The 110,636-nt window shown below is 34.3% G+C and overlaps 5 protein-coding genes and 1 pseudogene across 5 annotated transcripts; 3 read left to right on the top strand and 3 right to left on the bottom strand.

Annotated features, from left to right (window-relative positions):
• Positions 1 to 5,157: 5,157 nt before the first annotated feature.
• LOC125854796 (uncharacterized) lies at positions 5,158 to 16,837 on the bottom strand (annotated as a pseudogene).
• Positions 16,838 to 27,485: 10,648 nt separating this feature from the next.
• LOC125853788 (pumilio homolog 24) lies at positions 27,486 to 33,102 on the top strand. Its single transcript, XM_049533540.1, has 17 exons — positions 27,486 to 27,788; positions 27,987 to 28,040; positions 28,564 to 28,625; positions 28,743 to 28,824; positions 28,924 to 29,047; positions 29,672 to 29,755; positions 29,944 to 30,058; positions 30,430 to 30,580; positions 30,660 to 30,773; positions 30,866 to 30,937; positions 31,098 to 31,148; positions 31,226 to 31,276; positions 31,380 to 31,487; positions 31,595 to 31,750; positions 31,950 to 32,024; positions 32,300 to 32,547; positions 32,630 to 33,102. Exons 1-17 carry the CDS (start codon positions 27,585 to 27,587, stop codon positions 32,739 to 32,741), a joined length of 1,863 nt encoding a protein of 620 aa, XP_049389497.1. The 5' UTR covers positions 27,486 to 27,584; the 3' UTR covers positions 32,742 to 33,102.
• Positions 33,103 to 33,156: 54 nt separating this feature from the next.
• Positions 33,157 to 34,532, bottom strand: LOC125854806 (uncharacterized). The gene is made up of 4 exons (XM_049534392.1): positions 34,401 to 34,532; positions 34,254 to 34,305; positions 34,121 to 34,188; positions 33,157 to 33,714 (listed from the first exon to the last, which is right to left on the bottom strand). The coding sequence occupies exons 1-4, from the start codon at positions 34,530 to 34,532 to the stop codon at positions 33,211 to 33,213; spliced, it is 756 nt and encodes a 251-aa protein (XP_049390349.1). The 3' UTR covers positions 33,157 to 33,210.
• Positions 34,533 to 40,557: 6,025 nt separating this feature from the next.
• Positions 40,558 to 47,435, top strand: LOC125853787 (uncharacterized). Its single transcript, XM_049533539.1, has 7 exons — positions 40,558 to 40,999; positions 42,018 to 42,215; positions 42,318 to 42,590; positions 43,308 to 43,410; positions 45,934 to 46,052; positions 46,136 to 46,312; positions 46,624 to 47,435. The coding sequence occupies exons 1-7, from the start codon at positions 40,706 to 40,708 to the stop codon at positions 47,356 to 47,358; spliced, it is 1,899 nt and encodes a 632-aa protein (XP_049389496.1). The 5' UTR covers positions 40,558 to 40,705; the 3' UTR covers positions 47,359 to 47,435.
• Positions 47,436 to 65,207: 17,772 nt separating this feature from the next.
• On the top strand, positions 65,208 to 69,093 carry LOC125853806 (uncharacterized). The gene is made up of 6 exons (XM_049533555.1): positions 65,208 to 65,814; positions 66,467 to 66,678; positions 67,710 to 67,998; positions 68,087 to 68,172; positions 68,266 to 68,360; positions 68,471 to 69,093. The coding sequence occupies exons 1-6, from the start codon at positions 65,581 to 65,583 to the stop codon at positions 68,731 to 68,733; spliced, it is 1,179 nt and encodes a 392-aa protein (XP_049389512.1). The 5' UTR covers positions 65,208 to 65,580; the 3' UTR covers positions 68,734 to 69,093.
• A 919-nt stretch (positions 69,094 to 70,012) lies between these two features.
• Positions 70,013 to 73,991, bottom strand: LOC125853858 (protein DEHYDRATION-INDUCED 19 homolog 4-like). The gene is made up of 5 exons (XM_049533611.1): positions 73,664 to 73,991; positions 72,998 to 73,140; positions 71,278 to 71,355; positions 70,834 to 71,093; positions 70,013 to 70,306 (listed from the first exon to the last, which is right to left on the bottom strand). The coding sequence occupies exons 1-5, from the start codon at positions 73,725 to 73,727 to the stop codon at positions 70,201 to 70,203; spliced, it is 651 nt and encodes a 216-aa protein (XP_049389568.1). The 5' UTR covers positions 73,728 to 73,991; the 3' UTR covers positions 70,013 to 70,200.
• Between the last annotated feature and the right edge of the window lie 36,645 nt (positions 73,992 to 110,636).

Consider the following 110,636-nt stretch of genomic DNA (forward strand, 5'->3'; position numbering starts at 1 on the left):
GGGGGGGGAGGTGTAAAAAAATAAAAAATTGAAATTGGAAATATCTTTTAAAAACAACTTTTAATTATTTTAATTTTTTTTTTGGGGGGGAGGGGGGTTGTAGGGGTAAGGGATGGGTAAAAAAAATATTGAAGTTAAAAATATTTTTTAAAAACAAGCTTTAATTATTATTTTTTTGAAGGGGATTAGGGGGGCTGGTTTGAGGGTAGGGACAAAATAAATTGATTTTTTTAACAAAAAAAATTGTAATTTGAAGTTGAAAGAGAATTTTGGAAAATGTTTTCCTTGAGTTTTGAAGGAAAGTCATTTTCCTTACATTTGAGGAAAATGAGTTGATTTGGAAAATATTTTTCAAAACATTTAACCTAACCAAACATGAAAAATTTGAAAAACATTTTCCGGAAAATATTTTTCTTCATACCAAACACATCCTAAGTCATTCCTTAATTTCAAGATGGCTAAAACACGAGAGAAATATGACTTCATATTCCTAAAAAGATTAAACCGAACAAAAATGCATCACTTCATTATAGCTAGAACAAGCAAAATCTTTCTCGACACCAAATCAGAGGAAAAGGGGCGAAAATCACCTGCTATAGGACAGTGAACGGGGCTGCTTCGATCAAAGTCTATATTCGAACAATAACAAACTCGAACAAGCTTGAAGCTAGAGTTTCTGTCAAGATTGAAAGAGGATACAAAAGATAATTTTTGAGAGCAGAAAGCAATGGTTCAAGGTGCTATAGGGGTGGGGCGGGGGGAGAAAAGCTTCTTTTCTTAAAAATAAATACAAAGGTTGCTATAGAGGTCCCAAAAAACTTCCGAAACTCGAATGCAAAATGTTGGTATTTATAGGAATGAATTAGGGTTCTTGGCTCAAGTTTTAGCGGGATTTCAAGAATCAAATTAGTCGTAATTCAAAATCCATCTCTGAACTTACTCTGTCCAAATCGCAGAGTCTCTTGGCATCTTATGTTGGTCAAATCACCACGGAGAGGGAGAATGGAGAAGAGCTAAAGAAGTGTTCAAGGTTTGCACGAAAATAGGACAAGTGAATCTATCAATGGCTAAAAAGAAAAAAGACCAGAAAAAATGAAGGGGATGAGGCAACAACTATTTTGATTTAGAGATAGGTTTAGGGTTTCTATCATAACTGCAGATTTGGATTTGGGCTGCACATAGGGCTTTTGGGCCCAATTTGGGGCTATTTGCCTTTCTTCTTTTAAATTATGTTGGGCTTCTTACTTAATACTCCATTTGTCCCAATTTATGTGGTACTTTTTATTTTTTGAGAGTCAAATAGCTTAAGTTTGACCGAGAATTTGTGGATGGAATCTTCAAAAAATTTTAAATAAAATTTATATATTTGTAAACTACGTAAAAAGTACTATAAGTCACAATAATTGATAATTCAAAATAATTAAAAGATTAATGAAAAAATTACAGTCAAAGATAGACTTGTTTGAATCTTGAAATCCGAAAACTGCCACATAAAATGGGACGGAGGGAGTAACTGATACAATATATGTTAAAAAATGACAACTAATAATTTACATAATAAAAATATCAATATTACAAATTTACGTTAATATAAAATAGACAAATATAAAAGAAGGATTTATAATTAGTTTAATAAGTACGAAACTTGAAATAAAGCGACAACAAATTATTTTCTTAAGAAAAGAAGATGTAAAAAGTGATAATAATAATTTTGATAATAAAACATATAATTTTAGTAGATAAATAGTTGTAGTAGTAAAATAATTGTGAAAAAGGAATATTTGACACGTTATTAATTTAGAAGCTCAAAAACAATAAATTAAAAGAAAGAAGGGTCAAAATTCGGTGTCAACAACTTGTCCCTCTTTAACCAGAGACGATGTAAGAGTTTTTGGGCAAAGAAGTTGACATTGTAGCCAATTTTTCCCTGACCAATAAATACGACCTAGGGAGAGTATGAGAAAATATGAGCATTGGATAACTGATGAGGTATAGAATTGCTCCAATATTGAATTATGATGTTATTGGATATTGTGATCGAGCAGAGTATTCGAGATTGGAGTCAAGCAGTGTTCAAGGTAGACCTTTGACCTTTGTTGGAAAGCTAAACTTTCACAATAAATTACCCAGTTCACTGCTTAGATAAAGTTCCACGTTGCATTGTGTCTCCTGTTGCTGCATGTAAAATGTGGTTTCTGCCAAATCTTGATAAAATTGTTCGGAAATAATATAAAGCTAAAATTATAAATAAATATCATACAAGAGTTTATGTATACTATAACGCCAAGCAATGGATATTTCATCGCTAATTTCATCGCTATATTGTAATTAATTATATCGCCATCCTTTCTTTGCTAATTTTGTAGGTAAATTTATGGCGCGTAAAATTGGCACCATTTTTTTGAAACAGAGTTGATATTTCATCGCTAGGCCATCACTATAAATGGTGTTAATTTACTTTTAGTTTTTATAGCGACGTAATTATAAATCCATAGCTAATCCATCGTTATATAGCGACGAAAATATGTTTGTTGCTAAAATCCGTCACTAAACGCTAATTTTTTTGTAGTGATATTTTTACATAAAAATGTGGATAAATTATGCAGGCTCTTCTATACCCATATATCTGTCATTAGACGTGTAACAGATTAACTGAATAGCTCCAAGGTTACTCATTAAAGTAGTGACTAACTTTGACAAGTTCTGAATATCCCATATTTTGCACATTTTATCCTAGTTCAAATTGCAAACGTTAGGCCATCCGGATGCCACGTTGATGCAAATGAGTAGTCCACAAGTCCACACAAAGGATTAAAAAAAAATTCCATTCCTACAGTCAACCAAAAAACCTATCGCGATCAACAAGCAAAAGACAAGCAGCATAAATCTTCGCCCCAAGATCATTTAGTCGGAGTGTAATATGTCGTATCAACAAAGAGATGAAGTTTATTACATAGAAGATGAATATGAAATGGAAGAACTAGATTATTTTGTTGATGAGTTCCAAGGCGTAGACTTGGGTGGCTTTGATTCGGTTGAAGATGAGTTGCAAGGCATAGACTTGGATGACTTTGATTTGGATGTAGATGAGTACGATTTCATGAATAAAAGAATGTAAAATATTTTGGCTATAGAGGTAAGGAAGCGCAAAGATATTAAAGGGATCCCCTAGAAAGGGTTCCCATAACCAGGGAGACAACTAAGCAAAGAAGACTACAACGCTATCAGAACTATGAAAATATTCCTCACTCTGGTTAGACATCAGAAAAGGAGTGCAAAACCACGAAGAAAGGTAATTTAAACTATGATTTCAGATGGAATGGAAGATTCATAACATCAACGTCCTTTCATCCCCCGCGGAGGAATTTGGTTTGGACACCTTTTTACCATGATGCATGCATGATATCTAATTTTTTCAATCATCTGTTGCACTAACGTCCTCTCAACTCCCAGTTGTGGAAGTTGGTTTGGGCACCTTCGAAGCATGATGTGTACCTGATGTCTCATTTCTTTGAAATTCATTGTTCAATTGATTCGGTGAAAACTGAAATTCTCAATTTATCAAGGCATGTAGCGCCACTCTTGAAAAATCTTTAAATCATTTTAGAGGGATTTAGGGAGATCCTAGAAAGCACTCTTGCCGTGAAAGATAAGTTGCTTTTTACTAGCGGATTTCAAGGAGAACTTATTGTCAAGTATTTAGATAAGCTTGGAGTTTTCTTTTGTTCTCGTCGACCTAAGTCGAGGATGTCATTACCACTGCTATTGAGATTATAAAAAACTGCCGGAAGTGCACTTCATTTTATAGCTTCAAATAATGATTCTAGAGTTAGAGATTTTGATTTTGAGAAATTTTAAATATCTAACCATTTCCATTTTCCCGAGCCAGTGAATCATAGATCACTCAGTCTTGATGACAATCTCTAACTCCAGGATGGCATCACTGGCCAGGGAAATTGGAAATGATTAGATAGTTGAGATTTCTCCAAATCGAAAACTCTAACTCTAGAATCATTACTTGATGTTATAAAATAGAGTTCACCACTGATAATGTTGTTAATGTTAATAGCAATGGCAATGGCATAATTGCTATACGTTGGTCAAGAACAGAAGCAAACTCCAAGATTATCTAAATACTTGACGATTAGTTCTCCTTGCAATCTACCAGCAACAAGCAACTTATCTTTGACAACAAGAATAATTACTCGGGTCTCGGTAAATCACTCTTAAAGGCTTTCAAGGTGTTTATCGAGTAGCGCTACATGCCTTGATAAATGGACAATTATTGTTTTTGTGCAGGTCCATGATAACTAGTGAATGATATAAAAATGAGATATCAGAAGATGCCTCGACAAAATTCCTCAGTTGGGGGTGAGGAAATGTTGATATATAGGATCTTGTATTCCATATGAAATCATTGTACAAATAATCACCCTACCCTAAAAAGTCGCCGGAAATTGACGCACATTGCTCTGTCTAGCTGTGTTTTCTTCCCCTGAATATGGGGTTCATGCATATATCGTTGGCTCTACTTTTATTAATATAACCATTGGCCAACTTGGTGGCATATATTGGTCATAGTCGCCTGCCAGCAACGATAGCCATTTGATTCTCTACCCGGATCGTAGAAGCTCCATTATAATTTGAGAATTATAATTGAATTGTGTATCTACATTATTACATTGAGATCATATCTATAGATACTACATTAGACTCCTTTCTCGACTAGGAAACTACAGTACTATTCTTTTCCAAGTAGGATTATATTTTTATTTTTATTTTATCATTGTTATGATCGGATCATCTTTCATGCACCCCGACGAAATTTACAAGAGACCTACCACCTCCCTAGCAACAAGTATCAGGTAACTCTGTTCACCAAGGCTAGTACAGATGGAATGAACAGCTAGTGTTTTTGTCTCCGCTGAGTTTTGACCTTAAGACGTAGGATCTCAACCACTTCATTGACCACTCGGCCACACCCTAGGGTACCAAATAGGATTTTATAGACTAATCCTTTTCCAAGTAGGTGGCCTGTGTTATAAAGGAGACCACACTCAATTTTATCGTTCAAATGATGAAGATAGTCTACATTACATATAGCACGATAAAAAAAAATATGAACCTAAATATCATCCACTTCTACCCTCAAAGTGCTTATATTATTTCATCAAGATATGAATAGTTGTGTCGTCACCCAAACTCAAGGAGGCTACTAAATATGTGATTCCACACGCCAATGATAAAGGACTCTCTATCAGGACTAAAAGACACTCGTGATATCTCACCTTTCTTATTTAACCTCATATCCACATTTTACAAAAAAAAATGTAAAAAATTCTACAAGCTCAGCCATACCCATAAATATTTCATCACATGCCTAGCAGATTGACCGAAAGCTCCAAAGTTACCCTTCAAAGTAGAGACTAACTTAGACAAGTTTTGAAAATCCCATAATTTGCATGTTTTATTATGGTTCTCATTTGCAGACGTTAGGCCATCAGGATGTCACGATAACGCAAATGAGTAGTTCACATGTCTACATAAAGGAGAAACAACCTTTCTATTCCTGGAGTTAATGAAAAATCCTATCGCGATCAGTGGCGGATCCAGGAATTAAGCTCATGTGGTAATGTAAGTGCGTGGTGAGCGTAGTAACCCCGGCATGCTTTTTGTACAAGGTATCTCATTGGTTGATAAAAGTTAACACTTCTTAAAATTTCTTGTACTTTTTATACTTTTTTTTGTAATGTTTTACTTTATTTTGCATTTTAAATTTTTTAAAATTATTATCCATTCAAACACATATTACCAGGAAAATTTTCAAGATTCTCTAAAAGCGTGTAAGTATAGATTTACTAATATTATAATACATATTCAGAAGATAAATAAATGGCATCGTCAATTTTTTAGTTCATGTAGTTTAATTTACTAGGTTAGTCATCACTTGTTGAAAAAAAAATGACGAATAAATCAAATAAGTTTAGTTTCCATCTCTCTAAAATAGAATTGAAAAAATAGAAAAGAAATTCCATGAATTATATTAAATATATATTATTAAAAGGATATTGACGATTTTTAGTTTCTTCATTCAATTACATCTAATTTATCTTTATATTTATAATTCATCATTTTTAAAGTGTTGTACATAAAATTATGTTGAAATAAAATGACTAATAGCTATAAGAAGAATAAAAAAAATCTATCTAATAAATTTAAACAAAAACAAATAACATAAAAGAAATAATGAAAAAGAGAAGTTGATCCAAACCCAAAAGTTGTGCCCAATTCCATGCATTATAAAGGGTAAAAAAAATAAAAGAAGAGGAATTGATGCGCATGGGATTCGAACTCACGATGTAAAGCCACTGTTGAACCCCTTATCCATTGAGCTAAAGCTTCTCACTTATTTTCAAGGGGTTCATTTTAATATATGTACACATAAAATCAGAATTTGGCCTTGTATATATAACGTAATTTTTCAACCAAGGGGGTTCACCCGAACCCCCTAGACACTAAATTTCCATCTCAAGATCATTTAGTTGGAGTGTAACATGTCCCATCAACAAGGAGATGAAGCCGATTACGTAGAAAATCACTATGAAATGAAAGAACTAGATGAATTAATTGATTAGTTCCAACGCGTAGACTTGGGTGCCTTTGATTCGGGTGTAGATGAGTTGCAAGGCATAGACTTGGATGACTTTGATTTGGATATAGATGAGTTTCTATGCATAGACTTAGGTGACTTTGATTCAGATGTACATGAGTATGACTACATGAATAAAAGAATGCAAGATATTTCGGTTGTTGAGGTGAGGAATGACAAAGGTATTCAAGGGATCCCTAAGGAAAGGATTACCATAACTAGGGAGACAACTAGGCAAAGAAGACTACAACGCTATCAAAACTTTGAAAATATTCCTTAATCTGGTGAGATATCAGAAAAGGAGTGCAAAACCATAAAGAAAGGCGATTTATACTATGATTTTAGATCGAATGCAAGATCTATTACATCAATGTTTTCTTACCCTAGCTGAGCAATTTTGTTTGGGCACCTTCTAAGTATGATGTATACCTGATGTCTCATTTTTCTATCATTGATTGGTCATCATTGACATGTGCAAAAACTGAAATTCTCAATTTATCATGGGGTGTAGCGCCACTAGAGAATCATCTTGAAAGCTTTTTAGAGGAATTGAAGGAGACATGAGTAAGAACTCTTGCTGTGAAAGATAAGATTTTTGTTACTAGTGGATTGCATGGAGAACTTATTGTCAAGTATTTAGATAAGACTTGAGTTTTCTTTTATTCATGCCAACCTATGTCGATGATGCCATTACCACTTCTATTGAGATTAACAACACTGTCAGTGGTGCACTTCATTTAATTGCTTCAAATTATTGATGGCAATCTTTAACTCCAGGATGGCATCACTGGCTAGGGGAATTGGAAATATTTAGACTATTGAAATTTCTCCAAATCAAAATCTCTAACTCTAGAATTATTATTTGAAGCTATAAAATGAAGTGCACCACTGATAGTATTAGTAATCTTAATAGCAGTGACAATGGCATCATCGTCATATGTCAACCGAGATCAAAAGCAGACTCTAGGATTATCTATGTACTTGACGATTAGTTCTCTTTGCAATCCACTAGAAACTTACTTTTCACAATTAGAGTGCTTACTAGGGTCCGTAAATCCCTCTAAAAGGCTTTCAAGATGTTTCTCGAGTGACGCTACATGACCTGATAAATTGAAAATTTTAGTTTATGCACTGGTCAATGATGACCAATGAATGATAGAAAAATGTGACATTAGGTACACATCATGCTTAGAAGATTCTCATACCAAAATTCCTCAGTTGGGGAAGAGATAATGTTGATGTAATGGATCTTGCATTCCATCTAAAATTATAGTATAAAATGTCTTTCTTTGTGGTTTTTCACTCCTTTTCTGATGTCTCACTAGGTTGAAGAATATTTTCATAGTTTTGATAGTGTTGTAGTCTTATTTTTCTACTCGTCTCCCTGGTTATGGTAACCCTTTCCTATGGGATCCCTTGAATATCTTTTACCTTCCTTACCTCGACAACTAAAATATCTTATGTAAAGATATGACACCTGGGCCTAACTCAACCCTAAAACCTAAGTCACGAAGGTTAGATATGTTTGTTATCGTCTTCATTAATGACATTTTAATCTATTTGAGGGATAAGGAAGATCATGATAACCATCTCAGAATAGTTCTTTCGACTTTGAGAGATAGAGAGTTGTATTCTAAGTTCTCTACTTCTCTAAATGTGAGTTTTGGCTTGAATCTGTGGCATTCTTGGGCCACATGGTTTCCGGTGATGAAATTACAGTTGATACTCAAAAGATAGAGGCAGTACAGAATTGGCCTAGACCCACATCTCCAACTGATATTAGGAGTTTCTTGGGGTTGGTTGGATATTATATAAGGTTTGTCGAGGGCTTTTCATCTTTTTCATCTCCTTTGAACAAGTTGACCCAGAAAATAGTGAAGTTTCAATTGTCTAAAGCTTGTGAGAAAAGCTTTCAGGAATTGAAAAAGAGGTTGACTACTGCCAGTGTTAACTTTACCAGAGGGTACTCAAGGTTTTGTGGTGTATTGTGATGCATCTAGAGTTGGTTTGGGTTATGTGTTAATGCAGAATGGCAAAGTTATAGCTTATGTCTCTAGACAGTTGAAAGTTCATCAGAAGAATTACCCAACCCATGACTTAGAGTTGGTTGGTGTAGTATTTTCTTTGAAAATATAGCGCCATTATCTTTATGGTGTTCATGTGGATGTGTTCACCGATCACAAGAGTTTTCAGTATGTGTTTAGTTAGAAAGAGCTTAATCTCAGACAGAAGAGGTGGTTAGAATTACTCAAAGATTATGACATGAGTATTCTTTATCACCCAAGTAAGGCTAATGTGGTTGTTAATTCCTTGAGCAAGTTGTCTATGGGTAGTACCGCCCATTTTGAGAAACGTAAGAAAGAGTTAGCAAAAGAGGTGCATAGACTTGCAAGGCTAGGAGTTCAAATTATGGATTCCATAGAAGGAGAAGTAGTGGTGATGAATGGATTTGAATCATCATTAGTGTCATAAGTAAAAGGTAAGCAAGACCAAGATCCTTTATTGCTTGAATTAAAGGCAAGTGTTCATAAGCAAAAAGTGATAGCTTTTGAACAATGGGGAGATAGTGTTTTGAGGTATCAAGGTGGATTGTGTGATTGATTTCGAGGGTGATTGGGATGATCACCTACCTCTCATTGAGTTGCTTACAATAATAGTTACCATTCCAGCATCCAGATGGCTCCTTACGAAGATCTCTATGGGAGAAGATTCAGATCTCTTATTGGATGGTTTGAAGTTGGTGAAGCTGGGTTAATAGGACCAAACTTATCTCGTCAAGCTATGGAGAAAGTAGAAGTTATTCAAGAGAGATTGAGAATAGAGCAAAGTTGCCAGAAATTCTACACTTATGGTAGGAGGAGGGAGTTAGAGTTTGAAGTAGATGATTGAGTTTACTTGAAATTTTCACCTATGAAGGGTTTTATGAGATTTGGTAAGAAGGGGAAGCTTAGTCCCCGGTATATTGGTCTTACAGAATATCCAAGAGGATTGACAATGTAGCTTATGAGTTAGAGCTACCACAAGAATTAGCAGTAGTCCATCCGGTGTCCCACATCTCTATGTTGGAAAATTGTATGGGTGATCCTTCATTGATCATACCAACTGAAGATATTAGGATCAAGGATAACTTGTCTTATGAGGAGATTCCTATTCAGATTCTAGATCGCCAAGTTCGCAAGTTGAGAACAAAAGAGGTAGCATTAGTCAAAGTCCTTTGGAGGAACCAATTTGTTAAGGAAGTTACTTGGGGAGCTAAGGAAGATATGAAGAAGAGATATACACATCTCTTCGAATCTGAAGAAGTTCCAAATTAAGGTATTAATCCTTTTTTTTCGCTTTTATTTATAAGATTAGCATGTTGTAATTGCAATTTCTTGTTTGGTGTTTGAGCTGAATGTTAATGTTACACCCTTAGCCTACTAAGAGTAATCTCATTCGAGGACGAATGTTCCCAAGGGGGAGACATTATAACATCTCGCAAATTGAAAGAACTAGAAAGAGCTAGAATTAGAAAGATTTTTTTGGAAATAATTAAGATCTGGAAAATTGGTTAAGTTAAGTTTGAGTTTTTGGTCAACTCCAAACGACCATAACTCCTAGCTCAGGATGAGTTAGGTGTGTTTCCAGATATCGTAGAAAATATCTTGGAATGATCTTTTCAACGCCGTTGATTTTGCGCGATTCCGAGTTCATATGGTGAGTTATGCCCATTGAAAGTTGAGCTGTTCAAATAAGGAAAGTCCAATCCGGATTTTAGAAGGGCATTATGGTCTTTTTCTTACCCAATTAAGTTAATTCGTTTTTAGCTATTAAATTGGGGTCTAAACTGAATTGGTACAGTTTAGACAATTGGAAATTTACGCTAGGGTTGTTGGAGAAAGAACACAAGGGGAGAAAAGAGGAGAAAGAGCAAAGTTCGTCGTTCTTGAAGGTTTAGCTTGTGGATTTCGACAAGGGTTGATCCTTGAAGAGGTATGTGAGTCTTTCATAGTGTTGGGTTCATTCACCCTCGCGCCAATCACGTTTATTTCAGCGAAGTTCATTCTAGAAAGGTTAAAGTTGATGAATCTTGAATGGTGTTATTGAATTTGTTTTTCGTTCTTGAATTAGGCTGAATTGAGAAGTTTCTGAGATCTTTACATCGAGTTTTAGAGTTGTTTTGAGTTAGGTTCATGGGTACATATGTTGGGTATCTAAATCTAAAGAAACATTGAAAAGAATAGTCGAGTTTAGGTGAATTGGGACTGGAAAACGAAAGAAGGAAAAAGTCGGGCAAATCTGGAGCCCTTGTCCGCGTCGTGAACCTGCCCCAAAATTTCACAAAAATTCTCTTCGCGGAGCGGAGTGGTCACGGACCATTCTGCCTCAAAAATTAATTTCGTGACCAAAATTTAAATACACCTCCGCGTCGCGGACTAGTTTCCAGACAGTGATTTCTTGATCATTTTTCATGTTTAGCTATCTAAAATCATTCCTAAACATCATGAGATCTTTCCTATCACAAATCACATCCTTGAATCCATAATTCAATTCAAGGAAAGTCAAGAGTCAAGTCAAGAAAAGTTAAGAGTCAAGTCAAGAGAATTTAAAAGTCAAGTTAAGAGAAGTTCATAAAGTTTTCCAAAAAGTCTTTTACAAATGTTTTAACTTTATTTTAAGACTTAAGTTTTGAGTTGAGTAAAGAGTAAGGTTTGAAGTTCATTTCTTCAAAAGAGTATATCGGGACTATGTATTCCCAAAGAGTAAATGTTTTCACATGTTTTAACATTTAAAGAAGAAAGGAAACCATGATTTCCAAAAGAGCTTTTGAGCTAGTTTTCAGTAAAGAGTAAGAGTAAAGTTCATTCTTCAAAGATATTGCGGGAACTAAGTATTCCCAAGAGTTAAAATGTTTTCACATTTGAGCAAGAAAAGGAAACTGAGATTTCCAAGAGAGCTTTTAAGCTAAGTTTTTGAGTAATTATCTCAAACCAAAGAAAGAGTTTTGTTTTTACAAACATATGAGTTAAGTATATTTTGGGAGTAGTATTGAGCATCGATATGGGGACGAGTTTGAGTTCAGATAAGTCACGTCTCCATAAACCATGTAGCCATCATGGGTAGTAAAGAGTCATACTTTTTAGATGACTCCTTGAGATGCTTTAAGCATAGACCAGTGGATCCACTTAGTTAAGGCATTTTATATGACGGCAAAGTATAGGGCAGTTATGGCAGTGTGGGAAAGATGATGTATCACCACTTAGGCTCATAGTGGTGGTTCTCGGTTAGAGAAACTCCCACAGAAACTATATTACTTTCGTATATGAGTAAAGTTGAGTTTGTTATTGCATTTTCTTTAACGAACTAAGTTGTTTTCTATTGTTTTAAAGGTTTTCTATATATTGCATGTGTTTTACTACTTTATATTAAGTTAAGTTGTCTTTGAGTCAAGTAAAGCCAAAGTAAGTGTTCCTTTCAGATTCTTTTCAAGCCTATGTTATATTTAGCGTTCCATCTCGCATACTCGTACATTCAATATACTGATGCCAGTTGGCCTGCATCGCCTTATGATGCAGACACAGGTAACCAGGATCAACATGAAACACATCATTGATTCTAGTTGAGCTCCAGAGTTTGTTGGTGAGCCTTCTTGTTTTCGGAAGATCCCTTTTTATTGCTTTTCAGTATTTAGTTCATTAGGTTGTCGTGGGTCTTGTCCCGACATCCATCTCAGTTATTAGAGGCTTCATAGATAGTCATTCAGTTAGTTCATTTGTCTTTATCTTGTTATTGACTTATGTTCAATTTTGAGTTGCCACTTTGGCTAAGTTAAATTTTTATTTCTAAAACATTATGAGTTTAGTTTGAGACAGTTGAGTTATATTGCATTTGAGCTCTTTTCTTAAGGCTTAAAGTCTTCCGCTGAGTTAGTAAGTCAGGCCAAGGGTTCGCTTGGGGCCAGCAATGGTTCTCGAGTGCCCGTCCCACCCAGGGTGTAGGCTCGGGGTGTGACAACATGTCCACACAAAGGAAAAAAAATCTTTCTATTCCTAGAGTCAATCTTTCTATTATATATAAAATTGAAGTTTTCGAACTCCAACATATATGCATGGTTCATGTTTACTATAAATTATTTAAAGAGTATATTGTTTTTTTCCCTTGATATGAAGTATAATTTTTCTCATGTTTTCAACATATTCATCAATAGGGAATTTCCACCAAAATAAAGTATGACTAAAGAAGGCTGAATTTTATCATTCTGCAAGTGAATAAACCAAATTATAATTTCACATAAAAAAAGTTGAAGAAAAAAAAATATCAACTAAGTAGTAAATAAGGTCTAAACAATTGGATTTAGTTCATTTGAAAAGCCACAAAGTAATGGCTAGCAATAAAGTATAAACTATATTTATGCATCATATCAACAACTATGTATTATTATTATTATTATTATTATTAGACTTTTAACAAACAAGAAAATAAAACGAGAATATTTTTTTAAAAAAACCTGCAAGGCTCATTGGCGGTTGAGCCTTACAAGGCTCATTGGAATTTGAGCCTTCTAAGGCTCATTGAAATTTGAGCCTCGTTTTAGAAAACCTAATTTAAACGGTGTTAAAAATTGTTACCCTTTTAGTTTCATAATTCATTGAGTTGCCCTTTTGAAATTTTCGAAAAAAATTGTTGCCCTTTTGATTTCGAACTCTAGTATTAACTGGTGTACTATGGCAACATAGAAATAGTACTAATACAATGGAAATTGCAGAAGATAAAGAAATTGGGGATAGATAATAGAAAGGATATGAGAAATTAGAATCCACTCAAAACATATTCGCTGCTCTACAATGCCACACTACTGTTGCTTTTATATCTGACTCGTCTAAAAGACTTTGCCTTTTTACTTATTTACCCCTCTTTTCCAAACGTAATTCCCAAGTTTAGCAAGAGGAATCACTTTTCTAGCACTCCTACGTGGCATATCCATGTGCTCTTCCCTTATTTCATCCTCCGTGTCATCCTTGTCCTCTGCCAACGTGTTTGGGTTCACAACAATCTCTATTTTACTTTTTAAATATAGAGTTCTCTATTTTTGCAACTCTATTTTATACATTATAAAAAAGAATCTTCTTTTTTCTCCTCAATATTATTTTATTATTTCTATTTCATTCTTATTTTCCTATTTCATAATATAAAACCGTTATTTCTTTTTTTCAAATAATCGTTTTATATAATTTTTATGTAATATAAAATTTTATTTTTTCAAATTCTTTATTTCATATAAAATTTTATTTTATTCTACATTTCTAAATAATAGAAATTGCAAGTAAATATTATATAATATACAAATTAATGGATAATTCAAATAAAAGTGAAATCATTAATGAAATACAATTATATAAACATTATATAAATACTCAACATTCCAGATTATTACGGTGCGTCTATAAATGCATTACATAGTTCAAAATGAGTATTTCCTCCTTAATTTTTTTTATGTCTAGCCAAAATTTGTTCAAATCGGGGATTTTCATGCAACAAGAACAAATATGAATAATTGAGAAAAGAAATCAACAAGCACAACTGCCATCACAACCACAACAATTTTCTGGATCATACACTAATTTTTTCGGATATTGTTAAATCTGGAATGACCCACCGGATTACCAAACTATTGTTGTGATAAAACTATTGTGTTATGTATTGTTTTACTATCTTGTATTTATATTATTATGTTATGTATTTTTAAATCAAAATTATCATCTTATTATTTTAATTTTGTGGCTTTTTCATAGTGAAAATTAATAATAATATCAAATTATATTAAAGTGACAAAAATTTTTTAAAAAAATTGAATTATTATTAATTCGGGATGAAAGTAGTATATATTAAATAATATATTTTTAAAATTTTAAATTACATTTAAAAAGAATTACTAATATTAGAGATTTAGTTAATGGCCTTATATGAAAAATAATATTAATTATAAAATATTGAAATAATAAAAAGGTAAAATAGAGAGTGTGAATTGTAGTTCTCTATTAATGGAGAATGATGAGTAATTTAAGGAATGGTTGGAGAGTTCATTTTCTATTTTAGTCTCCAAATAAAGAGAATGGAGAGTAAAATAGAGGTGGGTTGGAGATGGTCTTAGATACTTATTTAAATACGGAAAAGGACTAAAAATATCCTTCAACTATTCGAAATAGATTAAATATACCCTTAAACCATCTTTTGGCTCAAAGGTACCCTTCCCGTCTTACTATTGGACCCGTCTTACCCTTCTGTTTAAGGAAGAGTTATGTAGCATCTCATGTGTGTATTAATATGCCACATAGACATCTACATGTGCACGTCCACCCCCACCCACCTCCACATAGATGATTTAATAGCCCTAATTTCACTCTTTTCCCACATTTCACCCTTTTCTTAAAAAAGACCCAAAGAAGCTTCATTTCACCAGCTATTTTCGTCGCTAGGGTTTCAAAGTAGCTAACATCTTTCTTCGCTGCTAGGATTTCAAAGTAGCTAGCATTTGTGGATATCTAAGGCTATAGGTTAGAAAATCATTTTATTTTATTTTATTATGTTTATGATTTCAAAACAACATAGTTAGGGTTTGCAATTTGTATACTCTTCTGGTATGTTAGATTAGAGAATGAATTACTTGTTTATTTGATTTCAAATAGTAGTATTCATGTTATTTTGGGTTTGATTGGTTTGTGCATTGGGATGAGTTATTATTTTTGTAATATTTTGAGAATTTTGTCTTGTATATGGTGGTCCTTTTCTGTTAGGTTAGATTTATTGGGTTCGAAAGTGATTAGGACGTCATGCGGAAACTTACAATTGTAAATCAAGACAGTGATAAATTAAATGACAAAAACATATACTAAAAACAAACTATTATTAGATGAAAACTAATATAAAGAAAAATATTAAAACTATTGAGAGAATAAATCTCCCCATAAACAAAACTCTTAAATATTTATATTATATAGATATTATTGTTTTTTTCTATAAGAATAGGGATCTTCAATTTATAGATCTCCAAATTTTTTCCTCTAATGAAAGAATAAACCAAATATGGAAGAAAATAATGTTTTCCTTTTAGGAAAAGTTAAAGCACTAATGGTAATACCTTTGTTTTTCTTTTTAGGAAAAAATAAACTTCAAATAAGGTAAGAAAATTGAAGTGACCAAAATGGTCCTTAATGTATAGGGTTTGAATAATTTTGATCCTTCATATATATCAGCTTATCAAAATAGTCCTTCATATATATAGAAAGATTATCATTTTAGTCCTTAGCCCTAAAACTAACTCCCCCAAATCTTCTCTCTTCACCGAATTCTTCTTCACTGCACAAAGAAGAAGAAGCCAATTCTTTTTTTCCATTATCAAAATTCTCTTTGACTAACAAATTAAAATCTCTTTAAATTTCTAAAAAACATTTTAAAATTTTTATTTTCTACCTCTGTCCCGTTCAATTTTTACCTTTATATGAACAGTGGAATTAAAAAAAATCATGAAAAAATTATTAATTTCCAAAAGGGGGAAACAATAAAGCTATATCATTTCCATATAGAGTTTCAACAAGAGTATATAATTAAAGCTTGAAAAGAGTTAATTTATGACAGTCTTCTAAGAGGAATTAATGAAGTGTTTTAGTAAATTTATTTAGTTTGTATTTGTGCCAGTGGTCTCATTTTTATTTTTTATTTTTTGTATGTATGAAAATGTAAGGTACTGGAATTGTTTTATATATAGAGGTAGATAGAGATAAGAAATGTGTGTAACTTTTCTTGTAAGAATATGGTAGGTGGTAGATTGAAGATGGAGAATGATCTCTAATGGTGAAAGAGAGACGATTGAAGAAGAAGAGGTATGCTAGGTGTTAATACTGAGGGACCCACTGTTAAATATAACAACATTTTTTTACTTTTATGGTTAGTTTTAAGGTTAAGGACTAAAATGATCATATTTTTATACACATTAAGGACTATTTTGTTAAGGTCATATATATGAAGGACCAAAATAATTCAACCCCCATACATCAAGGACCATTTTGATCATTTTCTCTAAGAAAATCAATGCAAAACCCTAACAAATCTCCCCTTTTGGCTGAATTTTCTTGACAAAATTTGACTCACATTCTTCATATCCATGATAATCTTGTTCTTCACAAAGTCTTCATCACTGCTGTTAGTCATGGTTAAAATAAAATTTAAAATATATGGATTAAAAATGATTTTAAAATATTTTTTTTTATTTTTAAAATTGCAGCAACAAGAATGTTGAAAATATGGATTAAGACTTTTTCTCCACATGTAGTTGGACAAAATATTCATTATCATCAAATTTGTTGCAAATTGATTTGAAATTGCTTGAATGCATCTTCAACCTCGATGAACCATTGAAAAATGAGACTATTGAACCATGTGCTCTGATACCCCTTGTTGGGTTCAAAAGTGATTAGGGCATAATGCGAAAACTTACAATTGCAACTCAAGACAATGATAAATTAAATGACAAAAACTTATTCTAAAAATATAATAATATTATATGAAAATCAATATAAAGAAAAATATTAAAACTGTAGAAAGAATAGATCTCCCCATAAACAAAACTCTTAAGTGTCTATATTGTGGATGTAATTGTTGTTTTTCTTTGAGAATAGGGATCTTCAATTTATAGATCTCCAATTTTTTCTTCAAAGGAAAGAATAAACCAAATATGAAAGAAGATAATATTTTTTTTCCTTTCAGGAAAGATTAAAACATTTATGCTAATACTTTATTTTTCTTTTTAGAAAAAAATAAATTTCAAATAAGGTAAGAAAATCAGGGCAAAATCCTAACAAGATTTAGAGAACAATTATTTATTTATTTGAGTTAAAATAGTAGTATTCATGTGATTTTGTATCTTATTCAATCGTGTATAGCAGTAAGTTAGATTTTTGTAATCTTTTGTGAATTTTGTCTCGTATATGGTGGCCCTTTTTTGTTAGGTTAGATTTAGGAAATAATTTGAGTTAAAATAGTAGTATTCATGTGGTTTCGTATCTTATTCATTCGTGCAGTAAGGACTTGATCCTAATGTTTTTTTTCATAAAGGACTCGTTTGTATGTGAATATACATTGTTTAATCTGAATTTGATGTGTGTGATTCCAATGTCTTTTTTCATTATTTATTATGGCACGTTTGTTCAGAATTTTTCCCTCTATTTTTATGTTGTAAACATATGCCCCTATATATATTTTTTTTCTTTCTATTAGTATAGATTCATAAAGTGTATCTTTCCATTTATGCTTATTAGTAAGGACTTGGTCTCAATGCCCTTCTTTATAAATGATTTATTCGTATGTGAATATGTATTATATTATTTAAATTTGCAATGCCCTTTTTCATTGTTTATTGCATGTTTGTTCATATTTTTTTCTCTCTATTGTTTATGATGTAATAAACATGTGGCCCCAATGTGTTTTTTCTTTCTTTTAGTATAGATTTCTAAAGTGTATCTTATTCATTTATGTGTAACATTATGAATTTGGTCTGAATGCCCTTTTTCATAAATGACTTGTTTGTATGTAAATATGTATTATGTTATTTGAATTGAACTCTGTGGTCTCAATGCCTTTTTTCATTATTTATCATTGCCTGTTTGTTCAGATTTCCCCCCATTATTGTTTATGTTGTAATAAACATGTAGCCCATGTATGTTTTTTTCTTTCTTTTAGTACAGATTTCTAAAGAGTATCTTATTCATTTCTGTTTATTCAGATTTTTTCAATGCCTTTTTTCATAAAGGACTGTTTTGTATGCGAATATATATTATTTAGTTTGAATTTGATATGTGTGATCCCAATGTCCTTTTTCATTATTTATTATGGCTAGTTTGTTCAGAATTTTTCCCTCTATTGTTTAGGTTGTAATAAACATATGGCTCCTATATATTTTTTTCTTTCTTTTAGTATAGACTTCGTCTCAATGCCTTTTTTCATAAATGACTCGTTTGTATGTGAATATATATTGTTTAGCCTGAATTTGATGTGTGTGATCCCAATGTCCTTTTTCATTATTTATTATGGCCTATTTGTTGAGAATTGTTTCCTCTATTTTTATGTTGTAATAAACATATGGCTCCTATATATTTTTTCTTTCTTTTAGTATAAATTTCTTAAGTGTATCTTTCAATTTATGCTTATAAGTAAGGACTTGGTCTCAATGCCCTTGTTTATAAATGACTTATTCGTATGTGAATGAGTATTATATTATTTAAATTTGCAATGTCCTTTATCATTATTTGTTGCATGTTTGTTCATATTCTTTTCTCTCTGTTGTTTATGATGTAATAAACATGTAGCCGCGTATATTTTTCTTTCTTTTAGTATAGATTTCTAAAGTATATCTTATTCATTTATGTAATGTCCTTTTTCATAAATGACTTGTTTGTATGTAAATATGTATTATGTTATCTGAATTGATGTGTGTGGTCCCAATGCCCTTTTTCATTGTTTCTCATGGCCTATTTGTTCAGATTTTCCCCCTCCATTGTTTATGTTGTAATAAACATGAGGCCCATGTATGTTTTTTCTTTCTTTTAGTACAGATTTGTAAAGAGTATCTTATTCATTTTCATTTGTTCATATTTTTCCAATGGCTTTTTTCATAAATGACTCGTTTGTATGTGAATATATATTGTTAAGTCTTAATTTGTTATGTGTGATCCCAATATCCTTTTTCATTATTTATTATTGCATGTTTGTTCAGAATTTTTCCCTCTATTGTTAATGTTGTAATAAACATATGACTCCTATATATTTTTTCTTTATTTTAGTATAGACTTGGCCCAATGCCTTTTTTTCGTTTGTAAAGGAATATATGTTGTTTAGCCTGAATTTGATGTGTGTGAACCCAATGTCCTTTTTCATTATTTATTATGATTTGTTTGCTCAGAATTTTTCCCTCTATTTTTATGTTGTATAAACATATGGCTCTTACATTTTTTTTCTTTGTTTTAGTATAGATTCCTAAAGTGTATCTTTCCATTTATGCTTATTAGTAAGGACTTGTTCTCAATGCCCTTGTTCATAAATGACTTATTCTTATGTGAATATATATATTATATTATTTAAATTTGCAATGCCTTTTTTCATTGCTTATTGCATGTTTGTTCATATTTTTTTCTCTCTATTGTTTATAATGTAATAAACATGTGGTCCCATTCTAAAGTGTATCTTATTCATTTATGTGCAGCAGTAAGAACTTGGTCTGACTGTCCTTTTTCATAAATGACTTGTTTCTATGTAAATATGTATTATGTTATCTGAATTGATATGTGTGGTCTCAATGCCTTTTTTCATTGTTTATCATGGCTTCTTTGTTCAAACTTTCCCCCTCTATTGTTTATGTTGTAATAAACATGTGGCCCGTGTATGTTTTTTCTTTCTTTTAGTACAAATTTCTAAAGAGTATATTATTCATTTTTATTTGTTCAGATTTTTTCAATGCGTTTTTTCATAAAGGACTCGTTTGTATGTGAATATATATTGTTTAATCTGAATTTGATGTGTGTGATCCCAATGTCCTTTTTCATTATTTATTATGGCATGTTTGTTCATAATTTCTCCCTCTATTGTTTATATTGTAATAAACATATAGCTCACATATATTTTTTTCTTTCTTTTAGTATAGACTTGGGCCCAATGGCTTTTTTCATAAAAGACTCGTTTGTATGTGAATATATATTGTTTAGCCTGAATTTGATGTGTGTGATCCTAATGTCATTTTTCATTATTTATTATGGCCTGTTTGTTCAGAATTTTCCCTCTATTTTTATGTTGTAATAAACATATGGCTCATATTCTTTCTTTTAGTATAGATTCCTAAAGTATATGTTTCCATTTAAGGTTTGTCTCAATGACCTTGTTCATAAATGACTTATTCGTATGAGAATATGTAATATATTATTTAAATTTGCAATGCCTTTTTTCATTATTTATTGCATGTTTGTTCATATTTTTCTCTCTCTATTGTTTATGATGTAATAAACATGTGGCCCCTGTATGTTTTTTCTTTCTTGTAGTATAAATTTCTAAAGTGTATCTTATTCAATTTTGTACAGCAGTAAGACTTGATCCTAATGTCCTTTTTTCATAAATGACTTGTTTGTATGTAAATATGTATAATGTTATCTGAATTGATGTGTGTGGTCTCAATGCCCTTTTTCATTGTTTATCATTGCCTATTTGTTCAGATTTTCCCCCTCTATTGTTTACGTTGTAATAAACATGTGGCCCATGTTTGTTTTTTCTTTTTTTTTAGTACGGATTTCTAAAGAGTATCTTATTCATTTCTGTTTATTCAGATATTTTCAATGCCTTTTTTCATAAAGAACTCGTTTGTATGTGAATATATATTGTTTAGTCTGAATTTGATGTGTGATCCCAATGTCCTTTTTCATTATTTATTATCGCCAGTTTGTTCAAAAAATTTCCCTCTATTGTTTATATTGTAATAAACATATGGCTCCTATATATTTTTTCTTTCTTTTAGTATAGACTTGGTCCCAATGTCTTTTTTCATAAAGGACTCGTTTGTATGTGAATATATATGGTTTAGCCTGAATTTGATGTGTGTGATCCCAATGTCCTTTTTCATTATTTATTATGACCTGTTTGTTCAAAAAATTTCCCTCTATTTTTATGTTGTGATAAACATATGGCTCCTATATATTTTTTTCTTTCTTTTAGTATAGATTTCTAAAGTGTATCTTTCCATTTATGCTTATTAGTAAGGACTTGGTCTCAATGCCCTTGTTTATAAATGACTTATTCATATGTGAATATATATTATATTATTAAAATTTGCAATGCCCTTTTTCATTGTTTATTGCATGTTTGTTCATATATTTTTTTCTCTATTGTTTATGATGTAATAAACATGTGACACCTGTATGTTTTTTCTTTCTTTTAGTATAGATTTCTAAAGTGTATCTTATTCATTTCTATACAGTAGTAAGAACTTGTTGCGAATGCCCTTTTTCATAAATGACTTGTTTGTATGTAAATATGTATAATGTTATTTGAATTGATGTGTGTAGTCCGAATTCCTTTTTCATTGTTTATCATTGCCTGTTTGTTCAGATTTTTCCCCTCTTTTGTTTATGTTGTAATAAACATGTGGCCCATGTATGTTTTTTCTTTCTTTTAGTACAGATTTCTATCGAGTATCTTATTCATTTCTGTTTGTTCATATTTTTCTCATTGTAATAAACACGTTTTTTAGTATAAATTCTAAAATGTAACTTATTTATTTTTGTATAGCAGTAAGGACTTGGTTCCGATGTCTTTTTTCATAAAGTGTATCTTATTCATTCATGTATGTTCTTACTTCTTTTTTTTAGTATAGGTTCCTAAAGTGTATTTTATTCATTTCTGCCCATTATTCAATATTACTCAGGCCCATTATATCTATTTTTTTCTTAGTTTATATGAAAAATCTTTTTGTTGATCTTATGTTGCATTATAGGGGTAAATGAACTGCAAAACCACAATTAGTATATGATACTAGGAGAGACACTGATAGACTATGATAAGATAGTGAAAGAGTACACAAATAACTTAAAATTTGTGCTTGTAAAAGGGCCTTCTGAAATTTTTTACTTGATTGAAAGATTTAAAGGAATTAGGACACTCCAATACTTATTAAATTAATAATTTAAGGTAGTTCATTTCTTTGCTGCGGATAATTTTGAAGAAATTGTTTTTGCATCAAATAATATTCACCATAGTGAAGCATATTTGGTAGAATGTATTTGAGACTGATGCTGAATCAAAAGTTGTTCTAGTGATAATGACAAGTCTAGTGATGATGAATATAATTTTGATGAATTAAAGCTCATTAAGATGCAAAATAAACTAGAAAAGTGAATAATGAGCCCAGTCACTACAAAGAACTTCATCACTCCATGACTTTCAAGGACTTGAATAAGGCAAAAAAAATTTGTGAATTTGTATTTCTTTACAAATTCCAAGCCTATAGTAGAGAGAAAAAGTAACAGTACAAGACTGAGGTATAAATATATGATTGATTGTCCATTTGTCTTTTTTATTCACGATATAGTAAGGGTCCAGGTTTAAAGGTTAAAACACTGAAAACAAATCACAATTGTGAGGATGCATTTTAAAAATTTAGAGCTTTTACAACTATTTTAGCATAGTATTTCAAGAATAAAGTGCAGAATAATCCTGAGTACAAGCTTGAAGATATGAGAAGACTTGAAGGATAATGTTAGTTTCTCAAAGTTGAAAAGTTCAAAAAGAATGGCTCTTCAAAAATTACAGAAAAGTTTCTTAGATGATTACAACAGAATTGAGGCTTATGCAAATGAGCTTAGGCTAAGCAATTTTGATAGTGATATTGTGATTAATTCATCAAAGGATGGATTGGAACAAGGTAAAATAAAGTTTCTTAGAATGTACTTTGCGTCAATACACTGAAGTTAGGATGGAAAGAAGGATTAAGACCCTATATTGTACTAGATGAAATCTTCTTGAAAGGTCAATGCAAGGGACAACTTTTGGTGGCTATGACACAAGATTGTTAGAATTGCTTCTACCCATGGCAGGAGTTGTAGTTGATAAAAAGACAACTAGAACATGGATATAATTTCTACAACTTTTAAACAATTCATTGAATCTAAAAGATGGTGAAATTGTCACCTCTATGTCTGATATGCGAAAGCTAAATAATTTCTTGTGTGTATTTGAATAATTTTGTCTTCTTTTTAGAACAATTTGTAACTATATATTTACTTATTTGTCACGTACAATGACTATTAGAAGCAGTCAAAAATGCCCTTCCTTTGTCTCAGCACAAATACTTTAAGTTGTTTTGATTATTTTATTCTCTTGAATTTATCAACTAACTATTCACTTTTATTGATTATAGATATTGTATTAGGCACATTGAGGCCAACTGGACGAAGAGATTTAGATCAAGAGTGATGGGGAAACTGCTTTGGTAGACTGCTTGGAGTACTTATGAGGAAAATTCTAAGTACTACTTGAGTGCATTTGGTGCATTATCAAAAAATGTTGTCAAGAATTTGCTTAGGTATCCACCAGATTTGGATACTATATGCAAAAATCAAATAGTGGATAATAATTTCATAAAGTCCTTCAACTCTTGAATCTTTAAAGCAAGAGGCAAGCCAATCTTAAAAATGCTTGAAGTTATAAGAATCAAGATAATGAAGAGGTTAGAGAGAAAGAATAGAATGCAAGTAAATGGACTACTATTATAGTCTTAAGTGTATGAAATTTGTCATTGCATACATGAAGATAGCCCAATTATAGAATGTTGATTTCAATGGTGATCTTGAATATGAAGTGTCTGAGGGTGAAGATAGACATCTTAGTGGAGAAAAAATGTACATGTAGGTCATGACAGTTGATTGGCATTCCCCGTCCACATGCCATCAAAGTTATATTGTACAAGAAGATAGAACGAAAGAATGAAATTAATTGATGGTATAGTAAGGAGGCTTACTTGATGACATATAGGGCCAAGTTGATGAATGTAAGAGTAAAAATTCTAGAATGTTTTGCCAGAACATGCAATGGACCCACCTAATTTTGTGAAAACTGTTGAAAGACCAAAGATCAAAAGAACGCAGTAATTAAAAGAGCAGGAGAGTGGACTCACTCAAGAAAAGAAACTAAAATGACATGTAGTAAGTGTGTGGTGCATCAACTCACAATACACGGACATGCAAGGTAATAACTTTTATCATTACATATCTCCATGTTTTTAGTACTATGTAGTTGACTTTACTCCAAAGTTCTTAGCACATTTGTTTTCAGTTTTTAAAGAAGAAGAACGAAAAACATTGAAGAAAAATTAGAGGCAGAAATGAGGAAGAAGATGAAGAAAAAGTTGAAGAAGAAAAAGTTCGAAGTTTATCATATTAATAGTACAGACCCTATAGCCCCTAGACCAACATAAGAGGAAGAATATCATTTTATGCACATACCTAAACTGTCACAATAACAATATGAATCATTTGGTCCTGTTAGAAAGTCTAAAAGTGATCCAAATATAAGACCTCAAGTCATATATGAAAATGTCACAAAACTTAAGGTGAGGATGAATCAACTAGGTCAAATATAAATAAAGTGATATCTTTTAGAGGTGGTCGTTCTGAAATTAGTGAGCCTATAGATTTATCTTACTTGCCCACTAAGCTCACTTGGAAAGAACAAGAAGTTATCACTAGCAACCGGGTGGGGGGGGGGGGGGGGNGGGGGGGGGGGGGGGGAGAGAAGATGGGCAAGTTGAAGACAAAAAAGGTTAATGGGAGATCGATATAAACTATTCTGGATAGTGTACTAAGTTGACTGTTTTTATTTATTTTTTCTTCAAGTTGGAGAAACAAAACAATGAATGATTTTATTTAGTTTGGGTAGAAGTTAGTAGATGCAAAACAATTAATGGTTATGTTTATTTTGAGTTAAATTTGGTAGATGTAAAACAATGAATGCTTATGTTTGTTTTTGCCTTGAAGTTGATAATAAGTTGTGAAGTTTGGTGAATCATTCATTTTTTATTTTTGTCCAAATTTTGTGAAGTTTATTTCTAGTGTTTACTTAATGTTACCAATGCATTTCTTTATCAGTTCTCTACTTAGTTTATGTCCAGATTTTGTGAAGGTTATTTACAGTTTCTCTACTTAGTTTGGTGAAGCATTATGTTTGATTTTTGTCTAGATCTTGCGAAGTTTATTTTCATTTTTTTACTTAATGTTGGTAATGCATTCCGTTCTCTATTGACCAACTTTGATACCGATTTTGTAATGCATATATCCTCCTTCTATAACATAAGTAAGTAGTGTTTCAAAGCATTTTTTTTTATCCAGAATTGAATCTGTTCGAACTACAATTTTCCAATTCAACTTCATTACAATCAAATGAAATACTCAATTCAACATAAGTACTATAATTTCATTACAAAATACAAACAACATAGGTAATACACCATGAACAAACATTCAATTCATACATTGAGTCCTAAACATCCACTTCATAAAGAACATACATTCACTTTATGATCCTTACAACAAAAACAATGAATATGAAATGAAAATAATAGTTTTCAACTTTTTTATTTTCTTCTCTAAAATCATAACTTTTCTAGCATCTTGGCTGAAATAAATTTCATTTCTTCAATTATCATTTTCAGGTTGTCCCTTTCAGCCTCTTCCATTCCATCGACAATCTTTTTCAATTTATTTTTTTCAACCTTCATGATATTCAATTTATCTTTTAGGTCCATTATGACAGTTACGACGTTTGGTGAGAGTTGTTGTTTGTCTTGCCACTCTCAATATCCATATGAAGTGACCTACATATAGTGTACAAATTCAATCATCAAGTTTACGTAATAATTTACAGAAATACTTATTGCTAATTTAATCAATAAAAGTTTGTATATAAATATCCAAACCTCAAATTAATTTACAATTTACTTTGGGTCTCGGACATTTCGAAATCTCTATAGTGAATGAAAGTTTCTTAGGTCTTTTAATGGAGAAAGAGATGAAATGAGGGAAAAGGATGAAATTAGGGCCGGTGAAAGGAAGCTTCTTTGAGTCTTTATAAAGAAAATGATGAATGTGGATAAGGGGTGAAATCAAGGCTATTAAACGTTTATGTGGAGGTGGTGGGGTGGGCGTGCACATGTGGAGATCTATGTGGCATGTTAATACACATATGAGATACCATATAACTTTTCCGTTAAACAGAAGGGTAGTCTGGTCCAATGGTGGTCCAATGGTAAGACAGGAAGGATACTGTTAAGCCAAAAAATTGTTTAAGGGTATATTTAGGGCCCGTTAGCCATGCGATATGAAATCATGGTATGTAATCATAAGATGAAATTGAAGTTTGTTTGAACATTTGATTTGAAGTTTTTGTGTTGTATATTTTTTCATAAACACAAAAATTTCATAAGTTGTAAAATTATTAAAATAGTCCCAACTATTTATTCAATCTTACAAAATAAATAAAATTTTGTAAAATCGCATAATAAATTATTACAAAGCTATTGCGGTCAGTCTTGTTCACTCAATGTAGATGAAAAAACTATTTTTTTATTATGTCGTATAGTTTCGTTATTCGTTCCTCTAACATAAGTAGTAGTAAGAAATTTGGTTGAAAAATAAATTTGATAAAAAATAATGAATTTGATGAATATAAATGATAAAGTAAGAATTGATTTAAAGTAATAATAAATTTTATGTTGGTGATAATTATAAATTTTAAAAAATTATGATATGATTATAAATTTTATTTACATATGAAATAAATGGCTATTAGATATAAATATGAGGTTGTTTAAACAAAATATAAACTTGTGGATCAATTTTTGTATTTGAAAAATTCCAAATCATGATTTTTGAAGAATATGGAACTCCATCTCATGATATGAAATCAGTGTGAAATCGCATGTCCAAACGTTGATTTCATCTCATGATTTCATATGATATGATATCGCATGACCAAACGCCTACTTAATCTATTTCAAACAGTTGAACGATATTTTTGGCCATTTTCCATATTAAATATTTATGTACGCATAACTAATACATGAAAATTTATGCAAGGAATTTTAATGCATGTATTAATATGATTAAAGATATAATTGTCCATCAAAATTCAAAAATATATTATTAAAAATAATCTAAGCATAAGCATAACTAATGTATAATTACTAATTTAATATACTATATACACCCTAACAAATACTAAAAAAATGCCATAAAATAAAAAGGCTAACTTGAAGAAAACAGATTTTTAAAAGCTTCTAAGTTTTAGGGTTCAAGACGACTCTGCAAAAGCGCCACAAACTATAAACCCTTGCAAAACCCCAATACGCAGAACTCAACACTTGACAACAATGGCGGCAAAACCAGACGATTCCAAAAAGCGAAAGCATGCACCAGCAGCCGGAGGTAAATCAGCTCCGAAGAAACTGAAATCATCAACGGACAAGGTTCTGAAGAAACCCCATAAATCGATAAAGCAGCTTGGAGATAAGAAGCAACAACCCAAGCCTCATGTCCCAGTTGAATCCAAGCGAGAGCGTCGTATACAGGCAAAGGTATGCCAATATTTCTGTCCAAAATTTTGGTGAAGGGGGAATTCAAATGGTTAAAAGGTTGAAATTTCAGTTCCGAAATTGTTTTTTTGCTTGTTTAAGTTTTTGGTGATGTCGCCCATAGTTCTGTTGAAAAAGTTATAATTTTTAGCTGCTAAATCTTCTTTTGCTTGATATATTGGTAATGGGGTTTTACTGCAGGAGCTAGCTGAAGCAAGGAAGAAGAAGAGGAAGAAGCATTACACATTGGAGCAAGTACTGCATTTTTCTAAAGCTTTTAGTTGCTTTTATAGTGCTCCTGACAATGTTCTCAAGCTATTTTTTTCTTTTCCAATCGCTATGCTGAAAGACAGCATGCTCAATTGTACTTCTTTTCATTTTTTGTTGTTTTTCTTAAATATGTTTTATTCCATCTCTATTGTCCTAGTGAAATCGACACATTGACCCATTTATCGGAAATGCAAGGATATCTTGAATTTACAAAAAGACTAGGTGCGAAACTGGATTTGATCTGTGTTTTAACATTTGAATTGAAATATTTCTTGATATTACAGTTAAAAATTTTGCACTTTTCTTTGGATTTGGGATTGTAAGACCTCAGCTTTGATATTTCAGCTTAGCATTGTATGTTTGTGTAGAGGTTAAATGTTTATCACTATGGTGCCTCCACCTTAAATGACTTCATGAATACTCTGCTAGTTGATTGTTTGTTTTTGCAAAACTGTTTGTGTTATCTAGATATGCTCACTTTGTCATTCATCCACTGGTCTTATAATAGGAGCTAGCATCACTATGGGAGAAGATGAGAACTCGAAATATTGCGAAAGAAGAAAGATCGAGGTGTTCTGTCATACAACTTCAAACATTTGAGTTGATTCTGAATCTTGCTGGAAGATTGTAATTTATTTGTTACTTGGTCTTTATAACGTCTTTTATTCTTTTTATCCATTGATGCAGATTGGTGAGTGATGCTTTGAAGAAAATGAAAGGGAAGATCCCTGAAATAGCAAGCTCCCATGTTTCTTCTCGTGTTCTTCAGGTTCTATCCTCCCTCTTCTTCTTGTTAATGACAAGGATTTATGATGCTCCTAATGGTTTTGCCAACTCTTTTGCTAACTCTTTTTTTTGTTATTAATAGACTTGTGTGAAACATTGTACACAAGATGAAAGGAATGCTGTGTTTGTGGAGATTCGACCTCATTTTATCACTCTTGCTACCAATACCTATGCAGTTCATCTGGTGACAAAGATGCTTGATAATGGTAATTTTGTACTAATCAGTGTTTTAAAAGGCGGGGGCATGAGGCTAGGCGTTTTATACAGTACGGGGCGAGGCGCAAGCCTCAAGACACGGGGCGTAAGTCCCACGGATCTACGGGGCGTAGTCTCATCTATATTCAGTTTTTTAGTTTTATTACTAATAAAATAAGCAAAAGTAAACCTTTCAATGATTTTAATAATATTTTTTTATAAATAACCTATAATATATAAAAAATTATATTTATTTGAGATAAGTATTAATAATCAATAATAAAGAAAAAAAGTATTATAATTACTATTTGAGAAATATCATTACACTAATAATAAAAACTATGATTTAAAGCAAAAAAGGTTAAATAAAATTTAAAAACTCCCGGGCCTACATTTTTTACGCCCAGGACTTACGTTTTCATGTTCTAGGCTTATGCCTCAAATTTTAGAACTTACGCCTTATGGATCTACGTCTTTACTTTACGCCTCGGAGCGTTTTTGGTACACCCCGCCCCGAGACTCGCCCCAGAAACGTTTTTGAAAACACTGGTACTAATTATACTTCCGAGCATTTTTATTAACTAAAAAAAAATCTTATTTGTCCTTTATTTGACATTTTCTTTTGTGCTTTGCAGCATCCAAAGAGCAGCAGGCACAATTTATTTCTGCTCTTCATGGGCATGTTGCTACTCTTCTTAGGCATATGGTTGGTTCACTTGGTAAGATGACCTGTCCTATTGCTGTGAACTTGGTTTTGATTAATTTTTTGCCACAGATTTCGTTCTATTTTGCTCGATCCTACTTTTCTGTTTAAAAATCAGTTCATTAGCTGTTGACAGCTGTAATTTTGGGAGAAAGGTTTCTTTCCAGTAATTCCCTTAATAAAACACTGGTTTTACTATTGCAGTTGTTGAACATGCTTATCAGTTGGGAAATGCAGCTCAAAAACAAACTCTTCTGATGGAGCTGTATTCCCCAGAGCTTCAGTTGTTCAAAGATTTGATCTCAGCGAAGGAAGCAAGGTAATTCCTAGCTGTTAGTGACAGCATGCTGCATGCGTACTTTAGACAATTTAAAAGTTTTCTAGGTTGTGATGTCAGCTTGGGACATGTTTTTTCTTCTTCAACAGGATATCCTTATGATATTTTTTTGTTTTACTCTGCTTGACATTTTCTCTTAAATATCGCCTTACTGTTGCTCCTTCATCTGATATTGTTCATTAAATTGCTAATCACCTTACTATGTGTATTGATAGCAAAATTTGGTGTTAAAACTGATGCATTTATGTTGATTCTTTTTCGATAAATATACTTTACGTTGTATTCATATTTGTACTTAATGAATGCATTTATTTCCTAATTTAGCTGCCATTCACATTTTATGATACTTCCAGGCTAGTTGACGTTATATCCAACCTACAGCTTCAAAAGGGTTCAGTTATACGGCACATGACCTCTGTACTTCAGCCTATTATGGAGAAAGGGATACTGGACCACTCAATTATACACAGGGCACTTGTGGAATACTTAACTATTGCTGATAAGGTACCTCAGAAACCTTAATGAGGTATTAATGAGTTGGCTTATTGTGAACATCCCTTTCTAAATTTAAGTCTGTTCCAAGACTTCTGCTGCAGAAATAATCCAGCAGTTGTCAAGTCCAGACCTTGTTCGGATGATTCACACAAAGGATGGATCCAAGATTGGGATATTCTGCATCAAACATGGGAGCGCAAAGGTTTTTGAGCATTCTTTATGTCTGAAACTTGTCCTAGTGGATTTTCTGTTCGTGAACGGATTTCAAATGCCATTTGGACTTTCCTGTTTTAGGAGCGGAAGAAGATCATCAAAGGGATGAAAGACAAGGTTGGAAAGGTAGCACGTGATAAATGTGGGGCTTTGGTAAGCATGCTTTTCTTGCATTTTCTAAATGCTTTGGTCTATTTGCATCCATCGTGCCTTCTTTCAGATACTACCGGTCTTCATCCATGCACCTTCTCTCATTTATTAGTACCTTTATGCTCCTATTATTTTCACAGCTTCTGTTCTCAATAACTTTCAGGTGCTTGTCTCCATCCTTTCAATTGTCGATGACACAAAACTTCTATCAAAGGTTTGTTCCAGCTGCTTTTCCTAATCTGTTATCAAAGAGTTCTACTTTTAAAGCTGGTCAGGTTGACCTCTTTGCAGGTCATCATTCGTGAGCTTGAAGGAATTCTGAAGGAGCTTCTTTCAGATCAGGTCCGTCCTTCATTGGTGTAGAAAACTCCCCTCCCCNCCCCCCCCCCCAATCAACTTTTGTGTATGTATCCTGTGTTTTTTTTAATTGTGGTTGTTGTCACAGAATGGTAGGCGCCCATTGTTGCAATTACTGCATCCAAATAGCTCGCGCCATTTCAGCCCTGATGAGCTCGCAGCCCTTGGTTCATCTGTTCCTTCGCTTGTCACCAAGGTACTTTTTAAGCTTTTCTTGAAATTACAGTTATCATCTTATAAAAAAAAGTACCTTGTAAGCAGTGCAGCTAAATTTAATCATTGTTTTATCTTACAATTTGACAGAGCCCATCAGAAGTAAATGAAACAGAAACTTCAGGGCTTGGTGAAGCTGGTAAAGAAGATGCTGATGTTACCGAGAGTTCACTTGTGAATGAAGGAGGAAAGAAGGATCCTCTTACAAGGCGGCAAGAATTATTGGTCCATAGTGGGCTAGCTGAGGTCAATGTTTTCTATTTTCTCATTCAGATATCTATAGAGTTGTTTCTTGTTCTCAGTTATCAAGCTTGCTGCCTTGCCTATTTCACTTTCTGTGATCCTTTCCTTCAGCCACATCCTTTATAAAATGAATTTTGTATTCCCCTCCTTTACACACTCACCTTTATCCCCTTTACCAAGCCATTCCTGATCAATAATGCAGAAACTCATTGATGCATGTTGTGAGATGGCTGAGGAATTGCTAAGATCAAACTTCGGTAAAGATGTCATATATGAGGTATTATCCTGTTTGATTAATAAAATTGTTGTACTTTCAATGTATCATAACCTTTAGGTACCACTATGTCCTGAACAAATGTTGGATGTATTTCCTGAACTATTCCTCCTTTTATTTTATTTTTAGACTTCATAGTTAATAAACTTTGGGTTGTGACATTACATGTTGACCCACTTCATCTGTAACTCACTCTGTACTTAATCTGGAAATATGACTGTCTTTAGTGCTTTAAACATGCTAAATCTAGATGTTCCACTCATTTTGGTTTGATATAGGTTGCCATGGGAGGTGCTGACAGCATCCTTAGTCCAACTTTAGATGGAAAGTTGGAAACCTTACATGGTGTTATAGCATCTCTGGCAGCACATCCTAAAATGGAGGGGTCAGATGAACAACATCTCTTTGAAGACTTCCATTCTAGCAGGACCATCAGAAAACTGATCTTGGACTCCCCTTCTTTTGCTTGCACTTTGTATGAAAAAGCGCTGAAAGGAAAATGTTCAATTTGGGCTCAAGGCCACAGGTTGGTTGGTTGAACACATTTCCTCCTTCCAATCAAATTTGCAGAGAAACAACTTCTTTCTGACTTCTTTTACAATTTGCAGTGCGAAAGTAATTAGTGCATTGTTGGAAACTTCAAGTGCTATGGTACACAAGCTTGTGAAGAAGGAAGTGCAACCATTGGTAGATGATGGTATCCTCAAATTAGCCAAATGATCTCCTAAAGCAGAATGAGCCTACAATGAGGATGAACTTCTGGTTAAAACAATCTAAGAATGAAGCGTCCCAAGGTTATTAGAAGATCAAGGAATGCTTTGGACGAGTTCCTGGAAAAAATGCCTTCACACTCAAATGGTGAAGTTTTCTATCAAGTCAATGAATAGGTGATACAACAAAAGAGTTCTTTTTTGTACCATATATAAAGATATGGAACAACACTTCTGGCCTGTTAAAATCTTGCTTTGTTTCCTAATATTCAGTAAAGCCCTTCTTTTATTTAATCATTAAAACACATCTTTTACAGGTATTTGAACTCTGATTTGTCTATGATATGAAGAAGTTGAAAACTTTAAGGGAACGTCATTTGCTAGTTGTAAGTTTTATTTTTCAGTGCGGTATGATCCAAACAGTAATGAGTCATTAGACAACCTGAAAGGTGCATCATAGAATAGAAGCATAACAACTGTTAGTTGTAGAACATGTTCTTAGAGCTGGTTCTATGTACATAGGCTTCTTTTTCTGATCTGGGCTCAAACACTGGGTAGCTAGAAACATGTTTGTCAGTGTTTCTTTCCTGAAATCTATGAAGCAACTTCCTATAATTGCTAAGATGAGGATAACCTTGTAACTCATAATTCGATGGGTTGAAGATCGGTGTCTCATTTCTTCTTCTGAAAGTCTGAGGTTGGTTCATTGAGTAAGTAGATAGTGAAGACTTCGCCTTCAAGCAGGTGTTTATTACTGAAACTTCTTCAGTAAATCTGGCTTTAAGTTCTTTAACACGCCGTGAAATGCTTCTGGAAACTGTCCGTGCCTTATGTGGAGGAGGAAATGTTTTGGCTACTTGTGCAACATTTGTATGTCTAGGTGTTTCTTCAGTTGATTTTATGGAGCACTTTGGGCATGTGTGGTTTCTTCTGTCTGTTTCAAAAGCCTCTCTGCTTGCTTCATCCGTCAGGCAAACATATGCCTGTACCAAAACAAGATGAGAGCTTTTGGTAATTAATCAAAAATGGGTAATGATAGCTAATTATTCAGAAGCATAGATAAGGAAACAACGACTATTCATTAGTCTTGTTTTCCACTTCAAATTCATGTATAACTAACTACTATTATGTACTTAGAACCTTGAAATGCAAGCATAACTTTTTTGCTTTTTGCATCCTGCACGTATAGTGGATTGATCGTGTACTTATCCAATCAACAATTTAGTATTGACCGTCTCAAAAATACTTGTTTAAAGTTAGTGAATTGACTTCTCCCTAACATCAATCATAATGAAAAGACTTGTTTGAATTTTGAAATTTGAAAAATATCTCATAAATTGGGACGGAGGGAGTACCAAATTTTGATATATATGGCTAGGCCCTAGGTACCTGGGAAAGCAACTTGAATGCAATGTGAGCTTTGGGATGTTTGTTCTTATCAGGGTGAAGCTGCAATGCTACAATCAAAATCAAATCAAATCAAATTATAAGAAAAACAGAGTTTGAAAATACAAACTAGTACCTAGTTTACGATATCGCTGCTTAATCACATCTACTCCAACACCCTCATCCACCTGATCGATCAACTCTCAAGTAAATCACAACCATCAAATTAAGCTCACCCAAATACAGAAAACAGAAAGATAATATATGAATAAAGGGGGCGTACGTCAAGAAGAAGATACCAGTCTATGAATGCGGAATCTGTAGTACACAGAGAACAACAAGGAACACCTTTAGACAGATCACAAATCTCTGATGCCAATTCCCATTTTGCTTCATTTCCACAATTTCTTCCCATGGCTAATTAATTCTTAAGCACTGTGATTAGTACTTCAATATGTATGTATGTATGTATGTGTACCAAATTCAAATGCAATATTGATGCAAAAAAAATTGAATCTGTAAAATTAAGAGTATTGAAATGCAATGATGATTCTTCATTATTATTAGAGATAGAATATGTATAGATGAAACTTGAGAGTTAATGGAATTTAAGAACGGGTGGAACGGTTAAGAAAATGAATTGCGCACAGTTTTTTTTTTTTTTTTTTCAAAAGTGGTTCAGTTGGTAGGGCGAACAAAGAAATTAATAGGTAGCTAGGGTGAGCTACTATACATAATTACTGACTGATTTACTTACTGTTTCTAATGTTGACACGTGCCATCACATTATTTGACTAATGGATTGAAGTAGACGTATTAATGAGATTAAACATTTAGTATATATATAAAAAATAACTTTTAACTTTATATAAAATATAATTTTGTTTTCATAAAAGTGATTCAGATGAACTTACTTACGGTTGCCCGCCTCTATCCATTCTCATGACACATGTCTTGCGTACAAAATCGAATCAAATCGTAAATTGAGTCAAATCGAGAAAAAGATTCGAATAGTGATTGGTTTGACTTGGTTTGGTATTGAAAATAAAAACTCGATTATATTTGGGTTGATTTGGTTTTAACTAAAAAAAAATCAACCCGAGATCAAACCAACCCGACATTATATATAGAATTTTAAAATTTTATTTTATACATAAAATATTTACTTTGATATAATTTTTAAATATTTCTTATACTTTTTCATAGTTTTATCTTTTAATATATTATTTCAAGTTTGAAACTTAGAAATCTGAATGGTTCAATTGTTGGTAATTATAATAAAGCTTAAATCAAAATCAAATTAATACTAATGCAAAAATAAAATCAATTCAACACTAAGAATGACAATAATATTAAATATTTGTTCTTTGGTTTTACATTGGTTTAGACAATTCAATTACATAATCTAATTTTAATTTCCTTTAATATTTAGTCATGTAACTAATATTTATTAAACTTATTTTAGCATGATTTAGTACTTTTAAATTATGATCATTTTCATTATGACTTGTTAATTTGCAATATTTGTTTTACACAATTTCATTATTATTATTATTATTTTTGTTGGATATTTTAGTGTCATTACTCATATCAGTTTTTGTGTTATTTTCTTAAGAAACACCTCAGATAGTTGCATTTTGGTAGGACTAAAGAAATATTTGAAGTACAAGTAAATTATATGTTTGTATGAATACTTGACCCAAAAAAACCCGAAAAAACCCGAGGTTGAAAAAACCGAGTTTTATTGATTTGGTTTGGTTTATAGATTTAAAAATCCGACACTAATGGTTTGGTTTGATATTTGAAAAACCCGAACCAACCCGACCATGTACACCCCTATGTCTTCGTATCTCTCGTCATTGCACATTCTCACATTAAACCATGAATAAACCATGACAAATTAGGATATACTCCCTCCGTCCCTAATTACTTGTCCACTTTTCCTTTTTTAATTATCCATAATTACTTGTCTATTTTGACAAATCAAGAAATGACATTTTTTTTACCTATTATATCCTTAATTAATTACTTTGAAAAATATAAAACTTGTTGAAAATCTTAAGTTTTTTAATCATTCACTTCATAATTAATAAGGGTAAAATGGTAAACTCACTATATCAATCATTGTTTCTTAATGGGTGTGTCAATTCAAAAGTGGACAAGTAATTAAAGACACATGGAGTATAATTTTGTACAAAAATATGGAGTACGGATAAAGTTTTTAGTATGTACGACCTGTGAGCTTTAGTTTGGCATAAAATATTTTCTACTTTTCTTAACATTAGTTTCTTATTACGTGCATTGCACATGTATCCTGAATTATTTTGTAATTTTAAATAGCCACATAAAATGTTTGATGCATGTTTTTGATCAATAACATAAGGTAAAAAAAATAAAAATATAAGCTTTTGAAATTGACCAATGTTAATACTTGCATTTTTAGCGATCTGGTAATTGAGCTCAAATTGATTGGATATAGTTCAAACATGCCAAGATTAAAAATTAAATTAATTAATCACATGAGTTGTAGTTAGATTCATTTTGATCTATGAGGGTAAATGTGACACCATATGTTTTTATATATTTTATTTTTTTTACTCTCCCTAGGTGTTAAGGAAACACTCAAGGATCGAGTGACCCAACTTGATGGCAAGGTCGACCATTTGGATGGACAAGTGTAGACTATGGCAGAAAGGCAGGGGAATCCGGAATCGTTGGTCACCAGACGCTCCCTAATGAGTATCGCGTCTTCCCAGTGAAGTAGAGCCGTCTTCATGGGGCCTCAACGATCCCGGTGGCGATGTCCAAAGCGTGACGGACCGGGTTAAATTGAGGAGCTCCCACCCCTTTTGCTCTCTTGGTGACTCGAACTCGCAATCTTCGAGTTGAAAGTGAAGAACTCTCTCTAGTCACCATATGTTTTTATACTAATTTCGATTCCAGATAGATTTTAATTTAATTCTCTTAGAATTGCAAAAATATTCTCCTTTAGTCTTGAGTAATTTGATTTGCACATTGATTATGAAATGGCTCATATCAGATAAAATACGTACAGTCAAAATATTGTTTTTCCATTCACTAATATCAGATAAATAATTTTTCTTATGCAAAACTTTTATGAATATGTTCATTTTAATCAATAATTTAATTTGTGTTTCAGTTTTTTGCAAATGACATGCCGTAGGACTCACTGCAATGTATGGAGAATTTTTTATTTTTAAATTTTTTATTTAAATCATTTTTTTTACTTTTATGCAGTCCAAAAGATCCACATTTCTTTGTCATGACTGGTCACCTTTATTTATTTTTTTATTTTATAATTATAATAACTAATAGCATTAATTATATTTTATTGAAATAGAAGCGTAAAGATCTTATTAAAACCAAAGATCTCAAATTATGAATAAAACCTACCTATAAACATAAATATAATTACTAATCATATCACTATTTATACACTTTTTTAAAATGTAGAATGGATCTACCAGACTTAAGTTCCATACATTTTTAACATTAATTTTCCTTTCCGAATTGAGAAGATGTTTTTAGAGAACGTCGTATTATAGAATTCTTTTTGTTCTTTTTATTTTTTCATTATAGAACTTAAAATTGTATGTGATGTTTTTATTTAGATTTGATTTTCTATTGTATTTTTTCATGTGTATTATTTTTATATGTTGATTTTAATTTTCTTTTATTTTTGATATTATAAGAACCTTTTCTCTTCACCTTAACTAATCTTTTTCCCAAAAGAAAAGAAGAAGAGAGATATTTGACGTGTGATTGTGTGAAGCACATACAAGTTCAACAATTGTTTGGTATAAGATGAAATATTTCATAATTAGTCCTGAAATAAAATTTATATGATATTTAATTAACGATATAAATTAATCCTAATATTCTATTTCATTTCATCTAACTTGAATTTATTTTATTTCATATTTCGAGTGGAATAAATTAATCAATTATCATCATAAAATTAGGAGTATTCCAGAACAATACAGTTTGCATAGCAAACGACTTTATTTGGGAGATGGATTGGTTGACCTCCCAAATAATTAAGAGATATAATTTTTATTATGAACTCATCTCAAGGTTCGATATCTTGCTTATTTTTCAATCATTAATAAGTCAATACCACATTTGAATCTTTTTTTTCTTTTCATTTTAATATCTATTAAGCCATCATTAAAAGATGTGGTGTGATGGATGTGACTGTTTTTTTCTTAATTAAAGATCACGGGTTCGAGATTTGAGTATGTTTTTTTTTATAGGGAACACTTTCCACAAATGAACCTTACGCAACGCAAATTTGAATTAATCGAGCTCCAATATAAATATCAAACACCAAATTTAAAAAAAAAAATCTATTTAGCGATCCCACTAACAACAAGATGAAAACAATTATTAATGTGCACTTATTCCTGTATCTTTTTTTTTTCTTTACTAAAATTTGATTTTAGGTTTGGCACAAAAACGTTTATTCTCAGTTCAACATTTTTAATTAAGCAGGCATACAGCGTGTCATTATTTGCATTCTTAATTAAGGTGTAAAGTCAAATTTGAAAAAAAGAAACACAAAATGTATAATGATATAATCTTCAGTATGTTAGACACTGATGTTATATTAGTTGTAACTGGAAAATAATATTAAGAAAAAAATGGTTAAAAAGTAGTTTATAAGAAAACTATCTTATCAATGTTTGATATTTTGAAATTCTAAAATCATTAAAATAAAGTATAGAATAATGAGTATTACAAGGAGAATGATTTTGAATTTATTTTGCCAAACGAAAAAAATGTCATATAAATTAATAACGAGAGTATAGTATATATTAATTTATAGACTACGATAGAGATGGATTATAAAATAAAATATATATTATATATATTGATTATTGACATAATTCAATTTTCCCTATCATAAAGGTCATAAGCTAACAAATGAAAAAAGAAGGTAAAGAATAACTTTCAATTTGAATTAAGAATAAAAACATGATTCATTAATCAAGATTAATGAAAATTGAAGAGAAATTAGTTTGAATCACTACATAACATTTAGCGGTAATTAATTAACGGCAATAACTCAATTGCCATTAAATATGTATTTTTAGCGACAATTAACACTCTTTGTATATGTCGCTAAAGTCTTTAGCGACATTGAATCTAATGACACTTAACTAATGCCGGTAAAAACTTTAACACTTTTTATTAATATATTTATTTATTACCCCTAAAAGTTATTTTTATCGCAGTGAATCGTGATTGTAAATTTTGTGAACCACAAGTAGCATGGAATAAAACAAGAGAAGTGAGGTAAGAAGTTTCTATGGAAATCATTGTCATATCCCAATCTTGAGTTGGCAATTTTTAAGATTATAACCCAAAAAAGAAACAACAATTTAGAAGAAAACACAAATGACGTAACAGAACGGCGTTCGGACCAACATTCATGACCGCATAATTTAAAGTACTCCATCCCTTCCTCGCCTATATAAATATCGATATGATTCAATATCTTCCGTATAAAATGATAATCATCCTTTGTTCGACTTACACTTATATATACTCATATAATTAAAAAAATTATGACTTTGACTTTTTAAGAAATATCTCAATATCACAGTAACACATTAACATATAGAAATATTCTAAACAAAATATAAGATGTTTCCTTCATAGATCAATTTCAATTAAGATAAGAATATTAATCAACATTCCAACGTCTAAATAATTAATTTTATACACTAATCATATATAATTATTTTTCATATTTGTTAGCATTGTACTCCCTTCGTCCATTTTTATTTGTCATGGTTTCCCTTTTAGAGTCCAACGATAAGAAATTTGACTAACATTTTATAATGTATTTTTTCATCATATTGATATGCAAAAAATTACAATTTCTAGTACTTTTCGTATAGTTTTTGAATATCTAAATTTTGTGTTTAAATTATCGAATTTATGTAATCTAATTTAACTTTGAAAATTAGTTACATTGACTTTCAAAAAATGTAACATGACAATCAAAAGTGGACGGAGGGAGTATTAGTTTAACAACAGGGAAATTTAGAAAAAAAAACGTTAACAATTTGATTATTGCTTAGCTTATTTTTTGTTTGTTTAGAAGGGGCAAAAGTGAGGCAATAAATAAATTAATGTTAAGGACTTAAATAGGATTATTAAAATAAAATGATTTTAATAATTTAGCGCAGCCGTATATATAAATTAGTGAAATGACAAGACTTGCACAAAGGGTAAAGTTGTCATTTGAATTCACCGCAAAGCTAAACTCCGTCTCAACTCCGTTTTGGCGTTTACCGTCTCCGTGAAGCTCCTTTTTCCGAAAACGTGTGTATATTTGTGTCTGTATGCAGAGATTCATGGCGAAATCATATCTCATCTATCTATCTATATACAACTGTATTTATTTATATGTATCATATAATATAATGTACAATAATTCAATTTCATCAAGAACCTATTTTTGATTTATATGCAATTTAGAAAATCCAATTAACAGCTTTGATTTGGTGAACACTGAGAATCAAAGCGTTGATCTACAGAGCACCATTAATTGACAGCTGAATGGCTGCGACCACCATGGCCACAGCGGCGGGTGCGGTGGTCTTGTTGTACTATGTGTTGAGTCGTCGATTGACGGCCAAGGATGGGGAGGAGGAAGAAACTGGTGATTATTCCAAAGCAGCAAGTAGATCTGTGAAACGGAGACTATCACGAAGGCCAGCTCAAGCTCCGGCGACTTGGTTGGAAACCATTTCGACTTTGTGTGGAACTCTCCGGTTTACCTATTCGGAAACACTAGGGAAATGGCCTATTGGTGACTTGGCTTTTGGGATCAATTACCTTATTCGAAGTCAGGTAACGTATCTTTTATGCGTCAAAGTTTGTACTTTTGTGGATGGAATTATGTTGAATTGCTTACCAATGTTGGTATGAAAATCTATTTTAGTTGTTTGATTTAATTGTTGAGCTCCCCAAAGTCGGAGTCTTTTTTGTGCAATCATATACTTTTTTTTTTAATTTACCGGTATTCCTGTGAGAATGCCCTGATAGTTCTGGAGTGGGTATAGATGATTCAGAGAGTCCATTTCAACTAGTTTGGCAGTAAGACATAGTTGATTGATTGATATTAAGGGTTGAGTTTGTAAAGTTGGAATCTTTTGTATCATGAAATGTTCTTACAGCTTGGTGAATGGAAGTCGAAGTGATGTGTCCCAATGTCAATGGACTAATTTCTGATATAGTTATGTATTATCTGAATAATTGCGTGTGGCAATTGGGTGTTCAAATTTGCTAGAGGAATTGCTTGAATAAGTAAAATTGAGTGAAAAATATAGTATTCTTTGTTGCTGGCTGTACATTCTTCTATTGATCCTGCTACTTGGAAAGTAGATTGGTTGCTGTATGTTTAGTACATAACTGTGTGACTTGTAGATTATAGTTAGTCCATTGTAGGCCGATCTAATGTAGCTCAGCAAATCTGTCGCAAATTTCACATTATACTCTGACATTCTTAATTTATACGGGTGAATATGTCATTTGGAAAGGTGTCTGATAGACAAGATAATCCTAACTGCTGCATTTTAGTAGATGTTCTGTCTATAGTTACTATTCTTTCGTTATGTGGTTTTGCCTTCTTCTTTTATTTGTGCATCATCCTGTTTATTGAAGAAATTCTAGATGCTGCACCTCTTAGTGCCTTGAAATTCAGGCCCAAGACTCTCGGTGCTATTCACTTGTCAAGTGAGGAATTGTGGTTTATAAATGCATTATCTCAATACAAGTTCATGGATACAATGGCTCCGGGATGTTCTGTATCTGAGTTTTGTAATGCTTGAGTTATACCTGGATTTCATTTGTATTTATGATCTTGAAGGGAAATGTACCAGTTGCAAGTGTATATGCTGGGGAAAGCTGTGTGCAACTAAAGGGTGATGAGATTATAGCTCAGTTGTATCATTACTTAAGGTTGGTAACCCTCTGTATGCTTTTCTCAAAGAAGCCATTTCCTGTATTCTTGGAGTCTGCTGGCTACTCTCAAGAAGATGTCCTCCTTCAGAAGCCTAAAGCAGGAGTATGTTAATTGTACCACTACCCTGTTATTTGGATTTATTTCACAAATTCATAATAGTGTTTTGATTGCGTGAACTAAGATGTTCAAATTTTTTGTTTGCAGCTTCTTAAGCCCGCCTTTACAATTATTAAAGACAGAAATTTAAATTGTTTCCTTCTTCTAATTCGGGGCACTCATAGCATCAAAGATACTCTGACTGCAGTAACAGGCGCTGTTGTACCTTTTCACCATTCAGTTTTAGATGATGGTGGGATTAGCAATCTTGTTTTGGGATACGCACATTGTGGGATGGTTGCTGCTGCTCGTTGGATTGCCAAGCTTAGTATGCCTTTCTTGGTAAAGGTTCTGGAGGAAAATCCTGAGTATGAGATAAAGGTAAAATATAGAAGTCACATTGTTGCTTCTTGTTGATTCTTTTCCTTTCTTCTTCTCTGTTGCATTGGAGATTGGAAGGTGTTTTGATGCATTTTCCTGTTCACTAACTTGTCTAGACTGAAAGCTATCACAGACGTGTGAAAATTGGAAGATTCAACAAGAAATGATTGTTGATCAACTTTCTTATTACTATCATTGTGATGATTGTCATTGATGCGCCATGGGATTTGCTTTGATTTGATTATTTCTGATACCGTGTTGCATTATTGATCTGTACTGTGGCTTGCATCTCCTTCCTGTTGTTCATTGAGTTGATCTTAAATTTTGCGGTGCCAGTTTCTGTTGTCCTCTAAAGAGCAAGTCAGAAAGTCACCTTGTACATGTCTTCTATTCTTTGATGTACATTAATCTCGTAGTCATGTGTTTCTTTAGTTCTTGTTGCATTTCATATCTTTGGAGCTAAGATGCTGATGGCTTGTAAAAGTAAGCATTACCTTTACTTATAAAAAAAGAAGAAGTAATCATTACCTTTGGTGGTGCCGTGTAAATTTTTAGAAACATTCCTGTAAATATCATGTAATGGCAAGTCTTGAGTGGATATGTAATGTTAACATACTTTCAAAAGTACATTTAATTAGTTTGCTGCAGATGTAGACATTTTTCCAGTTTTTTGTTTGTGCTTAATATCAAAGCTGTAATTCTAGTTTTGAACTTCAGGTTGTTGGGCATTCACTTGGTGGCGGTACTGCTGCACTTCTGACCTATATCCTTCGAGAGCAAAAAGAACTTTCCTCGAGCACCTGTGTCACTTTTGCACCAGGTGTGTTTCTTTCTGCTGCAGTTTCAGATCTCTATTTGAAAGTTTGAAGGTTTCTTTTCCCTCTTAATATGGTTTCTAAGTTTGTATATCAATAACTGGTAAATGAGAATTGTAGGTGACACGGAGAAAAGTAGGACATTTTCTTCCATGCCTTCTTTTCCAAATTGTAGAAGCCGTCATATTTTCCCAACTTGATTTAGGCCCCTGTAATGCTACATTAGAGTAGAGCTTCTGAAAGTTTTTTGCTTCATTGACTCTTTCCAATTGAGTCCTAATATTTGTCATAAAGATATTTTTTCATCTATTTCTACATCTCTTGACAAAATTGAGTTTATGATGTATCAGTAAGACCTATATTTCAATCTATGATCCTACCTTCAGCAAATATGTTATCTTGATTGTGAAGCTAGAACCAAAAATTCATGCTCAATTAGTTGAATGATGAATTGAGAAAGTTGAACATTACCAAAGTTTCTGTCTTGTGTTGTTTGTAATATCATGTCACTAGCCTTTAAGTGTAATTTGTAAAATACAAATAACAGTTGTAGTTGGATCTCAAGAAACGTAGTACTAATTTAGATTGTGAAAAGAACAGACTATTAAAACTGATCGACTTCTTTGTCAAAAAAAAAAAAAAAAACTGGTCGACTCTGAAAAGACATCTCAATTAGCTCAGTATAGTTTTCCTCTGGAGATTGAAACTCGAAGGTTGGCCTGTGATCAATTCAGTTTTTTCCATGGTTCAAACATCCAAAGTTCCTATTCCATAGCTCTGAGGTCTTACTTTGAAGTGACCATGGCTAAACTACATATTACTGCAAACTGGAAGTGAGAAACTAGGGACTGTCTACATTGTTAAATTGTGTTTCCTGAAATGCAAATGAGGTTGAAACCCGAGATGAGAGCATCTATAAATCTACTAGCTAAACTGTTGCTAGAACTGACTGTGTCGGGGGATGTCTGGAACTTCATTGGATATCTTAATTTCTTTTCCACATAACACTTTGAGGAAAATAGCTTGCAGTGTACATCTTGTTTTAGCTCCAAAAGTGTGAATATATAAATCTAATTTGTTGGGAGCATAAGAAATATGCAGGGAAGGGTTATTGAATTGGACCAATTATCTTGTATTAAGGAAACCTGATAAAAAGGTAGATGTAGAGAAACTTTTGTATAAAATTTCATCAATAGAGGACACATATGGTGCATTAGGAGAGTACTTGTTTCAATGTGAGCTGGTCCCCTTAACATGTAACTGAAGAATATCTGATGATAATGAAAGAAAAAAGAAAATTTCTGAAGAAAGTAATGGAAAATATTTCTGGACTTCTAATACAAAAAAGATGATTGTTGCGTGAACATTGCAAAGTCACTTCTGTAAATTGTGTTGTCCTAAGAAAATGCTGGGAAGCATCTAGATTATTGAAGGCTTTGCTGAGCAGTTATGTCATTCTAAAGTCACAGTGTCAAAGGTGAAGTGCAGAAAAAAACCCGTTGAAGTTTATTGGGGCTTTGGGCAGAAATTGCGAATAAACGACAGCCATTAAGGAGAAGGTGCAAATCAAGTGGAAGATGAAATATATATATGTAGTTCGAGAATAATAACTATAAATCCAAGCAATTATATAGACACAAGAATTGACGAAAAAGGACAATTAGGTGAAATATTCTGTTGTTAAGTGCCGCTCTCTTCAAGGCAGAGCCCATGGGTCCTTAGACGCACACCTTTACCACCTTAGTGCTAAGCACACACCACACTGCATAATAAGCGCAGCTTTAGCGAGCCTTCGTCAACAAAGTTACTAAGGAGGTTGATGAAAATTAGCTCACTGAAGTGTTTTAAATCTTTCTCGAGGACATCTCTTGTCACTAATACAACTCCTTCCGCCTTTGGCTGTGTATTCATGTCGTACACTAGTTGGACACTGGACATATGCTCAAACACAAAAAAATTGTCATTCAAAAAATAAAGTTGGAGACTTACTACCTAATTTCTATCTTCTTTTGTTGATTTGCTTTTTTTCAAGACAGAAAACAAGTGAAATTCTTGAAAAAGTCTAAAGCTCTATCCCTTGACCAGGAAGAAAGCGAAATCTTCAATCTCCTTTACTTGACTGTGGTCCTATATATAAGTAAGGAAGTGGAGGGACTTCTCTACCAGGTTTAGACTTTGTACTTCTTTTTATGCTCTATTAGTAGTTTAGTACTCTAAACTATTTGCACTAGTTATTCAATATTTATTCGTGTGGTGATCTGTTGATTCTGTCATTTTTTATTTTTTGGTATTTATAAAATTGAGGAAATGACCTGTGTTCTAGAAGTGCTACTCTAATGTTTTTGGATATGTTGAGGCTGTATAATAGCATAGTTTCTTTTCCTCTTTGTGCTGTGCCTACAATTTTAATATTGGATACATTTCTAGTGTCTCCTTGATAATTAGCATCTCTTATATCTTTGCCTATGAATTCCAATGCCTTGATGTGTTTTTCCTTCCTTTATCCTTACTGTGTTAGTGTTGTGCAGCTGCCTGTATGACGTGGGAGTTGGCAGAGTCAGGAAAGCACTTCATCACTACAATAATAAATGGTTCTGATCTGGTGCCTACATTTTCAACCGCTTCTATAGATGTTCTTCGTTCTGAGGTATGACATTACTCGCATTCATATACTTCAAAGTTCTCATCTTGGACCTGCTGTGATTTCCAACTTCAAATAATCATTTTCAGGTAACTGCGTCATCCTGGGTAAATGATCTGCGTGACCAAGTTGAGCGCAATAGAGTTTTGAAGGTTATTTATCGATCTGCCACTGCTCTTGGTTCTCGTCTGCCATCTATAGCTGTAGCGAAAGCAAGGGTTGCTGGTGCAGGTGCACTTCTGCGTCCTGTCTCAAGCAGTACTCAGGTAGATGGTTGGAACCTTCCACTGGTTTTGCCCCTTCTGTTTTTTAGTACTAACTTTCCCTTATTGAATGCTGCATAACATTAAGTTTGTGAATAAATGGATTATGTAATTCTAACTTCGTAGTTGTGGACAAGTTGTGTTATTCATAAATGGAGTTTAGGTAAAATTAATAGGATATTGCCAATGAAACTTTCAGGTTAATTATGTTTGCCACATCCTCAACTCGGTCTCCTTAATATTCATGGCAGGAAGGCTCAGCTTCAAAAAAATAAATTCATGGCAGGAGGGCTGATTTTTGCCTTAATGTGCAGGTGGTGATGAAGCGTGCTCAAGATGTTGCCCAAGCAGTTGTCAAGACACGCTCCTCTTTGTCATCATGGAGTTGTATGGGTGTGCGACGCCGTGTTGTCTCGCCTTCAGCAAACTCCAAACCAGATGATTTCCCTGAGGCTCCCCTTATAGCTCCGAGAACATGTGAAGCATTTGTGAGTGAAGTAGTAAGCAGTGTTCCTGACGGGAACAAAGTTGAATATTGTTGTTCTTCAAGCAGTGGATCTGGACATGATGAGACCGATGAAGAGGAAGATGCTGCTGGAGTGGATAAAGCAATCGGTACTACCACCATAGAAGAGGACATCACAGAAGGTGAATTGTGGTATGAATTGGAGAAGGAGCTACAAAGGCAGGAGCGTGAAGCTGATGTCCATGACCAAGAAGAAATTGCTGAAGAGGAGAAATTGCTGGCTGATGCAGCTGAAAGCCAAACGGCAATATCTCCATCGGATGTGTTAGATAACCATCATTTTTACCCTCCTGGAAGAATAATGCATATGGTTTCTATACCATCAACAGAGGCAAGTGATCTGGATCATGATGGTCCAACGGAAGACCATGTCGGGATATACGAGACCCCTAGAGAATTGTATAGTAAGCTTCGTTTGTCAAAAACCATGATAAATGATCATTATATGCCAATGTATAAGAAGATAATGGAATTATTGATTAGGGAGCTAGAAAATGAATTAGACTGTGATTGTGAATCATGAGTTGGACCCAAAAATAACACAGTACATATATATATTGAAGATGCCAAACAAAGGCAACAAATTTGAAATTTCCCTTCAGTGTGAGTTCTTTTTGTTTCTTCTCTGTTAATTCTGTTCAACTTCAACCTCCGTAAACTTGGGAAATAATACTCTTCGACACTTGAAAGTTGAAACCCCTCAATCTTGAAACGGCCAAGATGAGCTCGTATTTACAAAAAGGTAAAAAAAATGACCCTCAACTAATAAATAAGGCATAATGCTCCTGAACTATGATCGATATCTCGCGACACATTTTAATTTAATTAGCATCTTATTACCTCCTAAATTATTTAAAATAGAATAAATATGCCCTAAAAGTTGACGTGGCATAGAGAGTGTGCACACTTCTTGAAGGCAGATGATGAGTGAAAAAAGGGACATATGTCCTTTATTAATTGGTAACTTTATAATTAGTTAATACACATAATTATTGTTATGAAAACTTATATATATTGAATTATTTTCATTTCTTTCTTTGTAAAATATTATTTTCTTCCTCACTTTAAACGTTTTTAATTATTTTTCTTTCATTAATTTCTTATCTTTTCACTTTTAATTATTTTAAAAAAATAATGTGTTTTTTTCATAAAAAAATAATTAAAAAGTGTCCTGTAATTTTAACGTTTTAATTTTTTGATGTTTTATTTGATTTTCTTCACTTATTTTGATATCCCTTCGAAATTAACTTATTTTAAATACAAGACATTTGGAATTAAGTATATAAAATCAATAGAAAAAACAATGAATGCAGGTAAGAAAAAAATAATATTACACATGTGGCAGACGTGTGTACAAACACAACCAACTTACCGGGTTGAAAGTGCCACATTAGTAAAAAAAGGTGCACAAACAAAAATAGAAAAATGAGTTTGGAAGGGAAGGGCGTAATAGAACCTTAGTTAAGTTAAGGTGTATCACTGAAATTTCAATCATATTTCAAGAGGTACTTATGCATTATCCCAATAATAAAGTCGAGTCTCAAGAGGTAACTCGGCTCCAAACATTACATTACTTTACTCTTATTTATATGCTAACAAAGGCCGGAACTAACACAACAATAGCAAATTGTACCAAAAGCAATCTAAATGGTACTATAAAATTGGTACTTTCTCCCCTCCACGGAAACATGTGGCAACACCATCGTTCTTCAGGGAAACACATGTCAACACAATTGTTAAGCACGTGTGCTGCAAAAGTGTACCAAAAATAGCTCCATTCCCCTTTGCTTCACAATTGCACTAAAATATCGCTAAAATTCGATCCCACTGAGTTTTCGTCGGAATCACCGGAGATGAAGTTGGAGCGACAAGTTCTCTGCTATTAGAATTGGTCCACTCGGTCTCTCCCTAAAGATAATCAGTGAAATATTGCAAAGGACTAGAAAGGATGTTCGAGTCATCATCCTAAACCATCTAATTCGTTTTCGTTTGATCGATCTAAGGTGGAAGTTAAATTCTGAATTTATGTGACAATAGTAACTTCGATTCTTTTTTTCTTAGAGATTGTTGATTTAGACATCTTTATCTATATGGATTTGAGTCTTTCTTTTCAATAATATAAAGTCTCCCTACAAACCTACCTATGCTGAATGTTGATGTAGCTAGTTAAGGTGTTTGATAATTTGCCTAAAGTAACTAAGCAAATCTATCTTTCTTTTTCTTTTTTACACATGATTTCTATACCTTGATTATCATTTACCAGTTCAAGAGGTGTATTATTTATTACTACCAAACAATAATAGTAAGTAATATGTTGTTACGATGGAGAGTTGCTTTTGAACAATTTTCATTTGCTATCACATTATTCTGATTTTCAATATACATATTGTTAAAAATCAAAATACTGTGAGCAAATAGAGTACTTTCACTTCGATCAGCAGTTTTTTGGGAAGCGAAAAAAGTGACGAGGGATTGCTTCACAGAAGTGAGAAGCAAAGCACACACTTTTTTAAGTAAAACGATATTTAATATAAAAATAAAAAATATTAAATAATCGAATAGAGGTAATATATTCTTAGATTAAAGTAAATAGATAGTCAATCATCCTCATAAGTCATAACATATAAAACAAAAACATAATTAAATCACAAAAGGATCAAACTCCTATTCTTCAACAAGATCCTCAAACTCTTCAAGTGCCATCACCAAGGGTTCTACTTGGTCATCATCTTCATCATCAGAGGACTCATCAACAAGGGGTTTCCACTCGAACTTGAACCTCTAGCTCCTCTTTCCTTGCCTCTTAAAGTACTCCCCATAAAATCATAAATATTCTCCTCAACACCACTTGCCATAGCAACATCACCATAAGTGAGACTAGGGGTGTACATGACTAGGTTGGTTCGGGTTTTTCAAATATCAAACCAAATCATTTGTGTAAAACTTTTAAATTTATAAACCAAACCAAACTAAAAAAATTTGGATTTTTTTCGAATTTTTCAACCTCGAGTTGGTTCGGGTTTTTCAAATATCAAAACCAAACCATTGTGTCGAATATTTAAATTTATAAATCAAACCAAACTAATAAACCTCATATTTTTTCAGATTTTTGGATTTTTTCAGTAAAGTTTACATACAAATATATAATTAACTTGTGCTCCAAATATTTTTTTAGTCCAACCAAAATACAATTATCTAAGGTGTTTCTTAAAAAAATAACACAAAAATATTCAATAAAAAATAATAATGAAATCATCATATAAAATAAATATTGCAAAGTTATAATGAAAATGATCATAATTTAAAAGTACTAAATCATGCTAAAATAAGTTTAATAAGTATTAGTTACACTACAAAATATTTAAGGAAAATTAAAATTAGATTATGTATTTTAATTGTCTAAACCAATGTAAAACTAAAGAACAAATATTCAATATTATTGTCATTCTTTGTGTTGAATTGATTTTCTTTTTGCATTAGTGTTAATTTGATTTTGATTTAAGTTTTATTATAATTATCAACATCTATGAACTATAATTTTTATTGGACCATTCCGAATTCTAAGTTTTAAACTTGAAATAATATATTAAAAGATAAAAACTATGAAATAGTATAAGAAATATTTTAAAATTTTATCAAAGTAAATATTTTTATGTATAAAATAAAATTTTAAAATTACATATATAATGTCAGGTCGATTTGGTCTCGGGTTGGTTTTTTTAGTTAAAATCAAACCAACCCAAATATAGTCGGGTTTTTTTCCCAATACCAAACCAAATCACTAGTTGGATATTTTTTCCGATTTGACTCAGTTTGCGGTTTGGTTCGATTTTCGGTTCGATTTTGTACACCCCTAAGTGAGACTTTCTCCTTCGTACACTTCTTCATCTTGGTGATTTTGGAGTGCTCCAATTAACCATTCATTTGCCCTATCAATACTATCCAACAAAATTAGATCAATGATATTATGAGCATTGTAACGACGCATCAATGTTCTATTATATTTGATGAACACTAGATCATTGAGGTGTTCCAACTCAAGTCTATTTCTCTTTTTACTATGAATCTGCACATAAGTCGTAGAAAGAAATTAATAGGAGGACTTAGGATACTTAAGATACCATTTAATTTAGTAATAATGTGATGTAGCTTCTCACATATTTATACACGCTCCAATTTCTCTCGAAACCGGATGCGCTACAAGTTAAACTTTGCATTATAATAGCAAACTATTGCAAGTTTGGGACATTATGACCATATTGCATCCACCATTCAATTGTAGAAGAGTTAATTTTAAAGTTAATGCGTAATAACTTAAAAGTTGAAGCTTTAAACACAATTGAAAGATGAAATTATCACCTTGTGACCTTAAGGCTCTAGCTCTAATGGTTGATTCAATTCCAAGTAGCCCATTAGCTTTCATGTACACATCAAGCTCCTCCCCTTTTTTGTCTTGCAAAATTTTATCTGTGATCATTCTCTCAACAGATTTATGATATCCCTGCCACACTTTTTTAGTTAAAGTATTCATGTCATTATTTTAATAATAGATCCCTGGGTTCAAAATGTGTCCCGCTGCATGCAAAGGTAGATGAAGTTGATTTGTTCACCTTGCATCAATGATTTCAAAAGCACTTTTATATTTCCTTGTATCATAATTGAATGCCTTTTCAATACTTTCTTTGACCCTGTCCATGGCTTCATAAATGTAACCCATTGGTGGTTTTTTCTCCTCATCCACCATACGAAGTACATAAACTAATGGACCACCAACTCTGAGTGTTTGAACAACGTCATTCCAAAAATATGGACTAATGATGTGTCTCTCAACTTTTTTCCCAAGAGTTTCCTTTGAATAGACACTCTCATTCCATTCAGTTAACATAAAAAGTTCTCAATTTTTTCTTTTGCTTATAAAAACTATACAAAGTAAAAAAAAAATTGTTGTGAATCTTGTCTTGGCAGGTTTTACCAAATTTCTTTGCTTTGTGTATCTCCTCATCATATTCAAAAACAGTGCCTTTTGATTGACATAAAATATATCTTAATAGCCTTACCAAAAACTGTTACAAAAATAGTAGTTAATAAGTAAAGAAAACTATGAAGTTTAGAATAGAAAATTAAATATCAAGACTCAAGTTCACCTGTAGAATACGAGGATTCTTTGAAAATGTCACCAAACATCAAGTTGATACAGTGAGCAACACAAAGAGTCCAGAAAATATACGGGAACACTCCCTTCAACATTTTACCCACTTTTTTGTTCTCACTTGCATTATCAGTCACGAATTGTACCACATTTTCCTTGCCTATCTTCATGATAATGTTATCAAACAAGTTTAACATATTATTATAATTTGTAGAAGAGTCACTAGCATCATAAGATTCAAGTAACACACTCCCTCTTGGAGAATTCACCAAAACATTAATGACCATTTTTCAATTCCTTGCTGTCCATTTGTCCATTATAATGGAACAGTCATACATTTTTCATTGAACCTTATGTTCTTCTACAATCTTGTTTGTCTTTTCCACCCCCTTTTTTAGAAAAGGAACTCTTACCTCATGATAGGTGAGGGGCTTCATTCCAGAGCCATTTTGACCGACTGCCTCAATGAATTCACCAAAACTCTCGGTGTAATTAACACAATTGAAAGGAAGCCTTGCATCGTACATCCACCTAGCAAAAATAGATACATCACGATCCCTCAAAATCCCTAGAAGATTCTAAATCAATAGGTCCACCTTTTCTCTTTTCATTTGATTTTTGTAAAAAATAGAGATTCATAGGACCCAAGACATTGCTATTGGTGGAAGACCCACTCCCACTACTTGAAGGCATCCTTTGATACTTTGAGGGAGGCCCCATTGACATATTCACATCATCTTCATTATCATCCATTTCATCATTATCAACAAGATTAACCATGGATGCTTCATGGTTCATTTGAGTTTTAAACTCATTTTTTTCAACAAATACTCTTTGATCTCTTCCTTCACACTATCCGGGACCTTCAGACATACTTTTACATCTCTATAGCCACCGATAAGATGCTTTTTGTGACGAAATATTTCGTCATTGTATTTCACATCACAAAAGATACATTTGACTTTTGTGTTACTACCCATAGGAGTTCCATACGCCCAAGACGGATCCCTTTTTTGTGACATTTTGAATAAGAAAATACAATTTTACTAGTTACTACAAGAAAAAAGAGAGTGTAACTTAGTAACAAAACAATAAATAAACTAAGTAAAAAAATACAAACGGTTAAGAGCAACAACTAGTATACGCCATACACATCACACTATATAGAAATTTAAAAAAAAAACAGAGCAACAATAGAATTGAAAAAAAACAGAGAAGCAATAGAAATTGAAAAACAAAGCAGCAATAGAAATTGAAAAAAATGGAGCAACAATAAAAATATAGAAAAAAACATAGCAACAACTAGAAATAGAAAAAAAAATAGTCACAGCTACAATAACCAAAGAGAAGAAGAGAACTTACAGTAGCCACTGCCTTGCAGCCTCGCAGCAGTCCAAACTCAAAAAAAAAGAAATTGAAGTCGTGAAAGGAGGTATTGTGAAGTCGCCAAAATATATTTCAAAAAAAAAAAAAACTTACAATTTTAAAAAAAAAAATCCTAATTAGCGCCTTTTAAAGTTAAGCGCGCCTTTTCTTTTCTTGCGCTTCTCGCTTCTCGCTTTAATTGTAGAATCGATTGCTTTTTGAATGTCGCCTCGCTTCAGGGAAGAAAAGTGCAGGGGTTGCGCTTCGCCTCGCCTTGCGCTTTTTCTCGCTTTTGATAACATTGCAGTTCGATGGTGCCTTTTTATTTTCAAATAATCAGAATATCAAACATTCAATATACGTAAAATATCAAGAATAAGTGGCACATGTATTCATCCAATTGATAATGAATATCTCATCAGTGAAAATGAGTAATGCTACAATCTTTGAAGCCTAGAAATATAAAGACACAAGTATAAAAACATGCAAATAACTAATAAATAGTAGATCTGTTAGGCTCCATGCATGTAATTAGTCTTTACTATTTCTCTTTGTTAGTAAATTTTTGAGGTTTCAAAACATATCATTAATGCTGAGGAATATAACATAATTAATTTTAAAAATTAAATCATGAAAATAAATAACCTTTTAACTACAAAGTCAATCACACTATAATATGAAATTTAAAACCGATAAGATAATCTCATTGCATATCAAAGAGAAAGCTGTAATTTTGGTAACAATGACTTTTGGTTAAGGACTACTTCCACCATTTAACAATTCATGATTTTCTGGTATTATCACTTCACTAATGTGAAAGATGTGATCTTGGCTACATTAAGTTAGATGACTTATTGTTGACAGTGGTAATTTGAGATAAATGATATGTAGTGTTTTGTAAGATTTGTGGATGGTATTTTACTGACTAGCTAGATGTATTATAGTTTGGGATTTGCATAGTTTTAGAAGGCATAAGTAATTGTTGAACTATTAAATTTGTGTAAATTATAACTAAGGTTGAAGTACATTAAACACCTACTCATGGATAAATGTTCGAAAATTGGCTTTTCCCTTCTTATTCTTCTCACTTGTCTCTTTTTTTTAATTTGTCAAGTTCACGTTTTTTGTAGTAACAATCTGTTAGGTATTCTATTTCCAGCTCTTTTATTGTGCATTTTCTGCTTTTTGAGTAGTTTATTGTAAAAATTTACACTTTTATGCTCCTAATTTCTTCTTAGCAAGGTAGGATGCTCTTATACACAAAAGTCCTTTCTTATGCACTTATTTATTAGCCGAATTATATGCCGAGAAGAATGTTCTAACAATTGAAGTTTAAATGAACGTGTTTGTTAGTGAAAATCGTAAGTTATTAGATTGAGGCATTGTAGTGAGCATGCTAGCAAGTCAATATTCCTCTCTCTGTTGTTTAACTTACAAAGCGTAAATACTTACATCATCCAGTAAGCGGGGGCCCATTTCAGACCAATCTGGGTTAAGCTTCTGCTACTGATAATAACGATCCACATAAAAGGGCTGCATAAGTAAAAAATAATTAAAAACTATGTTATTGTCATTATTCATTTGACGTTTGAGAGAACTCACACTATTTATAGTGTCATAATGTCTTTGTCGAGTTTCTATGTTGGTACCCCATCACACAAAAAAGAAAGTAAAAACTTTTGCTATTACGTACATCTTCAGTTATAATTTCTACTCTTTGTTGCACGTTCTGATTTTATTTCTTAGCTTAGATGGTTTGACACACTTAACTTTTAATCGAGAAAGACGGGAGTGAAAATGGGCTTATTGCCCCAGCCCCCATGTCTTGCCTATTTCGTCTGAACCTTTGATATGTGAATTATATCAGGTCTATTTTAACTTTTATTTAAATTCAAATCTCTTTGAAAGAGGGAATCTGCCTACTCACATGATTAGTTAATTCAATTCTTATTTGCATTCTTCAGATATCCTGTCAAGCAGATTTAGAAATTTTATAATGGCTTCACTTGAAGTTGTTTTCTGATACACATCTTCAAACTGATAAATTAAAGTGATAACTTTTCCTGTACTAGCCATCACATTTATAGTCGGTGATTTTAAAATTAATTTATGTTTGGACTACAATCTTACATACACATAACTATAAACTTTTTGACATCATTGTTATGAACTTCTACTTTTGTTAAGCCCATAACACGTTACAATCCGCACATAATAATACAAAATAACTTTTCCTTCATAAAATATAGGCAAAAGGGTTTGTGGACCCTTATACTTAACTCAGATTGTAAACTGAACCTTTCTACTTCACAAAGTTTCAACTGGACACTTCAACTCAAACAAAATAAAAATTTTAAGCCCCTTTGACCATTGACTAGCCTTAGGTGGCATTAATTTAGTTGAGTTGGAAAAATGTGTGTTACACACGTGAAATATGAGTGTGAATTGATTTAAAAAGTTTTAAAAATTAAATAAAAAAAAGAAAAAGAAAAAGAAAATCCCGTTCTTCTTCAAACCCACCCACCCACCTTTTTGGAAAATAGTAGATCTCTCACCTGCTGTATCCCTATCCTCTCTATTATGGATTATTTTTTCTTGCAATCTTACTTTCCCTCACATTTCAAATGAAAACTACACGTTCATCAAAAATTCAAAACAAAAATAATTGGAAACGAAAGAAAAAAATCTTGTCCAAATTGAAAGCTCAAATCGAAATTGAAGAAGGATTTTTGCTGCTACTACTTGCTTCTTTTATCTCTTTAGAAGCAAAACTTCTAAAACAACAAAAAATAATTTTTTATCTCTTTTAAATTGTAGATACAACTTTGAAATTTTCATATTTCTTCATCTTTCTTTTTTCAAGTTTGGATTTTTCTTTCAATTTCAAGCTTTTTGGTGTCAAGTTTAGTATTACAAGTAGTAGGATTTGAGTGCTTTCTTCTATTGATGTTAATATTAGTGTTGATCAAATTGTAAGCTCAAATGGGGCTGTCAAATGTCAATGGATTTTCTTTTGGGTTAGGGTTCTTGAGAACAAAGTGAAAAACATTTTTTCTAAAGTAATTATTTGTTTAATAAAATAAAAATATAAAAATAGCATTGTGACCATTAAATTAATGAGATGGATATTATGTGACTTTTTTTTTGACGTGGATATGATGTGTCATCCATGTCAGATCGAGTGAGGAACACCGGCTGACATAAGGGTTTAAAATTTCTATTTTGTTTGTGTTATTTTGTTTTGGATATGTAAAATGGCTATATAACCTATGAAAGTGTTCTCCAATATAATCATTATTATTAAGTACTTATTCAACAAATTGCTGCATCAATAGAGCTAAAAATGATTATAGTTGGCTTATCTTCAAGCATCCACTGCTATAAAATGTAAAATGTTGGGCCTGTGCTAAGCACGGATCATGCACCTCTAATATAACATAAACTATCATTTCATGGATTTACATTGAAGTAGATTATAGTCTAAAAGGACTACTTTATTGATGAATAAAGATAGATTTACATGATCAGCAAATGTGAGCCTAGCTAGGTAGATAATTTAACAATATTTAATTCAAATGAGAGTGATGTTTGTGGTAATCATGATTCCCCCTATAGAAATACTCTCAACTATGAACTCAAGTCACGAACAATGAGTTCATCTCCCCAATTGACTATAAGACGTTCAACAACAAAATTTATAGTCAATGGCCAAGTAAAACAGAAAATCAAACTACGTATGTAATAATTCTAAAGTAATATAAGTTGCAATTGCTGGATCAAAATACTTAAAATATTTGAAAAAATTATGATTAAATAAAAAGTATCTTTTGACCATCGAGGTAGTAACTAAGACAAAAATTTTATTTGTGAGATTACTCAAGCATCCAATGTTATTCTTTTCTTAAAATTAATTTATTCAATAGGTCTATTAAAAAATTGTAACATTTGAGTACTAATTTGGTTGTTTTCAAAAATAAAATTAGCTAGACATATAGATGACATATTCTATGTAGCATGGATCATTTATTTTCAAAATATGTCAACGAAAGAAGTACCACATACATTAATGCATAAGCTCTTCCAGACTATATATAATAGTAACAGATCATAAGTGGACATAAAAGATTACAATTTCTCTTCTAACTATCATGCAGAAATTACATTTATTTGATGTCCTCTAGTATGAATATGATGAGAATTCAAAAGAAGAAGGATGCTAGCCAATCAAAAAAAAATGTTTGATCTTATAAAAATTATTACTCCAACGTCCAAATATCAAAAACATGATCAGAATATAAGCAGAATGATGAGCAACATATATTTGTATACAAATTCATTAGTTAAAGAATGTGACAAAAAGATAATTATCTATATTTTGTAATAGAAGTGTTTGTAATACACACACGCACAAACACACACACACATATATATGCTAGGATTGATTTGTTGGTATCAAACTACAAAGAGAACCTTCTTTTGTTATTTTTTAATTACCAAATTTTTATATAATTTCTTCCTACTTTTGATCAATGTCGAAAGTAAATCCTTCACTCCAGCCACAACAATTAAGACTATCAATTTCACAATCACTGCCACGACAAGATTCAGCAAATGCTCCTGATCAAGTTCCCTTCGAAGATATTCTTTGAGGTCACAAATTAAGGATTTATCCATATGAGATGTTCATATCTGTAGTTGTTATATTCTAGGTATTTTGATGATCCTCACAAATACAGGGACCTGGTCCCCAATAGAGCTCTCTCTATCATCTCCATCAGATGCATAATGGGGAACGAACTGTGGTTGTTACTGGTGCACTAACAAAGGGGGAATTTGTTATGTATTTGAATGAATGTTTGTTCCCTCACGTGAGGAGTTATGCAGGTTGTTTGTCATCATCAAAAAGGGGGAAAATGATAAGTGCTAATGCTCCTAGATGTTTTGATGATCTCCTCACAAGTGCAGGGACCTGGTCCTCTGCAGAGTANTATTCTAGGTGTTTTGATGATCCTCACAAATACATGGGACCTGGTCCCCAATAGAGCTCTCTCTATCATCTCCATCAGATGCATAATGGGGAACGAACTGTGGTTGTTACTGGTGCACTAACAAAGGGGGAATTTGTTATGTATTTGAATGAATGTTTGTTCCCTCACGTGAGGAGTTATGCAGGTTGTTTGTCATCATTAAAAAGTGGGAAAATGATAAGTGCTAATGCTCCTAGATGTTTTGATGATCTCCTCACAAGTGCAGGGACCTGGTCCTCTACAGAGTATGAATACTCGTCCAGCTGTCAAAGTGCTGTACAGCTGTAAAAGCTGCTTGCATCAGAAAAGCTGATACGTCAGAAAAGCTACTACGGCAGGTGCACAACTTTTCTAACATCAGGCCTTCAGCCAATGAGATTGTCTTAAGGAGTTTGTGTTCACTTTCAATATATTATCTCTTCCCAAAAACACAAACTCAAGATTTGGCAAATAAAATTTGGATTTTCTCTCAAAATTCATAAGCTTGAAAAGAAGGCCATCTTCAAGAAAGAACATTGCTCAACTCAACAAAGGGATTTGATAGAGTGAAGAAGAGTCGTTGTTGTACTTAGAGCTTTGTGTCTCATGTGCTTACATTGTAAATCTGATCCTAATCTATAAAGGATTCAGATCTTGTTTCGGTTTTTAAAAGTCTAAGTCATCTAGAGTTAAGTGATTTAGTGGGCAACATTGTTGTTGCTTAGTCAAAATCTAAATCGTCCAGAGGGTGGTGGTTTAGTGGGCGGTGTGGTATCCGCTTAGAAAATCTATATTAATTGGTGAGGGTTAGTATAGTGGGCAGTGTTGTATCTGCTCTGGCTCAGCTAAGTGATAGAAGATATTGCTTAGTGTGGAGATTAGCAGGCTAATCTCATTTTGTAAACTGACTTTTACTTTTGCTTAGAGAAGATTAGTGGAAGCAGTTTGAAAAGTCCTATTGAGACAGGTCGTGGTTTTACTCCCTTGAGCAAGGAGGTTTCCACGTAAAGTTGATTGTTCACCCTTTACTTTTAGCACTTATTCTACTGTCTGTTATCGTAACTGTGCTGAGGACCTGGTCCCATCGAAAAAGTGGACGCATACTTTTAGTTACTAGTTTTGCTGAGTCAAGGGACTTGGTCCTTGACTGATAAGTGGACGCATACATTCCAACAGTAGTCGTGTGGCAAACTCTCCCTTTCTAATCCTCCCATATAATACAAAGTTCTGCCATACAGTTGTGCGGACTCTTCACTTTTAATGCATGGATGTTTCAAAAATACACTACTTTGGGGCAAATCTAGCATGCACCCGTTGACATTTTTGAAGAGCCCGAGCAACATAGCTTGTCGTTGACAAAAAGAGGAGGAGTAAAATGTTCCTACAGACAACAAACGATATTGCATTTATATCAAACTAGGCAGATACATAGGACATAATGCTTGTCGGGTTTGGAGTTGATAAGATTGTTATTGTATATGACTCTACTGATAATTCTACTTCCATGTTTGGTTCAGTCTGTAGTTTGTGGAGTCTTCCGCAGTTGGAGACTTCTGAGAACGCTCAAATTATACGTCATACAACTCAATGAGTAGGCGATTGTTAGTAATATAATAATCCAACGTATGAGGTCGGGGTCGAATCTAAGGGTGTGCGAAAACCAAATCGAAAAATATTATTGGGTCATTGCTGTTGGGTTAACGAATTTTTAATGGTTTTATAAAAAACATTATTGGGTTATCGGTTTTTAGTATTGGGTTATTGGGTAAACCGATAACCCATTAAGACGATAGTAAGTTAGTACTATACCCTTCATAAATATTAAATATTAATAATTTAACATAACTAGACACTATATCAATACTATACACTATGGTCTACACACTTCACACGTCATAATACTTCTACTTCACATAAGAAATTCCATATTATGTTTTGTTTGTAACATGTTATTGTAGCCTTCGTACTACATCTACTCTTATTCATGCAATTTCTGATTATATTTCTTGTTTCACTATATCAAAGCATTTACAACTGATTTGTTTGTCTCACTATATCGTGCCAAATAGTTAGAGAAGTGAGAAATCAGATTTTTACTTTCTGAGTATTTTTTTATTGGGTAAATCGAAACCGAACCGTTAATGACCAAAAATCAATAAATCGAAAACCGATAAAGAATATCTTATTGGTTTGTTATTGGTTTAGTGTATTTAAAAATCGAAAACCGATAAACCGAACCGATAATACATAAAACTAAACCGAACCGACCGATGCACACCCCTAGTCGAATCCCACAAAAAATAATGTGCTGGTAATTGAAAAAATAAAGAATTACAAGGTATTAGTTTGAATTCAAATGAACAATACACCATTATAATATCAAGAGTTTGGTAACAATCAACAATAGGAGGGAAATGAAACAAGGGTAAAGGCCTTTTCAACCAAGGGATCAAAGGGAATGAGAAGCTCATTTACATTCAAACTATTCATTGCAACTTAATATCATGCAAACTCATTAATTATGGAATGAGAAGCTCATTTACATTCAAACTATTCATTGCAACTTAATATCATGCAAACTCATTAATTATGGGTAAAATTATATATACATTGGAACCCAAATGATTTACCTACTTCTTCCGAACATAAGCATAGATTTCTCACCTAGCTCTTTCAAACCTAGTTAAGTAGCTATCATAATTAGTCCAATTCTATGCATCGCAACAATCCGCTATCTTCTAGCTAGAATCTAAATGGTGGTTACACCTCAAATTAAGTACCTATCAAAAATTCTCAACCTCAATTGACTCTTCCAAGCTCAATCAAAGTAAATGGGAAAGTCCAAGGAGCGATCAAATTCATTAGGAAAATAATTTAAACATGAAATTGATTAGATAATCAGATACATATCTCATAAATGAGAATTGAGAAGCATTCAATCAATTACAAAATCAAAAAAATAAAATCATCAACCCAACAATTGTCTATTTCTAGCACAAAACACAAATTCTCTATTAATCAATTATACCCATAACTCAGGCAATACAAAGCAAGGAAGTGAAGAAAGAGTGAAAATTGCTACAATGGAGTTTACAATCTTTGAACCCAAAGGAGAGTTGTGAGGAAAGTTGCTATCCAAGCTTAAAATCCTAAGCTAAGAACCCTAGAAATTTGGATACAATCAATAATCCCTCTCAAAATGTTTTCTCATGTGTGTATAGAGTTTTAGGGATCAAAATAGTCGACTTCCGAAACTGTCAGTCTGCTCTGTATGCATTCAAAATAACTCTCCACGTTTGTAGAGAGTGGCCCACATTCGCAGGACTACATTGATTGGAATGATGCCTTCGCGTGCCAATGGGGAACGTTTGTGGTCATATTTTGACTTCATCACCGCATTCTGTAACACTTGGAAGTGTAAAAAGTTGATTGAAAGTTGGAATGAGAAAATTTAGTTGAAAATTTGTGAAAAATGGACTTGTAAGGATGAGTTCAAGGAAGGTGAAAGGGTCCACGATCAGTGAATCTAACCTTGAGCCCGAATCTTGTGAAAAATATTCTAAGACAATGATCTACAGATGGGTTTAAGGAAGGTGAAAGGGTCCACAATCAGTGAATCCATCCTTAAACATGAGCCTTGTGAAAAATATTCTAAGCCAAAGGACTAAGGAAGGGTTCAAAGAAGGTGGAATGGTCCACAACTAGTGAACCCATCCTTGAACTTGAGCGTTGTGAAAAATATTTTAAGGCAATGGTCTAAGAAAGGGTTCAAGGATGGTGGTAGGGTCCACAGTTAGTGAACCCATTACTAAACCCGAGCCTTGTGAAAATTATTCTAAGAAAATGATTCACGGACTGGCTCAAGGTAGTAGAAGGGTCCATGGACGGTAGACCCGTCTGTGGAAATTGACTTAGTAAATCCCAGACGCCCCTCTGGTTCATGATAGCCTTCACGGAATGTGAAGCGATTAGTGGTCCATGAAAGGCTTTCGTAGAGGGTGTTTCGACAATTTTTAAGTCAGGGCTATTAGGATCTTTTTCTAGGCATTTAATACCTAAACTATGTAATTTTGACCCTAATTCTAATCCCTATATAAGATTTCTAAGTGCTAAAATTACCCATTCTAAATTCATTCTCCTAATTTTCAAATCCCAACAAAATTCATCCTCCCTAACTCTCTCTCAAGCTATGGAAGAAGAAGCTAGGGTTTAAATTCAAAGTCTTAAATTCACCATTTCTTTTGACCTTTAGTTATCAAGGTATGTGGGATTTCACCATTGGATCTTATTCATCCAATTGGTCCCAAAGAATTTTTAAGTTTCCAATTCAATTTCCCCTAAATTGCTTAGGGTTTCATGTGATCTTCATGGGTTTTAATTGTTCAATTTCAATCTTTCTATGCATGTCTTGATTAAACTATATGATTTCCTATTGATTCCTACAAGACGCATGCATTATTCATGATTTTGACTATGAATTTAGGAAGATATGAGTTTATGAAGAATGCTATGAATTTGTGAATGATGATTTATGAAAAGATGTTTTATGATCTAAAGGTTACTTTCAAGATAAGCGTCAATGAAATGGTGAAATAATTTCTCACATTGAAAAATCATGAATGGTGAAAGGTCCTCTCACACATGGTTTAAGGAGCTACTCTATAATGATTTAAGTGTGGATTACTAACTAAATTGTGTTTTTCTATGTATGATGATTATGTTTATAAAATTGACTATTTCGTTGGGATTTAACTTAGCATCGAGAGAACTTTGAGGTGGAGGCTCAAATATGGTAGTCTATAGTAGCAACCTCTAGTTCCAAACTATGTGCCCCTGTAGGATTGCATTAAATGGCCTAACTAGTGGATCCACATATAGCATATCACATGGTTCAGAGTTCTACCTTGGCAAGTAGGCTCTCCTTTCTCGATGTGGAAGTTACATCGAATTCCATGTATAGCTCGCATGGTCTATTGTCAGTTAAAGGTAATATCCAACAAAATGAACTAAGTTACTTTCTTATGTTTTATGAAGCTTTTCTTATGTTTTAAGATGTATTGACCATGTCCATGATTATGATCATTCTTTAAAAGACTTGTACTATGTTTAGCTTGGCCATACATATCATGTTCTCTATTATGTCCCTTTACGATCATGTTTCATGTTTTATTTCATTTCCCTCATACTTAGTACATTTCATGTACTAATGCATACACGTGCCTACATTGTTTCACAAATGTAAGGCTTAACGACTCCTCTCCCTCAGTTCGTGGCTAGTACATCATTAGAGACTTTTGAAGATTTGGTGGGTCCTCATACTTTGAGGACAATGTCACGTTTATTGCTTTCTTATGTCTTTACTTTCAGATGTTGTATGTGGTGTGTATGGGTTATGTCCTGACCACTCCTTTTGATGTAATAGATGGCTTGTCAAGACTATGTTAGACATCTGTTTTGAAATGTTAAACTCATTTTTTATATAAAATTTTGTCTATTACTATGTATATATGTATGTCAAGTGGCTTGTGTAGGGCCTCTCGGGGTCTTATACGACATGTCACGTGTAGGGTGTACTTTGGGTTGTGACACGTTCGCGGGTGATTTGTGCCTTTTTGCATTTCTTTGTTGACCCAGACTCCACATTCACATGCCAGCTAACTGCGTTTGCGGAGAACAATTTCTCTGCCAGATTTGACTTTTTTCAGTTTTGGTTTTCTTTTTGCTTCAATTTCACTTGGTTTCTTCAATTACCTTCTAAATCAACTCTTCACTCCATTTTCCTATAAACATGAAGAAAACCACATCAAATGCACCCATTCTCTCCTAAACAAGTCAAAAACATATGCTTAAAGATAATATAAGTTGATAAAAATACCCACTTATCAACTTCATGAATATAGTTAGGTCTAAGATTTTATGTGAGGGTCGTTATTGGTAGTTGGGTGTCATGTCTCAGCACATTTATTTCTTTCATTCTAGACAACATAGGCTTATTTCATACAGAAGTATGCATTACATGGATTTCATTTATCATTTTGTCTAGTTTGGTGTCGAACCATTTATTTATATGCTTATGTTTCAGCTTTCGCTTCAGTTTCTTATGATATGTTATGCCAAGGGTTAGCTTGGGGCAATTTGTGGTTTTAAAGTATCGTGTCTTGACTTAGATGTTGACTCGGATCATGACAATTATCAATTTTTAGACATGATAAATCACTAAAGAACCATTAAAATATCAATTATCAGTTTATCAATTATTGATCATTATCGATTTAATCGTTAGGATTTCACACACAAAAAATAAATTATTGATAATCACTTAAAAACAAAGTGACAAACCAAATGAACCATACACATGAATTAATACTTGCTCAAAAGCGAACACTAATAACAACTTGTAGAATAACCAAGAGTTTGAGATAGTTAAATGTGAAAGTATGAAACTAAACCCTAAGTCAAAAACTTTATATATTGAATGATATACATAAAGTTTATTAATTTACTATTCGATTATCGGTTAACCCGTTAAGAAAAAAATCTCAAATTATTAAAAACCGATAACCCAATATAAAAATAAATCAAAACACTTATCAAAACCGTTAAATCAATAACCCATTACTGATAAATCCATAAACTATTATCGATTTGAATTATTGGTCAGAGTTCAATTTTGAGAAGCTCTAACTCCCACTATTCACTTTTACGTATTCACAATGAATTTTGAACACCACTTAAAAAATAATAAATGATATATATATATATATATATTCTATCACGTTACTCATATTAATTGATATATATTTTCGAAGGACTTACTATTATTAGTGATAATTTGTGTAAATTTTTGTTTATTCTTGAATTGTGTAGAACATGGTCCATGGAACTAAAGGTGGACCTTCATTTTCAACCCTTTTTTCAGCCTCGACTCTTCGCGTCTCCTTCTCCCCTCCACCATTAACAAACCCAGCAACCCAACCCCTCTTTTTATCTTCAAACTTCAAAAACCCTAAAACTTCATCACTCTAAATCTCCCTTAAACCCTTTAACCAAAAAGCCCTAAACTTTACCCCAATTTTTCTAATTCCAACAATCATACACACTACACTACTTCATTATACCAAAGACTCAAAACGTTCTTGCTGCTATACAAACTTCTTTTGACTTTTAGGATCTTTGTGGATCCATTTTCTTTTTTGGGTCTTTGGAAAATCTTGCCCCCTCAAAAATGGCTGCAAATCGGAGAAAGGTTGGAGATGATCGGTTTTATAGCCCACCGGCGATGAGGAAGCAGCAAAAAATGCAAGCCAAGTCAAGAATTGAAGCGGAGAGTCGAGCTGAGTCTGATGACGGAGCTTCGTCAACGGCGTCGTTTTCATCGATTCGAATTGAGAATTTGACTAATTTCGATCGGTTCTTGGAGCATACCACTCCTAGGGTCCCCGCTCAAGTTTTGCCCAAGGTATCACTATTTGTTATTTAATCTTACAGTCTTATCCTATTGGGCATTAAGTTATAGATGTTTGGGGAAACTATGCCTTGATGTTAAAGTTGCTGCATTTTAGGTTTTCAGTGTGTTTGTATTATGACAATGTCAATGAGAAGAACTGTAAACGGTAATCTGTTTCTCATATACTTGGGGGCTGGGGCAATGTTGTAACCCTGAACCCTGCTTCCACGGGCTAGAGTCTAGACAATATTTTCAGAAACTGGACCTAGTTTCATGTGGTTATGACTTATGCATATACCTGTTTTTAGATACTTGGTCGTATCGTGTGTGTAAACCATTATAATGGATCAGGTGTTGGAGTGCAGTGGTTTGCTACTCGCTTCTGCCATTTGTATGGATAACCTGGTTGTATAATGTGTTTATGAAAAGCCAGATTTCTGCTAATTTTATGCTCAGTTCTTCCTTAATCATACAAGTGAACAATGGCTCAGCAATTGTCTCCTTGGCATGGTTATTTGAATGCCTTCTTGTAATTAAGATCTAATCTCCTCATTTGTTCAGTGGCTTATTCATATTGCAACAAAGCAGAAGTTTGTGGATAATCAGTTTGAATCCTTTGATCTCCTGATACTCAAGTTAATCCAGTGCATTTGCATATATGCAGACAATCATGAGAGGGATGAGGAATCTTGACAATGATTCCTATCCATACTTCATCTTGGGTGACCTTTGGGAGTCTTTTGGGGAATGGAGTGCATATGGAGCAGGAGTTCCTCTGGTTTTAAATCAGAGTGATTGTGTTGTCCAGTATTATGTGCCATATTTGTCTGGGATTCAACTTTATACAGACCCTTCGAGACCCTCCATCAAGCAAAGGTAAGCTGTTATGTGCACTTTCTGCCTATTTGCAGATGATAAAACTAGTAATTTTTCATGCATATTGGTCTTTGAACGAATTCATGTGTGGCTGTTTGTGTGACACTCAAATAATTGTTGAAGAGTTTCCAGAATATTGTGTCTGATTTGTTATTATTGTTTAAAGTAAAAATGCATTCTCCATTATGTAATAAATGTAAACCACCTTATCAGAACTTATGTGATAAATGTTACCAGTTCTGGCTGAATCACAATTGTCCTTGTAAATTTCACTTCAGTTGTGAGGATATGATGATTTTAGTCTAGATTCTGGTTAGGTTGGGGTTTGTTTATGTTAAATTTTATTTTATTTTATTTTCTAAGCTTGAATGTAATTCATTCTGTAGAAGTCCAAGGTTAATGAGAAGTAGATATCTGTACCTCATGGGCCTGCCCCTGCCACTCAATCAAATTTGAATGTGCCCCTTCTTCCATGTGTTATATTGTAGGATATAGGTTTTCTATGGTTGGTCATGGAAGCCATATTCTTAATTATAAATTTTGTTATTGAAGTGCCTCAGGTTTTTCATAAATGAACTCTGAGCTCATGTATTGCAGAAAGAGTGACCTTAAAAAATGTTGGAGTGAACATATTCAACAGGGTTATTAAGTCTTCTCTTATTGATATGGCCTTGCACAGGCACAAGGTGTGGCATCAAATGTGCATGTATTGTCCTTAAAGTTGAATTCTGTTTTTGATTAGTTTCTTGGCCTTTACTCCTTTGAAGTTCTTATTTTACTCCTTGCTAGAAGACGGAGGTAACAAAATGCCTCAATGCTATTAATGTTTTAATTGTGCTGCTCATCTCACCTACCAAGTGAAAACTAGGTTGAAGTAAGAGCTATCTTCTTTAATAATTGAACTATACAGACTGATCTGTTCTCTTAATAGCGAGTTCATTTCAATTGATTGGTGCCTTTGCTTGTGAATAATTGGTATGTTTTAGCTGCATTTTCTTTCAAATAACAATCTTGGGCTTAAATTTTTCCAGGAGACCAGGTGAAGAAAGTGATGCTGATTCTCTCAAGGAGACAACAAGTAGTGATGACAGTAGTGAATACGGAGCTGGAGCTTCAAGGGTAGCCAATAAAGTTCATGGAAGTTGGAATCAGCAGAATATAGTTGCATCAACTATTGATGGAATCAAGCATCTCTCCCTAAAAAAGGATCCTTTGTTAGAATCTTCAGGAGATGAGAATGAGATGGGGAGTCCTGGTCTCCTTGTATTTGAATATTTTGAGCGAAATCAACCATATGGTCGTGAACCTTTAGCTGATAAGGCAAGTCTTTTATTTCCAAACAGAAGTTCGTCTGTCTTCCATTTATTTGTGTCATAGCATTTACATTCTTTTGCCCTTACAACTGCAGATTTCAGGCCTTGCATCTAAATTTCCAGAACTGAAGACGTATAAGAGCTGTGATCTGACTGCTGCAAGTTGGATTTCTGTTGCTTGGTACGATTTTCTCCTTTCAGCTTTGACTGAACAAATATTCTCATGTAAACTCACGTGTTGATACTAAATTGTTTTTTCCTTTCCATTATGAAGGTATCCCATTTATAGGATACCAACAGGACCAACATTGCAAAATCTTGATGCTTGCTTTCTGACATACCATTCCCTCTCAACACCTTCTGGTGGTGGTATGTCTTTCATCCTATTTCTTCTCTATTTCTGATCAATTCAATGTCAAAACATGCCAGTTGATTGTTCTTGAAATTGCTGACTATGTATTTTGCTTACACTTTTGCAGTTCCTAGGACTGACTGGCCTCAACAGCATGGAACTACTACTAGTAAAGGCATCGTTGATGCTGGTATGTCTGCCAAGCTACCTCTCCCAATCTTTGGGCTGGCCTCTTACAAATTCCAACTATCATTTTGGTTCCCTGATGGAGTTAATGAATGTCAGAAGGCCAACTCTCTGTTACGAGCTGCTGGCAATTGGCTCCGGCTTTTGCAAGTTAATCACCCTGACTATAGTTTTTTTGAATCGCATAATTCGTATCGAAGGTGAAGCTTGTCTTATTTTCTTTTAAGCATAACATCCCGAGATGCTCGTCCGGCTGTACAAGCTTGTCACTGGGTATAGCAAAACTAGACTTGAAAGTAGCCTTCTGTTTACACAATACAAGCTTTTGTACTTTTATTAGTTACCGTTAGATGCATGAGTGGTAAGGTACCCGGTAGGGCCAAGAGTGACTACGAAGGTTATCATCTTCACTGTTTCCTGTAGCACCTTGTATACATTGGAGCTTCCTGAATCGACAGTGAGTTCCTGGATATGGTGTTCTGATGACAGTCGCTTTGTCAAGCTTGCTCTATTTCGACTTACACTCAAGTTAATGTTGATTGAAAAATAGGTTGATTTTCTGTATTTTGTGTATAAATGAATGGTCTGTAATACCCTCTAATATAATATCACCTTACAGTATATGACTTTGTATATTGCTATGTTTTCAGAGTCGGGCTGAGCTTACTACTATACTCCGACTAATAGGATGACTTTTAATTAAAAAAAACACACTAGATCGACCTTTCTCAGCGTATCAACTATCAACTATGCATATTCTTGCTTTGGTATATTACTATTTCCTATATAGCTAAAAAGTGCAATCAGTTTAGCATCTATTCCTCAATTTATGTGATATAGTTTGACTTGATAAAGAGTTTATGAATGAAAGATTTTTGAAATTTGTAATTTTATGCTTGTCATGAAATGTTTTCAAATACTCGTTTGTTAGATGGAATAAGTTTCTTTTTAAAATAGTAGTAATAATTTGGCCGTATTTTCTTTTGCTTCAACTATTGTATAATACATGACTTCTGGAATCATACATCTGAGAAGCAAAGTTACACCAAATGGGTCTTCAAATCTATTCAGTCCTCCCAATATCTCCGTCTTTGAACTTCTCGTCCATTTTCTAGGCCACGATTAACCTCACTAGAAAGCGCAGTTGGTTAGCCACCAACGTATCTTTTATATCACCTATCACATAGTCCTGTAACGTGAAGATTACTGGTGGCCAACAAGTGTTGCTGCAAACCCCTCATTAGGTTACCTGCTGAATTATGAAAGAGTTGTGCAGGTTACGTCAGAAAATCCGATGTTGTGGCTAATATTGGTCCCTCAAACTTCAGAATGTCCAACCTTTTCCGTAACTTTTGTTTCCCAGAACAGGTCTTTTGCTTGTGGAGTCCATGCCAATGCAATTTCATCTGTTCATAACAGCAATAGTTCGCTAGCTGCTTCAACGCCAGATAATTTTAGTGAAACTGCTATATACTCATATATGTTTCGTGTTGCTTCACGCAATTAAATTGGAATATATATTAGCATGTTACTACATTGAAGATGGAAAACTAATGTAGTCTTTAATATACACACAAGTAGGACTTTTACGAGTTCCCTCTCCTAACTACTACACAGAATGGCAGCATCCTCTTCTTTTCTCTATCCATGCTAACAGTATCCTCTTCACATTTAGACGTCATCTTCAAGAAAGGTGGATAGCACTAGCCCTTGCACAAACTTACTCTTCCTGGCCTTCTCCTCTTGGTCTTTGTCAGATAGCGGAGATTGCACATTTCTGTTCAAAAGAAGAACAAAATCAACAACCTAGAACAGAGGTAAATAGAAACGGGACCAAAGAGGAAAGTCAGAAGTCTAAAACAAGCGCTAGTAAACAAAAGTCGCAGCCATATATATTGATGATCATGAACAACTTCTACAACTGACGATCTCCCTTTCACCACCCTCCCTCCCGGGAGAACAACTGACTTATATATGTAATAAAACTAGCATACACCATGTAGATGAGGTATGTACTTAGTAATAGCTCATCAAATTTGCATGTTTAACTAGAAAATAAGCAAAAAAGTAAGGCTGTCCAGATAAAAAATATTCTACCAACTCAATCATGGGATAAAAGTTTAATCAAGTTACCAAACACATGTGATTGATGATATAAGGTTTAATCAGGGTTGCCACTCAAATATACAATCAAAGAGACACGAACCAAGAAGCTCCACGGAACTAGGGTAATACACATAGGAATAGGCATTTGAGAGGAAGAAAAAAGAAGAAATAGAAACAAAAGTAGTGATGCGTCCTTACCTTTCAGATGAGTTCTCAAGAGTGCTTTCTTTTTTTGAGCTTTGCTTAATAGAAGATAAAGGTTGAACATCAGGAATTTCATTAGCCAAAGGTGTATTGTGAATGAATGAAGACAACAAGGGATCTGGATCTGTAGTGGAGGAAGAAACCAAACGAGAGGATCCCCCGAGGATGGACTGCAAACTCCCTTCCCTTAGCTCTCTTCTTAAAATAGAGAGAGCTGAAGTACCACCTCTTCGAAATCTTCTCCTGCGCTGCACCTGTAATGCAGTCAATGGTAAATACCATGCATCTGAAGACCAATAGTAAAACTAAGAGAAAACTGACATTAAAGCTTTAAAAGAATTCTGATATGATGCACATTTCGTACTGAAGCAAACCCAAAAAGAGGTACCAAGATCGAAGCTCATGAAAATAACTGATGGAACATATAAAAAAGTATACCTTTAAAATATTTCCATGTTGCTGAGTTATATGACCAACCAAATCCATTCCAACCCTTTTTGCACAAACCGGGCATATCTGCATATACAGACATGTTATCTAACATCACCAAAAATCTTGATAAAATAGTGGTGCTCTTCAACAGTCAACACCCTGATCACTTGCAAGAGATGCAACTGACAAGCTAGTAGTATAAAGTGTTCAGATATCCAGATTTTATTCAGAAATAGTAGAAACAAAAGTTATACAAACATAATGTGATTTAATTAATTAAATAATCATTAAAAATATAATTACTCTCTATCTGCAATTCGGAATTGTCAAGGAAAGAAACAAGATAGAACTGAGAACCTTGACTCAGATATGACAATCCTAATGAATAACCTGGATATGGCTCCACTTGCATTTTCTTTATGAAATGCTCTTCCAAAGTCTTTTCTTCTTATTTAGATGTTTCTGTTAGCTTGTGAGTTGGAAAAAAAAAGGTGTTACCATGTTCATACTTTATATTCATTAAGTTGAGATTTAACATTAGATGTAAACCAAGAGTCTTCATCTACCCTATCAATCATCATATCCCATAGCTTGGGCCCTAAATCCCAAATTCATCTGGCACTTTAATTTATTGAAGATGAAGTTGACTATCAACTAACAGAAATAAAACATTCATTTCAAGGTTTGCTAGTACTCAAACTGTTGCAAAGACGTCAGAAATGCTAAAGGTTAACTTTCCATTCGTTCAATATTACCTCAAACCTTCTCCAAAAGTTGAAAAGCAGAAATTTAGAAAGGGGTCAGAGAAAGATCATTTGTTTACCTTTCTTTTTCAGAGAAGAAGGTAGTGATGTCTAACAAACAAACAGAAGAAGACAGAGTTTGGGGAGAAACAAGTAGAGGACCTTTTTATATTTTTTCTAATTCTACTAGTATTGTATGAACTATCACAATACTAGAAAAATGAAAAGACATTAGCAGCTTATATTTCAAATTTATTTTTGCTGGGAGCGCTGTACAGTGACTACCAGCTTTATCAATTTAAATGGAACTTCCGCAAGTTTGTGAAGATAGATTCTTATCACTCAGCTTCATGGTTGATCCAGATGTTATAGAAATTTATCTTTAAAATTGAACAAGGGGAGCAGGTGATCAGCCGAAACCACTGTGCAATGTAGCACCAGTGTTACTTGCACATAATCCTTCTGATATTTTGGTATGTGAATTACAAATTTATATATCTCCATAATTTGCAGTAGAGAAACCAACAACTATATTTTTTTAACACACAGCTAAGGGGAACAGAAAACTATTTCACTTCACTACTTTGAAATTTCAAGTTCAAAGCTTCACACAACCAGTGTGATTCACTGCTTTGAATTTTTAAGTTGAAGCAGCCTCTACAGATATAAACACAGGTAAAGCATTAAAGATAAAGTATCATATCATAAAATGAATGTCATATTTGATAGCCAATGCTTCTTCTCACAAACCTACTGGGTTCACAAGAAGAGTAGTAAGAGAGGAAAACGAAAGAAACCAATTCCTGAATAAGGTCACTGTAAAGATGGCACAACTAATTAGAAAGGTTTTACGGCAATCCTTATAAGAAGAAAGGAATGTTTTATGACGGCCCCCCTGGTTTTTAAAAACTTAAGCATAACCTATATTTGATATCTAATGAAAACAAATTGGGAAAGAAGTACTAGTTGTAGAGATACTGTACCCCATTCTTAGCCTCAACAGCATGTTCATCATCGATATGACAACATAGTCCAACAATATCAAAATCCTCCGCACAGAAAGGACAGAGAAACTCTGGCATTGTCTCCTCTTCACTATCATACTCCTCTCCTAAGTTACGGATTTCTGCAAAACACACCAAAAATTCACTTCCATTAAACAGGAAAAGCTATGAATTACCATTCCCAACCATGTGTCTAGAAAATGTGAGAAATGATACCCAGAACTTCTCTCATCCCACGGAAAACATACACACAATTCAGAGACTGAGTTGATAAAAAAAAAAAATACAACCTTCACATTGGGATCATTTCGGAGCAAGAAAGTCCCTCAAGGAACAATTTTAAATAAGTTCCAAATATAACCAAACCCCAGATATGCAAATATAAAGTACCTTATCCCACCTTTTCATTTCCACTACTGAGAATAACCAAAACCCACAAAAGCAAATGTATAACTTCTTCATTTCAGGTAAGGAAACCTACTCCACAAAACCGCACCTCAGGATTTCTTTTTATCTTCATTTCTCGGCCAATAAACAACAAATCAAACTACATTCTAAATAAAATTACAAGCTATGAAAAGCAAATGGAAATTCCTTTATATTCTTGCACCTCAGGAAATAAAGCCAAAAAGAAGATAATAGTACCTGATCGAGGTTGGTAACGCCTTGAAGAAGAAGTAAATATGCGACTCCAAGAATCTGAATCCATTATAAATATCTCAGACTCAATAAATTATGATGAAATCTTTAGAAATTCCAAAAGAATTTTTGTACCCCTTTAGCTAGCTCAAAGATGAAACCTTTGTTGGTATGAAAAATAAAAGGAAGAGCCAGATTCAGAGATAATAAAATGAAGAGTTAGGACCAAAAAAGATGAGGCCAAAAAAGGGGTTGTGAAGTTTCCTGGAAATAGGGAGGAGAAAGAACAATAGGCAAATAGCAAGGATAGCAGAGGTGCTTTGGATTGGAGTTTATACATGAACTTTATTGCACGATTGGTATGCCCACTATGCACCTTTCACTTTTGGACCGACTTATGTAGTGTGGTCCAAAAATATACATATATATATTTTTTAGAAAATATTTTCTAAGCTAGTTTAACTAAAGTGTTTGTAAATAATAATCTACATAAATTACACTACATATATTTAGTTAAAGTCTGACTTATATTGATATATATATATATATTGTATTTTGGACACCCTAAAATATCATAGTAATCCGTAGCGCAGTTGGTTATACTTGATCTGCTCCGATTTGAATATAAATAGTTTAAAATACCATATATGTGATGTTTATTCTTTTTCTACTATCCAAAGTTTGGACACCCTTTATAAAACTTTTAGCTACGCTATTGAGGGTGAGGACTATATGGATAAAGGGAAGATGAGGTATGTTAAAAGAGACGGGAGGATACAATCTATGTAAATGATGCTCGTAGAACTTGATATACATAATTTTATTAGAAAATATTTTCCTCATTTAAAAAAAATAGTTTCTTAAATAAAACCAAAATATGAGAAAATTAGGACTTTATACCGAACACACCATTATTTGCATGTGTTTCTAGTTTCTAGGAAATAAGACACACCACTGAAATTAGTGGTCCCTTTGTCCTAAAAGAAGAAGAAAGAAGGGTATTTAATTTATGGAAAAATCTTTTTGGCCAGAAAATTTTGGCCATAATTTGGTCAGAATGGTAAAAAGATCCATTCACAATATAAACTAGTTTCTTTTTAAATATTACCCTTTTAACTTACAAATTAAATATATTTTTGGGATCTCTATATTCTTCCATTATGTTTCCAACATATTGAAAATAATTAATGACATTAATTATTGAGGATTCCGTATTCAATTATGGAAAAGACTACAAATTCTACCAAAGAGAACATTGATCATTAAGTAGATTGGATAATTGTTTTCAAATTATGCTTTAAAAATAATAATTGTGACATCAATAGTAAATTTTTTTTTTGAATCACATTATATTCTTGTTGGTTGTATTATAATAAAAAAATTACTTAACTAATATTACAACAGATTATGGCCAAAATATTAGTGTTAACTGAATTTACTTAACACTAAATTTTTTATTCAAACATAATAATTAGAAAAATACTTAATTGGAATTTGGAGGTCATTTTAGTAACAAATATAAGTAATGATTCATAATTTATCTAATCGACGTAATATAGGGCATAAAACTTGTATGATTAATAACATTAATATTTTATTCTCTTTGGTTCGACATATATGAACTATACACATGATTTCTATAACTGTCGATATTTACTAGGTCTAATGTATTTTGAGTTGTCGTTATCTCAATATTTTACAAATTACATTTAAAAATTATTTAAATATATAGTTATCATTAAAAAAATTACTTAATTGAAGGTCATTTTAGTAACAAATATAAGTAATGGTTTACAATTTATCAAATCTACGTAATATAGTAGATAAGACTTGTATGATCAATACTATTAATGTCTGACTCTCTTTGGTTCAACATGTATGACCTATGCATGATTTCTATAACTATTGACAATTACAAGGTCTAATGTGCTTTGAGTTGTCATTATCCCAATATTTTACAAATTACATTTAAAAATTATTTATTTATATAGCTTAATTTTATTGAAACTTAATAATTAAACAAATTACATAGTTTGAGGTCAGTTTAGTAACAAGCATAAGTAATGATTCAAAATTTATCAAATTGACGTAATATAGGAGATAAAACTTATATGATTAATACTATCAATGTCTGACTCTCTTTTGTTCGACCCATATGAACTATATGCATGATTTCTATAACTATCGATATTTACCAAGTCTAATGTATTTTGAGTTGTCCTTATCTCCATATTTTATAAATTACATTTTAAAACGATTAAATTATATAGTTTAATTTTATTTAAACATAATAATTTTAAAAAACTACTTAATTGGAGGTCGTTTTAGTAACAAATATAAGTGATGATTCACAACTTATCAAATCGACGTAATATAGGAGAAAAGACTTGTATGATTAATACTATCAATGTCTGACTCTCTTTGGTTCGACACATATGAACTATACATAATTTATATGACTATCAACATTATCAGGTCTAATGTGTTTTGAATTGTCGTTATCCCAATATTTTATAAATTAAATTTAAAATTATTTAATTATATAATTTAATTTTATTTAAACATAATAATTAAAAAAAATTACTTAATTGGAGGTCATTTTAGTAACAAATATAAGTAATGATTCACAATTGATCAAATCGACGTAATATAGAGGATAAGAAGTGATTGAACGCTTTAGTTCTTCACGCCAAGTGTTCTCAATTTATACTACGAAATCGAATGATAATAGATTAATATCAAGAATAAGAGTATGAAGTAAAAAGCAAAATATTTTAGAACATACATCTAAAAGTAAGTTAAATGATCAGATTAAATAGGTTAAAATCAATGAAAACTCAAAATAACAAGAGGACCATCTTCAATAACCGGAAAACAAAATTAACCTTTAAGATGAATCAATATATCACAGTAGCTTTAATACAATCTTAACGTTATCTTAGAACATACATCTAAAAATAAGAAAACTTGTTGATTTAAACAGGAGTTGTCAAAATATAGCATAAACAATTAATTAATTCACTAAATCCACAAGATAAGAATACTTCAGCAGGAACAACTTTTCCCTAACTTCAGTTGAATTTATATTTTTTTTTGAGAGGAAGTGATCGAGTAGAGAAGAAAAGGAAAACAAATTAGCAGATTCCTTCAGCAGTAATGCTACGTAAGAATAAGGGGTCGTTTGGTTTGAAAATGAGTTATGATGGGATAAGTTATGTTGGGATAAGTTATGTTGGGATTAGTTATGATGNTCAGCAGTAATGCTACGTAAGAATAAGAGTGCTAGCATATGAGTTGGAATGACCAAAAAATAGTGTCCCAATGCATAAGACTTTTGATATTCTAAGTCTTGGAATCTGTGTTCTAATTGAATTGTAATTTTAGGGAATAACAAACACTTTAATACCCTTTAATTAAAAAATAGAAAAAAAGTCAGTTTATTTTAGAATAGAAAGGTTAGTATAGTCTTTGTGCGTTTTTGGCCAAATTCTGGCCACATTTTTCTGGCTGTTTAGCACTTCTCTTTTTGATAAAGTTGTGCAAATTTTATCACGGTTTTTAAACTATATTTAATCGTTAATTTGTTAGTATTTTATGTATTTTCAAAATATACAAATTTATTTAAAAAATTAAAGTAATCACTGTCTAGAATAATAGAATCATAGTAAAATGCTAAACGGGTTAAGTTTGTATTTTGATTTTCCTTGTATTCTTTGGTCGTTTGGTAGAGTGTATAAAATTAACGCTAAATCGAGTGTATTAATAATACTTACATTAGCAATGCATGTATTAGTTATGCATGCATTAATTATACATAAATTATTTTTATGTATTGCTTGGTTTGATGCATTAAAAATAGAATGCATTGCATTAAAAAAATCATTTACAAAGATACCCTTCACTATTATGGTGGAAAAGATATAAAAAAAGTCTTGAGGGGAAATTGGGTCTTTAATTAAGTTAATGCATGCATTAAAATCATTGCATTGCTAATACGTAGAAATCCATGGTATTAACAATACACACCTTAATACACAATAGAGTGTATAACTAACGTAAGCATTAGTTATACATATGTTGGAAAAGAGTACCAAACAAGGTACTAATAATACACATGGCTAATGCATGCATTATTTTTTTTAATACACTCTACCAAACAAACCTTAGGACAACAAGATGGAGTACTTATATACGTTGGTACTTCTTCTATCCAAAAATATCTGTTCATTATTGATTTTGCACACTTCTTAAGAAACTATAAATGGAAAGGTAATTTTACTATATCACCCTTTGAATATAATAAATACAATATCTAGAAAAAATGTAATAGAGAAATGACTATAATTGATGACAAGGGTAAATTAGGAACTAAGTGTATAATTATCTATTGATTTCATAAAGTGACAAGTATTGTTGGACATCCCAAAATATTATAGTAGACAACTATTGTTGAAAGGTGTAACGACTTGTTTCCGTCGTTAGGAAAAATCCAATGGGGAAAGAATTGGGGCCAGAAAACTTTTGAGTAGTAACTTGGGAATTTCTAGCCTAGTCCAGAATTGGACGAAATCTGAGTCAGTGAGGTAGGGGTGGGCGTTCGGTTCTTCGATTTTAAAAAAGTGTGCACCATATTTCAAACCAAACTAGATCGGTTTGGTTCGGTGTTTTCAACTTCGGTTCGATTTATTTTGGTGTTTTTGAAACAGTTTTTCGGTGCAAAGAAAAATAAAGTGGGAATATAAGAGAGCTTAAGGCTCTAATCCAGGAGCTTCTTGATAAAAGTTTCACCCGTCCTAGTGCTTCCATGTGGGGTGCTCAAGTCTTGTTTGTTAAGAAGAAGGATGGTAGTATGAGGACTGATGATTTTATCTTAAATCATAAATGAGTGGATTGATAACGAAATGACAAGCTTATGAATAAAGAAAGTCCCATTGGGTATACTTAGGTGAAGGAAATTGAAGATTTTACTAAGAAAGTGTGTATAAAATTGGGTTAGTCCTTTGAATTTTATAAGTATACCTGAGTTTGAGGTGTTATGTCGATGAAAAGGTTGACTTCGTAGTGATAGTCAGGCTGACTGAGCGTAATGGTAATAAGAGTTCATGATGGATTGTGATAGGATGTAACTATATAATAAGATGGTTGGTTAAGCAAATTTTGTATAGTAATTACGACTTGCGAGTATCTAAAGTTGTGGTTTTCTAATATTTGGTGAGTGCGTGGTTGTATGGAAAGTTTTAAGAGATGGTGGGACACCACTCGAAAAGAATTTTAAAAAGCTAGAGTCATGATGAAGAAAATTAGTGGGATGTAGTACATCCTTTAGAGAGAGGCGAGAGCAACAATATTTTATTTGATTGCAAAGGCTAAAAGGTAAAGTTTATTACTCTGATTGTTAAAGTATCTAAGAAAGGTTTTCATTTAAAATTGTTGGTTTAGAGTAAGGTAAATGGTCGGAGTGTTCATGATGGTTGTTAGTAGTGAGAGTATGATTCACTAGCTATGTTCACGTGTGTTTTCACTTTTGTGGGTGAATCCTTAGTGGTGGATCAGGTGTGTCGATCCTACGATGTCTCTTGGTTGAGTGGGATGATTAGGAAGATTTGGTTATTTCAGATGACATATTTGGTGTTGTCTTAGAGTTGTTAAAGTATTTCAGTGGTTCTACATGTACCCCCTTGCTTATGAAAATTCGTAGAAGAGCTACCATGTGTACTTATGGTTGTCCGACAATTTTAATATTCATCTTGTCATAGAGGTCATGTAACAGTTATGTGTGGTTGAATGTGGGGATCATTAGGTCCAATTATACTTCTCTTAAGGGTAATTTGAAACCACAATTACTAATCTAGCATTTCGATAGTGTTGTTAGTGGGTTTGTATGCTTGGGCATATCACTCGATGAGTATCTGATGTCAAAAGATCAAAATTTTATAACTTAAAGCTCATGAAAATTTATGTTGTGAGATGGAGATGTTGATAAGAACTATGATTGTTTGGGTATTATGAGTGTGTGTTGGTTGGTTCAAGTTCACTTCTAATGGTAGCGAGTATTGATTTAGAATTTTATCATGCTTAAGTGAGAAAGGATTCGTCCTGATTATGGTGTCAAGGTCCATGATAACACATTGCAGACGCGTGTACGATCAACTTCGGTGGTTATTGGGAATCATTTTTGTTGTTAGTTAAGTTTACATACAACATTAATTATCACTCGAGTATTGAGATGATTTCATTGAGGCATTGTATGGAAGGATGTGTAGGTATTCAATTGGTTGGTTTGGGAACATAAATTACATCATAAAGTGAGACTAAGTTTTGTTAAACCAAGACCTTCAGTATGAGGAAGAACCGGTTACAATTCTTGATCGCGAGGTCCGAAAGCTGAGGACCAAGAAGATAAAGTCCGTAAAGGTTCAATGGAAGAATCGTTCGATTGAGGAAACTACTTGGGAAACCGAGAAAGACATACGAGACAAGTATCCCTAGTTATTTTACGATTCGGGTACTACTCTACCTTTGCTTTAGCCAATCTTTCTTAGTTCATCACTCGGGAACGAGTGATGGGTAAATTGGTATCTATTGTAACGACCTGTTTCCGTCGTTAGGGAAAAGCCAATGGGAAATAATTGGGGTCGAAAAACTTTTGAGTAGTAACTTGGGAATTCCTAGCCTAGTCTAGATTTTGGACAAAATCTGAGTCAGTGAGAACTAGGGAAATCTGGTATTGAATGAGAGATTTAATAATTAATTTGATGACATGAGTGGATAGCCAAGACGTTAAGGTAACCGTGCGACTTTACGAAATAAAATTCGGGCGAGTAGAAATCCCGAAATTGATCTTAGCGTGAACGGGTAGTTTTTGAATGTCATGGGTTGAATGTGTGTTGTGAAATTGGGGTTTGAAACTCTAATTCCGACGTTTTGTCTCTGCGCAAGCCGCCAGAGCAGGATTAGTACTGCTAGAGCAGGGTCGTTGTAGCGGGATGGATCCCGTTGTAGCGGGACAGTCGCGTCTTAAGTCGAAAATAAACCCCAAAAATGTTATTTTGCTGCAAGTTTTGTTCTTGAGAGCTAAGGGACGAACTAGGGAAAGTTCTTGACAGTTTTCCACCTCTTCTAGCTTTAAAGGTAAGGATTTTACTCCCCTAATCTGCTTTTCGATCCGTAGAACTTAGATTTATGGGTGATTATCATTGGGGGGGAGGGTTTGATCTGAAACTAATGGTGGAAAAAGCCCTAAATTGGGTATTAAGATCTTGGGTTTGGCCTTGGATTGATAATGTTTATTGTGATCCGGGTAATTATGCCTCGTTTATTGATCCTTGCATTAATTTGTTGTTTTTAGACCACAAACAAGCAGAAAGAATCCAGAAAGGGAAAAATCAAGTTTCTTAGGAGGATTCAAGCTTGGTTTCGAGGTAGATGATGGTTTGATTTCATGTTTTGCGTGATGTATGTTGGTAATTGCCTCATTGTAATGCATGTATGTATGTGAATGAAGTCTTGTTGATCACACCTAATGAAATTGAGTATGAACGAATGATTGTATGCCATGAATCAACAATTGATTGTATGATTATGAGAATGTACATTGTTATTGTGATTGTGGCTTGTTGAATGGATCGGATGTCACGTTTCGACACACTAACTGGGATCGAAGTCACATACCAACATACATATTGGATCGGTGTCACGTTCCGACACACTAACTTGGATTGGGTGCCACATTCTGGCGCATATATGAGATTGGGTGTCACGTTCTAGCACACTAAGAGTTTGGGTAAGGGTTCCATGAGAGAACCATTGATTTGTTATATCTACTTGTTATTGAGAATGTGGAATTGTGCATTGCTCCTGAAATGATAATCGATGTGTATATATATTATGTGCAAATATGTGTTTACCATGTTGTAATTCTGATATATGTTGTGCTTACTTGGATAGCCGTGTGATCCCACTAGTACACTGTGGTTGTGTACTGATATTACACTTGCTCTTTCTTTGTTGAGTACATGACATCTTCAGGCGGCTACTGACAGACCTCGTTTAGGAGATCAGTGATCAAGATCAGATTCAAGGGTGAGCAAGTTCTTTCAGGCTACCATGGAGTCCTTCTTATTGTTTAGTCCATTTTGTTCGGACTTAGACATTGTTTAGATATTTCTTATGTTAGTTGGGGTTATACCCCTTTTTCTTAGACTTGTTTCACTTTAGATGTTTTGGTACACTGACTTTCAGGCTCTAGAAGTTGAATTTCCGCATTAGTTATGTTTCGTTGTTTTAGTTGAACCCTTGGAGTTTATGGAGACTCCCTTTTTATTGTCATTTAAACATGCTTCCATATCTTTAAATGCCTAGTTTTTCGTTAAGTTGTTTAGTTTAGGTTGTAGTGATGGTTCTCCCACAAGAGGGTTAGTGTGGATGCCAATCGCTATGATCTTAGTTGTGACAAAGTTGGTATCAGAGCCCTAGGCTCGTTGATCTCATTGTACCAAAACGAGTGTAGTAGAGTCTTGCGGAACGGTACGGAGACGTCTGTACTTTTATTCGAGAGGCTATAGGACTTTAGGAAAAACTCATTTCTTTCTACTCATTTCGTGCTATGACTTGGATCCAATTGATATCTAGGGGATACAAATTGGTATTTGAATTTCTTCACTCTACTTCGCATCTGGTTAGTAATTGAGTTGTAGAAGTGGTAACACCAACACTAGAAGAGAGTATGTGTCCTTCTAAATATGCATGTTTCCCCGATTCGATGTGGGCATGTAATGACTAGTAACAAACATGAGGGTTTTATTAGGTTCTTAAGGTTAAAACCTTCATTCTTCATGTGTACTGAATCTGAAGATTCTTATGATTTTCTTATTGATTGTCATGAGTTTCTTTACAAGATGGATAAGGTAGAGTGATTTGGCATTGAGTTTATGATATACCGGTTCAAGGGAGACACCAAAATGTGGTGGTGGTCTCATGTTGAGTGCTAACTAGTAAATGCACTACTCATGACTTGTGAAACATTTTATAGCGATCTGTATGGAGAAGTATATACCCTGAACTTTGAGGGATATGAGGAGAGATGAGTTCCTGAATATAGAGCAACATAATGTATTTGTTGCAGCCTTTAAGGCAAAGGGTTGTGTTTTATCCAAATATGGTACTCCACTTTGTTTCAGTCTAGAAGAGAAAATTTGTCGTGTTGTGAAGGGATTAAAGTTAGGTTTGCAGATTTAAGCTTATAGATGGTTGCTTTAGCAAAAATCTTTTCAAGAAGTGGTTTATTTGTTGACGGAGGTAGAAGGGGTGAAGTTAGAAGACTTTGCCAATGTGACAACATTCAAGAAGTTTTGTAAGAGAAGGCTAGATAATTAACACCATTACTTTGGAAAATGCATTTAATAGTGTTGTCATAACATGTATGGGTTGCTTAGTAAATGATGAAATTTTGTTGCGATGATTGAAGTTAGAATATCTACTGCAATTTCCTAGATTGAGTGTATATCAAAGAGGGTCATGATATGACTGCTACAATAGCGGCGATGCTTACTTGGTTAAGCTATTAGATGTTTTAAAATTGTGGAGAACCTAGGCATATGAGGAGGAAATCAGTGAGGCCGTGGAGGCCGGAGAAATGGTAATGCAAGTAGGGGAGCAGTGCCGCCAGGCAATGAGGTTGCCCGTCAAGATGACAGGGCTCAATTTTATGACTTTCCGGGAAAGACCAAGGTTGAGGTGTCTGATGCAGTGGTCACAAATGCTATTCTTGTCTGTGACCGAATGACTACTGTTTTGTTTGATCCAGGTTCAACTTATTCATGTGTATCAATTCAGTTTGCCTTGGGTTTTGATATGATGTGTGATATATTTGATGCCCCCATCCATGTTTTTACCCAGTTGGAGAGTCAGTCATAGTCACTCATGTGTATCGTGATTGTCCTGTTTTGTTTATGGGTGTTTAGACTTGGGCTGACTTGGTTATTTTGGATAGGACTGACTTTGATATAATCTTAGGCGTGACTTGGTTGTCCCCATATTTTGTAGTGCTTAATTGTAATGCTAAGTCTGTGACTCTATAGTCCCTGGTAGGGAAAAGTTAGAGTGGGAAGGGGTGTACAAGTCTAAGCTAGCTAAGATCATATCTTCCATTCGGGATAGGAAATTGGTGGGGCAAGGATGTTAGGAATGTTTGGCTCATATTCGGGATGTTGAGGTTGAGTCTTCCTCTATTGAGTCTATTCTTGTAGTGTCTGAGTTTAAGGAAGTGTTTCCTACCGATTTGCCTTGTATGCCTCCGGATAAAGATATAGATTTATGCATTGACTTGGAATATGATACTCTCCCCATTTCCATCCCTGCTTATTGCATGGCTCCGGTAAAATTGAGAGAGCTTAAAGCTCAAATCCAGGAGCTTCTTGTTAAAGGTTTCATCCATCCAAGTGCTTCCCCGTGGGGTGCTCATGCCTTGTTTCTTAAGAAAACAGATGGTAGTATATGAGGACTGGTGATTTTATCTTAAGCCATAAAGGAGTGGATTGATACGGGAATGACAAGCTTATGGATAAAGAAAGTCCCATTGGGTATACTTGGGTGAAGGAAATTGAAGATTTTAGTAAAAAAAAATGCGTATAAAAGGGTTAGTCCTTTGAATTTTATGTGTATACCTGAGTTTGAGGTATCATGTCGATGAAAAGGTTGACTTCGTAGTGATAGTCAAGGCTGACTGAGCGTAATGGTAATAAGAATTTGTGATGGATTGTAATGGGATGCAACTATATAATAAGATAATTGGTTAAACAAATTTTGTATAGTAATTACGACTTGTGAGTATCTAAGGTTAAGGCTTTATAATATTTGGTGAGTAATATGGTTGTATGGAAAGTTTTAAGAGATGGTGGGACACCACTCGAAAAGAATTTAAAAAAGCTAGAGTCATGATGAAGAAAATTGGTAGGATGTAGTACAACTTTTAGAGAGAGGCGAGAGCTCTAGCTTTTTTTTGATTGCAAAGGCTAAAGAGGTAAAGTTTATTACTCTGATTGTTAAAGTATCTAAGAAAGGTTTTCATTTAAAAGTGTTGGTTTAGAGTAAGGTAAATGGTCAGAGTGTTCATGATGGTTGTTAGTATTGAGAGTATGATTCACTAGCTATGTTCATGTATGTTTTCACTTTTGTGGATGAATCCTTAGTGGTGGATCAGGTGTACCGATCCTACGATGTCTCTTGGTTTAGTGGGATGATTGGGAAGATTTGGTTATTTCAGATGACATGTTTGGTGTTTTCTTGGAGTTTTTAAAGTATTTCAGTGGTTCTACAAGTACCCCCTTGCTTATGAAAATTCATAGAAGAGCTACCATGTGTACTTATGGTTGTCTGACAATCTTAATATTCATCTTGTCGTAGAGGTCATGTAATGGTTATGTGTGGTTGAATGTGGGGATCATTGGGTACAATTCTATTGTTCTTAAGGGTAATCTCCAACCACAATTACTAATCTAGCATTTCGATAGTGTTGTTAGCGGGTTTGTATGCTTGGACATATCCATCAATGAGTATATGATGTCAAAAGATCAAATTTTTATAACTTAAGCTAATGAGAATTTATGTTGTGAGATGGAGATGTTGATAAGAACTATGATTGTTTGGGCATTATGAGTGTGTGTTTGTTGGTTCAGGTTCACTTCTAATGGTAGCGAGTATTGATTTAGAATTTTATCATGCTTAAGTGAGAAGGGATTCGTCCTGATTATGGTGTCAAGGTCCATGTTAACATATTGCAGACGTGTGTACGATCAACTTCGGTGGTTATTGGGAATCATTTTTGTTGTTAGTTAAGTTTACATACAACATTAATTATCACTCGAGTATTGAGATGACTTCATTGATGCATTGTATGAGAGGATGCGTAGGTATTTAATTGGTTGGTTTGGGAACAGAGATTACATCAGAAAGTGAGACTCAGTTTTGTTAAATCAAGACCTTCAGTATGAAGAAGAACCGGTTGCAATTCTTGATCGCGAGGTCCGGAAGCTAAGGACCAAAGAGATAAAGTCTGTGAAGGTTCAATGGAAGCATCGTTCGATTGAGAAAACTACTTGGGAAACCGAGAAGGACATACGAGACAAGTATCCCAAGTTATTTGATGATTCGGGTACTACTTTAACCTTACTTTAGCCAGTTTTTCCTAGTTAATCACTCAGTGACAAGTGATGGGCAAACTGGTATCTATTTTAACAACATGCTTCCGTCGTTAGGGAAAAGCCAATGAGGAAAGAATTGGGGCCAGAAAACTTTTGAGTAGTAACTTGGGAATTCCTAGCCTAGTCCAGATTTGGACAAAATATGAGTCAGTGAGAACTAGGGAAATAGGATATTGAATGAGAGATTTAATAATAAATTTGATGACACGAGTGGATAGTCAAAACGTTAAGGAAACTGTGCGACTTTACGGAATCGAATTCGGTCGAGTAGAACTCCATAAATTGATCTTAGAGTGAACGGGTAGTTTTTAAATGTCATGGGTTGAAGGTGTGTTGTGAAATGGGTGTTTGAAACTCTAATTCTGACGTTTTGTCTCCGCGCAAGCCGCCAGAGTGGGGCCGCTATTGCGGGACAGTCGCGACTTAAGTTAGAAATAAACCCCAAAAATGTTATTTTTTTACAAGTTTTGTTCTTGAGAGCTAAGGGACGAACCAGGGCAAGTTCTTGACAGTTTTCCACCTCTTCTAGCTCTAAAGGTAAGGATTTTACTCCCCTAATCCTCTTTTTGATCCGTAGAACTTAGATTTATGGGTTATTATCATTGGGGGAGGGTTTTGATTTGAAACTATTGGTGGAAAAAACCCTAAATTGGGTTTTAGGATCTTGGGTTTGGCCTAGGGTTGATAATGTTGATTGTAATTGATGTGCCACGAACTCTTGGCACATTTGATGCTTGAAAACTAAGAATTGATACTAGAATCAAGTATATTTATGTGGATATAATGTGTTTGGTAGTGTTTGTACAGGTGAAACAGATGGACGTGAAAGATGAAAGAAAAGAAGGTTGTTGATAACCAAATGCCAAGTGAAGACCACGAGCACCTATACGGGTCGTGGTCCTTGTCACAAATCGTGGTGCTGGTCGTGAAGCTAAACTAGTGAATGGGCAAGGAATAGTTGAAAAACCAACTGAACCAAGTGAAGACTACGGACGACTTCACGAGTCGTGGTCCTCACAACGGCCCGTGGTGCATGTCATGGTAATGAGGCAGTGAAGGGGCTTCAGAAGCTGAAAGATGTTGGAGCCAAGTGAAGACCACAAACACTTTCACGGGCCGTGGTCCCTATGACGGTCCGTGGTGTTGTCCGTAGTTCCCTTTCCAGTGTGATGACTTTGAAGACCCAACTTTGGGAAAGTCCAAGTGAAGACCACGGATACCCAGACGGACCGTGGTCTCTTTAACGGTCCATCATGTTGTCCGTGATGCATGTTCCAGTGATCGAGTATTGCAAACCCAATTTTGGGGAGTTCCAAGGGATGACCACGGAGGGCTTTATGGATCGTGAAGCCCTCGACGGGCCGTAGAAGTGGGCGTGAAGTCCCCCACATTTCAGTCCTACCTCGAGTAGGACTCTTTTTAAAACACTATTTTTAAATTAATTAGGTCGTTTTGTTTGTTTTATTTTATCATTCATTGAACGACGAACAAGTTTCCAGAATTCATAGATTTTGATATTTGATTTCGGATATTGAATTAAGTTTGAAGTTCGGTTTTTCCAGTTTTCGAAATATCAAAGTGGTGGTTGATTTGCTTATTCTCATAAGTATTTTCTAGCATGTTTTCATTATATGTTTCTAAACATTTATGTGAAATTATGAGTAGCTAAACACCACAACTGGGGTTGTGGGATCCATGACGAAATTCTAACTGTGATTTTGTAAAACGAGTGAAAGGCAATTTGTGGTTACAAACTGTAGTTAGGTTTTCATTATTCATGTATTCGGATGAGTGCACGCATTAGGATGAGCATGTATCTGTCATTTTGTTCGAGAGAAAAATGATAGTTAGGAAAAAGCTAAACTAATCTAACTAAACGGATCAAAGTTCGAGAGAAAAGAATCTTATCACCATTATAGGCGAGGGTAAATCGTATAACACTCTAGGACCGAGATGACTTGAATGAAGATTACCTAAGTAGACTGAGAAGTGTCAGATATAGTTAACTCGCACGTAATTTGTAGACGTAAGTTGCCTGAAACTCAATTACGGAAGAACGTTAGATGCAATGTTATGGGGAACACAATCCTAGTTTCAGTTAATCATTGAAACAACTTCAAAACTGATATCTTGTTCATTTTTTAATTAGAGTTAGTTTACAATTTTGGCTACTAAAGCGTTAACGCTAAACCCAATTTTACTTTCAATAATTGTTTATTTAGGAGATAATAACGACATTTGAATAAAATGCGATAGTGAAATCATTTTTGTAAAGAAATTCTATGTGGGATCGACCTCAACTCACATTGAGTTCTATAATTGACTTCAACCATTTATATCTCTTAATTGAGGTGTAAGTTTGGACGTATCAAATTTTGGTGCCACTACCCGGGAATTTCAATTCAGAAGTGTTTTACTAGCTTTTATTCTAAGTGTAGTTAGATTTCCTAATTTTATGTATTGTTCTTTGTTTGTCTCTTTCAGGTGAGCTCGACAGTGTATGCCAAATATTAGGAGTAAAGGAGCTCCATTGATTCCTTACGACCTAGAACTTCGTAGAACTATTCAAAAAATCATGAACGCACAAGAACTTGAGGCACAGAGACAGAGATTTGGATTGGAAACTGAAACCGTCGCAAGAGGTGTTCAGCAAAATGTTGTGAAAAACCAACCTAGGACAGTGGACAAAAACATAGCAGTGGATGGAATCATTCCTCCCCATCGCCAACCAATAGATCCAATGGGTAGAGCACAACATCTAGCTCACATGATGTATGAGGAGTATGACTTAGACTTGGATGGAGCTGGAGCCATAAGAGCGATACTGTTACTTGCACTACCTCGAGGTGTTAAATTCACAATCACCAGCACTATAATTCAACTACTGAACTTGAAAGGTATGTTTAGGGGTGCAACTGGTGATAATGCTAATCAACATTTGATGAACTTTGGGGCGATCTGCAAATCGCAAGAAATTCCTGGAGTTAGCCAAACAACAATGAGACTGAGGTTATTCTCATTGTCTCTTACTGGAGAGGCAACAAATTGGCTGAATGAGATGCATGATGACTCAATCAGGACTTGGACTGAACTGAAGAAAGCGTTCCTGGAACGATTCTTTCTAGAATCAAAAGAGCTGCAAATGAAAGACAAGATAAGTGCCCATAAGCAGCTACCAGGAGAAGCAATGCATGATTCCTGGTGGAGATTCAGCCAAAAGTTGAAGAAGTGTCCAGACCATGGTGTCACTGAGAGGCATCTAAAATAGGCATTTTACAGATTCTTAAATTATGTTACTAAACTTGTTGTTGATGCAGTGTGTGGAGGATCTTTTATGAGGAAGCCATTCTCAGAAAGCATCCAGCTGATGGACGAGGTGTCAAAGAATAACATGGCATGGTACACCAAGGATGTAGAAGTAGGAGGTTTTGGGTATACTTATGAACTTTCAGCTGAGCAACGGAAGAGAGAAGAAGAAAGGGACCAAGACATGGCACACATGAGGACTCAAATAGATCGCTCACAAAGCATATTGTCGCCAAGTTTGAAAAGGTAAATGTTGTGGGACAGCAGAACAGGTATGAAGATCAGGACATCGATATAGATGAGGAAGCTAACTTCCTGGGCACTGAAGGAGGTCTCCAGAATTATAACTCGGGAAACCAGGGTTACAATTCTGGAAATGCGGGTCAGAATTATTCTAGAAAAGGATAATATGATAGGCCAGAAAACAGAGAGTAGGGAAACTGGCAGAACAGAGATGGGTACAAGAATGATAGCAGTGGTGTGTATGCACCACCAGGTAATAGAGACCGGGCAAGTGGTAGTTCTAGTGGATCTAAGCTGGAAGACATGATGGCTAAGGTACTCCAAAAAGTTAAGTCAACTGATGCAGGGGCTAAAGAGATGAGAGGTGACTTCTTGAGTATGAGTCAACTGGTGGACTCTCACACCACCTCCATCAAGCAAATTGAGCAGCAGTTGGGGCAGCTTTCAGCATCATTAAATCAGAGGAAGAAAGGGGGTCACTACCAAGTGACACAATCCAAAATCCTAAAAAGGACGGGCACTGCATGGCCATCGCCAACAGGAGCGGTAAGATTATTAATAAATTAATTTCTGTAGGTACTGAGAATGAACAGGTTGTGGAGCAAGCTAGAAGAGAGGAGGCTGAAGCTGAACATGAAGATGACTTAGAGGATGCCCAGCCAATAGCACAACATGCAAGAGGAAAAGAGAAAGAGGTTGAGGGAAACATGCCTTTACAGCAGATCCCAAGACCACCTTCTCATTTCCCTCAAAGGCTAAAAAATAAAGCTGAAGATGAGAAATTTGCAAAGTTCATTACCATGCTGAAACAACTTTCAGTAAACATACCGTTGGTGGAAGCCCTGGAGCAGATGCCAGGATATACCAAGTTCATGAAAGACTTGGTTACAAAGAAGAAAGCTGTAAGTATTGATTTGACTAACGATGTTTATCATTGCAGCGCCATTGCTACCATATCTTTGGTTCAGAAGAAGAAAGATCTAGGTGCATTTACTATACTATGCACCATTGGATTAATCATATTTGTAAAGTCCTTGCGTGATCTAGGAGCTAGTATCAACTTGATGCCTTTGGCCATCTACAAGCAATTGGGGTTAGGAGTTCCAAGACCCACATCAATGAGGTTAATGATTCCAGATAGGTCAGTGAAGTGGCCTCTTGGAATCCTATGAGATGTACTCGTAAAGATGGACACGTTCATCTTTCTGACAGACTTTGTGATCTTGGATTGCGAAGTAGATTTTGAGGTTCCCATTATTTTGGGAAGACCATTTTTGGCCACAGGACGAGCATTGGTAGATGTTGAGCGAGGAGAACTGAAATTCAGACTCAACAAAGAAGATGTTAAGTTCAATATTTGCAGGTGAATGAAACAGCCACATGACCTGAATGTAGTGTTTGTAGTCGAGGTTGTTAATAAAAAAGAAATGAGAGTACCCACAGAAGAGAGGATGGATGTTGAAACCTTAGTTGCAGTGTTGATGAACTTTAAAGCTGATTTCTGATCTGACTATGTAGAGACTGTGAATGCTTTGCAGGGTATGGGAGCACACTCGAATGCTCCAAAGTAGTTGGACCTGGACTTGAAAAATAGGTTGAATTCTCCAGTAAAACCATACATTGAGGAGCCACTGGTGCTGGAATTGAACAGCTACCCAGTCACTTGAGGTATGTATTTTTGGGAGCTAACAACACTTTACCTGTGATTTTGGCTACAGATTTGAATGATGAACAGGTTCAGGCTGTGATCAAGGTATTGATAAGGTACAAAAGGGCCATTGAGTGGACCATTGCGGATATCATCGAGATACCTCCGGGAATATGCACCCATAAGATTCAACTCAATGAGGACTGCATCCCAAGCATTGAACACCAGTGGAGGTTAAACCCACCTATGCAAGGGGTGGTCAAAAAAGAGATCATTAAGTGGTTAGATACTGGGGTGGTGTACCCCATTTCTGATAGTCACTGGGTCAGTCCAGTGCAATGTGTGCCCAAAAAGGGCGGTATGACTGTGGTTGCAAACGCCAAGAATGAGTTATTCTCGTAAAGACCAATCACTAGATGGCGAGTATGCATGGACTACAAGAAGCTGAACAAGTGGACTTTGAGTATCACTTCCCAATGTCTTTCATAGACCAAATGATTGATAGGTTGGCTGGAAAATGGTGGTACTATTTCTTAGATGGATACTCTGGTTACCACCAGATATCAATTGCTCCTAAAGATCAAGAAAAGACCACATTCACATGTATTTATGGTACCTTTGCGTTTAAACGCATGCTATTTGGACTATGTAATGCACCAGCAACATTCCAAAGGTGTATGATGTCTATTTTCTCGGACATGGTGGAGAACACTCTGGAGGTATTTATGGATGATTTTTCAGTGGTAGGTGATACCTTTGATGATTGTTTATTTCATCTTAGTAGGGCCCTACAGAGATGTGAGGAGGCTAACCTAGTGTTGAACCGGGAAAAATGCCATTTCATGGTCAAGAAAGGCATTTTCCTTGGGCACAAGGTATTGCAAAAGGGGATAAAGGTCAACAAGGACAAAATTGAGGTGATTGAAAAGTTACCTCTGCTGATCTGTCTTAAGGGTGCTCGAAGCTTCTTAGGACACGCTAGGTTCTATAAGCATTTCATCAAGGACTTTTCTAAGATTGCACACCCCTTGTGCAGGCTTTTGGAGAAGAAGGTGAAATTTGTTTTTTATGAGACATGTCTCAGAGCTTTGAAATGCCTAAAGGAGAAGCTAATCTCTGCCCCAATGATCATTGGACCAGATTGGGCTGAACCATTTGAGGTGATGTGTGATGCTAATGGTACTGCTCTAGGAGTTGTATTAGGGCAGAAGCGAAACAAGATGTTCCATCCGATTTACTATGCTATCAAGTCACTGAATGGAGAATAACAAAATTACATAGTCACGGAACAGGAACTACTAGTTGTGGTGTACGCTTTTGAGAAATTCAGAGCATACTTGTTGGGCACTAAAGTGATAATTCACACAGATCATGCAGCTCTGAGATACCTTATGGCGAAGAAAGATACCAAGCCAAGGCTGATCAGATGGGTGTTGCTTCTCCAAGAGTTTGACTTTGAGGTTAATGATAGGAGAGGTTGTGAGAACCAGGTAGCTGATCACCTGTCTAGGTTAAAGGCTGAAAAGAAGGAAGATCTAGAGCTTGAAATAAACGATGCATTTCTGGATGAGCAAGTATTAGCCACTACTCTTGATCTTATTCCTTGGTTTGCTGATTTTGCTAATTTTCTCGTTAGTAATTTGATGCCTGAGGGGCTGACATATCAACTAAGGAAAAGGTTCATGCACGATGTGGGTAAGTACTTTTGGGATGAACCTTATCTGTACAAGGTGTGCGCTGAAGACATCATTAGGTGATGTGTTCCTGAAGCTGAGATGTTGCATATTCTAGAAGCATGTCACTCCTCTCTGGTAGGTGGTTATCATGGAGGTGCTCGGACAACCCGCAAGATACTTCAGTGTGGGTACTACTGGCCCACAATTCATCAAGTTGCGATGGATATAGTGAGGATTTGTGATGTGTGCCAGCAACAAGGAGCTATATCTCGGCCATATGAATTACCCATGACACCTATCCTAGAGGTGGAGCAATTTGATGTGTGGGGAATCGACTTCATGGGCCCATTTGTGAGCTCCTATGGGCAGAAGTACATTTTGGTTTCAGTGGACTATGTTTCCAAATGGGTTGAGGTGGTTGCTTTGCTTGAGAATGATGGTAAGAGTGTTGCTGGTTTTCTGAAGAAAAATATCTTCTCAAGGTTCGGCACACCTAGAGCTATCATCAGTGATGGTGGTTATCATTTCTGCAATAAGGTATTCAACTCTCTTCTGGCTAAATATGGAGTTAAACAGCACAAGGTAGCAACACTTTATCACCTACAGACCAGTGGCCAAGTGGAGGTCTCCAACAGAGAAATTAAAGTAATTCTGGCTAAAACGGTGAATGCTAACAGGACAGATTGGGCACGGAAGTTAGATGATGTTTTATGGGCATATCGGATAGCTTTCAAGACGCCTATTGTCATGTCCCCATATCAATTGGTGTGTGGAAAGACATGTCATTTGTCGGTTGAGCTTGAGCATAAAAAGCTCTAGGCTTTGAAGAAGCTGAACCTTAGTTGAAGCGAAACTACAAACCTTAGGTTGGATCAGATCAATGAGATGGATGAGTTCCGTCTTAGAGACTATGAGAGGTTTGCACTGTATAAAGAGAGGATGAAGCTATATCATGACAAGCATATTGAGAAAATAAGCTTTACACTTAGTGACTTGGTGTTACTTTTCTACTCCAGACTTCATTTGTTCCCGAAAAAGTTGAGATCCAAATGGTCTGGATCTTTTAAGGTAATGCATGTGTTTCAGTCAGGTGTTATTGAGCTGGAAAATGATAAGGGCAAAAGGTTCAAAGCTAATGGCCAGCGAATCAAGGCATACTTGGGTGTTCTAGCGGATGTGAAGATTGTGGAGGAATGCAAACTTGATGAAGTCTGAGTAATCAAGTAGCCTATGTTGCGCCGCAACGTTGAAGTGTGTACTGCTTGGGAGCCAACCCAAGATGTAATTGTAGTAGGTATTTCCCTTTTTCTTTATTTTTCTTAGTTCTTATAGAGTCACTGTGTGTTGATATGTGCAGGAGAGAATGGGTTAAAAAGTGCAGGAACTGGGTACAGACTACTCTTCACGGGCAGCCTCATGGACCGTGGTGCCCTTCACGGGCACTTTCGCGGTCTGTCAATCTTAGCACTAACCTAAATGAGCTACTGGAATTTGCAAGAAAGGGTTCATGGTCCGTCATGATTTGTACGGACCGTCTAGCCTCTCGTGAACCACATGTAAGCACTTCGTCCCAAGTCAGTTCCATGGATCACTGGACGGACCGTGGTGACCTTTACGGGCACTTTCATGGTCCATTTTCTACAACCCAGTCCCACCAATACTCGACCCGACCGGCGATTGCATCAAAATTAAAAGAATCGGCTATATGATTCCTAAAGTGCCAAGGGTCGGGGTTTTTCATCTTAGTCTCTTCCATAACGGTTCTTCAAAGGTTTAAAATGGTTCCCGTCATTCATAATTCCTAAATTTATCAAATAATCAAAGCCCTAATCCTAAGTATCAAGAATATCAAGTTGAATTCACTGATCCATCTTGCTAAGTGAAACTTTCTTCTAAGTTCCAAGTAAGTTCTCTTATCACTTGAAATAAGTTTAATCTTATATAAAAGTGAGTGTGAATTACTTCGATTTAATCAATCTTAGCATGATTATGTGATGCACTACTTTGATTGGTATTGAACTGTTGTGGGTTAAGTTGAATTGGGTATAGTTTATTGTTCTTGTACATGGGTATTATCACACTATTTCTAAATCAGTTGTGAGTTTATGGGCGCAGTTGAATTCATAAAGGATAGTAGTACTGTGTGGATACGTATGGGTGTGATCATGTGTAAAAATTGGAGTTTGGTGAATGTAGGGAAGAATATGACTAAAGACTTGGCCAAGTGTAAGACCACGATAGGTTTTACGGACCGTGGAAGCTACCACGAGCCGTTAAACCAATCTGGACCACACATAAATTCCTTCCACCCATCAACTAGGTTCACGACCAATATCACGGACCGTGGTTCACTCCACGGGCCGTGTAACTGTCCGTGAACAATACTTGGCAAACCTCTTGTTGCACACTGAGTTTGTGATAAATCCACGAGGGGTTTAACGGACTGTGGCACCTACCACAGCCCGTGGGAGCTTCCGTACAATTTAAGCATATTTTGTACTGTTTAATTTTGTACTTTTTTGCTATTTCATCTCTTGATTCTATAGCCCTTCCCAATGATAGATTGGGTGACGACATTTTTAAGGTAATCTGTCACGATGTATTTACACAGGGGAAGTCTAAGTACCCGATAGTGTGTCATTTTATTGATTTGTATAACTAATGAGTTTTGTAATTCTCAGGTACTATGCCTCATCGAAAAGAGAATGCAATCAAACCTGCCCTCATCACTGCTTCGTAATCTGAAGGTCATGACGACTCCGAATCTAGTAGTTTCGAGGTGCAAATAAATGTCACACTTGACGATCATCCACCTCGAGCTACTAGATCCACAACAGCGAGGGCTATCTTCCAGAACACTACTCCTCAGTCTGAAGAGGGAGGTAGTAGTTCTGGTAACGGGGAGGACTCGGGAAGTAAATCGGGAGGCTGCTTCTGGTAGCCAATCTGCTGATAATTTGGGGGGCAGTACAAAGTCTGAATGTGGCTCTCAGGAAGATGTAACCACCCCTCCACCTGTGATAAATAAAGAAGTTAAAACTAGAGTAAGGGAGGAGACAGATGCTACAGATGATGATATAGAGATCACCACCGATGACACCATGGTGATGTATGTAAATATGCATGAACCTAATCCCACAGCGAGACAGCAGTTGATTGATTGTTACCGCTCCATGTGGACTATCAACCGGTCTGAAGAATTCTTCAACAATGGCATTGTGAACAAAACTGGCGGCTTCAAGAAACGAGCAATCATGCCTGAGACTAAGGTGGTGGTAGCTGATATCAAAGCATTCCCCAACATCTATCGGATATTTCAGCTTCATCAGTTTGAATGGATGGACAATTCACCTGGAGAATACTCTAGCCACCTGGAAAGAGAGTTTTATTCATCTTATGCAGCTACACTAATGAACTTTGTTGCAGAAATAGAGACTACAAAACGTGGACAGAAAGACATTGCTATTACCTTGGGTCCATTTAACTCAATTATAGTTTGGGGCAAATTAATAAATATTTCTGAGGCTACTATTAACAGAATGTTGCACGGCCCGGAATACTCTGCACCAGCGTCAGTTGGTCCTTTTGAGGGCAAACATCATGAGGTCACCAGTGATACTACGATGGAGGATTAGAATTCTCGAGAGAGGGTTTTGCGCTTGATTGTGAAGCAAATTGCCATAGATGGGGAGAATGCAACTTGGGTCATCACAACTCCAACACTCATTACTAAAGCTTCACTGTCTTTTCCAGCCAAGGTTTGGTGGGCTGCCGTCTAGGCACAATTGCGACCGACAGCTAATGATAACACTTTGTCCCCTTCCCTGGCTTCGTTGGTAGCATGTATTATGGTTGGTTACCCGGTAAATGTGGGGTGGATTATAGTGGCCGAGATGAGAGACAGGGCACTGAATGAGAGAGTCGGACTTCCATTTCCCTGTCTAATAGGGAAATTATGTCGACAAGCGAGCATTCCTCCAAACAGGCTGGTTGACAGATGAGGTGAAACATTCAGACTCATCCAAGTTTATAAGATCAAAGATGTCGCGAACCATCTCTTTGGTGTGAAATATGCAGTTGTAGGTACCTTAGTTGTTGTCCCTCACGTACCAATTGAGATCCCACATGTAGATAGAGGTCCAGAACATGGAGAGTCATCGCAACCTTCCACAGAGGCACCACCACCTCCAGCTTCAGTCTCCCAGGCTCCAGGTACCTTTGTCACTATCCCTATGTTATTTCTTGAGAAATTGGTTGTAGATCAGCGCCAAACCAGGACCTTGGTCGACCAGATAGTCAACAGAATGGCTCAGTTGATGCAGAGAAACGTGTTAGCTGTGAAGAATGAGCTTAAAGATGAGATGCGGAAGGAGTTGGATGTCATAAAAGACAAGATGGATGGTTTGGAAAACCTTATCCATGATCGATTCCAAGCTGCAGGATCAGTAGATGATAAAGAGTTCAAATCATAGTTAACGGAGATGTGAACTTAGGTTGCTAAACTGGCTAAAAAACCAGTACAAGTACCCACTCCAGTTATGCTAGATTATTTAATACAACTGCTAAATCAAGCACCCTCCACTCAATCAATTGACGATCTCTGGGTGAACTACCCAAGAGTAAGTTCGACAAGAGAAAACACAGAGCTGGAGAATCACAAGATGAGATACCTATTGACCTGTACAAAGAGGAAAGAAGACAAGAAAAGAAATCCCGCAAGGCATCAGGAAGGTAGTTAGAGAAAAAAAGCCCTTGAGCAACAACAACGAGATGCAATGTCAGTTGGAGCTTCTAGTATCAGAGCACTTGCCCCGACGAGTAGTAGCCAACCTGATTATGTGCTGAGTTTTGAGAGTGCACCCGTTAATAAGTGTGCCGATGTTGAGCCGACTACCGGTGCCTAGAGCGTCGTAGGTATGACCCCTCCTCACAGCCCTATTTTATTTTCTATATTGACTTTGAGGGAAAAGTCCTTTTTTGGGAAGGGGTGATGAGCAACCTGCCATTCTAGCTGTTAGAATGAATGGAGGTTAACTCAGTGTTTACTGTGAAAAATGCTATGGTTTTGTGTTTATGGTTTTGTTTTTTGTGTGTTTAACTGTACAACAGCGAGTCTGTTAAAAATGACTACCTAAATCTGAAATTTGATTGTTAGGATCTTTAGATGACATCTTAGATACTCACATGTTGACCATTGTTGGTCTGATCAATAAATTGGTGAACTAAGAAACTGGATAATGTAGTCCTGTGTCATATGTATGTGAGTGTTGTTTGAAGTCTAACACTAGGAGCAGAAACTAGAACTTGCCCGAGTAGTCTTGCTTAAGTCTGACAATAACCGAATAGGAAAGGATAGTAGGCCATTTTTGTAAGCCAGTAAAAAGCCAAAAAAATAGAACTACAATATAAAAAGATTACCACTTGAACCCGATTTGAGCCTAAAAGTCAATTTTTTTTCTTACCTAGTAAATATCATATCCTTTGGTTTTCGAAGATACGATGTCACAACTCAGGCCAAAAGCCAAAGTTGAGGGTGATTGCAATCCGAGCAGAAAGAATAAGTGAAAAAGAAGGTTCAACCAGTAGCGGAGTGCATATAAAAAAAAAGTAAAAAGTGTGAAGAAAAGAAAAAGAAAAAGGAAATAATGACTGTCGGGATGTGTTGAAATGAAGTAAAACAGGGAATCGCTCAGAAAAGAGTTGTGTGCAAACAAAACTTTGAGAAACCAAGGGACTAGTCACTCACAAACCCAAATATCCATTCCCTAGCCTGAGACTATGTTACAATCCAATAAAGTCCTACAGTAATCCTATTCCGGGTGTTTGAAAGATAGAGCGTAGAAAGCAAGGGCAAGCATATGGTAGTTTGTTGCTAGTGTCAGAAGTTCTTTGAGAGTGCGAGCGTAGTATTTAGTCCCAAATTATCATGAGTGATGGACTTCTTTAGTGTGAGGACACATTGATTACATTTGAGAGTAGATTGAGTTAGCTAATAATTCACGGGCATAACTATGATTGACTGTAAGTAATGAGATGTCATAGATTGATCCTTGCATATTAGATTCATGGTTCAGAATACAAAGTATGTTTAAATGGCTGCTGTGTAGTTTCAAAAGTGTTTGAATGATTTGAGGGCTGAAAATGTTGTTTTCTCATCACTTGAGAACAAGTAATGGTTCTAAGTTGAGGGTGTTGATGTGTCGCGAACTCTTGGCACATTTGATGCTTGAAAATTAAGAATTGATACTAGAATCGAGTATATTTATGTGGATATAATGCGTTTGGTAGTGTTTGTACAAGTGAAACAGGTGGCCGTGAAAGATGAAAGAAAAGAAGGTTGCTGATAACCAAATGCCAAGTGAAGACCACAAGCACCTATACGAGTCATAGTCACGAACTGTGGTGCTGGTCGTAAAGCTGAACCGGTAAACGGGAAAGGAAACGTTGAAAAAGGAACTGAACCAAGTGAAGACTACGGACAACTTCACAAGTCGTGGTCCTCACAACGGCTCGTGGTGCATATTGGGTAATGAGGTTGTGAAGGGGATTTAGAAGCTGAAAGATGTTGGAGCCAAGTGAAGACCACGGACACCTTCACGGGCCATGGCCCCTATGACGGTCTGTGGTGCTATCCGTAGCCCTTTTTCCAGTGTAATGACTTTGAAGACCCAACTTTGGGAAAGTCCAAGTGAAGACCACGGACACCCAGACGGACCGTGGTCTTTTTAACGGTCCGTCATGTTGTCCTGATGCATGTTCCAGTGATCTAGTATTGAAGACAATTGATGACCCAATTTTGGGAAGTTCCAAGGGAAGACCACGGAGGGCTTCACGAACTGTGAAGCCCTCGACGGGCCATAGAAATGGGCATGAAGGTCCCGACATTTCAGTCCTACTTCGAGTAGGACTCTTTTTAAAACACTATTTTTAAATTAATTAGGTCGTTTTGTATGTTTTATCTTTTCATTCCTTGAATGACGAACAAGTTTCCAAAATTCATAGCTTTTGATTTTTTATTTCGGATATTGAATTAAGTTTGAAGTTTGGTTTTTCCGGTTCTTCAAATATCAAAGTGATGGTTGATTTGCTTATTCTCGTAAGTATTTTCTAACATGTTTTCATTATATGTTTCTAAACATTTATGTTAAATTATGAGTAGCTAAACACTACAATTGGGGTTGTGGGATCCATGACGGAATTCTAACTGTGATTTCGTAAAACGAGTGAAAGGCAATTTGTGGTTACAAACTGTAGTTAGGTTTTCATTATTCATGTATTCTGATGAGTGCACGCATTAGGATGAGCATGTATCTGTCATTTTGTTCGAGAGAAAAATAATAGTTAGGAAAACGCTAAACTAATCTAACTAAATGGAGTCAAAGTTCGAGTTCGAGAGAAAAGAATCTTAACACCATTGTAAGTGAGGGTAGATCGTGTAACACTCTGGACCGAGAGGACTTGAGTGAAGATTATCTGAGTAGACTGAGAGGTGTCAAATATAGTTAAATCACATGTAATTTATACTCGTAAGTTGTCTGAAACTCAATTACGGAAGAATGTTAGATGCAACGTTATGGGGAACACAATCCTAGTTTCAGTTAATTATTGAAACAACTTCAAAACTGATATCTTGTTCATTGTTGAATTATAGTTACTTTACAATTTTGGCTACTAAAGCGTTGACGCTAAACCCAATTTTACTTTCAGTAATTGTTTATTTAGGAAATAATAATGACATTTATGTAAAATGCGATAGTGAAATCAGTTCTGTAAAGAAATTCTTTGTGGGATCGACCTCAACTCACATTGAGTTTTATAAATTGACTTCGACCATTTATATCTCTTAATTGAGGTGTAAGTTTGGACGTATCAGTAATCTAGGTAATTAGGCCTTGTTTATTGATCCTTGCATTAATTTGTTGGTTTTGGACCACAAACAAGCGGAAAGAATCCAGAAAGGGAAGAATCAAGTTTCTTAGGAGGATTTAAGCTTGGTTTCGGGTAGGTGATGGTTTGATTTCATGTTTTGCGTGATGTATGTTGGTATTGTAATGCATGTGTGTATGTGAATGAAGACTTGTTGATCACACCTAATGAAATTGAGTATGAACGAATGATTGTATGCCATGAATCAACACTTGGTTGTATGATTACGAGAATGTATATTGTGATTGTGATTGTGGCTTGTTAAATGGATTGGGTGTCACATTCCGACACACTAACTAGGATCGAATGTCAGTACCGACAAACATATTTGATCGGGTGTCACGTTTCGACACACTAACTTGGATCAGGTGCCACGTTTTGGTGCATATATGGGATCGGGTGTCACGTTTTGACATACTAACAGTTTGGGTATGGGTTTCATGAGAGGACCATTAAATTGGGTTCCATGAGAGAACTATTGATTTGTTATATCTACTTGTAATTGAGAATGTGGAATCGTGCATTGCTCCTGAAATGATAATCGCTATGTATATATATTATATGTATGTATGTGTTTACCTTGTTGTAATTCTGATATATGTTGTGCTTATTGGGATAGCCTCGTGATCCTACCAGTACACTGTGGTTTTGCACTGATACCACATTTGCTCTTTCTTTGTTGAGTACAGAGCATCTTCAGACGGCTACTGACAGACCTTGTTTAGGAAATCAGTGATCAAGATCGGATTCAAGGGTAATCCAATTCTTTCAGGCTACCATGGAGTCCTTCTTATTGTTTAGTCCATTCAGTTCGGACTTAGACATTGTTTAGACATTTCTTATGTTAGTTGGGGTTGTACCCCTTTTTCTTAGACTTGTTGCACTTTAGATGTTTTGGTATAATGACTTTCAGGTTCTAGGGGTTGAATTTCCGCATTAGTTATGTTTCGTTGTTTTAGTTGAACCCTTGGAGTTCATGGGGACTCCATTTTTATTGTCATTTAAACCTGCTTCCGTATCTTTAAATGCCTAGTTTTTTGTTAAGTTGTTTAGTTTGGGTTGTAGTGATAGTTCTCCCACCAGAGGGTTGTGTGGATGCCAATCGCGACGGTCTGGGTCGTGACAAAAGGAGGGAGTATCTTTTTAATGAGTCCAGAACCTATTTAAGTCATAAAGAAATCAAATTGACCCAAATAACTCACAATTCTAGAAAGTAACTAAAATAAAATTAGTGTAGATTTTTATTCCGTTTTATCCAAAAATATAAACGACAAATGTTAGTCTTTTAAAGTAGACATATCTTAACATAAAACAGAACCTTTATCCACTTTATAAAGTGTAAGAAAAGAAAAAAATTAGTTTTACAAAAAAGATTATTTTTTTCCGTTTGACATTAAATTGTGTCTCTTTATACAATTTTTGCAGTGTTTGTCACACAATTATATTGATTTGACATATTATAAAAACGGAAAAAAATATTACATTATATATATTTATTTTATTTAAACTCAAACTCCTTTAAGCTCTATTTAAGGATGCTCATAAATAGCACCTTCAATATCTTCGATCTTCTATTCTTCTTCCTTCTATTCTTCTTCATTTCAATCACAAAAAAATGTCTTTTGAACCAAAAGTTAAAGTTTCAAAATATTAGGATGGTGAGATTATACATGAAGAAAATACCATTCATAATAGTTGTCCTCCCAAATACAAAGCTAAGTATTCACTTAATATCCGATATAGAAAAATTCTTTCATCAATTTATAAAAGAATGGGTATAAATAGTACTGATTATAATTTGCTTATAGTTAAAAAATACCCTACTTCTTTTTTATCACAAGGACAAATAAATTTTGGAGAGTGAATTATCTATAATGATGAATCGGTGATCGACCTTTTGAGGGTTTCCAATAACTACACAGATCAATCAAGTTAACAATCTATGTTAGGAAGGATTCTAAGACTAGTCAACGACGTTCTTCTTAAGCGATCGATGTCCATCCTCAATTAGAAAATCATAATAGCCCTGATGGATTCACCATAACTCAATCTAGTGATTTTCCTTACATGACCTATTACCAAAATATTCTTACCAATCAATATGATTTTGATTTCAACGAAACTATCAATGAAAGTTACTGATAATACTCAATAATTATATTTTTTATGAAACAATTTTTCTTACACTTTATAAAGTGTAAGAAAAAGTTACAATTTATAAAGTGGATAAAAAAGTATCACTTCTTTCTTTATAATAGATCTTGACCTAGTTGTCACGCCCCGAGGCTACTCCCTGTAACGACCCGTTTGGTCGTTTTGAGTACTAGAGCTTTTTATTTCATAAAATACTTTTCGATAGATTTTAAATGCGTACTTTGGACTATTCGTAACTACAATTATGAATTTAGTGGGGTAGTTTTAATAATTATTTTAGTTGGTGGTGAAAGGAGATATATTAAAATTAATAGTGGACCACTTTTATAATTGGTCATATAATAACTAGGGTAATGAATAATCTGTAAAAACAAATTGAGAAGAGGGTTTATTCGTGTGAAAGCTACGCAGAGCAGCAGCCGAGCTTCTCAGGTTTGGTTCTACGAATTGTTCTATTTCTGGTGTTAAAATATACATCAATAGTAATGTGGAGATGAATTGTCGTTAGACTGTAAGGGAAATTTGTGGGTATTGATTATTGANATTATTTAAATTCCATTAAAGATATACTAATGGGAGAAATTAAGACTTACCCATAGGTTTGAACTTTAGGAAATTGATTATAGAAATTAGGTGAGTTTTTGGGTCTAGGTTAGACTAGAATAATATAAGTGTTTATAGAATCGCTAACTTACAAATTATGCATATATATATTTGATAGATTGGAAAGGTTCGGAGGCATTGAGGAAAGGAAACGTGTTGGAGAAGTAACTTGCTTGACTTCAGTTCTTCGGTGGAGATAGGTTATGGTTTATTCTATTCGATAGATAAACTCCTAATAGCGATTGATATGCATTGAAATGATATTGTGAAGTTTTCTATGTACTTGACTGTGTGATTGTGTGGCTTGGTTGTGTGCATGGTTTGTGATTGGTCTAAAATCCTGAGACCGTGAGATTTATAATTTGAAAACCTCTCTATCGAAGTGATGCCTTGAATAAAGAAGGCTTGATGTAATATTATTAATGGATTGAAAAGTGGTGATAATAAATGATAAATTAATAATATTATTGGATCGGAGTGTCACGTTTCGACACGGTATTATTGGATCGGAGTGTCACGTTTCGACACAATATTTTTGGATCGGAGTGTCACGTTCCGACACGGTAACATTAAAGGAAAATGATATTGAATTAACTTAATGTACTCAATCTCAATGAATGCATTTCCCAAACGAGTGTGATGTGGAGGCATGAGTCCTCGTGTGTGTGCTTGATATTGTGATTGATTACGTACTTGCTTCAATTGTCACTTGTTTATATTGTTGTTTCTTATCACATGCTAAGTGCTATAGTTGACTTTATACTATTATTCATTGTATATTAGTTTATATTTTGGGTTGGTCGATGATACCTACTCAGTACATGTTGCCCCGTACTGAGCCCTACTTGTATTTTTCTTTGTTTTCCTTTTGTGGAGTGTAGTGAGTATATCAGTGACTTCGACTCGCCCTCAGCTATGGCCAGTCTCCAGCACCTCAGGTTCCAAGGTGAGCTATTCATTCCAGCTCGTGTTGGATTCTCTTGGTCATGTCGTGATGTCCTTAGTTTTCAGACATAAACAATTTTATTCATTTATTTCGGTGTCTTTGATACTCTTAGACTTAGTATTTAGAGGTTAGATGTCCTTCATGTGATGACTTTCATATTTTGGGGATAATATGTAATAGACTTTAGAAGTTTATTTGATTGGTTACTTTAATAAGTTTTGGAGCTTCCGCGTTATTTTTGTTATTCGTAGTTGAATTATTGGTAAATGTTGGGGTTTAGATTCCTTGGTCCGCCCACTTAGGAGGTTAAGTGTGGGTGCCACTCATGACTCAATTTGGGTCGTGACAAACTTGGTATCAGAGCGTTAGGTTCGGTGATCTCATCACACAAGGACAAGTATTGTAGTGTCTTGCGAACGGTATGGGGGCGCCTTTACTTTTCTTCGAGAGGCTATAGGACTTTAGGAAAACTTCTTTCCTTCTTTCTTTCGTGCTACTACTTGAATCCAATTGGTATCTAGGTAATACAAATTGGTATCTGAACTTCTTCACTCTATTTCCTATATGGTTAGTACTAGAGTATTAGAAGTTGAAATGGCAATACTAGAAAGAAAGAAAAAACGTGTCCTTGGAAATATGTATATTTTCTCGATTAACTACAGGGCCTGTAATGACTAGTGATCAACATGTTTTTTTTTATTAAGTTCATAAAGTTGAATTCTTCATGGGTATTGATTATGAAGATGCTTATGCTTTTATAGTTGATTGTTTTGAGTTGCTTCATAAAATGAGTATAGTTGAGAGGCTTAGTGTTGAGTTTGTGACATACTAGTTTCGAGAAGATGCAAAATGTGGTAATAGTATCATGTTGAGTGTCGATTAGTAAAGGAACTACCTATTACTTAAGGCAGCATTGTCTAGCTTCTTCAACCAATTATACACCCAAACTTTGAGTGATATGAGGAGAGATGGTTTTTTTTTATTAATATAGAGAAACGGAAGATATGTGTTACAGCCTGTGAGGTCAAATTTTGTACTTTACCTAGATATGTGACAATATGCAAGTAATTTCGTAAGGGACAACTAGAAAATGAACATCATTACATTATAAAATACAGTTAGTAAAGTTTTCATAACATGTATGGGTTGTTTAGCGAGTGATGAAATTAGGTTGCGCTAATTGAGGTTAGGATTTTTACTACGATTTTATAGATTGAATGTATACCAAAGAGGGTCATGATACGACTATTAGAATAGTACTGATGCTTACTTGATTAGAGTTATGAAGTGTGTTACTTTTGTTATCGACATGATCTAAGAAAGAATGCAAATTGTTTGGGCAAAAGACAGAACAAATTTGGTGATGTTTTGCAGCTATTCCATGGGTAAAAATGTGTGGTCTATTTGGGTACGATCTTCTCGATAAGTATGATGTGTTCTAGTGATGGATCTAACAGACTTTCACGATGTGGTTCTAGTGTTATATGGAAATGAATACATTGATTGTCAAGTGGAAATAGTAACTACTAAAAGAGTTATCAATTGTATGACATGTTCAGATAATAAGATTCAGTGTTACATTCCCATTTGAGAAACCAACTAGTTTGTTACTACGGATGCTTGGGTTAAGCATTGTTTTAAGGAACTTTTTTAGTGGTGGATCTTTGGTATGGTATTAATGCATTAAGTAGTGAAGTCTATCTTGAGGGTTCTAGGATTAGTGATCTTATCTTAAGCTCTAAAGGAGTAGATTGATACCGGAATGACAAACTTATGGATAAAGAAAGTCGGTGAGTATACTTGGGTGACTGAAATTGAAGATGTTAGTAAGAAAGTGTGCATAAAATTTGGGTTAGCCCTTTGGATTTGATTGATATAACTAGGTTGATGTGTCATGTCAATGAAAAGGTTGACTTCGTGGTGATGACAAGGGCTTACTGAGCAGAATGGTAATACGAGTTAGTGATAGATTAGGATTGAGATGCAAATATAGAATACATATTGTTGGTTAAATAAATTTTGTATGGTAATAATGACTTGTGAGTATCTGAGATTGCATTTTCTACTATTTAGTGAGTAACGTGGTTGTATGGAAAATTTTGCGAGAAATTGGGGCACCGCTCGAATAAAATTTAAAGGAGCTAGAGTCATAATGAAAATGAAATAAAATTAGTAGGATGAGTATAGCCTTCGGAAAGAGGCGAGAATAAGAATATTTTCTCCGGTTGCAAGGACTTAAAAGGTATCTTCAATGGGATTGAGAATTGGGTTCAGAGATGTGTAATTTCATCCGATTTGCTCTTTTATGGTAATAGTGTCACAGGTTCATCAGAATGGTTAAAACCTATTGGATAAACTTAAGAAATGAGTGTACAGACTTTTAGCTCGAGTGTAATGATAAGTTTTGTTGTAGCATTGAATTTAGTAATGAGTATGGTTGGACTTATAGTGAAGGATATGGTAAGGTCAATGGATAGGCGATCAATGAAAAGCTAAGATACAAGAATTCATAAAAGTCTTCAAAGTATAAGCAAATATAGATAGATAAGGGCTTTGGGTTGCACAGTTGGATTTACAATTCAAATTTTTCATTATAAGTCCGCATTTCTGGTGATATGTTTTGTCAAGGTATGAATTGGTAAGATAAGAAATGATTGATTGCATCGGTATTGAGCATGTGATAAAAAAAAACTTATGCATGTTTTGGACCATAAAGTTTGTTACTTTTGATTGTTAAAGGATCTAAGAAAGGGTTTTCCTCAGAGTTTTGATTTAGAGTGTGAAGTAAAACGTCAGGGGTTGTTGGTAAAAGGATAAGATCGGTAAGTGAGCTAGAGAAACAAGAGTCTAATATATTGAAGGGTTGAGATATTTAGAATTTTGCACCATGGGAAGAATTTGAGAAAAGTGAAGGAATAAGACCTCTCGTATAAACCCTTGGGGTGTAGTTCGGTACAGATTTACTAGGAGTTTATCATCAACTTTTATAAAGATTGAGTTTTGATTTGGGTGACAAATAGTGAGGTATGGAAAATTTAGAGTTTTGCATGGGGTTAGATTGCTCAAATTATGATAGATGACTTAAGAATGATGTAAAGATGAGATATAATTCTACATGGTTATTAANNCCTCTCGTATAAACCCTTGGGGTGTAGTTGAAGGTTGTATTGATTTTTACCTATGGGTTTAGATATGGTTGTGAGATGTGAACTGGTTCGATACAGATTTACTAGGACTTTATCATCGACTTTTATAAAGATTGAGTTTTGATTTGGGTGACAAATAGTGAGGTATGGAAAATTTAGAGTTTTGCATGGGGTTAGATTGCTCAAATTATGATAGATGACTTAAGAATGATGTAAAGATGAGATATAATTCTACATGGTTATTAAGAATTTAGAGTTGGATTAATACTACTCCATTGACGGGACTGCATAGAATGTTATGATGTATTACATAGACATTTGGTGGTGAATAGAGGTGATGAGTTTATAGTATACAAAATAATTTGAGTGACCAAGAATTTCCCTAAGTGTTGGCAATCAGTATGTGACGGTTTAGAATGGTAGCTAAAGCATGGTATGTGGAAGTGGTGTGAAGTTGACTTTGGGTGTGATTTAATAGTTTATCTCGATGAAAGGTACTATCAAATTTGAAATTAGTGCTATTAGACTTGCTTGAGACTCGTATTTGTCATGAAATGCTTAAATAGAAAGAGAGATAGCCATAGTTTGAACATGTATTTGATAAGAATACTTTGATACTAATGATGGTTAGGGAGTAATGTAGATGATCAATGTGGTCATGATGTTTTGTTGGTATTAAGAGTGTTGACTTCAGTGGATGTGGGGTTCGATAAACCAAGTATGTGTGCAATTATAATAAGGACTAAATTGGTAATTATGGGTAGCAAGAAAATCAAAGAGATAGAGTCAAATGAATGAAAATGTTTGATATAGGCACAATGGAAGGAGTATCTAGAGTTATTCGACCTTTGTTATGTACATTCTTGTGTGACCACCTACTTCATTCTGGGCGTGGGTTAGAGTATGATTCACTTTCTACGTCCGTGTGTGTTTTTGCTTCTATGGGTGAGTCCCTAGTAGTGGATCGGGTGTACCGATTCTATGATTGTCCTCCTAGTAGGGTGGCATCCTTAGTTAGACTTGTCCATTCCAGTTATGGAAGATTTGGTGTTGTTTGGGATAGTTGAAGTATACTAGTGATTCTACTCGCACAACCCTGCTTATGAGAATTTAGAAGAGCTTCCATGAAAATTTACAATTGTTCGATAGACTTAAGAGTTATCTCATCATCGGTATCCTGTTTTGGCTATGTGTGATTGAATATGAGGATCATTGGGCCTAGTTTTGTCATTCTTAAGGTTTGTCTATAATAGCTACTATTTTAGCATTTCGACAGTGTTGGTAGAGATTCTACATCCTTGGGTGTATCACTCGATGGTGGGTACTTGATCATTTCCATCTTTGGATCAAATGAGTTTGATTCTCCTTGATGATTACTTGATGTCTAAAGATCATATTTGTATAGCTTAAGCTCGAAGAAATTTTATGTTGTGAGGCTGTAATCTTGATAAGATCTATGATGGTTTGTGCATTATGAGTGTGTGGTGGTTGGTTCAGGTTCACTTCTCATTGTAATCAATATTGATTAAGGATTTTATCATGGTATTGTTAGAAAAGGATTTGTCCCGATAATTGTGTCAAAGTCTTTGAAAACATGTTGCAGACGAGTGTAAGATTAACTTTGGTGGTTATTGGGAATAGTTTTGTTATTAGTTGAGTTCACATACAACAATAGTTATCATTCGAGTGTTGAAATGACCCCATTTGAGGCACTATGAAGGAGGAGGAATAGATCTCCAAATTGGTTGGTTTGATGGTTTTGAGATGAAAGCTTGGGTACTAATATTTTGAAGAATCGTTGAGACATGTACCCTTCCTTTCCCGTGCCGTCTTTTGATCGTTCGAGGACGAACAATGGGTAAATTGGTATCTAATGTAACGACCCGTTTGGTCGTTTTGAGTACTAGAGCTTTTTATTTCATAAAATACTTTTCGATAGATTTTAAATGCGTACTTTGGACTATTCGTAACTACAATTATGAATTTAGTGGGTAGTTTTAATAATTATTTTAGTTGGTGGTGAAAGTAGATATATTAAAATTAATAGTGGACCACTTTTACCACTTTTATAATTGGTCATATAATAACTAGGGTAATGAATAATCTGTAAAAACAAATTGAGAAGAGGGTTTATTCGTGTGAAAGCTACGCAGAGCAGCAGCCGAGCTTCTCAGGTTTGGTTCTACGAATTGTTCTATTTCTGGTGTTAAAATATACATCAATAGTAATGTGAAGATGAATTGTCGTTACACTGTAAGGGAAATTTGTGGGTATTGATTATTGACGCCTTAGGTTGAAAACTTTGGTGGAAACATTGTTTGTTTAATCTACGTGGAACCTGCAGTCATTGGAAAAATTCCAAGTGATCAACTTCAAGATAATGATGGGAATTGTTAAGGGGTAAGGAAATTACTGTGATAAATTTATATATGTGCATATGGTGTTATAGGAATTGGTTTTATGGACCGGCAAATTGAGTTTTTGAATGTAAGTGGGGGTGGTAATTATTTAATTGCACGGATAGTTGTTAGTGGATTAAAGAAATCACGAAGCGGAAGGTGTAGCGATAATATATGCATGCATTTGATTCACTCATTGGTTGAGATTTTGGATAAAAAGGTAAGGAAGGTAATAATTAAACCATGATGAGATATGATTGGTTAATGGCAATAGGATACTTGGAAAAATATAGAATCCATATATGTGGGAGGTTACATTAAACTTGCAGCTATCATCCTTATACAGTAATGCTACGGTCAATTGTAATATGTGGGTTTGGTCCTTATCTTCTTAAAATTATCATGTTGTGATTTAAGTTTTAATGAATTGAGATAGGTAATTAAATATTAGGTACATTATATTATTTAAATTCCATTAAAGATATGCTAATGGGAGAAATTAAGACTTACCCATAGGTTTGAACTTTAGGAAATTGATTATAGAAATTAGGTGAGTTTTTGGGTCTAGGTTAGACTAGAATAATATGAGTGTTTATAGAATCGCTAACTTACAAATTATGCATATATATATTTGATAGATTGGAAAGGTTCGGAGGCATTGAGGAAAGGAAACGTGTTGGAGAAGTAACTTGCTTGACTTCAGTTCTTCGGTGGAGGTAGGTTATGGTTTAT

Source organism: Solanum stenotomum, chromosome 1 (assembly GCF_019186545.1).
Source record: "Solanum stenotomum isolate F172 chromosome 1, ASM1918654v1, whole genome shotgun sequence".
NCBI lineage: Eukaryota > Viridiplantae > Streptophyta > Magnoliopsida > Solanales > Solanaceae > Solanum > Solanum stenotomum.

Coding starts and splice junctions, on each gene's coding strand:
- LOC125853858 (XM_049533611.1), bottom strand. CDS start 73,727: ATGGATTCAGATTCTTGGAGTCGCATATTTACTTCTTCTTCAAGGCGT. Junction 71,356..72,997: donor CTGTTGAGGCTAAGAATGGG/GTACAGTATCTC, acceptor CTGTATATGCAG/ATATGCCCGGTTTGTGCAAA. Junction 71,094..71,277: donor AACATGGAAATATTTTAAAG/GTATACTTTTTT, acceptor ACTGCATTACAG/GTGCAGCGCAGGAGAAGATT.
- LOC125853806 (XM_049533555.1), top strand. CDS start 65,581: ATGGCTGCAAATCGGAGAAAGGTTGGAGATGATCGGTTTTATAGCCCA. Junction 66,679..67,709: donor AGACCCTCCATCAAGCAAAG/GTAAGCTGTTAT, acceptor AAATTTTTCCAG/GAGACCAGGTGAAGAAAGTG. Junction 68,361..68,470: donor CTCAACACCTTCTGGTGGTG/GTATGTCTTTCA, acceptor ACACTTTTGCAG/TTCCTAGGACTGACTGGCCT.
- LOC125853787 (XM_049533539.1), top strand. CDS start 40,706: ATGGCTGCGACCACCATGGCCACAGCGGCGGGTGCGGTGGTCTTGTTG. Junction 41,000..42,017: donor ATTACCTTATTCGAAGTCAG/GTAACGTATCTT, acceptor ATGATCTTGAAG/GGAAATGTACCAGTTGCAAG. Junction 46,053..46,135: donor TAGATGTTCTTCGTTCTGAG/GTATGACATTAC, acceptor AATCATTTTCAG/GTAACTGCGTCATCCTGGGT.
- LOC125853788 (XM_049533540.1), top strand. CDS start 27,585: ATGGCGGCAAAACCAGACGATTCCAAAAAGCGAAAGCATGCACCAGCA. Junction 28,626..28,742: donor GCGAAAGAAGAAAGATCGAG/GTGTTCTGTCAT, acceptor CCATTGATGCAG/ATTGGTGAGTGATGCTTTGA. Junction 29,048..29,671: donor GACAAAGATGCTTGATAATG/GTAATTTTGTAC, acceptor TGTGCTTTGCAG/CATCCAAAGAGCAGCAGGCA.
- LOC125854806 (XM_049534392.1), bottom strand. CDS start 34,532: ATGGGAAGAAATTGTGGAAATGAAGCAAAATGGGAATTGGCATCAGAG. Junction 34,306..34,400: donor ACTGGTATCTTCTTCTTGAC/GTACGCCCCCTT, acceptor TTGATCGATCAG/GTGGATGAGGGTGTTGGAGT. Junction 34,189..34,253: donor GCAGCGATATCGTAAACTAG/GTACTAGTTTGT, acceptor TTTTGATTGTAG/CATTGCAGCTTCACCCTGAT.